Below are 144,179 nucleotides of genomic sequence, written 5' to 3' on the forward strand. Positions count from 1 at the left end.
TTTAGCAATTGTGTGAAGTTTGTGTTCCAGGCCTGCTTACTCCATTCCTGGCAGGCATTTATAGAAGTATCATGCTTTCACACATAGTTTGTGGGAGAGCCTGGATTTTTTGACACAGTTCTCGCAGCACTTTCCAACATGGAGTCAGAGTTAGACTCCAGAATGAACATCATTTTAAAAATAATCAGAATAAATGCCCTAGGAAGGTAAAATGTAGGTTAGACAAAGAATCACCTTGTCTTTGACAAATAAGTCTGCAGCAACACATACTTGTTTCTCAAACATGTGAGTTTCTCAACAGCACATTTTACAAATAACGAAAATAAAAGAGAATGCTTAAAATCTCAGGGATTCTAATAAAGAAAAAATCCCTATAAGACACAAGATACATTAGAGAATTGTTGAGATCAGTTGCACCAAGAGGTGGGTGACTGCAGGGTAATAATGCTTAAGGTCCGTGTGAAAAGCTTGAGAGAACACAGGTAAACCTGAACAGATGAAGAAAGCGGTGAATGAAAGATGGAAAAGAAACTGGTGAATACAAGGATCCTGGACCCTGTGCAGAAATGTATTCAGGACATGAAACTGGGTTCTGCTCACTGATATGCCAGGAAGTGCCCATATTCTCTGTTGCAGGTGTATGGGGTGTGAGGGAGCATCTTGAGTCATTTTGTCAGGAATTTATGGTATTAAAGTCAAAAGTCCCAGCACTTTAATGTCTCAGGAATGTTTAGCAAATGCTAGTGAACTTCATATCAATGAGCCAGTTGTTATCTGCTCAAAGAGGTTTTGTGGCCATGGAAAGAGATTTTAAAACAAAACCATCAGAATCTAGCAAAGTTCAGTGTTAGAAGACAGCAGTCTAATATGAGATAGCAAAGGTCTCTTTCATTTTAAGAGATGGGACTGCAGATGCTGGAGGATGAACAATCTTGTGTTTCTGGATTTCAAAGTTCTGAGAGGTAGTAAGACAAGCTCTACTACCTGGTGGTAATTGACATCCCACAATATTTTCTTGCAGTCCCCCGTCCAAGCAGATATCACCAAATAGGACAGGGGCTCCTACATTGCAGCTACTAAATTTGCGACTCCCTTAGGAAACTCATGCACAATACTACTGAGATGAAAACTCAGTAATCACTATGGGGGTATTAATGACCTACACAAAACTATAATTGTACCAGCTGATCCATCTATAACAGTTGGGTATACATATAAAGAAAATAGAGTATGTGTAGAAAACAGGAGCCTACATGCTGTGTTCATTGATGTTCTAGAAGGCTGCCAACTGATGTATGGACCTGTGACATATATGAAGATTCAATATAAATATGCAATATGATAGCATATTATTCAGCCATAAAGGAGAATGGAATAGTGTCTTTTTCTGGTGAATAAATGGAATTATAAGTCATCATGTTGGAGGAAATATGCTAAACCCTAGAAGATATTTACCATATCTTCCAACATATATGCCAGCAAATAAATAAATAAATAAATAAATAAATAAATAAATAAATGGAAAAAGGGAAACATGAAGTGAGAAAATGATGATGACAAATTATAATATGGAGTAAGAAGGAAGGGTAAAGATACTAGGGACAGAGTGGCGGGAGGGAGTTTTCAGGGAGGGTGGCTTAGTCACAAGTATGACAAATGTATGTTTAGAAATGTCACTAAGGAATTTTCGATTTGCACTGGTAACATGAACTTATAATTCAATAAATTACAAACTTTCCTTCGACTGATCCACTAGAGAACTTTCCTTTTCTCCTTCTCTCTTACACTGTCCATATGTTTAATGCTTTGAAGTTCTAATTCAGCAACTGTTCTATTCTTTGTTAGATCTTCTCTATGCTTCCTTCTAAACTGCAAACTCATTTAAGGTAGGAAGGAAGCTAGAGAATATTTGTTATAAAAATAGACTCAAAGACAGATCCTGCATGTTTTTGTACTTGGTTTTCATTAGTAAATGGCATTTGTCAGAAGAAATTAGTGTGTTTGAGAATCATGCAGAAAAACACAAATTTAGCCATTTTTACTAGATATTGACAAAAATTAGCTAAATACTGCTTCCTCTCTATGTTTCAAGTATGATACCTCAACCTCCCAAGCCGCACACAACCCTGGCCCTGTAATTCAGTGTCTATCTCAAACAGAGACTCATCACACAGGATGTCTGAGCCTCCCACTGTCTGAAGTTATCTGTGAATGCTGTTTGCACAAGTTTCTTTTTCTCTTCATAATTTCATGAATAGATTTGTGTTGATTACAGGTCTTCTCAAATTCATCAAGCATGTCTTCCACTTCCTTTTTTATGTTTTCCTTTTTATTGAGACAATGTCTCACAGCCACATTTCAAGCTGGATTTGACCTTGTTCTGTAGCCAAGGATGACCTTGAACTTCTGATCCGCCTGCCTCCACCTCCTGTTTTGTCAATACAGATTTGAGCCAACTTGCTCTGTTTTTCTCTGTATTAAGTAGACAATTTCCATTAATTCTCCCTTAAGTGAGAGCTCTATGGCTCCTGTGAGCATATCTGAGGTGGCTGTCATTGCCATCTCTGGCAATCAGAGCCATTTATTTTTAAAATGTGAGGTAGAGTTTGCATGAACACTTTGAAGGGTGAAGGAATGGCTGTTGATCTGGTTTGATCAGGGAGAGTCTGTAAAAAGGAATGATTTGTGACCACAGGGTGGGCCAGCAGGGGCAGGGTATGATTGCTTTATATCAGGCAAAATACTAATAAACAGAAACTGTCACCAGAGAGACCAGAGAGACGGTGAGTAAAGAAACTCATACATTTCTAAACACAGTCAACCAACCTGAGACCACTCATGCTCAGGACGTATTTTCCTGTACTAAAGACCTCAATACTGGCATACACAAATTTCTTTTCCCCTAAGAAAACACACTTCATAGCCATGCCATATTCACACATAAAATGTGAATAACAAAACAGCTGCTTGTTAAAAGTAATATTTATGTAGTGGGGCAATTATCTTCACATCATTTAAAACTCCTGCACTGCTGTTTAACCTGTCTTCCACATTGTTGTTATTATGCCAAATCTGGAAGTTGGCAGGCTTAGGTGAAATGTGTATCTTTCATACCTAAATAATTTTAACACACACTCTCTCTCTCTCTCCCCTCTCTCTCTCTCTTCTTATTTGTGTGTAATAGTTTTATAAAATATTAGAATGTTAATTAATTTGTTAGGCACAAGACTCCAGAAGTGTACATTATAAATGAGATATATATTTTGCTGATAGATTTTAGGCAAAGGTCCAACTCTCACGGTCAGGAAGAGATGTTTTCCCATTTAAAGTATAACACCTTTTAAATTATATTGGCATGAATATCTTCTCGTAGCCTAAGATCTACAGCAAAGAGCTAGAGGTATGGAACCTTTAACAAAGCTCAGCTGTCCCCATAACATCTTTAGTAGCAGGTCCAGAGTAGGAAGTGTCCAGAGTCTGTCCAGTAAGGTGTGGCAACAGTGGAATATGTACCAGATGCCCTCCTTTCAGTCGGAGCTCTTACTGTTATACAAGGTCATGCTCCTATCAAATGAGCTTCATGATGCCTGAGGCCCAGGTTGTCTCCCAGAAGCTTGGAGACAAAGCTCATCCTTCGATTTGTATCAGCATCTCACCTGTCTCTTGTCACTTGTAGACTCACCCTATGGGTGCCATTGTATCACCATTGCTACAAGAAGACAGAAGCCAAATAGCCATATGGAGGAGCTTCCCCTGTGTCATTGCTTTCTCCTCAGCTACAAAGGAGGGAGGTTAGAGCTAAGAAACAAATAAACAGACTTAGGTTTGTGTATTGCCTGGGCTGCACAAATGTCTACCTTGGGTTTCATTGGCTTGAATAAGAGGCAGGGTGACTTGCATTCAGATCAGAGGACTTTGTATAGACAAACCTTCATTAGGAAAAGTGAGCTTCTTCTGTTTATGAAAAAATAGGAATGATTTCCCTCCAAAGGAAACAGAAGGTGTGTCAGGATTTTGCATTATACACAGAGAGACAGGATTGTTTACAACAGGGTGTTATGCATTAAAAACCTCCAAGACCTCCAAAATTGTCTCACTATGTAAGGTGTTTTCTTAGCTCTCCTTTATTACAGGTAACTTTCCCAGTCTACTCAAATAGAACTTTCTTCCACCAGTTGATCTCAGTTTTCAATCCTCCTTCCTCTTCCTGCCAGCTACTAAGATTTCAGGCATGCCCCACCAAACTGAACCACAATTAATCCTTACTAAGAAGATTCTTATTTATCAATGTGAAAGAGCCTAAAGACATCCATTTTGAATTAAATGTTATCTATATTAATTTTATTAAAGTAGACTTTTCCCTGAGATTTCTAAAGTGCATCTGAGAGGAACATCCTGGAAAAGGAAAAAGAGCACAAGAAACAGACAGACAGGATGTCAGATGCATGGTATCTCAGTCTCCCCAGGGAGATGCACAAAGCTGCAGTCAAGTTGTTGGATTAAAGGAGCTTAATTCTGTTATACCAAAGTCAGGTGATGGAGGCTCATAACCAAGGATAGGCAGGGTTATGCTTCCTTAGAGGTTGGAGAAAAGATGGCTCCCAGCTTACTTCAACTGGTGACTTGTAAAAGCATGCTTCCTTTTCTTTCCTTCTCTTCATATAGAATCTTTTGTTTGTCTTTCTCTGGATGTCTTCTAAAAACCTGAGGTCAGTTCTTCTTGTTGTTATCTCCTTCTAAATCCTATGATTCACCATACTTTCTTTCATTTCTGGGTCTTTACCATGTTAGAGGTGAAAAGTCTCTGCTTCAAAATAAGTTCACACTCTGGTTCAAGGGAATGGTCCATCTACACACAAAGTATGATTATGGTGGCCTACACATTAGGAAGGACTTGCACTTTATAATATATAAAAGATATATATATATATATATATATATATATATATATATATATATATAAAGAGAGAGTCAGAGAGACAGAGAGACCAAGAGTTTGATTTTACTAGATCAAAGCACATTTCATTGATTTCTTTTCAATGATTTTACTCTTTAAGTGGATATATGAAAAGTGTATTCTGATTCTACAAAAAAGCAAACAAGAAAAAAACCAACAACAACAAAACATAATAAAGAAACACCTTAGTGTTCTCAGCAAGGATTGATTGCAAGACGATCATGCCTGGTTCTTGCTAAGAATGGAGTACAGTGAGACTTTCACTATTCACCAGGAAGTAGAAGGTTCTAGACACACAGGACCCTCCCCAGCTCCTGCCGTAGCAATGTCACTGTGAGGAAGTTTGACTGTAGCTGCAATGTTGGGAATCAATCTGGAGGGTCCTGTGCAGAAACATTACAGGAGCATATTAGAAACAACATGGTGTTTCTTCAAGGCTAAGCCCTGTGTCCTGCCCCTTCAGCAACTTTCCAAGGCTCACAGGGAGACTGTCATCACCAGCTCTTATATGACACATATTAAAAGACTCTGACCGTTTTATGAGGTAATAAAATTAAATTACAGTGTAATTTAAGTTGCTTAGAAAGGTGGCCCTTGTATCTTGAATTTGAATTAAAATAAATATGTTGTATAAGCACAATTTATGAGGTCTTACTAGATAAAATTTTATATTTAAAACATAGCCATTACATACATCTGGAATTGATTGACTCATATTTCAGGAGGAACCAAAGATTGAACAAAAATCCTCAAAGTAGGGACGCATCCACTGTTTCAAGGAGAGTCCAACTCTCTTAGAGGAGCAAAGATTTTAGGGAGATAAACCTATAGCACAGTGTTTTCCATAGAAAAATAGAAACATTTTGTAATTCTCCCTCAATGTTCCTAAAACAATCCATTAAGGATAGAACCAAACTGTTTATTGAAAACATATATGGAATGTGTCATTTTGCATGCAAAATTTATTTTTCTCATATTAAACACACAGTAAAATTCATATATACAGATTTAATAAATTGTATTAATTATACTGAGGTTGAGATTTTGAAGAGTGTGATACTGGAGAGCATAGCTTTTGGCTTCCACAAGCGAACAGTCACTTGATATTTATGACAGATACGTTTAGATTATATAGAAATCCTATATTCTACAAGTTCAACAAATAAAACAGAATTCTATTCTCATGTGTTTTCTATTTCAGCCTCTTTGATAAGACAATGGGGCTTGTAAAATTTATGCCAACAGAGGCAAAAGTAGCTGCTCTTTATGTCAATGTAGTCCATTAGGCTAATATCAGCACACAAGGTTCAAACTCAGGGAAACAGAAGGCACCAGGGCACTTCTTGCCTTAGATAAAAGAGGGGGATAAAGGACACAGCTGCTGGAATCAGAGGCCTTTTTGAATCTTGGGCTTCTCTGGGTTTTTAAAGGTGATGTTGATGCTAACATACTCCCTGCTGGTTAATCAAGAATAATGTGAGAAAGGCAGTTCCAATTAACAGAAACAAAATATGAGGGAAGAGAATAGATTGACAGCCATTGAAAGAAGCTTCAAACACTTTCTTCTTGTCAAAAATTATGGATATGAAAAAGATTAAAAATATAAACATCTAAGAGTCTTATAATGTGACTCATAATAATGACAATGACATGTTTCCAAATAGCTAAATTTGTAGTGATGCTTATAAGACTCAACTGAAAAACACTTTATTTCTTTTTGGTTTTTCAAGACAGGGTTTCTCTGTGTAGCCCTGGCTGTCCTGGAACTCACTTTGTAGACCAGGCCGGCCTCGAACTCAGAAATCTGCCTGCCTCTGCCTCCCGAGTGCTGGGATTAAAGGCATGAGCCACCACGCCCGGCTGAAAAACATTTTTTAATAAAGAGGGTTATTGTGTTAGTTACTTTTCTATTTCTGTAGTAAGACACCATAGCCAATACAACTTATAGAAGGGTTTATTTGGAGTTAATGGTTCTAGAAGGCTAGAGTCCATGACCATCATGTCAGGAAGCAAGGCAGCAGACTGGTAGGCAAAGTGCTGGAGTAGTAGCTGAGTGCTCACATCTGATCCTTAGGCATGATTCAGAGAGCAAGAGAAACGATGGCCTGACATGGGAATTTGAAGCCTCAACTCCTCCTATCCCCATGACCCACTTCTTTCAGCAATGACCCACCTCTTAATACTTCCCAAATTTTCTGACTACTGGGGAAAAAGTATTCAAATATATGAATCTATTGAGACCATTCTCATTCACACCTCCATGAATTACCTGAGTGCATGCAGACTGCTGTGTCTGCCCTTTGGGAAGTAAAGCGTATAAAAGTGATATTGCCACACACAGGTGTGAGAGCATCCACTGATATTTGTCAATTAGACAGGAAACATAATTAAACATAAATGTGTGAAAAATAAAACCAGAGACACAGACACAGTATTCCCAGGTAGGTGCTGAAAATTATCTCTGAATTCAAAAGAAAAAATTTCCAAAAATATGCATCTTAATAGAATGACACCTTAATAGAAACAATTATGAAGATTGTCATAGCAGAAACAGCAGCATTTATGTAGGCCTCCTGATAAATTAATACAACTAAAGAGGGAGAAACTGAGGCAGAAAGGAAGAGACCAAACAGCATAGAGACAGCTCAGGGGAAGGTCTGTAGAGGGTTTGGCAGAAGTAGAGAATGACCTCACCATGAATTCTGTGTTGACCAATGAAGGTGACATGGTGACATTTTAATGCAAAAACAGTCAGTAATATATCTATATGTTTCTAAATAGCTAAATTTGTAGTGATGCTTATAAGACTCAACTGAAAAACATTTTTTAAATAAAGAGGGGGCTTATTGTGTTAGTTACTTTTATATTTCTGTAGTAAGATACCATAGCCAATACAACTTATAGAAGGGTTTATTTTACACACACACACACACACACACACACACACACACACACATATATATATATACATATATATATGTATATATATACACACACATATTCAAATGGTTATAATCATTTGAGGGAAAAATAAAATATGGAGAGAAAGGCTAAACAAATGAGATTATTAGAAATCTATTTTATTCTTAGGAGATGTGCAAGAGAATAAGAGAATCCTTGAACCTAGAGCAAGTGAAGCAAGAGTGTGGGTTCTAGGGTAGCCAGGAGATGCAGAGTTCAGGTGCAGGGCATGTAGTGCTGACTTGAGGATGAGATGGAGATGGAACAGTACTGTGGTCAGTTGAAAGTGTATGGTGATGAAATGGACTAGAATCTTGGTCAGTTCAAAGATCATAAGGACCATATGGAACAGAATCATGGTCAGTTCAAGGTCCATGAGGATGAGATGAAACCAGAATTGTGGGCAATTCAAAGTCCATGAGGATGATATGGAACAGAACTGTGGTGAGTTCAAGGTGAATGAGGACAAGATAAGAATGGAATCATGGTCAGTTCACGGACCATGAAAATTACAAGAGATCATCTCAGAGATACAGATAATCAGAAGATCAACAGAGGTGGGATGCAAAATCACGTCATTGTGTTTACCTTTTAGATGTGCAAGGAATGCTCAAATGCACGTAGATATTGGGTGAGAAATTAGGAAATTAGATACTAGAGATTCATAGAAGGGTCAGAGCTGTGAAACTAAGTCTTTGTTATATTGCAGTAAAGCTCTGGAATAAAAGAAACACAAAAAAGTACCTGTGTACTGTGCAATTTTGTTAGTTTGGCCAAGACATGAAACTTTTCTAGGTTCCAGCTTAACCACCTGAAAAATGAAATTAATTTCCCTGAAAATTAATCAGCTCCGCTAAATTAAATATAATACTTCCAACTGGATAGTGGCTATGAATTTTATTTATTTATTATTATGAATACGCAGTGATTAAAACCATCTCATTAGATAAAAAATCTAAAAGCTTAGTACAAATAAGAAAGGAATCATCATGTAAGTATCTAAATCTTGGATATTTAGAAATTGAGGAAAGATAAATGTGAGCAATGGGTGCTTTGAAACTACAGAGCAAATTGGAGTGAATTGTCTTCACAAGGTGAAAGAAATGAACATTGCTGAGATAAAAGGCAGTGAGCCTGAGTGATTGGGCATGTGGGACCCAGGAGGAGCTGATGCAGGACCAGGGGGTCTTCACAGCCTATGTGGCAGAAACAGTTGGGTTGTGCGCAACAAGGGAAGGGCAGCAAGGTTGAGCCTGCACTGACTTTCCCTGATGCTGTGATGAAATATCCCGGACTTAAGCAACTTACAGAAGGTTCGGATTATTGTTGGTCAAGGTCCATTATAGTGAAGAAGGCATGGAAGCTGGAGATTGGGGCAGCTTGTTGATAAAATGGTCATATCTATATGAGGAACAGAGGGTGATTATTATTTTTGGGTTTCTGTTCACATTCTCCTTTCCTTCCAGATCCCAAACCTCTTCATGAAATGTGATCTAACCTCAATTACCCCAAACTAGATAATCTTTTACAGGTGTCCCTTGAGGCTCAAGCCCTAGGAAATTTTACATCCTATCATTTGACAGTCCATATTGATAATCATAAGAGGCCATTCAGGAATGTTATTCAAAGAGGACAGCTTGGAAAGTGGCCTGTTGGCTAGCTGTTCCTTTCCTTTGAAGATGGGAGCATGTCTATGAAGGATATAGATGGTGTCATAAACAACAGAAACAAGGTTGCATGCATGCTGGTGGTAAAATTATGCTCAAAACTCAAATAGAAGGTTAGAGTTTAAGAAGAGATGCCATGGATATGCTGTCGTGATTGTGGCTGAGAGTGTGGATACAGATGGAACTGATAAATTGGTGGTAGAAAGATGGTCCTTTTTTGTTCATTGCTAGATATTTTCTCAGTACAATGAGATTCTAGGCAAACAATTGAAATTAAAACAGGACATATGATTAGAATAGTAACTTTTCCTTTAAATTGGGTCCCAAGACATTCCCCTAACTCTTTGTATATTGATGTTATTTTCTAAAATGTTATAAAGTGATCAGGAAAGGGTTAATGTGCACATGCAGATGTAGTGTTCAGACAAACACATGCCTTTAATAAGTGTGGATAACTGAGAGACACGTAATGGAAAGGCGCCAACCAGCTCATCAGCATGACATGGAAAGCTTGTCCATCTGGATAAATCTCTTCACAGGCAGAATGTGAAGAGAATGAGGAGAGAGCTAGAGAACACCCCACACAAACAGAGCAGAAGAGAAGTGAAACATGGTTAGCAATTGAGAGCATGAATCACATGATGCAGCTAAACCACAAATCAAGAAAGAAAATCCATACACAGATCCCTGACATACCTAGCTTCCAAAGTAGGTCAGATGGTAAAGGACAGGCCATTTAGTTATTCATGGCATAATAAATGTCTGGAAATATTTAAGAGCCAGTCATATCACCTTACAGTCCTCTGGAATTTTCAGTACTCAGAAAAAAGGTATCAGTTGCCAACCCGCTGTGGGCACATACAGAAACGCTCGATGTCAAGGAAGAATCATTAATAAATATGGCAGATGTCTGCAGTGAAGGCTAGTCATAAATGTGTTCAATGGAACAAAAAAAAATTCTCAAATGACTAGAACCACATAATGTTTGGGGTCACCATGTAAATATCAGACTCAAGTTTGTTGTCAAGCCCCAGGGAACACAACTTGTACAAGTAATTCTGAAATTAATCAGGGTGTATGCCTCATCTAAAAATGTCTGCTAGCCTCAAAAATACAGAATCAGTACCGTGGAAAAAGAGCTATCTCCTCACTTTCTTTTTAAATTAATGTTTTAGTTTGACATACATATGCCTCATGTGGCTGAGAGCCTATGAGAATAAGGACAGCTGAAAGAAGTCTAGGCAACACTAAAGAACAGAGACTGTCTATTAGACACATCACTCAGAAAAGTAACCTGCACAAATGTGGTTATTATAACTCATCCTTAAAAGAGAGGACATATTATCTTATATTAAACGTACTGACATAGTTCAGGAAAACATAAAATCACAACGATATTAAAAATTCCAGTAAATTGATAAGAAGTGCTGATTAGAGCTGGTCTGACCTTATAAATTACTTCCTGAAAACTCTGTGATAAAAGCTGCATCTTAAAATTAAATTATATCCATTTGAAAGAAGCAGAAAGGGAACAGTTTAATTTGTTACACAGATGTTAAGTGCCATAAGCTAGCAAGATGTATTCCAAGGAAAATGAATAGTATACCATAGATGATTTGAGCTGCTGTTGTCTTTGGAGTCTTCACACACACACACACACACACACACACACACACACACACACACACAAACACAGTGAGAGGAGAGTGAGAGAGAGAGAGAGAGAGAGAGAGAGAGAGAGAGAAAGAGAGAGAATTAATTTAAACTTTATATCTTCAACTAATCCAGGTAGAATAAATGTGTAGGGTAAAACGTGTCTTATACAAATAAATTTGAAGTGTACAATATATGGTCCCAGGATTCTTCCATCCATTTTTAAAGACAACTAGAGCATTCTGAGTTCACACTTTAATCACAAGCCTTTTAGGTACAGATTTGTAACATGCAAATATATAATCATATAACATGCTACAGATTTGCATTTATGTGGAAAGCCAATAAATAGATGTGTGAGTCAGACCTATTCAGCTTTCAGATTGAATGAATGCAAATTGTTGAAAGTGTGATCCAGGGAAGCCATATGCTTTTGTGATTAATGTATCCACTTCATGCAACTGTCAATCTATGTTAAAGGTTTTGACTCATCATTTTACTAGCTGGTCATAAGTGACTGTCTAATTCTCTTCAAGAAAATAGGTGTCGATAACACCCCTTTCAAGAATGTGGTACATTTTGGAAGAGGGGTGCATATGACAGAAGGGGGTGAATATGACAGGCAGGAAATGTGGAGGGTACTGTGAAGTGTTGTCTTCTAGACATGGCTTAGTCATTGCAGTCATAAAACCATAGCAGCTGCGGATATCTGAGTGAGTCCTGCAGCGTTTAGTCACATGGGAGGGGCACATGAAGCCATACTCCTCCCTGAGGAGCTTTGGACCATTCCTAGTTGCTATGAGGTAGTTTTAGGCCTCAGTGATGTAGGACCATGCTCCAGTAATAATCTCCTATCTTGCTCATGTAAGTAACAGTATCTCTGAAATTTTTTTGAAACTTGAAAGTAGAAAGGGAACCAGTTGGAGAGAAAATGGCAGTAGGAGAGGGGAGAATGGGAGAGAGGATAAGGGGAGGGGGAGGTGAGCACAATACATTGCATATGTTGATGGAATTATCAAAAATAAAGGCAAGAGAAATAAAGAGAAAGGCACATGTGGGTACATGTGGGCTCATGTGAGCACATGAGGGCACATTGGTGGAGTACACAGTATCACATGTCTATCCCTGTATTATTTAGATATTGGTTTGATTTGCATTTAACTAATAATGAGGAGCAAACAAAGGGTCACTTAGGAACTGAAATAAACCTCACAAACAACAAGAAAGAAGAAAGGTACAGAAGGAATTAAATACTCATCATACAGTCAATGGCTGTGAGACCTCCTCTGAAGGTTCCTGCAGTAAATGTCTAGGGCTGTAGCTATGGACCATATGCTCTCTGTCTGAATCACTAACTCAGCTAAGTGGGCAGGTGTCAGGAGCCAAAATGCACAGCAGGGTAGACAACTCCACAGTCTTTATAGCCCAGACATCAATGATTTATCCACATTATTTTCACTAAAGATAATAACAAAACATTGTGAAAAGGCTGCAAATTGTGTAATAAAAATATTACACAATTTGTTCAAAGCCATAGAACTAAAGGTGATGAATCTGGAGCCCCTTTTTATATCACACACATACAAACAAAAGTGCAACACTAGGGGTTAGCTCTGCTCCTTATCCCTTGTTATAAGTTAGAAAACTACAGATTGATCAGGTTTTCTTAGGATCTTATTGGGATATATAAGTGATTACTCATCAACTAAATACTCTGTGGTCTTTTGAATAGGCATGGTCTCTGTAGACTCATAAGGAGGGTCACTATTTGAAAGGACTAGGACATGTGGCCTTGTTGGAGAAAGTATGTTACTAGAATGGGCTGTGGGGTTTCAAATGCTTAAACAAGGCCCAGTGGTTTTATATCTGCCTGTTGCCTGATAATCTAGATCTACAACTCTCAGCTACTTCTCTAATACCATCTGTGTCTGTCTATCCATGGTTATAAAAAACTAAACTTTGGAATCAAGAAAGCCCCAGTTAAATGTTTTTTATTTATAAGAGTTGTCATGGTCATGTTGTCTCTTCAGACCACTAGAATACTGACTGAGATAGGCCTCACATTCTTAGCCAATGACATGGGAAGATTGTGTGGAAGTCTAATCTCAAATTGTGGGAATTCAGAAATCCAGGTCATCAAGCATTGCTCTTACTTCTGGTTCTGTTACAGGAATCAGAGGAATCATCCCCTTAACTCCCAGGAGGACACATGTGATTGATAAGTGTTGCTTGGTTTCAGTTTGTGTACAAGTAGAACCAAATTATCTCTATTGAAACAACAAACAAGCAAAAACAGGAAGAAAGAATCAGGTGTTTATCACTATTTAGAGATATGGACAGATGTTTTCAGTGTTGGACTTTAGAGGGAGGTTTCAAGCTTTGATAAGTGACATAATTTTATATGTACGTGAATAAAAACATCTTGAAAGTAGGCACAGCAATCAATCTGAAGGGTATCAAAATTCCTTGGTGAATATTATGAGTATGCCTTGGGTTCTATTGATAGCTCTGGTGTGGCATTGCCAACAGTGAACTGTCCCTCCCACTTCTACCAATTGTTAAGACAGTTTTCTAACAGATATGATCAGAGGCCAATCTGATCAAGGAAATTCCTCAGTTGAAACTCTTTCTTTCCTAGGGGACTAAACTTGGTTGTATCAAGTTCATAATATGAGTACAATGCAGAAGTCCTAAATTTGAATAAAAGGGCTTCCAAAATGAAGTTTTGTTAAACTACTGTAGTTGGACTTTTACTGATAAATCATTCTAAGCTCTCTGTCTTTATCTGAAGAAGTGGAGAGGCTGCAGATGGGAGATTCAAATGTTATGACAGTGGTCCCTACTGAGCCCACAGTTGAGTAGTATTAAGCTGACTTATTCATGTTCTGTCCATCTGTTTGGCTAAAGCTCATCTGCCCTCATCGCTAATGACATAAACACACTGCAACAATCACATCTGCACCCTGCATTGATTATTCAGATCAAGTTTGAGATGGTACTGATTGACATGCCAGTGAACCAACCAGATGTAGTCATGTGATACCTGTGAACCAACCAGATGTGGTCATGTGATACCTGGTACCTCACAGGATCACAGAGGACAGTTGGTCCCAGTGGCAGAGACACAGATATTCTCTTATAGCTTTAAGAGCAGAGCTTCCTTAATATGTCCTGTAGGCTTCTTAGAAGTATAGCCTGTGTTTGGGAAAAACAAAGTAAATGACAACTTCAGAAAAGTTACTGCAGATGCAATGCTGTGTGCCCACAGAGCTAGCTGATCAACTATAGCTATAATGTGTATACTTATGATTTATATGTGAATACTAATAAAACAAGAATATTTAGACATGAGTAAATTCTACAGTCTACTTGTATATGCAAGAACTTTATCTTAGTTAGGAAGCTCCTGAGAGCAATGTAACTTACTGCTCAGGACCTGTGGGAAAACCTGACATTTCTAGTAATTACATGGTTTTTATGTGCGGGGTTTGTTTTGGTTTAATATAAATACATTATCTTGAACATTCATGAAAGTTAGAATAGATAATACCAATATGCTATATGCTTAATCAATGCAAAATAGATTCTTAATAACTAAATGTGCCTATTTTTAATTTTTAAAGAAGCAAGTTCTTCGTTATTCCCATTCTACTGATTAAAACAACAACAAACTAAAACCCTCAGGCTGATGAAGCTGAACTAACTTCATCACGGTGAAGAGCTGGCATCAAGGACCACACTGAGTGCCATACCCAAACTTTGTCACTGCATCCTGCATTCAGTGGCTCGTTATCTCAGGCCTGTATACTCACTCTGGTCACTGCGGTGGTGGCTGCTATAGTTACACAGCTAGAAGAAGAGAATTTTGACAAACTCAATGGAGTAATTCCTTCTCAACTGATGTGAATGAAGGGCCCCAGTGAGAATGCATTCATGCAGATATCATAAATGTCTATAAATGATGTTTGATTGTCTATTTGGTGGAAAATAGTATGTAGTCTAAATATGTTTGGAAAAAAACTATTAAGAGATGAGGTATGCAGTGAAAGAACATGTTTCCACACTGCCTTCTTTTAACAAACTGTTGCACTAAACTTAACCTTTCTCCAAATCATAAAACTCAGCCCTTTTGAACAATTTAAAACATTTCCACAAATGAATAGACACAAAAACATGTCATGAAATATTTCCCAGTTACAATGCCTACACAACTTCACAATAATATATTTCTTTATTTAAAAGCTACTTTATTACTTCTTTACAATGTTCAACATGCCTTTCTCTCCCTGTTATAAAAAGCAGTAATGTGAGGAGAGACGTGAGCTGAAGCACAGACTGTGAGACTTCCAATTCTGAGAGAGACTGACAAACCACACTGAACACAACTTTCTATGGGGAAACGCTCTGTAAAATTACTTTCTGCATGTGTTTAAATACTACACACAATGGAAAAAAATCTTTTCTATAGAAATGCTTTAAAATAATATGCCTGCTGTTACCATGTGGATGCTTATTTTTTAACAGAGTCTTTTATAATCCCATATACTCTTTATCCCCTTCCGTTTCAGTTCTATCATGGCAAAAATGAACAAAATAGAAAATTCTGTATAATTTTACCATTCACATTAGCAAGAGAACAATGCTGAGGGGCTGTGAACTACTCTTCCATCTGGCGTCTGTGAGACTGTTTAGATTAGTAGGTACAATAGCAGTTGAAATTTTCTGGGCTAGGGTTCAATGGGGTTCAGTACCACCCCTTGCTGAAAAGACTCATCCACCTGTGGACAAAGAATCCTGTCTGTTACCATGGCTCTGACCAGAGGGCTTGATGCAATAGAGTTTGATTCCAGTTGCAAAAAGAAAGACATACAGTCCAGTTAACAACATTGTCTGTTTCTAGCACAAACTCGTACAGCAGAGATGATCACTGACTTAGACACTTGCAGAGAGCCTTATAGGATTCTGTTAGCATGCTAGCTCTCTTCCATATGAGAAGATTAATATATCCAGCTCAATAATCTAATATTACTACTACTGCTTATTGTATCACAGATATTAATAGTCACTGATTTCATGATTTAAAAAATCCATTCTATTAGTAATATAGAACCATATCTTGTATCTTGTTCATTCTAAATAGGGAAGGTTGAGAGGTTCCACACTTCCCAGAAGGACTTTTGGCAATTATCATTTCTTGGGGGAAAGTTGTCATTATCTTTAGTGATGTAACCAATGATAAGTCTCCCTTCTTCATTAAATAATACACTATTCATGCTCAGATAGGTAACTGTTATTAAACTCAATGGGTCACGCAGAGAAAGACATGGAAGACAGAAATAGGAGGGTCTTGTATAAGAATGGCCCAGTGGTAGAGGAAGAACTGATGAAGTGGGTAAGGAAGAAACACTTTTCTTCAAATTTCTTCTGTGTTTCTGTGATAAAACACCACAACCAAAGCAAATTACAAGGAGAAAGGGTTTGTTTGGTCAGTCCGGGTCATACTCCTTCCCTGAGGGAAGTCTCGGCAGGATCTCAAGGCAGGATCTCAAGGCAGGATCTCAAGGCAGGAACCTGGAGGGATCCTGTGGAGCTGATTTACACCTTTAGGGATAAGAGATTAAATTCTGCAAGATGAAAATAGTATTGTCCAGTAATGGCGAATAAAGTCACATTTTAAAATAAATCTAAGAATATAATTTCAGAAAAAAAAACAAAACTCTAAATCAGTTTTTGGTTCTATGATGTTGGTTTTCCTCAAACAAGAACAAGGAAAAGGCCCAGGGACACAAAGCAAGTCTAGTTGGATATGTCTTAGGTCTGAAGATTCTTACTGTGAGTCCCTCTGTGACAGAGACAAGGTTTTGCTCCCGGTGCCCAGATATTAATTAGAATTTCCTCTGTCTGTTCCATGCAGTTCTGATGTGTGCCACCTTCAGAAAGGACATCTGAGAGAAATAACAGAATGCACCTGTCAGTATGATCCCACTTTGGAGTTGTTGTGTTGCATCTGTAGGATTAAGTGTTTTAAGGAGTTATCAAGTTTAATTGGTGAGTTTGCACAGTTTTGGTTTACTGGAGGCATCACACTACCAAGATCTTATCACTTTCTGTTAACTCTGTGATTTAAATATTGCCATCTGTGAACAAAGCCTACAGATTTAAGAAAACAGCTTCGGTAAATTAAAATCGTAGCTGATGCATAATTTGAAGGTTTCAGCAATGTTTGTTTGATGTTTGGTGTGTTTATAGTTCCTAACCTATGTATAGTAAACATCCTGTCTTTGGCATGTTCACTGGAGCAGGCACTTTCTACATGTTGAGGGCCTTAAAAATGACAAAGTATGGCAAAATCCAAAATAGCAACAATAGAATACAGTCATTTCAAGAACAAAAGAAACAGCTCAAAATACAGGTACTAAAGGACTTGGATCCATTCGGACACCAAGCTCTCCTTCCAAGGAGCATTTCTTTCCACTTGCTTGCATCCACAGTGTCTCCGGCTCATTTTGTTTGTTTTTCTCTTTACTGAGCCTTTTGTCTGAGTATTGACTTAAATGTCTCTTTAAAAGCCACAGAGGGCCTTTTAACACATCTCGAGTTTTTCCCCTAGCCTTTTCTCAATTATTCCTCTAACATGGTTCTTCTTCAAATAGTTATCAAGTTAATACAATTATTTACTAGTGCAAGAGCACATCTTAAAGCTAACATTTTCATGAGACTTGCATGCCTGGTTCCTGTAATAATATGGATTGCCCCTCATTTGTTCTTAAGATAATTCTTTGTGATCAATATCACTGTTATCCAAGGTTAGCCTGGCAAGGGCTAGGGCTCAGAGCTAAAGTAACTTATTTAGTCATAGAATTAATTATTTTGGAGCCAAGATTGAAACCTAGAATATCCTACTTGATAATCTAAAGGAAAAGAGCCTATTAGGCAGTATTATGAATAGGGAGGCAAAGACGAAATGCAGGGTCAAATGAAACCATGTGAATGAAAGAAGGAGCTGGGGAAGGAGGGAGTGCCAACCACATCAACAGGGGGCAGGGTAAAGCCTTCACCTTGTTTCTTCTGATCATTATCCCCACAATGACTTAGACCTGGCATTGCATCTAACCAAAGAGCTACTTCTCTAAGCCAAATATAAGCCTCAGGAGTGAAATGTACTACTTCAGCTGTATGGACCTTATGAAACTAACTATCCAGAGGGTTTGAGCCATCTCTGAGTAAAGATCCGAACTATAGAGGTATGGGGATGATGGATTGTGCAACCTAGCCGAGGTTGTCACAGGTTGGCCACAGAGAATCCTCATAACTTGAGACTATTTCATTTGACAAGTAGAGGAATGAAACTCACACACACAAACTATGTGACTTGATAATATTTGCCCAACTAGTAAATTGTAAGATCATGATTTAATAACAGGCTGGATTTCCAAATGCCAAAGGCGGCAGCAGAAAGAAGATCTATCATGTGCTCGATGCACTTGCTGGTGCAACTATCTGAATGTTACATCTAGCATAATTTTGAAGAACTTCAGTAGGTTGACTGGATTGTACTTGGGTACTTTCTTAGGCTCAAACAGCTATATGCCAGGAGCTATACGCAGCATTAGAGACTCAGCTGGCAACCATAAGAACCTTCTCTGCTACAGAAGAGTAGGTTGCAGCTACAATGGACATTCTGATCCCTTTGAATAGGACGATTCCCACGCCCAAAAGGCATCCTAACTGCAACAATGACATATTCACACTTGACTGTCAATCAAGCACCATGGACCTCTAATATCACCATTTCCTAAATCAATAATGAACTATTTTTTCAGCTCTTCGTAGGACACTCTTAGTAAGATGTCTAAGCACAGAGAATTGGACATTTATTGTTTGGGAATGTCTAATAATGTAAGAAATGAAAGGCTGGGATCCGGGACTCCGACAAAAGTAGTCTGCACAGGTGAGAGTGTGCATTGGAAATGTAAATGAAAAAAATACCCAATAAAAAAAAAGGAGAGAAAAAAAAAGAAATGAAAGGCTACTTCATTTGAAGTGTGGGTATTCCCATACCTTGGGCTGAGGGCAAAGTGAAGAAGAGAAACATCCAGAAAATCCAGTCATTGTGTGGCCTCATCCTCAACTATCTCATATGCAGGGAGCCAAAGCAGGTCTGATGAGCAGCTCTCAGGAGCCCACTGTGTTCCAAAGCTAGAAGTTCATTCATGAATTTGTTATGTAAACAGAGTACTTAGATACTGTCCTCTCAGTTTCTTCAGCTATCTTACAAAACAATGGGACTTCACAAATTACACCGGCAGAGAGCCAGCACTCAATTAACAGAATGGATTATTAAAATTATTTTGCATTTTCTATTCTGAAAACTCCCCAACACTATGTGGGGTGAAGGCAGAACCCTTGTTTTGTTTACCCTTGCACTGTCAACTTTCACAACTCTTAGTAAGTACTCCGTGCAGCTTTGTATCGTACAGTGTCTCTCAGAAATTAGCTCCCATTGGAATCAGCAGATGAAAGATTATAAATCTGGGGCTTGCACCTTGGGGCTGCCTGAACAACTCCAAAGTGAGACGAGTCCATCCCACATGTGACCTGGTGACATTCTGGCTTCTGGTCTGGGACTGTATTTCAAAGATAATTTATACAAGGAAAGAAACCCAACTGGCTTCAGAGGCAAAGGTCAATGGTGGCTGTATTCTAACCTCCCTGCAGACCCAATCCACACTGGAATGGTGGTGGTGTGGGGGGTGTTTTAACAAGGCATGTTGATTTCTTTAGAAGTTGGCTGCCTTCTGAAGGTAGAGCGGTCAGTAAGCAGCAGATGTGCTTTTCTGTGGATGTCAGTGCTTTCTCTGGTCCTAAGATGAGATAATAAAGGAACTCTCACCCACTCCACTGCAGAAGTTGGGAGGTCTTGTTCCCTTTCTGTTCTTCTGGTTGTTAATATAAAGATTTGAATCCTTTCTTTTCTTTTCTTTTCTTTCCTTTTCTTTCTCTTCTTTCTCTTTCTTTCTTTCTTTCTTTCTTTCTTTCTTTCTTTCTTTCTTTCTTTCTTTCTTTTTTTCTTTCTTCCTTTCTTTCTTTCTTTCTTTTTTCTTTCTTTTAGATGAGAATCCTTGATGACACCTTCCTCTGTGCCCTTAAACCTCCAGGTCCCTGATGGGAATGTATCTAAGCCATGTTTCTCTTGTCAGCTCAGACTTAACTCTCATAGACTGCTTTCTTCTCAGTGGCTGAGTAACCTCTGCATCTAGTACAGAGCTGTGATTATAAGCCTTTTGAAAGGTAAACAACAGTACCTAAAAAAAGGGGGGGGGTGTCAAATCCAGAGTCAAGGGGATGTCTACAATACTGATTGACATAGAAAGGTCTTTGAAGTCTCAGGAAAGTATAAAGGCAATTCACATAGGGAGATTATAAGCAGATACTTAGAAAGGATGCACCCACCTTTCAAAGGGAGTAGTGGAGCAGAAGCTTGCAGTTTATATCAACAAAGGTCAGTCACTCACATAGAATTAAAAATCTGGTAGAAAAGAGGAGGATTGAGAGGGATAAGAGAGAGATAAAACAGGGAGGGGGAGGCTAATCAGAATGTGATATATGCATGCATGAAATTGTCAATGCACAAAGCATAAGCCTTATAAATAAGTGGGAGTGGGTGGGTAGGGGAGCAGGGAAGGGAAGGGTATAGGGAACTTTTGGGATAGCATTTGAAATATAAATAAAGAAAATATCTAATGAACAAAGAATCAAAAATTGTTTGTAACTTAAAAAAAAATAGTAATCTTGGTTTCTGACTCAAGTCACCTGCAACTAACTTTTCTAAAGCAGGTCTTAAAATGTGTTTGTGGCTTGGTGGCCGTGTCTATAACCCCAGCACTCAGAAGCTAAGGATTGTAGCACATTAGAAAAATACATAGGTTCCAGGTCATCCAGGGCCACATAATGAGATGGTATCTAAAATAAAATAAGCAAGGGAAGGAGGCAGGGAGTTACAACTGCTTAGCTGATCAGCATCATTATGTGCATTCTTCAATCATTAAGGAGGTCGTTAGCTTGATCAGAGACTTCTTGCAGCACCATGAATTTAACAGTTGTATCTGACAAACACAAGGATATGCCCTCCTTGCCTGTATGGGGGGCACTTTTACCTTTTCCTTTTTGCAAATCTTAACCAAGACATGAAATGATAAGCCACCATTAGTTTGGTTTGTGTTTGGAAACATCTATTTAAAATACATTTCCCTGGAAACAAAAGCAAGATCCGTTTTATAGTTTCTGACTGTCCCTTTCCCCACTATGACCATTCTTATAAAAGCATGCAGCATGACTGTTAAGTCAGAAAGGTTTGCAGGTAGTGAGATTGAGAAACACTCACCTGCCATAGAAACTCATCTGTGAGTGATTTGTACCAGAGTGTGAATATTTGTCCAAGATTCAGACCTAAACTCCATGTGCTTAGAGAAACTATAAGTGACAGCAGACAGAGAATCTGGCTATCAGTGCTCAGAACTGGGGCATGCTGGGGCTTTCACTTCCTGGCACATGTACAGCTCACTCAACCTTCCTCCATTCCTTCCCCACCTAACCTTTCAGTGACAGTAAACATGACTTGACAGAGGGCCCAACACAGAAATTACAGGATCTTTAACCTTTCTGTGGTTTGTGACAGGCTTGGACACATCAGGACTAACCCATCGGGGAGGAAAAAATCTGTGGAATTATAACATGACAGCAGAATTTACACTCAATCAGCCATGTGTTTGTGTTTCCTTCCTTCAAGTTAAATAGAAATGAGCAGAAAAAGAATGATGTCCAAACCTAAGAATGCATTTGCTTAAAGTAAAAGGAAGATTTCTTTTCAAATGTAATACAATATAGCCAGATAGTGTTTAAATAAGTCATCTAAAGTAACTATTTTAAGATGTAATTATATTTCTGTTCAGGAGTGTTGTGTGTACTCATGTGTAAGCATGTGTGTACTTATGTGTGAGTACGTGTATGTGAAAATATGAGAGTATGTGTGTTATCACAGGGAGAGCAGATAGTATAAAAATCAGTGGAAATTAAACATTTATAAATATACACTTTATATTTGAATATGCAGATACCCTGCTGTCTCTATAGGACCTCAGCAGTTCCCAGCATTCCTCATGCTGTGGCTGGATTTTACAGTTCCTCATTTTGTGGTGACACTCAACCATAAAATTATATTTGTTACTACTTCATTATTGTAATTTTGCTACTGTTATGAATTATAATGCAAATATCTGTTTTCCAGTGAATTTATGTGGCTCCTATGAGAAGGGTTGCAACTCACAGGTTGAGAAACTCTGCTATAGGTGAAAATGTTGTCATAAGCAAAGAGTTTTGAAGTATTTATTCTTCCAAGAATATGTATCCAGTATTAATTTGGCCCAAGGACTCATGTAGCTACCAATATTTTTTACAATAAATAAACAGGTAAAAGGCATTCTTAGATTACCCCTATTCTTTAAACAGAATAATTATAATGTAAACTATGGGAAGTTTTGTGTTTTGTGTAAATTTGTAGCTGATTTTTCACCAAGAAGGAAAATAAATTATTTTCCTCATACTAGATACGAGATGTAATAAAATGCACTGGTTTACACTGCCATATGTTGAAATGTTAAATTCCACATAATAAAACAATACTTACCTATGACCTCAGCCTCTTGCATCTTTGCCTGATTACTCTAGATGACTTTCACTGTTATCTTAGCACTCATGATAATGACTCTCAATGTCCCTTGAACATTACGAAGCTACCACGTATGTGTTCATAACTGTGACGTCAAAAAACTCTGGGAGGTGAATGGCTATCTCACACAAGCCATTTAGCAACAGGCTATCAAGTAAAAATGAAGAAATTTCATTTCTGTAGAGATATTCACTCCCATGCTGCACAGCATCCCATACTCTCACACTGCATCCCTCATTCTTGCACTGCATCCCTCACTCTTACACTGTAGCCCTCATTCTCACACTGCACCCCTCACCCTCACACTGCATCCCTCACTCTCACACTGTATCCCTCACTCTCACACTGTACCCCTCACTCTCACCCTGCATCTGTCATTCTTACCCTTCTTACACTGCATCCCTCATTCTTGTACTGCATCCTTTACTCTCACACTGCATCCCTCACTTTCACACTGCATCCCTCACTCTTACACTGTAGCCCTCATTCTCACACTGCATCCCTCACTATCACACTGTATCCCTCACTGTCACACAGCATCCCCTACTCTCACATTACACCCCTCATTCTTGTACTTCATCCTATACTCTCACATTTCATCCCTCACTATCACACTGCATCTCTCACTCTCACACTGTATCCCTCACTCTCATACTGCATCCCTCATGCTCACACTGCATCCCTCACTCTCACCCTGCATCTGTCATTCTTACCCTGCATCTTTTCATTCTTACCCTTCTCACACTGCATCCCTTGCTCTCACACTGTATCCCACACTCTCACACTGTATCACTCACACTGTATCACTCATTCTCAAATCCAGGCTTTCTTCTGAGTCTGGCTTTCACCTAGCATCCAACACCTCTAAATGATCAGTGCAGTGCGTGTTATGCTTTCTAAACTAACATTCAGTTTATCATAGGATTTTTATTCTATTTTATTTGGCATTTTGTATAAAACAATGCGCTACTTTTTAACATCAATTGACTTCCTAATCATGTTTTCTGAACTGTTGAGTTCTATAATACAGTGATTAATATCTATTTTTAGCTGAAACACATTTAAATTCTGACTATATTCTGTAGAATATTAGAATATTCTATTTGTTAGGTATATCCCTTGTGGTTGTCCTTAAAGATATGTAGGTTCTTTAGAACCTTTTGAGAAGGTATAGAAATGTTTGAGAAAAGCAAGAAGACACTGAGAGTGTATTTCTAAGGGAAGAAGTACACATTGGCATTAATTATGTCTTATACTGAGCAGTGTGCAGAGAACAAAATGGAGCTGTGTATATATTCTCTACTTGGTCATGTGAGTTATCAAGTGTGCTCAGGACATGGGCTCCATTCTGTACAACATCTAGTCCCCTAAAATCTGCTTTACTTTTATTTTATAGGAATCCTATTACCTTCAGTGCATCAATTAACTGTTCTTTCACAAATTTTTAATATTTTCTTATGTTGATCAATAGAAATGGAATAAAAACAAACACATTACAAGTAGGGGAAACATTTACTGCAAATACTTCTGGAAAAATCAATTTTAAGATATATTGTATTATTAATTTTTAGAAATCTTACATGGATATTTTCCATTACTTATCTCCTGTAAGCTTTTCTGTGTTCTCTCTATTCCCTTTCATCTTTGTAACCTGTTCTACTGCCATGTGTACACTTTACACACAGACACACACACACACACACACACACACACACTCACACTGACACAGGTGTATATATAAATACATTCTGCTGAATCCACTTAGTGTTGGTCCTATGGTTTAGGACTGACCACTTAGGACTGGATGAATTAGTAGGAATCTGGATCCAGAAGGGGACTGACAACCCCTGTCTCAGAAGCCATTTATTGCCTGTAGCTCTTAATCTACGGGTTCAGCTTTATGAGATTAGCTCCATCCACACTGGCATGTCCACTGCAGTTACCACTGTGTACAACTTACTCATCCAACTGTATTGTCGATATTTGCCATCCCATGTAGAAGACACCATCTTATAGTAAGTATCTGGTTCTTCTGACTCTTACAATATTTCCACCCCTTCTTCTGTAATGTTGTTTACACCCTAGATATAAACATTGTTTTGGGAGTGGGCACCCAAGGTTAGTTGTTCTGTGGGTTTTGATAAGTTTTCAATTTCTGTGATGGCCTCTGATGCAAAAAAAAAAAAAAAGTTTCCTTAATAATAGATGAGGACAACTGTTTCCTCTGAAAATAAAGAAGGAAATTTAGAATACAGATGGCAATTACACTGGTTCAAAATGATACTGAAATAGGTTCTTTTAGGTTCATGATACCACCGGCCACAGGCAGTTTGCCAGGTTTACTATGAAAGGCATGAGTTTCCTCCTATTGCTCAGGCCTGCCTTAAGTCTCGTTAGACAGCTGTTGGTTGCCCTAAGACAGAAGGGTCACTGTTTCTCCTTTAAGAACTTTTGCCATGGTGGTCATTGTTGTGACTCAAAGGCATCACAGCTGAGTAGGGCTTTTAAATGCTTTTTCCCTTGGCAGTTTTTATAGCGCCTTCTGGTCCAGGTCAGTTCCACCTAGTTTCCTCCAAGCTCTATCCAAAGTATGTTGTCTCTTCAACAACATAATCTTACCTTTAAGTTCAAGGGGCATACAAGGTCAATAGTAGTGACTGTGATAATCTGTTAAGTATCTTCTATTTCTCTGACCAATGATCCAAAGAAATATTTCTCATGCCTAACAGTGGGACTTTTGTCAAAGAGTCTATCTTGGGCGTAGCATTGATACTCTAAATGATATAATTTAATTTTTATTTATTTTATTCAAATATTTTATTTAAAATATTTATACATATATCTACACATATTGTATAGTATTTTAAAGTGTACTTAAACTAATGTCTCCACTGGCCTTTGGGCCTTTGGTTTTGGAGAGGCCCTGCCCCCCATGTGGATGTAGGCCATTGCTATTGGGTTGTAAATTTATTTCACAGTTTCATCCTGTAACTATGAAAGTAAGATTAGAAAGGGTAAGATTTAGTATCACAGTAATGTCCTCCATAATTGCTATTAGACATTTTAAGACAGCTAAAATAGACTGAGTAAACAGAGCATTTTAGCCAAGCGTATTTACAGTAGACATTCTTATTTAGTCCCAAGTGTCTTTCAAGAGAGCTTTCAATCCTTTAACATTGCTGTATATTAGGGCAAGAAGCATTTGTCAGTCACATAAAAATGTGAATAAATGTGTCATTTGGTTGTGGGCCAAACTTCAGGCTCATCATCTGAAATATTTACTGTAACTCCTGGGATTTCATAGTGGTCTCTCATAAAGGTAAGACAATGGTTCACTCATAAATGTTTAGCAAATGTCTAGCTAACTAACGTCACATCCTCCCTTTGAAGTCTATGAATAACTATAGAGTCATCAAGTTCTCCATGACACAGCTGTTTGGATGATATCACAAAGGAGCACTGAAGGTTGGAGCAGTATGCAGACATTAGTGTTGCCTCTTGGCTGAGGGGAGACTGAGCCGTGTTTGAAACACACCAACATTTTGTGATGAGAACATTCTCAACAAAGAAGGTAATCAAAACAATGTTGCCATAAACAAGAAGTAAAAATGACATGTTCTTAGAAAAATTTCCTTTCTATGTTTGCAAAATGGTAATTTTTAACAGACATTTTGGGACTTTTTCCTTCCTTCTTGTTGAGATGGAACAGCCAATATTGCTATTGCCTTATTGCTTGAAGAAATCATCAGTGTTGTCTTAGACAGTTGTCATTTATTGAGATTGGGTATTTTTTAAATTTTTCACCTATTAAACCTAAATGTTTGGATTGAAGTTTTCATTTTCTGCCAAAGTTTCCTCCAAAGTGTACATCTAGAGGCTGATGCCAGTCTAAGATCTTGAAATGACATCCTGGCTATCTGTTTACACTTTAAATTTATACTTTCTTGATTAAGACTGAAAACACTGGAGTGGTAGCAGACACTTTGGCTTCAGGACTAATGGTGAATGCTATGTTAGGGCATTATTTATTTCATCATTGGACTCCTCTTTGGTTGAACACTTCAAAATTTTCAAAACCGAACCCAAGACCAATTTACTTAGCAATTGTTGAGATATAGGCCATAGCATAGGTTGCCACAATGTAAGTAAACACCCTGTAAAGGACTCTTTAGACCACATGTCAGTTCCATTTATTTTGTGACTGGTAAGGTATTACTCATGACCTTGTTATTAACATTTCCAAGCAAAATTTTATATCTCATAGCTCCATCCAAAGATAGATTAATTGACTATCCTCAGGGTGTTTATCTGATCAAGTCTGATTGTCTTTTTTTTAAAGATATTTTCTTTATTTACATTTCAAATGTTATCCTCTTCCCCAGTTTACCTCCCGAAAATCCCCTATACCATCCCTCCTCCCCCTGCTCCCCAACGTACCCACTCCCATTCTTGGTCCTGGCATTCCCCTATACTGGGGCATAGTGCCTTCACAGAACCAAGTCTGATTGTCTTAATAAAAGACTTTTTAAATTTTTTACATGCTGAGACCTACCATGGTGCTATGAATGTGATTAGAATTTGGAGTCAAATGATCAGAAATCTCTTTCATAAAACAATCTCGAAAACTGTGTTTGCTAGGCCCCGGCATCGTCTCACAAGAGACAGCTATATTTGGGTCCTTTCAGCAAAATCTTGCTAGTGTATGCAATGGTGTCAGCGTTTAGAAGCTGATTATGGGATGGATCCCTGGATACGGCAGTCTCTAAATGGTCCATCCTTTCATCACAGCTACGAACTTTGTCTCTGTAACTCCTTCCCTGGGTGTTTTGTTCCCAATTCTAAGAAGGGACACAGTGTCCACACTTCGGTCTTCATTCTTCTTGAGTTTCATGCGTTTAGCAAATTGTATCTTATATCTTGGGTATCCTAAGTTTTGGGCTAATATCCACTTATCAGTGAATACATATTGTGTGAGTTCTTTTGTGATTGTGTTACTTCACTCAAGATGATGCCCTCCAGGTCCATCCATTTGGCTAGGAATTTCATAAATTCATTCTTGTATATATCAGCAGAAAGATGAAATGAATGAATAAGGATATGGTGGAGGTTGGATTCAATTCCTGGTATGAAAAGTATGAGATGAGGAAACAGGGGTACAAAACAGGGAAGATGTGAGAGTACCTGGCTCTTCATCGTTATACCTCAGAGACTCACATAGGGAAGCCACTACTTCTCGGGAACTGTTTGAAAGCATCCTCTAGCCATCTAAGGAATGCAGAAAGTGGAATAGTCGGATTTTCTTTCGTGATTGAGACTCCTCTGTGTCACTGCCCTTATTTAACAATTTCAAAATGTATCTACTGTTATTTGGATACATTTATCTCAGTGAGGTGGAATTACTAGCTCAGTGGGATGTACCAAGACCATGAGAGTAGTCTACTGAACATGACAGCATGATTGAGAAAAATTCTTACAAGATTTTTATCAGTGACAGAAGGACTGTTAATCAAGTAGGATTTCTTAACATGGAGTTGGATCTAGGCTGAAGCTGACATGAGGCTTAAGCTGCACATTGCATAAAAAATGTTTAAATCAACTTTAATAGGTTAAAAAAAACCCTTCTGTGTTCAAACATCAAAAGTTTCTAAGTCAAATAGATATAAAGTTTAGCATTACAAGTTTGATGAAACAGTTTACTAGTTATGAGTGAGTTTGTGGCTTCTTTGTTGTTTTCTGTATATAAAATTATACCATCTGCACACATTGAAAATTTGATGTCTTTTTTAATCTGCACACGTTGACACTTTGATGTCTTTTCCAATTAGCATACACTTATCATTGCCTCATGATGGTTCTGACTTCCTCCTGCAGACCCAAAAGAAAGGACTGGAAGCTAAATCCTTCTCCCATCCTCTCCTTAGACAGACAGCTTTCAGCTTTCTTACTTCACATGACACTCTCCATTGAGTCATTGTAAGTGAACTTCCTTAGTACTTCTGTAAATTACTAATTGTGGCTATTTATTTTGAAGGGTTGCTGAATTTTCTCAAATGTATTCTATCATAGACATAGAGATGTTTGTATGGTTTTACTCCTCATTCTGTTAGTATGGGTTCTGTGTCTGCTGATTTGCATGTTGAGCTATCCTTTCACTGCTGAGATAAACATAACTTTTCACCACAGTAAGCAATCATCATTAGTATGCTTCTTAACTTCGTTTACTAGTATTTGTGAGTAAGATTTTTTATCAAGGGTATAGGCATAAATTGGACTGACTTTCTTCTTCCTTTCTTATCATATTGCCAGTTTTAAATGTTGAAATTTCAAAATGAAAAAACAAACACAATTCCATCTATAAATAGCAAATTTCCTAAGATGGAAATAAAAATATGTGGATTATAGTTGCTTCAAATAGTGGAAGACTTTACAATCAAATATAATAGAAGGGATACAATTCCTGGTCACTGAGGAGTAAGATAAAGGACATGGGTCATGATAATGACTGCATTGTTTGGAGGAATCAGCAATGTTAAAATGCTGTACCACCAGAGCAATCCACAGCTTCACTGTAATCTCGTCAAAACACCAATGCAAAATAACCTTAACTTTGTATCAGTATACAAAAATGTGTACTAATGTATCCAAATATAATCATAAATTTTGCATCAATATACAGAGATTATTGGCTTATAGAATGCTCTTTGGTTTAAGAGTAAATTCAATAATCTACTCTTACTTCCTATTATTTCTATATCATTCCTATATCCCACTTCTTCTTTCCAAGCTCTCTCCCTATAAAAGAAAGAAAGAAGGATAGAGGGAAAAAAAGAAAAAGGGAAAAAAGAAAAAAAAGAAAGAGGGAAATAACTGAGGTTAACCTCCTATACTTTGTTTTCTCCCTCATCAAGGCCATTTAACAACTTGCAAATAACCCTCCAAAACCCCATCTGCTCCTCCTTTTGGGAATGGGGTGCTCTTCCTTTTTAATTGGCTCCTGGTGATGTTTTACTTTGCGGGGGCCCTATAAATATTGTGGTATGTGTTAATCTTAAGAGAGTTAGTCGTAACATTTGCTGTCAAGTCTCTGCATACAGAGAAAATTCAGGGCTTAAATGAAGTTTTGGCTGAACAGTTTGTGATAGCAGGCAATCTAGCTACCCGTTCAGAAATTGTCCTGGATACAGATTTTTGAAAAAACAGCATTGAGGCAGTCTGAGATAGAATCAAGCAGAATGCTGGAATAAATATGCCTCAGCATTTCAGCATCCTCAGAATTATTGAGGTTGAGGCTTTTCAGGACTGTGTGGACTTCACTGGTGTCTATAAACATATAACCTTTCATAAGAAATGCACATTTCTACAACAGCACATTTATGGAATGTGTAGTATTAATAGATCAGTTAAAGAAGATTTAATTTTCTGCTCTCTATTTAGCAGGTAGGACATCTGTACTTCTTTATTAGTTTGGATTATATAATTTCTACTTCTACCATTTCAAAGGATGGTAGGATAAGTCCTGAGGATTCTGTAGCCAACAAGATTTATTAGATATGCTTAGCTGAAGTTTTGGCTGGGACATTTTCCTGTCTCAGCCACTTTCTGAGATGTTCCCAGGTAGAAAGACCAGCAAAGAGTCATCAGCCTTGTTGATCTTGATTTCCTTCATGTCTGCAGTCAGGATCTTCAGCAGGTATATCCCTTTTAAAGCTGATTTTTATCAATTTGGAAGGAATCCAATTTTCTTTTCCCATGGAAACAAATACAAAACCTCTCTCCCCACATGATATATTTCCTTCCCTCCATTTTGAACTTAGGACATTCAAAAATTTAAAGTCAATAAAGCATTATGTAATCTATCTCTGGGGATCTCTGCTACCCCTTTCTCTTTGTTCAGCATCTCTTTTAAAGTATGCTTGGATCTTTCTGCAACTGCTCTCCTGTAGGATTGTGAAGTAAACCTGTAATATGCTTTATATTATAACATGCAAAATTGCTTCGTTTTACTAGAGACATATGCTGGAGGATTGTTTATTCTAATTTGTACGGGTATTTCCATAATTGTCCTAAGTTCTAATAAATATGTAATTCTAGAGTAAGCTGTTTCAGAACTTAAAGCAGTTGCACACTGGAATCCTGAATATGTATATATGGAATAATGCACACATTTTAATTTTCCAAACTCTGCAACCAGACGCATGTCCATGTGCCAAATTTAATTTCTTTGAGTACCTTTAGGGTTATTTCCTGCAGGAAATGGGGTTTGTTTATATAAAGAATTTTCTTATATTTCCCTTGTTTTGTTGCCAACTGATAGAAAATTTCTTTTTAGTTTTGCTGTTAACATTGTGTTTCTTATGAAACTCTGAAGCATCTAGCATATTTCCTATTAATAGCTGATCAATTTCATGATTACCTTGTGATAGAGGACCTTGTAGACAACATATAGAATATGATATATATTATATACCAACAATGATTTCTATTCCTGTCTACTTATTGAATAAATACTGAAGTTAATTCAGAATCATCCTGAATAAATTCAACAGTTTTGATATGCATAAACCCTCTTTCTATATATTGAGAATCAGTTCCTATATTAAGATATTCTGGAAATTCTAATAATAACATAAAAATTGCCTCTAATTCTGATTTTCATAAAAAAAATTTAATGGTTATTTCATTTATTTACCTTTCAAATGTTATCTGCCTTTGCAGTTTTCCCCCTGAACATCCCCTGTCCCACCTCCCCTGTTTCTCTGAGGGTGCTCCCCCACCCACAAACCCACTCCTGCCTCACCACCCTAGCATTTCCCCATGCTGGGGCATCAATCCTTCAAAGGAAGAAGAGCCTCCCATCCCATTGATGCCAGATTAGGCCATCCTCTGCTGCATGTGCAGCTGGAGCCATGGCTCCCTCCATGTGTATGGTTGGTTGTTTAGTCCCTGGGAGTTCTGGGGTGGTCTGGTTGGTTGATATTGTTGTTCTTCCTATGGGGTTGCAAAGCCTTTTAGTTCTCCCAGTCCTTCTAACTCTGATTTCTGTACTGAATAAGGGCTATGATCCATCTTATTTATTTTTCTGACTTATAACTTGCCTTTTCTGACCTGTTTTTATTGGTATAAAATGTAGGCACAGATATTGAAGTCTCATTTATTATATGAGGGAAAATCCAATTAGTTCTTTTTATAAACTAAAGCCATTTGCTTTTTGATATTTGTTATTAATTTCTGCCAAATTTTTTTCCAATCTCTTTGGCAATGTTCATCTTTTGCCCATAGTAAGGCAATCTCAGCATTAGTAAAAGGCATCACAATCTCAGATGGATCTGCTGCAACTAACTGACAAAGTCTCATTTTTCCTTCCAGGATCAATTCGGAAACCTTCCCTAATATGGTTTCAATTTTTTACTCTGTTTATGTGCTAGAAATATCTATTTTAAGATATAATCATCCACAAATTCCTGTGGGAGAATGATCAGAAGGCAAGATAACTAAAATACAAGCTATCTTTGGATCAGAACAATCTATGTGCATCTAAACTGTTTTTATTCCTATCAGAGTCAGTTCCTGCTTATCCTTGAATAATTTTCTTGAACTATTTAAGTCTTTATCAAGTTGTAATGTTTGCAATAAATTAATTAGTTCTTGAGTAGTCAATCCAAATATGGGCCTTAGCCAGTGACCATCTTCCAGAAATTTTTGAAAATCTTTCAGGGTTATTAATTGGTTTCTCCTGATTTGTACTTTTTTTGGTTGAATTTCCTGCAGACTTATCTAATACCCTAGATAATTAATAAAATCTTCTTTTGTATTTCTAGGTGTGATTTGTAATCTCCAACAAGGTAAAATCCTCTTTGCCTCATTAAATATTTTTTCTAAATTTTATCCATTTGAATTAGCTAGCAAAATATCATTCATATAATAATAAATTACAAATTGAGGAAATTGCTCATGAATTATTTCCAATAGCCACGTACATAATATTGGCATAAGGTAGGACTATTCAACTATTCAACATTTCTTGTGGTAAGACTCTGCAATGGTACTTTTTGGTTGGCATAGACTGGTGAAATCTGGGTACTGTGAAAGGAAAACTTTATCATATTCTTGTAAAGGAAGTATAAAAAAATCACTATGATAGGCCATTCCGTAGATAACAAAGAAGACAATGTGTTTGCATCTGTAAAGAACACATTCTACACACAGGCATCACCTTTAGGGACAGCTGGCACTCCAATTGTTGGGAGACCCACATGGAGACTGATCTGCATATCTTCTGCATATATGCAGGAGGGTATGGGGCTTGTTCCAGCCTGTGTATATACTTTGTTGGTGGCCTGGTCTCTGAGAGCTCCTAAGTGAGCTCAAGAGTTAAGTCCAGATTACTTTGGAGTTCCTATCCTGTTAATGACCTTCAATCCTTCCCCCAACTCTTCCATAAGATTCCCTGAAATCCATACAATATTTGGCTGTGGGTATTTGCATGTGTTCAAGTCAGCTGTTGGTGCAACCTCTCAGAGGACTTTTATGCTATATCCTGTCATCAAATGCTGGAGTGTCATTAAAGATGTCATGGAGTGCTTGCCCATGGAGTGGGTCTCAAGTTGAGACAGCATCCCAACTATAGTTTCTCCTAACCCTCCCCATGTCATCCTTCATGGGGTTCTCTGGGTCTCTGGCCTGGCCAGAAATGGCCAAAGTGTTACAGTTCTCAGAAAGGAAGCCCATGCAGGGCAGATCCCAAGTCATCCCCACTACTGTGGCAGTCTAGTGGCAGTGGACAGTGGCAGAGGCATGAGCCCAGCCTGCCAGGCAGGTCTAAGGTCCAACAATGAGCGCTTAAGGAGAGAAAAATTCTTCCCCAAGTGTTACAGCACAGTAAAACAGCTACCTTCAGACTCTTCTCAATAAAATAACTTGTGCACTTCATTCCATGTGGATAGGGACTTTATAAACATTGAGTATGGTGGGATCCAGGGATAGATGCTTTTCATTGGCTCAGTTTAAGATGCTCTCTATTTGCATGGGGAAGGACTTTGGATGTTTTCTCTGCCTGACTGATTGTCATGGTCCTCTTAGTCTCTCAATCCCTACATTTGAGAACTTGCCTTGCCACAGAAGATGCTCGATTCAGGCCCCATATCCCCATGACTTGGAGTTTCTTCTAGGGTTACTCTTGAACATTCCAAGGAGTTTCCATTGCCACTATGTTTATACATCACCCCCAAATGTCTTCCAATTCCAGTTGTTTCTCCCACAATTTTCTATCTCCCTTCCCTCTCAACCTGATTCCTTCTGTTTCCAATCCCTGGCTTACAGAGGGACACAAAGGTATTCCTGGGAGGGGGAAATAAAAGAAACAATTTAAAATTTTTATTTTATTAATTATTTTATTTGTTTACATTCAAAATGTTTCACACCTACATAATCCCCCCTCAATGAGTTTTTTACTCCCTCTCCCCTCCGCTTTGCTTCTAAGAGGGTGCTTTCCAATTCCCTCACATACTCTCAACTTAGCTCCTCAGTATCCCCTTTTCCTGGGGCATCAAGTTTCTACAGGATTAAGCACATTCTTTCTCACTGAGGCTGGACAAGGAAGTCCTCTGCTACATCTGTAACAGAGGTCATTGACCAGCCTGTGTATGCTCTTTGGTTGGTGGCTCAGCCTCTGGAAGCTCTGAGGGGTCTGAGTTAATTGATACTGTTGTTCTTTTTCCAGGGTTGCAATCCCCTTAATCTCCTTCAATCCTTCCCCTTATTCTTCTATAGTTTTCCCTGACCTCCGTCCCATGGTTGGCTGTAAGTGTCTCATTTGGTTGCTGGTAGAGCCTCTCAGAGGAAACTCATGTTAGGTTCATGTCTGCAAGTCTGCAAATACAACATGGCATCAGTAATACTGTCAGGGTTTGGTGCTTGTGAATGGGATAGATCCCAAGTTGGACTGGTCACTGGATGGCCTTTCCTTCAGTCTCTGTTCTATTTTTCTCCCTAAATTTTCTTTAGACAAAAACAAATCTGGGTCAAGAAGTTTGAACATGGGTAGGTGGCTGCATATCTCAAATGGGGGCCATTTCTAACTACTGGAGGTGATCTCTTTCAGTTCTACATCCTTACTGTTAGGCATTTTGACTAAGGTCATTCCCATTGAGTCCTGAAGCATCTCACATCCCTGGTGTCTGGGACTTTCTAGAGGTTCCCCAGCCCCATACTGATGCATAATTTTATTCATTCTCCTGGCCCTCCAGGCTTCTATCCTGCCCCCTACCTGATCATGTTCCCCTTTTCCCTTCTTTCCTCCTCTCCCACCCAGGTCTCTCCCTCCTTCTGCTTCTAGTGATTATTTTGTCCCCCCTATTATTAAGTGGGATTGAAGTATCACCACTTGGGCCTTCCTTCTTATTAATCATATGGTCTGTGATTTGTATCATAGGTATTCTGAACTTTTTGGTTAATATATATGTATCAGTGAGTACATACCATGTATGTCCTTTTGGGTCAAAATTATTTCATTCAGTAACATATTTTCTAGTTCCATACATTTGCCTGAAAAATTCATGATGTCCTCATTCTTAATAACTGAGTAGTATCCCATTGTGTAAATGGACCACCTTTTCTATATCCATTCTTTAGCTGAGAGACATCTGGGTTGTTTCCAGCTTCTGGCTATTACAAATAAGACTTCTATGAACATAATGGAGCATGTGTCCTAATTATATGGTAGAGCATCTTTTGGATATATGCCTAGGAGTGATATAGCTGGGTTCTTGGGTAGTACTATGTCCAATTTTCTGAGGAACTGCCAGAGTGATTTGCAGAGTGGTTTTACCAACCTGAAATCCCATCAGCAATGGAAGAATGTTTCTCTTTCTCCACATCCTTGCCAGCATCTGCTTTCACCTGAGTTTTTGATCTTAGTCATTCTGAAAGGAGCTAAAACTATTCAGTGGAAAAAAGACAGTAGTTTCAACAAATGGTGCTGGTTCAACTGTAGGTCAACATGTAGAAGAATGCAAATTGATCCATTCTTATATTCTTGTACAAAGCTCAAGTCCAAGTGGATCAAAGGCCTTCGCATAAAACCAGATACACTGCCTGTAATAGAAGAGAAAGTGGGGGAAAGCCTCAAACACATGAGCACAGGGGAAAAGCACAATGGCTTATGCTCTAAGATCAAGTATCGACAAATGGGAACTCATAAAATGTCAAAGCTTCTGTAAGGCAGAAGACACTGTCAATAGGACAAAAAGGCAACCAACAGATTAGGAAAAGATCTTTACTAATCTTACATCCAATAGAGGGCTAATATCCAATATATGCAAAGAATTCAAGAAGTTAGATTTCAGAGAACCAAATATCCCTGTGAAAAAAATGGGGAATAGAGCTAAACAGAATTCTCAACTGAGGAAACTCCAATGGCAGAGAAACACCTAAAGAAATGTTCAATATCCTTACTTAAAAGGGAAATGCAAATCAAAAGGACCCTGAGATTCTACCTCACACCAATCAGAGTGGCTAAGACCACACTTCTTAATCCTTCTCATGTAATTCCACTAACTTGTCACCAAGTACTCAAATACAAGACCCTATAAGATCCATTCTAATTCAAATCACCAGGGTGACCTTACTGAAAAGTAAGGGAGAATGAGAATGAGTACATTAGAATAAATTTAGATATTAAAGAAAAACTCAGTACAAAGAGATAGCATTAATTCTTTAATGCTATTTCCATTTACCTGGTAAAAAGTGAAAATCAAAATAGTTCCAAGTAATTTTCTCAGTAAATTAAACAAACAAACAAACAAACAAAAAAAAAACAATGGTAACAAGACATTTAATATAGAATTCCCCTAGGTTTTTATCTTCCTCTTTTAGAGTCAATGACCTATGTTTTATGCTGTTTGTATCTACATTTTTATCATGAACATGGACATCATTACACCGAAGAATCTACATTGATGAATGGCACCCACATTCACCCATTGTTTAACATTCTATGTATGATCTCCTAGATGTCTTCTCTCTTTCTGATCCTAAAGCACATGAGCACACATATTTTTATCTATTCTCAGCATCTTCCTCTATATCTATCCCACAAGCATAATGTTGCTTCTGTCCAGGTTCAGTTCACATTAATTTGAAAATCACCATCTGTAACTCCTCAATAATTGTAGAAAGAGACTGTTAAAATACCATCCTATTTATTCGTACAATTTGGATGACTTTGTTAATTCTGGTACCTTGCCATGTTTAGATTCTTTGTAAAAGAATTCCCCTTTCCTTGTCTGTGCAATACTGTAGATAATTTGCTCATCTCTATGTTTCCTAAGGTTCTCAGCTTCAGCTTCAGTTTACCTGTAGTTGCTCCAAATTTTATTCATTTTTTTGCATCTAGAATTTTTCTGGAGTTATTTGTAGAGTAAATATATTAAGAATTTGTGTTTTCTTTTTGCATCACCATATCATGAAAGTTTTCTCATTAAACATATATATGTATATCATAATATATAACATTGTATAGTTATATAGTTATATGTATATATATTTCACTCTGAGTTAGTACATGTGATTCCTTAAAAGATTTTTATCTCTGATTTTTTTTTAATTTGTAACCTCTTCCTTATTGCTTTTGTTTCTTTTTAAAATTCTTCACAGTGTCAATTTTCAATGGAAAATTCTCTAAAGGGATATTTTTTTATTTCTTTAATTCTTCTATAAAGCTCCCTAAGAGGATCCAGAGTATTTTTTCACATTAAATTATCTTTAAACACTGCTTTGATCTTTGGTCTGTTATAGATTTATACATTTGTTTCATGCATTGTGTTTGAATGTGTTAGACACCAGGCAGGCTCATATTTCTGAATGCTTGGTCATCTGTCTGTAGTATTTTTTTCAGAGGTTGCGGAAGCTTATAAGGAGCAGAGATTCTAACCCTTGACACTGCCAACTACAAAGTTTACACTTTAGGGCATTGCAATAGTGTTATGAAAAATCCATTCCATATACAGCCACCAAACCCAGACACTATTGCAGATGCCAAGAAGTGCTTGCTGACAGGAGCCTGATATAGCTGTCTCCTGAGAGGCTTTGCCAGAGCCTCATAATTCCAGAGATGGATGTTTGCAGTCAATAACTGGACTGAGCACAGGGTGCCCAATGGAGGAGTCAGAGAAAGGACTAAAGTAGCTGAAGGTTTGCAACCCTATAGGAAGAACAATATCAACCAACCAGACTGCCCAGAGCTCCTAGGGACTAAACCACCAACCAAAGAGTAAACACGGAGGGGGTGACCCATTGCTCTAGCTGCATATGTAGCAGAAGATGGCTCTGTAGGACATCAATGGGAGGAGAGGCCCTTGGTCCTGTGATTGATTAAGGCATGAAAAGACACAGAGAGAGCAGGAATTCACATTATATGATGATAGAATCTGGTCCGAAAGAGCAATTCACTACTTGATTCTAATGATATGACATTCAGAAAAGACAAAACTATATAAACATTAAAATAAATCTCTAGCTTTCTTGGATTAGTGAGAAAAAAAGAAGGCAAATAGGGAGGACTCAAGTTACAGTGGTGAGTGTGTTCTATGGCAGTGAACTAATCCATGGCATCTTCTTTCAGATCTCAGAATGCAAAGTAAAATGAGCGGCTCCAGGAAGAGTGTGGACATGGGTGACTGTGGTCTTATTAGCAATGACAGACACTCACATTATTGTGGGTGCTGTTAACAGGGACATCTACTCCTATTTTCAAAGGGTCAAGGAGTAATTTTGGGCCATCTGCTCATCCTTCTGTGAACATAGAATAAAAGGAATAATTCCAAACAGTTAAAGTATTTTAAGAAAAAATATATATGTATAAAGATGGGGCACTAAGAGAAGAAAATCAGCATATTGGAAAGATTGAAAGGAAACTAGTTCTTCGGTACTAGAAAATGTGTCTTCAAATGGGAGGTCCAGGTGTAACCTTGTCTGGAGTCAGCAGGTCTGGATTTTACCTTCTTTGGTGGCTAGCCATGTATACAAACAACATTTTAAATATTCATATATGTGTATGTGTGGGCAAGTGGGTATACTATGTGTATGGATGACATTGGAGACCAGAGCCACTGGAAGCCATGGAGCTGGTGGTTTTGAGCTACCTGAAAGGGTTTCTCTGAAAGAGAAGTATGTACCCTTAACCAGTGAGCTGTCTCTGGCTCAAGTCCCTTACAGTGTATGATATGAAACTGTATTACAGGTGAAAACACAGTTTCCTTTTGTGACCTTATTAGTTGACATAAACCATTTTTGCAGTCTCCTACATGAAATCATACAAGACCAAACTTATAATTCCCTCATTTCTTCATATGTAACAGTTACTGCACAGCATCTTAGTATAATATTATTTGAAACAAACAAACAAAAGTATTCTGCATGCTATTATTAAGCATGTATTCTGATGTCTTGGTAAAAAAGATACACAACAAAGAGGCAGTGACTCAATATATGCAATATATTTCATAACAAGGCAATAATAATTAAGCATGACCAGGCATGGAGAGAATACTCCTTTGATTGTCACAGTGGTCAGCTCTGGAGCCCCAACATTGTAAAGAAGCAGTGGGGTTTGAGGGTGGAAAGGAGTGAACCCTTTGAAGACAGATTGGAATAGATAGCATTGCAAGCAGAGAAAAGGTAAAGGCCAGAGTGGCTGCTACAGCTGGAGAAAAGTTCTGAGATCTGGTGGGAAGATAAGTGAACCAAGAGGCGCTTGTAAGGGCATGATAAGGAGTTTGCATTTCTTCTTTGTCATAAGAGATTACGGTAGGTCAGAGGAGTGCTTAAGCAGGACGTTGAAGATGATGATTTTTCCTGCAGCTTGCAAAATTGGTGATAGGTGGATGAATGAAATTGAAGGGTAGTGACAACTGCAGTGATTGCTGTGCTGTGCAGTTTGCCAGTCACTGGACTAGACGCTCAGAGAGAGCACAAGGCTGGCTCATCGGTGTCGGGAGCTGAAATCAGGGACCGTAGAATGAACATTGTGTTTTAGACTAAACTGCATGAGTAGAGGTGCAATTTCAGAAGGGGAAAGTGGGAAAGAATGTGAGGTAGAGATTGAGAAATTTAGTTATGCATTTGAATGTTCAGAAGCCAAGCTCACACTTCAAGTGTATGTCAAACAAACTGAGTCACAGGGCAGACATGGTGTGCTGGGCACCATTTATTTATGGATGGGGCTTAAAGCCCTGAGGACAGACAGTCACTTCATACACCCATGTACATGCTTATTAAAAGACAACTGTATTATGAGAGATTTCAGAAACTAGGATTCACAATGAGTAATGAGTCCAGATAGTGAGGTGGAAATTAGTGCAGATAATGTTGTATGCAAATGCAGGAATTTTCTAAAGGCAAACTCAGGACAGTATCTGTGACCAATGGCATGATCCACAGAGTTGTGTGCACTGGTGTTCCTCTGTCAGAAAGCTGTGACCAGGACAGTTATGACATTTTAAAAATATGTTCCTGTGTGTGTGCAAAAATCTGTGCCTCTCGTGTCAGTCACATCCTATTTTATCTGATGGCATCATTGAATCGCTTTCCCTTTATAGTATTAGACTTTTAACTGGAGTCTTCTGTTATATTAAGAAAATTTAGAATGAGGTATCGAAGTCTGAGCTCCTTGAATCCCTTTGTACCATCTTCCCATGGATCCCAATGTGTGCATAGCCTGCAAAGTGATATCACACAGGCAATTTGCATAACTTAAGTATGGTGCCTGTAACGCTGTAAGTGTTTGTTGTCTCGTGTAAACTTTTATTTTGAAAGTTGTACTTACGTTAATTTCAATCTCGATGATGTATAGATTTCTCCATGGAATCCAGAAAGTATAATTTTTGTTTATAGAAAGTCTACAAATATTTCATTTGTGTTAAGATACCTGCATTGAGTGTGAAACCCAGTCTGAACAATCTCATTAAACTATTTTGAGTTAGTGTATAACTTGTGAAATTTAAGTCTAAATCTGCCTACCAAAAAGACAATGAGGCAATAGGACTGCCATGATCCTTCCCACATGTAGGGAAAAGTTCCTGTGGCCACACTGCTGGCCAGGGTACAATGATGATGAGGGTGGTCAAATGATGCTTGTGGTGACAATGCTGATAACCACTATGGTTCCTCTGGATTAGATAGTAGCTGATGGAATCTTTTTGCTCTTTTATTTTCACTTTAGGTGACATAACTAAATCTGTATCCTTGTAAACTATCCAATAATTACTACAACGTTGTTGTGTGCTTTATTTAGGCAAAGTTCTCTGGACAGAAATATTTGTTCCCACTTTAGGTGTGTGTGTTGGCTTGACTCTTTCTATAACCGAGGTTTCTTATTTTTTTTCAATCCCTTACATTAACTTTTCCTTGCGATGGGCAGCATAGCACAGTGGTTGGGAATACATATTTTTAGATTGTATTCATGGCTGAGTTGGTCTTTATTTCTGCAGCATGTTCCTTCTTCTGTAATATCAACATAAGGAAATTCAATCCTATCTTTCTTAAACCATTCACATCCTATGTTTGGCCCCCAGAACTTGAAGGTAATATTCTATTGTTGAGGAGACCACATACTTTGGACAAGGAACTTAGAGGAAACTAGCTGGAACTGACCTGGATCAAAAGGTACTATATAAAATGCCCAGGGAGAAAAACAATTAAAAGCCCCATCCAGCTGTGATGTCTCTGAGTAACAACAATAACCACCATGGAAAATATTGTTAAGGGTGCAATAGTGGCATTTCTATCTCAGGGCAACCAACAGCCACCCAACCAAACTTAAGGCTTGAGCAATTGGATGACATACCTTGCACTGTAAACCTAACCAACTGCCCATGGTTGGTGGTATTATAGACCTAAAAGGATCTATTACTACCTCATTTTGAACTGGTATAATTCCCAGATATATTCTAAATTTCCAACTTTATTTTCAGAGGAAAGTATCATCCTCACCCATTATTGAAGAAGCTTCGTTTTGAGTCTGAGACCATCACAGAAATTGACAACTTATCAAAACCCACATTACAACTGACCATAGATGCCCATGCCCAAACAATTTTTAGATCTAAAAACCATTATATGAGAGGAGGTGTAAATATTGTAAGAACCAGAAGAATAAAATACTTGATACAAAATGATGTCTTCTATGTTTATTCCCTGTACCTCTCTACTCCAGGATCATATAACATGCCAAACAAAAATGAATGACACATAGCATTCATGGGAAGACATGCTAATATAGTAGTTTGTATTTCAAAACTAATACAGTATTATTATACTATTGGGGCAGAGAAAGAAAATCAAACTTGAGAAAATCAAGTCAATTGTTCTAAGTCAAGTCTTTCTAATCTGAAAGCCTAAATTTTACATATGACACCAAAAACAGGGTCTCATCTCCACATGGATTAGCAAATATGCTCATAGGAGGCCTAACTGGGGGTTTGTGAGGATACCTTTACTTCACTTCGTGATCATTTGATAATAGTGACAATATTATCTGTGTATTTACTGTAATCTTACACGGATAATGTCATTCAGTAGATGTTGAGTCATGCCCTGCTCCAATATGTTTCTTGTTTCACCTTCTTTGTCTTTTAAGTAAGGTCCATCTTTGACTTCTATCTGTAAATGTCATTGATGGCCTGTGTTCTAACAGAAAACATCCATTCTGCTAGACTCTGCTTTGAATCTAGAAAACCATGTGTGATATTGTGTGCCACTCCTGCTCAAAAATAGAACCAAAGGGATGAAATCTGAGGGGTTTGTGTGGAAAGCAGTTTGTCACTGTTAAATGGGAGCTCATTTCTACCAGTCATATTTTTGTTCCATGTCTATATTATAAATAAGCAGAAAGATGTTTTTTCTAACAAAAAAAAAATGTTTCATGTCAAATTCTTCCAGCCCCATTTGGGAATGTCATTGAATAAAATAATAGTAGGCTTCCAAGCTAGGAGTAATTATGTTGCATTGCTCTTTTTTGGCAGGCAGCTATTTTTCCTTGTAAATGAGGCACTTTACCACGAGCTCACGTTCTCAGTGAGAAGTGGAGGAGGGTTTGATGCAGATGTCGTTCAGGCAAGGTACAGGAACATATTCTTCCCTCTCTCATATTAATGTAATAAAATGATCAATTGTCTAATTAATCAATCCCTTGCTTTGAAGATGGTCTCCATAACAGATAGAAATTGGCATTAAAGAGAAAAAGGGCTTAAGGTGAAGTATGTTCTTTTTATATCTGAACATTACATAACATTTTATGTAGAAAATACTGTAATATTGTTCTTATTAGTATTTGCTATACATTAAATCTTGAGAAAATATATTTTGTTGCTTGCCATTTTTAGAGTCATAAACTAGCACACTCCTTCCAGCCTATGCTACCTACCATAGGAGGTGCACTAGCTTCATTTTGAATTTTTGACAGCAGAGGCATTTGATGGCACCATGTATTTTATAGATCTTAATTTAGATACTGTGAAAGCCAAGAAAAATTTGATATTGTAAACTGGTACCATTTTAGTGTTTAAGTCACGTCTAGAAACATCTAATACCTATCGATGAGGGAACTGAGTATTTTAAATACATATTTCAAATATGTAAATCTTATGAAAGCTGTGTGTAGGAGGAAATTCATAGATTCTGTTCTAGGAAGAAGACTTGTTGCAGCTAACCCTTATTGCCAGTTCATGAAGCCTTCAGCTTGTCAGGCATGGAGTCTCATTTGCATCTCATTAAGCACTGAGGTAGTGACATCATGCTTCCTGAAGATGTTTGCCATTTCCCAAGAGTCACATAGAAAAGGAGTTGGAGCCAGGGCACAAAGTAAGGTGTCTTTATTCCTGTAAAGAGTGTACATTTTAAGTCCCACGGGATGTGTGTTTCTCTGCAGTCTAATTGGGGAAAATAATGCCCTTCATGAATGCTGACATTTAAAAGGAGGAGGAGGAGGGGGGGAGGAAGAGGAGGAGAAAGAGGAGAAGGAGGAGGAAGAGGAGGAGGAAGAGGAGGAGGAAGAAGAAAGAAGAAGGAGGAGGAGAAGGAGGAGGAGGAGGAGGAGAAGGAGGAGGAGAAAAGAAGAAGAAGAAGAAGAAGAAGAAGAAGAAGAAGAAGAAGAAGAAGAAGAAGAAGAAGAAGAAGAAGAAGGAGGAGGAGGAGGAGGAGGAGGAGGAGGAGGAGGAGAAGGAGAAGGAGGAGGAGAAGAAGGAGGAGGAGAAAAGAAGAAGAAGAAGAAGAAGAAGAAGAAGAAGAAGAAGAAGAAGAAGAAGAAGAAGAAGAAGAAGAAGAAGAAGAAGAGAACAATATTTGAAGATTGTCTTTGCAAGGAAGATGATGGATTACAGTTCCTTGATGAGTCTTTAGCCAAATGAAGAATAGCAGAGTAGGCATTCCCAACAACAAAGTATTCAAAGTATTCAAAGAGCAGTTATGTACATCGCTGAAGAACAAACATATCAGAAGAAGCAGTTTCCAATGTCAGATATAACTCATTCAGGAAATGTTGAGCATAACTCCACACACTCAGTATTTCGCTCCATCAATGGAGAATGAAGTTTCAGGAAAGGCATTTCCTGTCACAGGGCATTTCTAGTTCTTCTGCCAGGAGATGATAAATGTTCATTCAAAAGTATCTCTATGGTGCCTCCTCCTAATTTCTGGTTCATCTTTGGTTACCATTTTCAAAGTTTTTTTTTCTCCTCTGAATTGTGGTAAAATTCAAAGACATATTTTTTGGAAGTTTTCTGAGCAAAACTTTCCATCCTTTAAGAACCACATAGAGTTCTGGAGTGGTGAAAAGCCAGCCAGCAGCCTGACACCTATGGGGCTTCACCCCTGATGCTTTATGTAGCAGGTAGCTTCTTAGGTCGTAGACAGCTGGTAGAAATTCAGGTAAGCACATTGTATGGTACAGACAGGTTAAGTGAGGACCTTCAAAAGAGTCTATTATTTTATAGGTTTCTAGAGCTCTTTCAGTGGTCAGTTATAAAAAGAATAATAATGCCTTACAAAAATCCCATTGTAAGGGCTGGAATGCATCCCTCTAGCCAAGGAGGCTATTGAGGCCCCCAAAATACAGTTCAACAGCACTCCTGATTGCCCACCAGAGCCACTTGGCCTGATGATGCCATGGCCCTGATGATGCCATGAGCTGTGGTTTCTGAATATGGAATAATCAAACTAGAAGAGGCTCAATAGCTCCTCCCTGGTTTCAAGTTCTCATGGGGTCTGAAGTTGACATGCAAGTTGCTATGGAAAACTATCAACAATGATTAAATTGTGGTCTTAAGTGTGAAGTACCTGACGGCAGAATGAGTCTGCTGGTGAGATTGTAAAATGTCTGTTATAGGGACAACCAATGGTTATCTAATGAGATTTGAGGCTCCACTCACAGGAAAGGATTACATTTAGTTCTGTATTGTAAGCCAGAGCAATGATAGGAGTCCAAGATAGGAGAAGTCAAAGGGAAAACAGGGAAATTTGTTGTAGTTCTGGAAAACAGACATGGTGTGCCTGACAAATTCCCCTTTAAGCAACTATGCTTCTGCTATGGAACAGTAATCTTCTGAGCTTCAGTTAGAGATAGTTTTTATTTACATTCATTCATTCATTGGTAGCAGTCAACATTGAATACAGAAATTCATAATTGTTAAAAACCCAGAATTTTTTTTGACTTTTTATTAGGTATTTTCTTTATATACATTTCAAATGCTATCCCGAAAGTTCCCTATACCCTCCCCCCACTCTGCTCCCCTACCCACCCACTCCTGCTTCTTGGCCCTGGCATTCCCCTGTACTGGGGCATATAAAGTTTGCAAGACCAAGGGGCTTCTCTTCCCAATGATGGCCGACTAGGCCATCTTCTGCTACATATGCAGCTAGAGACATGAGCTCTAGGGGTACTGGTTAGTTCATATTGTTGTTCCACCTATAGGGTTGCAGACCCCTTCAGCTCCTTGGGTGCTTTCTCTAGCTTCTCCATTGGGGGCCCTGTGTTCCATCTTATAGATGACTGTGAGCATCCACTTCTGTATTTGCCAGGCACTGGCATAGCCTCATATGAGACAGGTATAACAGGGTTCCTTCAGCAAAATCTTTCTGGCATATGCAATAGTGTCTGGGTTTGGTGGCTGATTATGGGATGGATCCCCAGGTGGGGTAGTCTCTGGATAGTCCATCCTTTTGTCTTAGCTCCAAACTTTGTCTCTGTAACTCCTTTCATGGGTATTTTGTTCCCTTTTCTAAGAAGGAATGACGTATCCACACATTGGTCTTTGCTCTTCTTGATTTTCTTGTGTTTTGAAAAAAAATAACAGAAAATTAATAGTGGTGACTTTTCAGACCTAAAGGAGACATCTGTATTTCTGCATTTAATGTGCACTGAACACCATGGAATCAGGGCCAGAAAGAACATAGGATCCAGAGCAAGGGGACGAGTGCTGTGGAGCATGAGAGCAGCCATAACATGGTCTCTGAAGTCTTGAACTTACAGTAGCCATGATTGCCTGCATAAAACCTGATCATCCACATTCTATCATGGAAGAAGACCGGGTTCATGGACCTCCACACTTCCTGAGGATTTACACACAGATATTGATGTGGTGGAAAAGACATTTTCTTCTGTGGTGTGGCCACTGTCAAGGCATGCATATTCTTGTAAACAACTCAATGCAACAGGAAGGTTCATATATACAAAATAAATGAAGTAGAAGGGGATGCTTGAAAAAACAAAGAGAATTAATGAAGTGGGATTGGGGATAAGAGAGGCGAATGGTGGTGAATATAATCAAAACGCATCATGCACACATATGAAAAAGTCATAATGAAACCCATTATTAAGTATAAATATCTGCTGAGAGAAGCATTTCAAAAGATTCATATTGAAAGCCATTTTTCTGACATTGTTTTTTCATATCCTGAGAAGAGGAAATTAAAGACATACAAGAATCTCCATCAGCAGAATTAATCACATGAGTCTGTGTAGGCGCATATCCTCAGCTATGTTCAGCTGTATGATACCAACACAAACTCCAGCCAATACCTGATTGCTTTCTTGTTGATTCCAGGAGCTGAAATCTCAATTGGGATTCATTTTTCTATTTAAATGCAGATGTGACTTGCCACCTGAAGGGGAAAGAATTATTTTTTGAGTGAAATACTGAGACATAGGGCATCATTTACATGAATACTCCTTCCCTACGAGGAAGGCATTTCCTTGTTCTATCTTGAATGTTACTTGCAATAATTTTATAACTTTTTTCTATTTGTTTCATTATTATACACTACAATTTTATGGAGATAAATAAAAATCAAGTTTTCTCTGAGTGACAGAAAGATGTGAGAGAGTCTTAAATTAGAAGTGATAAAACAGTACCAAATCAAAATTGAAAAGGGGTGTGGTAATACATTATCAGAAAAAATATGCAGAGCCATATTATATCTTTCCTTTCTGTTGACTTTTTTACCCTTTAAAACTTGAATCCAACAAGGAGTGCTTTAAAATATAGAGATTTGTGCTATATACATTCATGTCATACATATCCATAGAACTACTATAATCTCTTTCATGGGTATTTAACAAAGCAGATAGAAGTGGACATAAATCACCATCATAGAGTAGTAGAGACTGCTGTTAGATGGCTCTTTTTCCATTGAGTATTAGCCAATAATAGCTCTATCTCACAAGAAACATAACACTTTTACTGTGTTCAGATGGTATGATAATATATCATATTATATATCCATGTGTTGAATTAAATATAAATATAAAATATCCATGCAGTTTGGATAATATACCTGAACAAAATTTAAAGTTAGAAAACTCCATTCATGTCAGATCTTTAATAGAAAATACCACACATTTATTTATAACATATCTCCTCCTCTAGAAGAACTCCATTTGAAATGGATCCCTTACCATTTATGATAAATAACACATTTTATAATTTCTGAGACTTAAACATTTGCTCTCATTTGTTAAACAACCATACAAAGTCAATATAACCATACAATTAATATATGTTTTCTATGCCACAGCTTGAAGATTCCTGGTTAAGTAGCCAGTCTCTGAATTTTGTGGCCTTACAATTGAATGAAAATGCCAACATTCAAGTACTCAGAGTGTTTTATAAACCTTAACTTGGAACATGTATATCTGAAGCAGTCTAACCTTGGTTTCTTTGATGAGTTTCTTGGGTTTTTCTTTTATTTTTTTTTCTTCAACTTTTCTGATAGCTCCTTCCAAACATCCCTAGAGACACAAATTCTTTTGTCGGTATCCACACTATCTAAAACATGCAGAGCAGTGTACCACCCTGTCCCAAGTAGGACTTCCCCTATCTATCACCTCTATCAGGGATTATCACACACTGGCATATGTTAGCATCATGCAGGTACTAACTTGTGATAAAGCCAGACTTAACAGGACTCTGGCTTGGTTCCAGGGATTTTAAAGTAATTCCTAGTAATCTTGGCATGGTTCATATGCAACCTCACTGCAAGAAACATTCACACAACATCCATGAATATTCCCAATTTAATGCTAAGCTCAGTTCTTCTGGGACTCAGTGACATTTAGCACATTTATCTAACAACCCAGTGAAAATGACTCTAGGTTCTATCAAATGCTCTGTATTCCCCACATTTCCTGCCATCATGAGGATCTGTCCTTCACTCCTCAAGTAAGTCACATCCAAGGTGGTACGATTCACTTTTCCCTGAGTTTATTCCTTTTGTTTGTTCAGTACTCTATCCTCTGATTTTAGCTGCACACAGCTAAGTCTCATCTCTTCCCCTCTTATCACCTCTTCTATTATCCTTAGAGTTACTTTCACTCACCTTTTATATATTGATTCCATAATTTGTTTTGTCTGACTCAAATTAAATTTCCACTCCACATGATGATCTCTGTAGTATTAACAGAATCCCACTAATAAGGAAAAGCTACAGCTTCCTCAGTGAGGCTCAAGACTCCTCTCCGTCTTGTTACCCTCACTATGCTCATGGCAAATGTGGTGTAGCTATCAAAATTCATTCATTTTAGCTTCTGGTCTGCATTAGTTCATTTGAGCTGCTATTCCAAAATGCAAGAGCATTATGGCATCTGCCACAGAGGTTTCTGTTCTAGCATTTGAAAGCTGAAGTTCAAAGCCCAGATGTTTCCAGAAGTGCACTTGTCCTAAGTCTTCACAATGTCTCTCCAGTCTTTTATAAGCCTTTTACTCAACCATTATAGTTTTGCCACACTGAATAAATACTTCCAAAGCTCCAACTTCTAGTAAATCCCCTTTCAGAGCAGGGTGCCTTAAAGGGTCCCGGAGGATTTAGATGCTCAGAGGTGACTTAGTCATGTGATGTGGACTGCCATGTTTCACAGTTCTCTCATTTTTAGCTGGATGTCATGCCCTTGATGAATGCTCCCTCATATAGGATGCTTTGCTTGGCTTGGTTTTCTGCATGCACCAAGGTGGGTATTATCTAAGTTAACACACGAAATATATCTTACCAGAAGGTATTTGGTACATATTTATAGTAAATGTTACTTTGTGTTATTGAAACTCTAACATTTATCCATAATATACTAACTTCAATTAGATATTGAATCATTTTTTATATTCTTCAATATATAAGAAGGTCTCTAAATGTAGGGAATTTTCATTCATAGACAGTGTATCACTCACATTTTTAGGGTGCTGTATATTTGGAAGTCAGAAAATATTCTTATTAAGGAATCTACTAAAATATACAATAGCCAACCCCTACTTCCCATTTCCACCATGCCATATTGAGTCTAAATTATAACACCACCAAGTTCCATCTAGTCAATGTAATTATCCATTACATACTTTTAAACACTAATTCTAAGCAGCAACAAGAATTTTATGGCTGTTGTGGATTAAATGAGGAGTATCTACCATGATCTTATGTATATGAACACTTGGTTCCCAAATGCTAATGGTAGTAGTATTGTTTGTATTTGAAGGATAGCTCCTAGATGTTGATAGTGGTGGGATCTTAAGGGTAAAGGACAGGATGCCATGGCATTCAGAGGTGTCATAGAAGGACACCTAGGAGGCATCCTACAAGACACTGGGTTCTAGCCCATTCTTTCTCTTTGCTTCTTGCTTCCCAGGAGGTTAATTTATTCCACTACCTTCTTGGGCCAAAAAGTACTGCCTGACCACAGGCCCAAAGTCACCAGCGACCAGCCACCATGGACTTACTCCTCTGAATGCATGAGCCAAACAAAATAAAATGAAAACAAAACCAAACTGAACCAAATCACAACCAAGCAAAAGCCAAACCAAACCCAACCCAACCCAACCCAAGCCAAACCAAACCAAAACAAAGCAAAACCAAACCAACAAGAACAACAGCAAACTTTATTCTTAGAGCTGGTTTCCTGGGGCATTTTGCCACAATGGTGTAAAGCTTACAGAGAAAAGAGAATACTGTGTGTTTGTTTCACTTGCTACCTCAGTGTCTCTGTTGATGCTGATATTCTCATCTCTCACCAGCCACTTTTCCGATGAATATAAACTTAATGGCATTTCACTTATGTTCTTTCTCCATCCTCATGGCTGATAGCTCCTGGTTTCTTCATTTCTTCCCCTTTGGAGAACAGTGTTTTGATTTCTTTGTCTGTCTATGTCCTGTGAAGCAAACTCCCTCATAATTCCTAGCCTGGACCTGTGCCCCTCAGAACCCTGTATTGCCATTTCTGTCTCCAGCTAAGCTTTCTATTCTTTCAGCTCAAAGTTCCCCACCATGACCTTGCTGTGCTCAATGCATTTGCTTCTTGATCTCTACATGCCTGCCCCTTGACACTTGACCTTCTGTTTTCCCATCCTTCCACAGATCTCCACACAAATGCACCATTTCCTTCCTTCCTTCCACTTCCCTAGCAGGTTCCTTTCTCCTACCTGGATGAACTACAGATTTAATAAACTATATCTTTATGTAAACAATAATCAGGATTTTTCTAAGAAGAAAGTATATGTGTATGTGTATATATATGTATGTATACACATACACACACACACACACACACATACATATGAGATTTAACAAAATCAGTGTGACTTGGACACATATACTGTTTCCCTTCTCTACAACAGAAGTTGTCTCAGGCACTGAAGTTAAGAGTAGAGACTGTACATAAGTCTACTTAGATCTCTGCGGTTTCACTGTCACCATTCCACGCAATAAATATGTTTGTTTCAAAATTACTAACAGTCTCCAGGTGTCTACAGTAAAGGGTTCTGCTTGTGAATCACAAACCTTCAGCATCGTTCTCTGGAGCAACCTACACCATGTAGTTCAATGGACGGTGGACACACTGGGTAGTACAAAGGGTGGTGGACACAATGGGTAGAGTACAATGGACGGTGGACACACTGTGTAGTACAATGGATGGTGGACACACCATGTAGTACAATGGATGGTGGACACACTGTGCAGTACAATGGGTGGTGGACATGCTGGGTAGTACAGTGGGTGGTGGACACACCAGGTAGTACAATGTGTGGTGGACAATCGTGTTCACCTGTTCTAAGAAACGAGTGTCTCCAACACAGCTGTCCATCCATGTCCATTAATGTCTGTGGGAATGTCGAAGATGAACCTCACTTGGGTCTTTGAACCATGGGTGAAACTCGGGTTCTGGTTACAGGTGGGCGAAAAGTTAGCGAGAGAGTGTGTTGGATCTGAATGTCATGTCCAAATGAACACCAGACTTTTTATACAGAAGAAAAAAAAAAAAAAAAAAAAAACAGGTGAACACATCCACATCTGCCAAGTTACAGTGACACAAAACAAAGGAATACATACATCAAAAGATTGTGGTATACCACTTAAAATGGAGCCACGTGAATGCTCTGATGCAATGCTAGTCTATTGTTAAACCCACCACCAGGGGTTCTTTAGTAAATACCTGATTATGCTATTCCTCTGGGCCTAGTGAAGAAACCTGTACCAGGGGAATTCCCTTCCACTAACTCTTTCATGGACAATCCACCTATTTGCTAGGCCATTGTGTATTCCTGTGTTTGGGTGTGACTCGCTATTGTCCTAAGTAATCACTATGCAGACTAGCCCTGAGCTTTTCTAGCTATGTTCTTTGTAATGCCTGATTTTATTTTCACTGTCTCTAATAGAAGTGAATTTGAATGTTACTAAAAAGGTAACATTCTTACTGAATTCCAAGCTCACCTAGGCTTCAAGGACTTACTATGATCCATTGGAACACTGGTGGAAGCTTAGCTATATGTCAAAAATGAATTCTTAAAGGCACTTATAATAAAACAATACTGAAAGAGAGCACATGGATCCAAACAACAGACTAATGAGGGGACAGGGTTTGAGTATATGGACTATGGAAATACCAAGGCTCCAGGAGGCATAGTTTCCTTGAAACTCTTTGCCTCATGAGTGCTTCCAGGTCTTTCTGCCTGTCAAACAGACTTCACTGGAGTGGGTGTAGCATGGGAAATTATTCCATTTACCTGCCAGATCTGCCTACCTTCCTATGCACTTAAAGACACAGCTAAACTATTTATAATACCTAATACATTGTTGAGGATAAACACAGACTTGTTACACTGTACCATTTAGGAAATAATGGTGGAGACTCTATGTACACATGCTCTGCACATTCATAGTTATCAAAAATGCTTTTGATCTGCACAAGTATGAACCCACAAATGGACATTCCATAGACATGCAGGCTGACTGTGTGTATCACATGAGTCTGTATAGAAGCCTGGAATGTCCTGAGATCTTGTCTCTGGTTGACCTCCCTACATCATTATATGTGGTCCTGTAGGATTAAGCAACACTCATGTTACTTCAGGAAAAAGGTGTATTTTAGTTCACCTCACACCTGATGCAATATAACCACTGTGCACGAGACTGTATGTGTACATTGAAGATTTACTAGCATGTATATAATTCAGAGAATACACAATTACATGACCCTGGTGTGTACATGGCTAACATTATTCATGTGTGTTATTATAACTTTAACCTTTTGGCATTATAGTAAAAAGCACGTTGGGCAGGCAAGATGAATCAGCAGGAAAAGGTACTTCCTACCAAACCTAAGGACCTGGATTGGGTACCTGGGACCTGAATGGAGGATGGAGAGTCCTGAATCCCAGATGCTGTTTTCTGGCTTGTAGACGCCCATACACATACATGCACACACACTATCACTCACAAAATAATTTTACAAAGATAAGAGAAAGAAACCTGCCTTCCCTAATCTGCTGTACCAAGCCATCTCTCTCCTTCAACTCCTCTTCTCCCTGAGAAGAAAAAAAAATCTGTTGTCATTCAAATGACTTCTGAGTTTTACTAAGAAATTCAAGTCCAGAAGCCAAGCTAGAACAAACTGTGGGAAATAATTGACAGATATTTTAAAGGAAGAAACTTGTTGTGTTCATGGCATTTGAAAGGACTGTTTTCTTTCAGAATATTTAAAATGCAAAGTATATAATACTTTTCCACATTTTGTTTTAAACCAAATACATTTTCAAAGAAGTATCAGTATGTTTATATTTTAATGCCTCTTTCTCCATCAACTAATGCTGTTTTTTTGTTGCCCAAAGCAGCGTTGAAAGAGTGTAGTATGGTAATTGCTTTCTTCTCACAGCAACTTCCATATGCTGAAGATGTGAATATCCCTCTGTGATTGGCCCACTCAAATGTGAACATGCCCAGCGGGAAAACGAGTTCAGCTTGTTAATCATTTTGGAATATTTTTTGTTTGTGACATGTTAATGAGGTTGTACAGTTTTCTCTCCTCATGCCTCTCAGAGATACCTAGTCAGGGGCTTGATACAGCAGTAGGATAAGTCATCTCTCTCTCTCTCTCTCTCTCTCTGGGTGTGTGTGTGTGTGTGTGTGTGTGTGTGTGTGTGTGTGTGTATGTGTGTGTATGTTTCGCAGTAGGGATTTCTGTCAAGTTTTGCTGTCAATCATGTATCTCCAGGCCATTGTCAGTGGTACAGTTTCCAGTCGTGGCTTCTCGTGACATACTTCTAAGACCCAGAGGCTTTAGAAATGATTCCCCATTTCCATCAAAACAGCTCCTTCATTAAGCTCCAACTCTGATTTTCAATATATCAAATTTGTATGTTGTACAAAGCAATAAAATGATTTCTAGCATTCTGTTAATTGGCTTTGTTTATATAATTATTAAATTAAGATTGCCATGAGTGTTTCTTCATCTGGAATGATAATTTCAAAGATGGCATTTTACAAGCAATTTCAGAAGACTGGAGTTTTAAACTCTACTTTGTTAAATAGAAGGTTGTTTTTTCTTACTGTGGGATATAGTGAAACAGAATGAAATGAAGTCAAAATGAAATAAACTCATAAAATGTGCAAACTGTTGGATATTTTAAGAGAATTAAGTTGAATTTTAAAGATAGGTTGAAGGAGTTCATATCTTTTCAAGCAACAGTTATAACAAAGCCAGTGGTTAATAAAGTATTATTGCCAGTCTTAAGAAATTTACTCACGCTTCATTGTACCTTGAGTACTGTTGGGCCCAAATGCTTCTTCTGTGTATAAGTAAAAGATGTTCCTAAGTTGGAAACCTAGAGGTTCTTCCCCTAAATAGGGTTGATGAAGGAAATACTGCATTATTTTGAATTACTAAACAGATAACTTTCCCATTTACAAAGTATAATCTGAGTATGGATTCCATAATAATCAGAAAAAGTTAAGCTTACCTATTTGGGTATTTATGTGACAGTTCAATAATAGTACAGAAAGTGATGTTCTATAATTTAGTGTAGATTACAGTATTTCCATTAATAATATATTGATTATAAAAGGAAATAGATTACATTTTATAGATAAAAATCTATGGTCAATTTAAATGCCTATTTAAAGGAAATCTAACTCTGCTGAAAGTTAATGGGGTATACAGGGTCTGTCTTCCATTATCACTTTATGAGCAGAGTTTTGACCTTCAAGGATCTCAGGAACCTGCCTGAGATAAAATGGTGTTCTTCAAGTATGCAAGATAAAATAGAACAGCTTATGTTTGCCAATTCATCTTCTGTGACCTGTCAGAAGTGGTCAACTCAAGATTATCAAGGACTCATTTTAATCTTGATTTCAATTTCTTTTCTCAGATTCATTTGGCCTGGAAGCAAAAGTACCAAAGATTCCTGATAGGATTTGCAATTTGAATCTCATTCTCTCTCTCTTCACATCCAGATTAAGGACAAAATCTGGAAGTCCTTGGAATTAATGCTCAATATTTTCCATTTTCAGAATCATTTGAACATGAAAAGAAGTGGAATAGAAGACCTTGCATGCTCTCTCCTGCTCTCGAAGCTATGTGGACACAATTCCAGGTTTCTCTTTGAAAGTCAGACAGTCATTTGAATCTTTGAGGCTATTGTTTGTGGGTTTTGTTAAGAATAAATTTTAATATTTTTGCTCTAGATATCTGTGCTGCACTCTGTTTGGTAGCCCTGATACACTGCCACCCTTGCTGAAAATGCTTAGTGATGTTGACTGTGGCTTTGCTGACACACATCCTTTGATAGGATGGTGGTACCTGGCTATCCAGAACACTGGCTTGGAAATTTTAACCCCCTTTCCAAGGAGAATTCCACAGTACTTTCTAGCTTTTGTGAAAGCCCAGGAAACTCCCCTTTAACTGTTCTACCTTTCACTGTGCTATACATGTCTGTTTTTGTGACCTTAGGTGCTGTGCCTTTGCACTAAAGTGGAACACTCTGCCTTTATCCTGACCCTTCCTTAACCAGAAATCCTCTATCTCCAGCAGCTCCATCAGGCCATACCTCAGCCCTGTTGCTGCATGCTTGGTCTTCCAACTCCATAAATGATGCAAGGATATTTGCTCAACTCTCTCTGCCTCTGTCTCTGTCTCTGTCTCTGCCTCTGCCCACCCCCCCCTGTGTGTGTGTGTTTACAGACTATGTGTATTTAGAGACTATGTCTGTATGCTAGTGTATGTTGTTTACATCCTCTTTCTCTGTCTGTCTGTCTATCTTTCTGTCTTTCTGTTTCTGTCTCTCTCTCTGTCTGTCTCTGTCTCTATCTCTGTTCATTCTCATTACACACTAGCTTAGAGCCATCTTTAAACTGTTGTTTATAAATCTGGGGTGGTTGTCTGCTACTCTTGAGCACTTGCCAGGTACTTTGATTGGAAGTATTTTCACCCTAGTCACTGTCTTCTCTCCTTTTGCTCCACCTATTTCCTGTTGGCATTTGAGGTATGGTTTCCTCTGTACCAGCATGGGCTTCCTGGTCCTCTCACTGTTATTCCTGTCTATTAGGGCTCTTGTCTATATTGTAAACCCTAGATTGCATACATAAACATCTACCTTACCAATGCCTGCTCAGTGAAAACAAAGGCAGCTAAGAGAGCCATCTGGTCTTCTTAACTGCAGAAGTATGCAGCCTGCCATTCCTTGGTTTGGGGTTTGGTTTGTGTAAATGTCCCTGTGTTTGTGACTTCTTTGTCCTTTTCTCACCAGTGTTCTTTCCAGTAACCTTTCCCTTCCTCATCTCTTCAGGGATCCTAAAACAAGTAAGCACAATCAAGAACTATTTCAAAACAGAAATTGAATTCTGCTGTGCATGTCTCCCCTGCTACAGCTTCATCCCATTCTTTCTCTTTAAAGCCAGAGAATCAGCATCACCCAGCTCCATATATCAATGTACAATATAACTACATCTGCTACATTCTTTCAGCATGGCTTCTGTCATTATTTTACTATGACTTCATTCCATGGGTGAAACCAAGAACCTCGTGCTCATGAATATGGTTAGGATTAAAAAGTGCACGTGCATTTCAAGATGCTAGAATTTCATAGGGTTGATATGGTCCTATAAAAAAATATTCTTGAAATACCATCTTCCTGGCCTTTCTTCCAAACTGTTTTTCCCCTTAAAATTGTTTATAGCTTGATATTTATAAATTTCCTCAATTCTCAACTCAAATCCTACTCCTTTTATTCCACATTCTCTTTTTCAGATATCCTCAAGTAGACCCAGGTGTCTATACAAGCCATGCTCTCATTCTCAAGCTTCTCCAAGTTACACATGCCAACTTGAATCTCTAGCCTCTTGCCTACAAAGTAAAGGAAAGATTCTTTCAAAGGAACAATTCTGTATTCATCATTTGAGACCTTTCTTCAAATTTCTTACTTCTGTATTCATCGCTTTCTTCAATAATTTCCCACCCTTAGGTATCCCCATGACCACCATGTAGTCTCTCTTCTTGCATTAGTTACTTTCGGTGTTCTACCTGCTCTGGCTGCTCACTTAGTCCTCCCTTTATGCTATAATGGACTGAATGCAAGTCACCACTCAGGTCTCAGCTGAAGCACAGCCTCAGGATCCATGATCTTTCTGACTAGGCTGTTCTTGATGATGTGCAAGTCATTTCTCCTTAAAGGTGTGCAGACATTGTCAGGGATCACAGCATAGATTACCTGATCAATAACAGTTTCTTTTGAAGACTGTTTTAACTTTTTCTTTTTCTTTCTTTTTTTTTTTTTTTGATGGAGGTACAAAACAAATCCCAATATCTACACAAAACCTAATATAACAGCAGAGCAAGAAAGATTCACGGTGCGAGAATGAAGACATGATAAATTCTACATCCTGCTACACTAATGGACAGCAAACATTCCAGAAAGAAGGGAAAGCTGATTGAAGACTGCACAGCTTTGCTTGAATGATATTAGAAACAAAATAAAAATAGAATAAATCTGCAATTTAGAATAACATATTTATATTCAGTTCCACTCTGTTCTTGATTCCTTTCCTGGTGTTTGATCTGGCATTTGAACAAGCCAGGGCAATTCATTTTCTTTCGGATTAAGAAATATGGTGCATTGTCCTTCAGCTCATTTATTAGTGATTAAGGTAGGCTATTCTAGTTTCAGTTGAAATTGGAATGTCACTTGGTTGTATACTTGTGACTGACCCAAATGACTAATCATTTACATTTTGCTCTGTATTAAACCCTGGATTCTTGGAATTGAAAAGCTCATCCTGTCTTTGGGACTCTGGCTCCAATAAATGTATTTTTCATGTTTCACACAAAGAGAAATGGTTATAAATAATATAACTTTCACTTTCTCAGGGCACTCCATAACCCCTTATTGAAGGTGGCAGGCATACATGATCTAAAAAAAAGTTGTTTTTACGTGATGGTTCATTTAAATACATTTTAAAGTTATCATTAGTTTATAACCTGTCATTATTACAGGAGATTGAAAACCACAAGCATTAACGACTAATCACTAATTAAAGTCACTGATGGGAGAAATTTGGAAGAAACACTGTGTATTTTTGCTTTGGAAGAAAATTCAAAAGTTTGGCAAGGCTCTCATTAAGGTTCCGCATTTTATCTAGTTCAGGATGACTAACACACAGATTGTGCACTCTGTATTAATTACCACTTCCGATTCAAACTTGAAAATACATCATTGCCTTTTCATTAAAGAAAGGCGAATGCCAATCCCCATTAATTAAAAGAAAACACATTATCACAGGATGGGATTACAGAAAACCCTTAAAAATTGTCACATTGATTTTGAAATAAATATTTTAACACAAACATCAATGAAATTATATTAAGTAATTAAAGACAAACTGGGAGGCACAAACACTGCTCCTCCTGTTGCTGCAGAGCAACCATCTCTGGACCTGTCTAGCCAACCTCATGTAGCCATCAGAACTCAGTTCTGCAGCCTTTCAATCTCTGTTGTATACTCAGTATCTAGTTTCTTCCATCAAAGGTGGCAGCCAGTCATGATCTTGATAGGCCTGCCTGTTGTTATAGCTTTAATTAAAATAATTAGTTTGGATCCAGACTCACTGCTCTCTTCAGTCATACACCACGACAAGCCTTTCAGCCCACACTGGCTACTTTTTTCAGTCATAACGTACCATTCACCCATGTTAGGTTTTCTTTTCCTGGTGAGCCAAACACATTTTTGCAGTCTAGGAGCAAATTTATTGAATAGATTCTTGGTTAGCTTTCAAAAGGTTTCCAATCTGAGTAGAGTTACAGTCTGTTCAATGTCAGCTCTACCTGGTCCTAACTTCTGATGTCCTAGTTTCTTTAAGAACATAGAGTAACTGGCAGCCAGATCTACCCACAGACAATGATTGTACTGTCTGCATCTGAAAACCCTTTATTTTCTGAGAACTACATTTTCTGTAATTACCCACTAGCCACATTATATTGAATTTTTTTTCAAACACCTTTCTAGTCACAGGCCTAGTACTATTGCTATGTCTGACAGCTATGGACACATTGCCCATATTTAAGAAGTTGGGTCAGACATGAACAGAAATGAGAGACAGGAAACAGTTGCTAATTCAAATGATATCGAAATCTCACATTCACAAGTTCTGGCAAAGAAAGCTGAGATAAGTAAACATAAGTGAATGGCTTCAATGACAAGCGTTGGTGGCCCCTATTGTCCACACTTTATTTTGTACAGTTTCAGTTATCACAGTTGATCAGAGTCTGAACGCTGCATGGATTCCAGAAGTAAATAATTCCTAAGTTGAAACAGCGCAGTTCTGAGTATGTTGATAGACTTGCTAATTACAACTTTGTCTTCAAACATTAGGACACAAGTAGTTACTTTGATAAACACATGAGGCGTTTAATGAGGATACACTTTCTGGGAAATGTATGGCTAGATGGCTTAATTATTTGTGAAGGTTAGACAATGTGTGGGCAAAATCTGAGGTCCAGTTGTTCTAGCATCCTACAAACCAGGCTATATACTATTACAAGGCTACCATTTATGGAACCCTTAGTTAACTAATGTGTTCTGTTGCTGTATAAGACTACATTTCTTTCCTGAAGTGACCTTATTAAAATTGAAGAGAAAGGCAATAGTCATAGTTTTAATTTAAAATTTAGATAAAGTAATTTAGAAATTAGAATGGAAGCTAGCATTGAGAGGGGAAAAAATAAATTTGTTCTTCCCTGCTCAGGATACTGATCCTCTTTCTCAGGAGAAGGAAAGCCTTGTTGTTGGCAACTTGCAGGAATCAGCCATGGAAACCATTTGTGGCATTTTCTAAAGTGAAAGCAAATGCTGAAGCCTGAAATGTGCTGCCAGGTGCTCTGTGCATGGAAGAGGGACTCACTACTCAGGAACTATTTTTCTGTCTATCAAATATTCCCATTCTGAAGCTTTATCTTTAGAGTAATCAGGTTCATCTGCCAGTAGATATCTGCAAAGTGCATGTATTTGCATGGTGGTGCAACTCAATGGAAGAGAGAGGAATGTTCGGTAAGTGATACCTAGCTATTCAACATGACCACTTTCTTGTCCTGGGCTAGAGTGAAAAGCATTTGATCTCGCCCAGAAGCATCCTATATGCTTATGTGGCTAAGTGGGTCTAAATGCCCAGATACATCCTATAGAAGACTCTTTATGTGGCTAAGTGGGTCTAAAGGAAAGACACATGCTCATGTGTCCTCATGTTGTATCCAGTTTAAGACAATTCTCTCATTATGTAATTCAACTCCAGTGGTTCTTCCATTAGCTCACTCAACTGGGTGATCACAGGGCACTGGAATGAATTTCTTGACATAGTTCTGCATATAGATACTAGGGGACAGTGTTCAGAATTATGCTTTTTTGTTTACATCTTAGAAAATTCGAGCAAATACTATCATAAGGGGCAAGTAGCTTACAAAATCTATCGCTTGTGTAAATCCCATTTCTTTTTCATTGAAACTAAGGAGTTTGGTTTTTTTCTCCTTCATTTATCACAAAATATTATTTTTAGTTTCCTTGTTCATTGATACAAAATGACTCTAATTTATGTGTTTGAACTCTTTGTCAAAGGCTTTTGAGTGCATAGAGTTGAACAGATGGGGCAGACCCTGATGGAAAGGGACACAGTGACATTGCATATCTTGAAAACTTGGCATTGATCTTGGGATTCTTGGTTTGATCCTCACTCATGAAATACTCAAGATGATGAAAAAATCTCCATGTTATACCTATATCAGATGCTGGGTGGTTTGATTCACATAAGCAGTGCTGAATTTTCCAGCTTACATTCTTCCAGGAACAGTCTCCATGCTAGGCAAAGGTTATGAAAATATTGAGCAGCAATGAAGAGGTTATAAAGGTATACATTTGGTCACAGCACCATTACAGACCATTGTAGGAGGGAGACTCAAGACATTAACAGAATTATGTCCAGAGAAAGTAGGTCTCTCTTTCATCTTTCAGTTGGCAATCACACTATAGGCTGATCACCTCTAAATGAAACTAATTTTTTAAAAAGATTTTCTAGATATTCAAACCACAGTCCAAATGTTTTATTATATTTTATGGTTGTTGAATATAGCTGAACTAGTGGCGGGCAAGGATATTTTGGGTCAAAGATATTGTGGGTGGGTGAGTGGGTGGGTGTCCTATTCTAATCCCTCTATTGTGTATCCTGACTGGCTGCAGGAGGTAGCCACTTCAGGCTCTATATCCAATCCACTGCTAAGAGTCTCAGCTAGAGTCACCACATAGATTTGTTGGGAGTTCCCCCTGGTCTCAAATTTCTGGCATGCCTGCCTTAGAGATGCCCCTTTCTCTCTGCTCTGCTCCACCTTATTCTTGCCCCATCCCCTTTGCACCCAGTACTCTCCATCCACCTTTAGTGTCTATTTTTAGGTTATTTTAGGTAAGGTTATTTTCTCTTCTGAGTAAGATTCAATATTCCTCCCTTGAGCTTCACCTGCTTCCAACCAGGCCTCTTATCATGGGTCCACACTGTCCATATAGGAAAGAGATAGAGATCAGAACAGAGTTCTCTATGCTAACAAGGTAACTAGATGGGCCCTGAGAGTATAGCCAATAAGCTTCCATTCTCAGACATTCCTTCCTGCAAAAGTTATTTAATCTCTTGTCCATGCTGAGGAGGTGGTATGTACCAATTTTGCATGATGAAAAAAAAAATCAATAAACAGTTTGGCATCAAGGACTTTCCCTTTCATCAAGAACTGCCTTAGGGATTATGGAGAAGCCTGTTTTCTTCAGAGATGAGCAACCCAAGTCTCCCACAGAAGACCCCTAAATGCTCCCAACAATGGCTGCCAAGCTAAGCCGGAGTTTCCTATCCCACCACCCCTGCCTCGGGCTCAGAAGCATCTGGATGTCCAGGAGTCTGAGAACCCCCAGCTACTACCTCTTCCCAGGCCTGAGGCCCCCTTCCTTCCCAACTCCTTGAGGTTTCCAGGGGCAACTGGATGCTTGGGAACCCCAGCTTTGGTCACATTCTTTGTCATTTCTTATTTGGGGCTGAGCCTCCCCCCACCTCCATCCAGGGCTGCATTCCCCTATCCCTGAATGGTACATTGGTGCTTCCCTCAAGCCCATCACCCAACAGCTGACATAATGTAAATGCAATGTAAATGTCTCCCATTTCACCTCAGTCCTCAGTCTTAAACAGGCTGATTCTCTTCTCCACCCCAGTAGTCCTGTACTCTCATATGTTCCATTTCAGCTTCATGACTGACTTATCACCAGTATACAGTTTCTTACATTTATATTGTATTTTTTGCTTATGGCTTGACTCAGTTGAACAATAACTCCTAAGAAGATAGAAATCTTGGATCACATGTAATTGTAACTCATAGTATTTCACCTACTATTCTAGTAGTTTTACATGAGCGTGTTAGGGAAGGTACACATGATTGCCTGCAGTTGTTATGAAAATAGGTCTGGGCTGGGATGTCTTTCAATGCTTATGTGCTTGTCTAGCATATACAAGACTCAACACCTGGGTTTTATGTCAAGCAGTACATATAAGCAAAAACAGAAAATCAACCCTGATTTGTATATTATACTTTAAATAAGACTCCTGTTTTGTAAGGTGGGATTAAACAATTGGAATTGAACATTTCTTTTTAAAAAGACCAATTATAATATATTTACTGTATGAAGAAAACTAAGCATTAATGAGTGGCCATTTCAAAACTCATTGGTGCTTTGTATATGTGTAATAAATGTGTCTATAATATATTGATGTACTATATATATATATATATATTATCAAGCACATGTACCAATGTATTCATGTTTGTAAACCATAAGAAAATAATGATTGAACTATATTTTATTTCATCCTAAGGTGATATATGAAGGTTCTAAAGGATGTGTGTTTAAGACACAAATCACTATCCAATTAAGTCAAAACAGCTTTTTAAATTCATCTTCATGCATACCCAGGAGGATAGAATATGATTGTTTTCTTTGGAGATGGTTGCTGTGGAATGTAAAGGTAAATACATCTCATTAATTTACAATCTAATACTGACATTTTACTGAAAGGTAAAATTTATTTTTGTAGCAAAGGTTGTAGCATCAGTAATGACATATCCAACACTTTCAACGTGTATCCTGGTAGCCCAAGCTTACAGTTTTGTAATGTTAAGAATGCAGTTGAAAGCTGGGCGTGGTGGCGCACGCCTTTAATCCCAGCACTCCGGAGGCAGAGGCAGGTGGATTTCTGAGTTCAAGGCCAGCCTGGTCTACAAAGTTAGTTCCAGGACAGCCAGGGCTACACAGAGAAACCCTGTCTCGAAAAACCAAAAAAAAAAAAAAAAAAGAATGCAGTTGATACTAAGTATGTAAGTGTTATTTCCATGCCACTCTGCACCCATAAATATGTATTTCATACATTACAAGTAGAAAACCATTCCTTTTGGACAATGAGTTCCTGGCTTTTATTCCTCTAGAATAGTACTTTTAAGTCACTTATATACATTTGCTTTTACAGACTACAACTTCTGATGATATTGTATGAGATAAAGTATATTCAGAAGAAATGCCAGAGATGGCTTTAACCCTGATAAGCTCTTTCCTGAAATGTTGAAAGTAATGTGCAGAACTAATCAGTCCAAGTTATGCTTTCAGCTGTGTGCATCAAGAAATTCAAGACCTTAATTGACCAATCACCTGTCTATAATCTTAGAAATAACTCTAGTAATAGCTTTATAATACACTTATTATTTAATTAAGACATTTTCCTTTCCTGACCATATCTTTGTGAGTTAAGCTGATCTGCCACAGCATAGATGCACCATGTAGACTTCAGCTAGAGTTAGAGGCTGTGAAGTACTTAACAAGGTTGGTCTTTAAAACTAGAGACGTCTGCACTTTAGATGCATCAAGTAATAATTTGTAATTGACAGTTTTCTTACCTAAAGCCTTCTCCGTCAAGAGATTGTTCTCCAAAGACAGTCAGCTGGGTAAATGTCAGAGGCTCAAAAAGTAAATTATAGGGCAAACAGTGTTGATATTTCTATGAAATGGAAGAAAGGCATATTTATTTTTAAAATATAGAATTTTATTTAAAACAAGTGAAAACCTTCTCTCTGTGACCTTTCCAAGATTCCAAACAGTGACGAATTTGGTCATTACAAATAACCTTTCCCAGAAAGGGCCTAAACATTCAGGACTTCCATTTGGTAATGTATAAGAATTAATTTCTTTCCTACAATATAACTTTTGACATTAAATTTTTATATTTTATCCCTGATAATACAGTTTTAAATAAACTTTGAAAGGGGAAACATGTAAGAAAATAGCTACATGACAATTCATTGTTTTAACTGCTGTAGGGTAAATCAGTTATAAGCTCCAATGTAGATGGTTCTATTTGTCCAAGTTTGTGGGGCCTTACACTCTCAAGCTTTGCTCATAGATATCAGAATTCTACCGAGTAGTTCCTTGGAAAGCAGTTGCTACAACAAACAGTTTATGCTGAGTTTTTTGATTGGTCAGTTGTTTGAAATTACAATATGAATAATACTATGATTTTTCAGGTTGTTTCTCAAGTTAATTTCTACTAGTTTTAGACTGTTGGGGAATTAAAAGAGAACATGAATATAATATTCATGTAATACAATACAATTACAATTTGTTATATAAGATTTTGAAGATAAACCAAAGGATTGGCCAATACAGTTACCTAACCTGGAATGACATAGTCTTGTCAACCAGTCTTGACATCTCCACTGGGGTACAGACTCTAAACTCTGGCTTGCAATCCTAGGCCCAACCCCTTTCTGATGCATTTGACTTGAGTACTCTTACTTCCCAAACACCATTTCTGAATCACAGAAAGCCAAGAGGATCTGAATTCCGTCTTGCTTAGTGTAGATTCTTGTTTCTTTTCTGACTACATTTGAATGGCAGAACATAAAATGAAGCCACAAAGGAAGCTGAGATTTTGAACTTTGCTATATTATGAAACAGGAAGGTGAACTTGCTTGAGTACTCTACATAAATTGTGAGACACAAACTATTTTTCCATTCTGTTTAACATTTTAATCAGTACTTGTGTTAGATTGCAAGGTAGTGGGCCTCATTGGCATCCTCATACACATTTGTCATTATACTTTCTTCTCCTCTGCCCTCATTGGGTAGTTGTTACCCCCATGTCGCATGTAGTCTTTCATAAGCATAGTCATTTACTAGATCTTGTTTCTTTGTTCAGTTTTTAGTTTTTCCAAAGGAGTAGATGGATCTCTGGTGCAGGTTCATTTCTTGTGTACATTCTAACCCTTAGATACTAGGATTAAGACTGGCCTAGAAATGACACCAAAGTTGACATTTTTAGGCAAATGACTAAAGGAATGTATGACTGAATGTCAAAAAAAGAAGATTTAATTTGAATTTGAAGCACACTTTACCTTAAAATGCATGTTTATATTCATTTCATCTTACAATCTGCAAAGAACAAATTAATACGTTTTCATTTGTAGAACATTTAGAGTGCTGATTAATGATTGGCAAACAAGACAGATTCTTTTTTTAAAAAAAAAAATCTAAATTAGCTTTGCCTTTTCAAAGTCTTCTTTAAGAGAAGATTGTCTGGATGTCCTGTTATCCTGTACCGAACTAAAAGTTTGCTGCTTACATTTAGGCCTCCTGTATCCCTTCACAAATCAGGAACCAGTAATATTCTTCACTGGTGTGCAGGGAGATATATTGAAATAAAATGAAGTAAGGAAAATTATTGCAAAGCCTCTTATTTACTTGAACTAGAGAAAAGATGTCTCAAAGAACAAAATTAGAATATGGCACGAATTACCTTGCAAAGGAGACTAAGCTTGCCAAGAGTTGAGAAGAATCTAAATATACTTAATGTCTGAGTGTGTCACAAAGAACATGGCAAGTCACAGAGTGCTCTGGTTGGAGGGGATATGTTCCTCATAGAGTCCTTGTTGAATGTTTGGTTCCTCAGCTGGGTCTGCTTAGTAGATAAGGTCTACCTAGGGTGTTCCAAGGTTGTGTGACTGTAGATCCTATTTGGTTCCAGTCTCTTTTTTGATGTTTCTAGTCTACCTTCTTGGAAGTTTTCATTACCAAAGACAGAGGGCAAGTTTCCATTACCTATACCACGGGGCCAAACCCCCAGTGTCCCAAAACTAATAACCATAAGTTAAAAAGGCCAAAGGCCAGGTATTAAATACAGAACACAAATTTAACTCAGATTAGTTACAAACTCGAAACATATTTATTAATCACCAATTAGAAACAAGAAAGAAACCCTATGGAAGCACTGACTGTTCTGGAATGTTCTAGACATCTGGAATGCTATTTTTTTAATCATTAAAATAAGGCAAAACATTTTTTAAAAAAATACCCTGTGACGAAGGGGAATTGTTTCACCTGGAAAATTCTTGGGTTTTGGTGATAATTCCTTTCTGGTTCTTGTACTTAAGTACATTTACTCTTATACTTTGAAAGCTTTCTCTAGCAGGTGGGTGCTAGGCACACTTAATGTCATACACTAGCTGAACTCCTCAAAGTCCTTCATAATGATACAAGTCTAATTTCACATCAGACACATAATTTTTGCATGTAAAAATGATTCAAACTTGAATTAAATTCTAAAGGTAACAAATATTTTGAGATATTTTATACCAGTCTTCTCTCTCTCTCTCTCTCTCTCTCTCTCTCTCTCTCTCTCTCTCTCTCTCTCTCTCTCTCCACTAAATATGGGGTGTGTGTGTGTAAACTCTAGTCAGTGGTACATTAAAAAGAAAGTAATGGTGTTTGTCAGTCACAGGTGTTTTCAGAGCAAATTGCTAATGAGTCAAACCTCACACAGTTTAGTTTAAACTGGGCTATAACAGTAGGTACTTTTCAATGGGAGTGAATTTTATCTCAATATATTCACCTGATGACTGAATTACCCATCTCATACCATACACATTTCAGGGAATACGTGGTATCATTTTATTCCTAGAAACTTAAACTATAGTTAGAAAGGTTGGATATTTCTGAAATCAAGAGAGCCAGCAAGTTGTGTTTTTAGTTCTATGGGTGTCTTCAATAGTTTGCCTTCTTATCTTTTACTCTTCCCACAAAATTGAGCTGTCTCAATTCATAATTGATTGAACTATTCACAAGTGACACTCAAAAATAAATTACTAAGAAGTACCCTTTCAACAATCTCCTTGGTGTTGCTGAGCCTCTCAATCAGATATGACCTTCATACTTAACAACTCATGGCATTTTAGCATCTTTGTCTCTTTCACACAATGTTTATTTTTTGGAATTACTTGCCCTCTATCTTGGTTCTCTTATTAAATTTCATAAAAATTAAGAATGTATTAAGGAAAACCTACAGACTATTTCTTAGTTACTTTTCCATTGCTGTGAAGAAACATCATGGCCAAGATGACTTATACAAGGAAGAATTTAACTGGGGCTTCCTTACACTTTCAGAGGGTTAGAGTCCATGATTATCATAGTGGGACGGGACCTGTAGTAGCAGTTGGCCAGGGAAATGGAGCCCACATCAGATCTGCAATTGCAGGCAGAGAAGAGATTGAGCCTGGAATGGGCTTTGGAGACTTCAAGGTCTATCCCAGAGACACACCTCTTTCAGCAAGGCCATACCTCCTAATCTTTCCCAGTTCTAACAGGATACCAAGAACTCACACATGAGTCTATTGAGGCCATTCTCTTTCAAGTCACCACAAGGCTGAGGTAGGTCTGCAACACAGCAAATTCTGCATATATAAAGGACATACACACTTTTTTTTTAAACTGGAAATTAACACTGATTTTGTGGTTGAAAAGGCCATCCATTTCTTCCAAAGGTTTCTAAAGCATTCATTTGCATTTTAAATGGTGCTACCAGAATCCCTCTGTTCACTTACCTTTAGGTTCACAAGCTCTCTAAAAGTGGAAAACGTCATCCTATCCTTCAAATACATCTTGCATCTTACTTTCAGAACATGGCAATGTTTTGCATTGTCCTTGCAGCAGAAATGGGTGGGAACCCCTTTTAATGTCTCAGAAAACAAGAATTTATGCACTGTATTCTAGTGGCTTGTTTTAGGACATGGACCTCTTTTCCTTATCAGAGTTCATAGCCCCCATGCTATATGAGCCCCATTCGATTTTCTGCTTATGGCAATACATACAACTTGTTATATTTTAGTAAAATGTCCATCATAAAATAAGTGTCTGAGGGCTATAAGTGCTGATGAAGATGCTTTACTCTCAGCTGTCCAGCTTAGGAACTGTAAGTTTGCACACCCATTTTTCTCTAAAATTGAAATCAAAAGCTATAGGAGTGCTCTCTCATTGGCCACAGTGTAAAGGATGGGGGAGAACAGACCCAGGTTTGAATAATTTCAGAATGAATCAGGTCAGGGAAATTCTAAGCCTTGAACATATAGATCAGATTCAGGTAAAGTAAACACAAACAAAAACATGTTCAGAGACCTTAAATCCATGTGCTGCTGAGCTGCAGACTTCCTTGGAGACTTTAGAGAGGTCCCCAAATTTTCAATATAGGAGCTGTGAAGGTTCTTCAGTCAATTTCTGTTTGTGAGTTGAGATGAGGAAGATGACAGAATATTGGATACAGAACACAACTAATTTTTTATAATATTTTACTTTAATTCTTTTGAAATGACACTCATAATTTCAGATTATAATTATAGAAAAACAGAGAAAGGACAGAAGTTGGAAAAAAAGAGTAAGAATAAAAATATGAAAATAGAGTATAGTGGTATCCCAGTGAATAGGGTGTAGAAAGGTTGGGATGGGCACAGGGAATAGATGCTGATATACCAGTGTAGGCAAAGCATTGGCCTCTGGCTAGTACAACAGCAGAGCAGAGAGACAGGATGTCACATGACCTCTCAGACTCAGTAGAAAACTAAGACTCTCTTTCCACTGATGGCCAATTAGGCTATCTTCTGATACTGGTTAGTTTATATTGATGTTCCACCTATAGGGTTGCAGACCCCTTTAGCTCCTTGGGTACTTTCTCTAGCTCCTCCATTGGGGGCCCTGTGGTTCATTCAATAGCTGACTGTGAGCATCCACTTGAGAGGTCCATTAGTCTTGCAAACTTTATATGCCTCAGTACAGGGGAACACCAGGGCCAAGAAGTGGGAGTAGGTGGGTAGGGGAGTGGGAGGGGAAGGGTATGGGGGACTTTTGGGATAGCATTGGAAATGTAAATGAAGAAAATACCTAATTAAAACCAACCAAACAAACAAAAACCAAAACAAACAAACAAACAAGCAAGCAAACAAAAGAAAGAAAGAAAACTAAGACTCACAACAAATGGCTGGACCCAGAAGGGCATGATTTTGATCCCATTATTTGTACACAGGTAATTGCTCATAAATTCATTAACTTCTGAGTAAGACTCTTAAGATAGCCCCCTCTTTCTCCTTCCCCCTCCTTCCCCCTCCCCCCTTCTCTCTCTCCATCTCCCTGATCCCCCTCTCACACACACACTCCAAAATAGAATGTTCATTGTCTCTGTTGATTGACTGTCTTAATTACAAAAGTACAAAAAAACCACCACACCTCTCATTGACAACTTCTGTTCATTAAGAAATTCAGCGATGTGATAGATTCAACAGAGAAAACAGACCTATGACAGACCGAGAATGGAAGGAAGCTGTGACTAGTGGTGGTGTTTTATGATGACAACAGTCTTCCTGTTGGGAGAAATTGGGAGTTGGGATATTATTAGAAAAGTTGGAAAGAGAGTGAAGGGTGAAGGAATTAAAAAACAAACAAACAAACAAACCCTGAAGCACTGGGTGGAATCCTGGGGTCTCAGATGGCACCATCATAAGGATCCTGTTATTTCCTGTGATTTATTATGTTTTTCTCCCTGACATGTGTTCAGTTAGTTCACTGTGAGAGCTGGGACATCAACACGGGAGCCACTGCATAGAGCTGTAGGAACCACTGTCAAATCAATGAAATAATTAAAGTCAGGTTAAAAATCCCGCTGTTTCTCAACAGGTGCTTTCAGAAGGATTCAACACATATGCTCATGTTTCAAGTCCTGTAAGATTTTTGTTGGCTTAAAATTATACCACTCAAGAAAGTTAATATTGATTTTTTTCTTTTAAAAAGGAATTAAAATCTATATAGACAATTTAGTAGAAACCTGCCTTTTAAAAATACCAATCCCAAATAGACAACGGGTTTTATTAGGGCAATTCATGCTCAATATGTAGCAATGTGATATGTTACTGCTCATTACCATGAAAAAGGAAATAAATCAACCCAGGAATACCACCAATAATGAAGATAAAAGGCAGCAGTGCCCAGCCCAGAAACTATCTGGAATCTGCCTCCTTAATAGATATGAATTATTTGTTTCAAAGAGTTTTTGTTTGTTTGTTTTTCATTAGTTTATGCCATAGTTCTTATATAAGAGTCAGCTAGGGCTCCTTAAGCCAATTTAAATACCTGTCTCCATAAAAGCAATTAAAGAGTGTTCTGTTTTGTTTTGCTTTGTTTTGTTTTACAATTTCAGAGGATGGACTATCTATCTTGGCAGGTAACCCATGAAAGCAGGAGAGAAAAACTAGCTAAGCATGCTTTTATCCACATCGATGAATGGGGGTCGGGGGAGGAAGAGATAGAAGAGAAGGGAGAGGGAGAGGGAGCAAGAGCGAGAGCAAGAGAGAGCTTCAAAGCTAGATGGTAGTAATGTCCAGCCTCCAGCAAGATGTACCTTTTAAGGATTCTATATCCTTCCAACAAAGCAGTAACAACTGGGGACCAATTGTTCTCATATGTGAACCTATAGGGGACACTTTTTTCACTCAATCCACTACACCCACATAGATATAGAACATGTCAGAATGGCTTGTAAATGTACTTATTGGGCCCCATCCTACAGCTGCTGAGCAAGAACCTCTTATAGTGGGGATATCCTGTAATGTCTACTTACTGCTCTCCATATGGCTTTCATGTCCATTCAAGTTTGAAAGCTAAAATCTCAACCAATAGTTCCTCATTTGTTTCAAAACATAGTTTCCTTCAGTGCCTGACCACGATAACTTTTGTAGAGGCTATAGTGATGGTTACCATTCTACCCAGAAGCATCCAGACTGTTTCCAATTGTAATGCAGTTATGTAAAAGTTTACTCAAAAACTCCACCCTGTCATGAATTTCCTTAAGCAGGAAGGTAAACAACATAGAATAGATTCAGGAAGTCCTTGAAACTGAACAGATTCACTAGCCCCACCCCCATCAAGACCCTTTGCCCCCCTTCTTACTCCTCTCCCCTCCTCCTCGGAAAGGACACTACCCAACCTGTTGAGCTACCCGCAGGCTGTGCAGTGTGCTCCATGTTCCTAGCTTTGTGAATTGTCACCCAGGTTGGGGTGGGCTTAGCTAATGCAGCTGTCTGAGTCAGTTTTACTCCTGTAAGTTATCCCTTACCAATATTTCTGTAGGTAACCCCATAAAAGTCATCTTGGACTTTTGTGGTATCTGTACTTTGGTATGGCATGGGTTCCCTATCTGGGGTGAGTAGATGTGTGTGTGTGTGTGTTTTCTCACCAGGATATTATTCACATACCGTGGCTCTATTTCTCAGAGTGGGTTCCTTGCTTCATGCTGAAAGATATGACTTATTGAAACCCCATTATACTGTATAAGTTTATACCTCTGAAAAGAAGTTATATGGCCTATGGACATTTTATTTGCATTATGTGTTGCTAAGTATCAATAAAAAATATTATGTTTGTGGTACAGTGAATCAGATGCATCATAATATTGAAAGCATGATAGCTGCACATAAGCTGCTGTAGGGGTCCTTGATTTGAATGAGTGAGAGTATCGATCCAGTAACCATTTTCAGGATTTGGTTGGCTATTGTAAAAGAGATGGACTTAATTCATTTCCAATTACTGGAAGGAATCCCTAAATCCAGTTTAGGAAACTAGGTTTCAACATCAATGAGGATTTCAATAAACAACTTATGTTAACTACAGAAGTGAATTTATCCATATTTGGCAAGTAGAAGCAATAAGCAAGATGAATATATTCCATTGGGTATATACCTACATATGCACAGATGGTGTACTGATGGCAAGAGAAGGCTGGGAAGATGCACCTTGCTTTATTCAAATATCTTAGAGCCTTGTAGATGGAGAAATACTGAGCACAGTTTCAGTACATGAAGACTCCCCATTTTGTTTTCTGATAGCTGATTAGCTCTAGGTAACCAGACCATAGCTATTTCAATATTACTTCTAGTTTCTTTAAACACATCTTTCTTATCCAGCAACACTGGAACAGACATCTGACAGAACTTCCACTTGCCCCACTTCTTTAACAAGAGGTGCTCTTGTTGGATACATATTTAATATTTATTCAAAAATCACAAAATTATTTAAATGCGCTACCTGTCTTGATTTAGAACACAAGTATGTATTAATTTTACATAAATTTATGTATAAAATACAGTTGGATAAGATTCATATTTGTGGCATGGATTAAATGTCTGCTGATGAATTAACTCTATCATGACAACTACAGGAGGTGCTCATCAAATAAGCTTCATAGTATGTTCTTATCAAGAAGGATACAATCATTTGTTACATTTTTGTTATTTTTCAAACAATTTGGTGCAATTTAGAAATTAATTGAATGTGACAGTGAGCTTAAGAGTGTAGCTCATCAAAACCCACAATGGCAACACTCCCACAGAAGGTCACTGTCTTGTTTGTTTAATTTAGTGAAATTGGGAGGAGCAGGTCAGTCATTTAATTAAACCTGTAATATAAATACAAAACATTATACTTGCTCCACTGTTAGCAACCATTACATAATAAATAGAAAGAGGAAAGCAGGCATTGCTTTATAGTTATTGATATAATTAAAAGCTATGAATTAATCAAAGTAATTTATCAACTTCCCTAGTTCTGCAGACAAGAAGCTTTATACACAGTGTTCTGCACCTAGTTCTGCAGACAAGAAGCCTTATACACATTGTTCCAATGTGGGTTTTTTTATTTTTAATGTTTTTTATTAGATATTTTCTTTATTTACATTTCAAATGTTACCCCCTTTCCTGGTTTCCCCTCCAAAAACCCACTATTGCTTCCCACCTCCCCCAGCTCACCAACCCACCCACTCCTGCTTCTGGCCCTGGCATTCTCCTACACTGGGGCACCGAGTCTTCACAGGACCAAGATCCTCTCCTCCCATTGATGCCCAACAAGACCATCCTCTGCTACATATGCAGCTGGAGCCATGGGTCCCTTCATGTGTACTCCTTGTTTGGTGGTTTAGTCCCTGGGAGCTCGTGTGTGTGTGTGTGTGTGTGTATGTGTGTGTGTGTGTGTGTGTGTGTTGTCTAGTTTTTGATACTGTTGTTCTTCCTATGGGGATGCAAACCCCTTTAGCTCCTCAGTCCTTTCTCTAACTCCTCCACTGGGGATCCCCTGCTTAGTCCAATGATTGGCTGTGAGCATCCACCTCTGTATTTGTCAGATTCTGGCAGAACCTTATCTTAAAGGAGATAGCTATATCAGGCTCCTTTTAGCAAGCACTTGTTGGCATCCACAATAGTGTCTGGGTTTGGTGTCTGTATAAGGGATGGATTTCCAGGTGGGGCAGTCTCTGGATGACCTTTCCTTCAGTCTCTGCTCTACAATTTGTCTCTGTATTTGCTCTCATGAGTATTTTGTTCCACTTTCTAAGAAGGACTAAAGCACCCACAATTTGGTCTTTCTTCTTGAGCTTCATATGGTCCACAAATTGTATCTTGGGTATTCCCAGCTTTTGGGCTAATATCCACTTATCAGTGAGTGCATACCATGTGATTGTGCTACTTCACTCAGGACGTTTTTTTCTTTTTCTTTTTCTTTGTCTTTGTCTTTTTCTTCTTCTTTTTCTTTTTCTTTTCTTTTTCTTTTCCCTTTTTCTTTTCTCTTTTTCTTTTCTTTTCTTTCTTTCTTTTTTTTTGAAGTATAACTTTTTTTAATTTCCTTTATTTATATTTCAAATGTTATTACCTATCCTAGTTTCCTCTCTGAAAATCCCATATCCCCTCCCACCTTCCCCTGCTCCCCAACCTACTTACTCCTCCTTCCTGGCCCTGGCATTCCCCTATACTGGAGCATAGAGCCTTCACAGGACCAAGGGCCTCTCCTCCCATTGATGACCGATTAGGCCATTCTCTGCGACATTGTCCCACTGGGCAAGAATGCTTAGATTGGTGTGGTGGAGTTGGCTTCTCATCCTAGCATCTATTTTCCTGTGTGTCTGTGTGTGTGTGTGTGTGTTCTGCCTTTGTGATCACACCCCTATGGCTCCTTTGTCCCATAAAGTCTTGCTCTTCAGTGTTCACTACTCATGGCTATAGTATAAGCCTTTAACACAAGCATTTGGGCATGTGGTATCTAAACTGCAGCTGGCAAAATACAATTCCATAAACTGTAATTTAGACAAAAACAAAGTTTAATGCCCAAGATAAAATCATTGGGAATTTCTAAACTTTATTTTTCTCTAATGCTGAAATTTTCTTCCTTGTAGCTTGTAAAGCTTTGGGGGGAAAATGATGAAACTGAAGACCATATCCCCTTTCCCTGGACCCTAGATGTATTCACGTTTTCTGATTCAACCACTACAGAGTCAAATAGCAGCACATGCTGTCATTTAGTCTTATTTCTGTCCCTTGTTAACATTGGTCCTGACTCCTGTATGGTATTTGAGGAGATACAGCCAACACTTAGGGGCACATGTTGGGAAAGCCTCATCTTGATGTGACTCTGAACTTGTATTTAACTTGAATTGAGCTTGTACTCTGAAGCCCAGGCTTCTGTCTCTCCCAGGTATCACATTCCCCAGCCTCTCGTTGAGTTTCCTCTGTGATCTCCCTCTTCCTCCGCTGAAGATTTGGTTGCTTTATAGTCAGAGAAAGTTCACACTTTTCCTCTTTGTGCTTGCCTCTTGCTCTTCTTCCACTCACCTTTCCTGCTTATAACACTGAGCCCATCAGGTGCCAAGGAAACATTTATGTCACATGCTACCCATAGTAGGCTATGCCCACTCAGATCGGCAAACAGCTACACCTGGACCCTGCACACTACAGTAAACATTGCTTGGCCGTATTATCATCTTAAATTGAACTCTGAAATTCAGGCAGGGAACAATGCAGAATGCTGAAAGTATCAGTGAAAATGGAATTTTCAGATATACTCTATATTTTTTTTTTACGGTAGATAAGATATAGTATTTGTCTAGTGTTTTATTTAAGGAATGATCTTAATAAGCTTATTTGCTATATGACAAATTAGTAGCTAGACTAACTTCACAATAGAGAGAAACATAGAACATTAATTTCTTTATTTGAGGATGCTATAGGCTAGCTGTAGAGGCAAAATAAATAAATAAAAACCCAAGAAAAAATATAAATAAGCAGGATTAAAGATCTGGTAATAAAAAATTAAGAGTGTTCATGTTGAAAAACAAAAAAGACCGCCATTCTGCCCTTGGATGGTAGGGATGGTGACACACCATAAACAAGCTGCAAACAAAATGTAATAATTTTCTCACAATTCATTGTGCCCCATGCCCTCTGCTTCAGTAAACAGAGTAAAGGCCCCTCTGTTCTTTGGTAAACATAAACTTCCTGTTACCAGACTCAGCATTGGAACCTTTATAGTCAAATGAGCTTAGGATCAATGTCCAGTGTTCACCATCCATCTAACATGCACATTTACAGAGCCAAAACACCAGGAGTGTTCTATTACCAATGCCCAGGGTAAACTGTCCATCTGACATGATATAAACTTACAGAACCAAATCACTGGAGGATAACTGATTTAGTGGTGTTTTACCTTCAGTACTTCAAATCTATTTTCGAACTCAGGCAAACATTATCAGCCTAAACTACAAGAATCTAACAATGCACAAATCCTGGCATCTTGAGACCTCAGGAAGTAAACACTGCATACACGATAGCACCCTGTTTTAAGTGCTGATAATGACATAATAAGGTGAGCATTATAGCAGCATCTGTAGAAGTAAAGTGAGACCATCCGTACCTGTCAAGTGTATTCGCTTCCCTCCTCCAGGTGCAGCAATTAATAATCACACCACCAAGATCTCACACCTCAGTGTCTGCCACAGCAACAAATCATAGCAGAAAAGGAGGATGAGGAAGCCAGCTGGTGTATTAGGGAAATATCAGCCTAATGCACAACCCAGGAAGCCTCTGGGGTTCCAAATGAAGAGCAATGCAACTCCCTGAGGGGATCGGTAGCTTGATTCAGTACTGCAGTGTATAGCCACACACCTGGAATCTTTATGTATAGAGAGAATCTGAAGAGCTCATACATACTGCAATGACCCTTTCCCTGCTGCAGCTGGTGCACCCTTTATAGCGATGGACTAAGAATCTGCATGGATAGTGGTGTGAATGAAAAAGGCTCATGCATGTGAACACTAGGTCAGTGCAGCTGCTTGGATAGGGTATGGGACATTTAAGGGATGGAGCCTTTCTGAAGAAAGCATGTCTTTGAAGCAAGCCTTGAGAGTTCGTAGTCAACCCCACTTCCATTTCACTCTGTCTGCATCAGCTTGTTGAGAATCAATCTCTCAGCTCCCTGCTCCTGCTGATTTTATGCTTGCTCCTTGATGCCATGCCTCTGTGCTGTGATGGGCTCCAATTCCACTGGAGCTGAAGACCGAAATAAACTCCTAATTCCATAAGTTGCTTTGGTCATGACATTTTATCACAGCCACAGAAAAGTAACTGAAAGACCATGTGAGCTTCCCACCCAGCTGTGGTGCAAGGACCTAGTACAGGAATGATGCTGGCCCACTGACCTTAGCTTCTCATAAATAAGGCAAGGAAAGCACTCTCTTGGGGTGCTGTGATTGTTAAATGAGTGACTGGATGAAATGTCTACTATGGTGCACAGCCTGTGGAAAATACTGAGGAATATGCTGACGTTACCAACTGTGGAGACAGAGCATAAATACATAGGAAGTGGGCATGAGTGAATTAGTGCCTAATGCAACCTTTCTCTCTCTAAAACTCCAACTCATCTTGTGACATAAACATCTAAGGCGAACAGAACATGTTACTCGGCAACCCGCAAAACTGTCCTTCTCTGTGAAAAACTGAAAGGGAGTCGATGCTTTGTAGTGTAGTTTTCATAAAATTATGCTCAAAAAGACTAAAATCCCATGGTAAAGGTAAAGGGTTAATAACTTCCCGATTCATAACTGAAACAATTTGAAGGTAAAGTAAAATTTACACTTGCAGCCATATAGTTGGATACCAGTCAGTAACTAAAGGGTGGTCAGCCACAGCTGAAGCAGCTTGCTACAATTAATAGAAAGTATTAAAGAGTCGTGCACCTAACATTTTGCTGTTATTTAATCACTTGTTTGTAAATTTTAATATATTCAGTACTGTTAAAAGGATGAACTTATGGCTTAGTAACATTTTTTTTTTAATGACCACACCAGGTGACTAATGTCTAGGTCATGCCAATGATACAATGAACACCCCAGGAAACCATTGCAACCCTCTCCCCAGTGATCAACTGAACCTAGAAGTGGTCATCATTCTTATTTCTACACGTGTGTGATGTTCTGCTTAGCATGCCTATGAGGGTGGTTTGCTTGTTGCTTAAACAGAACTCTTCCACTTCATTGTTTTGTAGTAGTTCGTTATAGAGAATGCAATGTATTTATTTCACAGAAGTATGGCTGGGGATGCATTCTCTGAATATGTAATGTATTTAGTCACAGATGCACAACTGGGGGATGCTTTCTGTTCCTGGGTCCAAGGAAATGGGAGATGAACGTCTGCTCTTGTACTTTCTGCAATGCTCTTATTAGCTTCCTTAGGAATGCGTTCCAGTAGTGAGCCATTCAGCATGGTGCATTTGGTTACGGAAGCATGGCTAGTCACTTAACACATTGGGTAACCAGTTTTCATCAATGTCTGGGATGTGGATAAGTCAGTTCTACTAAGTTCTATCTATTTTGGTGGTGTGGCTCTGTTAGAGTCACTTACTCTAACATATACTTGCATTTTCTAGTTATTACTGCATTAAGTCTCACTTATATGTTTATTAGCCACTACATTTCTTCTCCTGTAAAATGCCTGCCAAGGATTCCCCTCTTTCATTCAGTAAAGTTACATGGTTTCTTACTAATTTGTTTTATTCTCTCAATATGAATGGCAACATGAAGACACTCTTAGGATCGATACTGTCTCCTAGTTTGGAGCTCATTTGTACTTGGATAACATAAGAGTATATTTTAACAAATAGGGGTTTTCAACTCTAAAAAAAGTATAATCCATCAATCTTTACAATACTATAAATTGAGTTTTTAAACTTTTGTCTAAAGGACTCCATCCAAGATTGTATTTATGTATTCTTAAATACATATTCAAGTGGATATGTATACACATATTTGCATATACAAACAATATCGTTAAAAAGGTCATGAGCTGGAGAGAGCTAGTGGAGGTTTTGGAGGAAGAAAAAGAAGGTGTGAAATGATGTAATTATATTATAACTTCAAAAAATAAACAACAATTTAAGAAGAACTTCCTTCCAGTGTCCATCATGAAGACTGACCCATAGTTCTTGCTAAGACATTCCATCCTCAACGTCTACCTTCCTTCCATAATCTTTGCTATCTGATTCTCTGTCATTCAGTTTCTGACACAATTGAGGTTCAGCTTCTTTCACAGGAACACAATTAAAAAGTACTTATAAATGCCCTGTCATTCCTAAGCCCACTGTCTTTCTTTCAATGATTCTTCCTAAACCCTCATATGGTTTAAACACTATATACTTGCTGAAGCTTTATCTACACAATGTACAGTTTCAGTTACTAAGGGTATCAGTTGAAGATAGCCTTCATTTGACCTACAAATAAAAATAATTTCATCCATTTGAACAAATGCAAGGAGATACAAAATTTTTATTCATGATTATTGGTTTGCTCTTTTAACTCGAATGGTATAACACTTATTTTACAGGGATAGCCTGGCAAATATTCTCCAATAGAATACATGACATTATATACCTTATCATTCTCAATTCTATATCCCCTTTGCCAAACACTGCTTTAAAAAACCCTCTTATTGTAATCATTTATCACTACATTTGAAGTTGATAGCATAGTATATCCTGGCCATACACTTTTTGAGTCATTCTGTTTATTTGTTTGTTTGTTTGTTTTATAGCTTTGATTCATTACTATCTTCTTCAACATGTTGACTCCACAAACATATTTAAGCTCTCTCTCTCTCTCTCTCTCTCTCTCTCTCTCTCTCTCTCTCTCTCTCTCACACACACACACACACACACACACTCACACATACACACACAAACACACACACATACACAAACACACACACACAGGCACACACACATGTACACACACATACACACACAAACACACACACGCACACACACATACACACACACATACACAAACACACACACACACACAAACACACATACACACATTGCAGAGTGAACACTGATTTCTGCCTCAGGAGACCAGAGACTAACTTTAGAATTCAATATCACTGAATGACTCCATATATCATTTATATATTACCTTCTTTTACAATCTTTAATAAGGTAGAGATTGGTCTTATATTTTCATGGAATTTTGAAACTTAAATAATGAATCATGACTGTGTGAATCAGTAGTATCATGACATTTTGATAGCTTTTCTTGTTATTGTTTGTTGTTTTCATTTTCAAACAATCTTTTCCTAAGGAACAAAACCAACAACTTGCAAATTTTTAAAAAAAGGCATACTGGTTAGATTTTTATCAACTAGACAAAAACTAGAGTCATGTTGAAGGGGGTACCCTCAGTTGTAACTGTCTTCTCAGGTTGGCCTGTAAGCAAGACTGTGGGAGCATTTTCTGGATGTAATACTAATGTGGCAGGACCCAGCCCATTGTGAGTGCCATACCTGGTCCTGGGTCTCTGAAAAAAACAAATTGAAAAATTATGGAAAGCCAGCCAGTGAGCAGCTTCCCTCCATATCCTCTGCTTCAGTGTCTGCCTCTAAGCTCCTGCCTTGAGCCCCTGCCCTGGCTTTACTGGATGAAAGACAGTGATATGCAACTGTCTATGAAATAGAACTATCTCCTCCACTTGTTTTGGTCAGTGTTTTATCACAATGATAGACAAACAAAGACAGAAAGACATGCAGTGTCTTCTGTAATGTTCTGTATATATTGAGTTCTGTCTCATGATGGAGCTGTGCTGTGATAATATGCTGCCATTATTAATGAGAATGTGGCTGATACAGAATCGATTCAGGAATGGAGGGAGGCAGGGTTTCTTTAACTGTGAAATGAGTGTGATAACAACTGAAGTTTTAGTTTTTCAACTGGAAATGTGCAATGCTGTCATCTAGTGACACTGCTTTAGAATAATGTCCGGAGAAAAATGGTGAAGCCTTATATGCAAAACAGAGTACATAAAACAGAGGCAATAAAAAGAGATTAGTTTAATATTGCAAAGCATATTGTAACAAGATTCTTAAGTAGGTAAATCTTAGCTTAATTACAGCTTAGCCAATAATTCCTTTTAGCTTAACCAAGTAATATAGCCTAAGGGAAACTGGAAATATTTATTCAGTTACTTGTTTTTGATTAGCATACATTAATTGTATACATTAGGAAAACTCAGTGTAGTAACTCAATGTGTGCATAGTGGGTGCAATTGTAAGTCCAGCCTCTTTTTATCTGCCATCTTTGCCCTCACCACATAGAAACCTCTGTTAACTAACTGTCTGATTGTAGGCTGACTTTAATCTTTAATTTTCACACAGAAGGAGAGAGCAAGGATTAACTTTCTGTGTCTGGCTCAATCTGACTCATTAATATAATGCCTCCAGGTCCTCCTTGTTGCAAATGACAGGATTAATAAATATGCCATTCTGTAGGGACCAAGTTGATCTATGGAGAGAGAGAGAGAGAGAGAGAGGGAGGGAGAGAGAGAGAGAGAGAGAGAGAGAGAGAGAGAGAGAGAGAGAGAGAGAGAGAGAGAGAGAGAGAGAGAGAAAATGAATATGGGTATCTGAGTTGCTGTGGTATTTACATCACCAAAAGGAACTGAAGACCAAAGAGTTTTCTTGATGAGAGGCATGGACTATACTTATCAGTGGGTATAAAGCCAATTGTTTAGGGTGTGGTTAGTTTAGTTAAGTGGTAGTTGTAGGTTTTCCTCCAAGATTCATTACTTCATTAGTTCTTAGTAATTGTCTAAATGTTCAGTACCAGGCATGGTTTCCTTGTAGGCTTAGATTTTTCAAATGTACTTTACTTAGGGTTCTTAAATACTTCAACCTCTCTTCTCATCCACCAACCAGAGAGACATAGGGAGAAATGTTAATGGGAAAAGGAAGCTGTGGACCTGTTTAGAAGTAGTTCCTTGAGGTGATTCAATTCTTTGTTGTCAGTGGTCAAATTCAATAACAAACACCAAACATGAACCAGTAATGGCTGCTCGATCTAACAGAAACAGCAAGGCTCTTATGAGTCTACACAAGACAACAGAAGTGGCCAGAATTAGCCCGAATACCACTGAGAAGTTCTTTGGTACATTTCTCTCTACAAAATGAAGACCAAGGAAGAGCCGTGAAGACCAGTGAAGTACTGCACAACAGTGTATTAGTGTAAAAGCCTCCTCTCATTGTTTGTGGGGTTCTGTTTATGTTCTTTCAAAGCATCACGCGTCCTCTCAAGTGTCTCTTTTCAGCAAAACATCACATACGTTCTAACAAGATAGCTTCCAGAAAACTGTCACGTGACACAACTGAGTAGTTTAAGAAACCAGAAATTTCAACTCCATGTCCCTCTCTTTGAACTGATCTTAAGACCAATTAAAGAACTGTGGGTTACTACTAAGTTATGTATGTCACTATGCCATGCAGATTGATGCTGTGGTTCATAGGCCTCATAGCTGGATAGGACTATTGTCTGCTTCTCTCCTTTAGAAGATTGCATGGCACCTTCTTGTACCCTGAAAGTTGTTCCTCAGGAAAAAAGCTTCCAGAAAAGAAACTTTCAGATCAGATTTATCTCTGGGGTTTCTGGGACCTATGGCTAAAGTCTAAAGATCCATGGTATTCATCAATATGGACTTTCCTTCTACTTCTAAGGGACAACCAGGGACAATAGCAATAAGGTGTATGCTTGAGCGTCTCCAGGACTTCACTGAGTAACAACTCAACAGCTAGCGTCTCATGACTGTTTTTGAGATTTTGTTTGATGCCCTTAGTTTCTTTGAGGGGATGTACAGAAAATGACAATCAATCAAAATACAGAGTTGTAGAGTTCATTATAAATGTAAAAATTTACCAAAAACAAAAACAAAAATCAAAAACAAAACAAACAAACAAACAAAAAACTAAGTCTCAGATATCATCACAGAACGGGGGCAGAATGTTTGTTGGAACCAGAGGATTATGGTGTTTGCTAGAAGAGTGTGTTTCCTAGTAGTAGTATAAGCTACATCCATAAAGTTTCACCACCATGACTTCTTAAACATGAGATGAACAAGGTTAAAAAATAGAAATGCTAATGTGTACTGGAAAAAACCTAGGAGGTCTTATCTTAGCCTTACACAAAGAACTACAGACAACTAAAGAATGCTGAGACAGGAGAAACAGTCTTCCCTGGGATAGAGCACACAGATTGACTGTTGTCTTATTTACTGTTCTATTGCTTTAGTAAAACAACACAACTAAGCAATTTATAAAGAAAAGCATTAAGTTGGGTATTGTTCACGGTTCAGAGGGTTAGTCCATGTTTTTCATGGTGGGGAACATGGCAGCATGCAGGTAGACATAGCTGAGAGATCACATCTGATCCTCAAGTTGCAGGCAGAAAAAAGATGGATTTTGGGCTACTGTGGTCATTTGAAATCTAATAGCCTATACCTAGTAAAACACTTCTTCCACCAAGGTCATATGCCCTAATCATTTTTCAAACAGTTTCACTTTCTGGTGATGAAGCATTAAAATATATAAGCCTATGGGAGTTATTTTAATCCAAAACACCACAATTTTCTGACACAAAATGGCCAGCCCTGAAAACATTCATACAGTTAGCATTATATAGATGGGTTAGTTTGTATTTATGAATATATATATATATTCATAAATACTATATATATATATATATATGCAACAAAGATTAACATAAAAATAACATAAAAATAGGCCACGAATTATAAACAGAACAAAGAAGATAGATGATATATGGAAGAGTTTGGAGACAGGAGAGGAAAAAGAGAAATTATAGAGTTATAATATGATCTCAAAATAAAAAGAAGTGGTTAGAGAATGGGTGAGGGAGAGTAGAGAGGTGAGAGACAGAGAAAGAGACAGAGAGAGGCAGAATTGGGACAAGATGGAATGAGAGAGAGAGAGGGAGAGAGAGAGAGAGAGAGAGAGAGAGAGAGAGAGAGAGAGAGAGAGAGAGAGAGAGGTCCAGCAAAAGCCAAGTTGCCACTTTTCCTCTTTTCATTTAGCCTAGGAGTCCAGCCACATTCTGGTGTGTTTTCCAAGCTCAAACTCAGTCACATCTCCATGGAAACCCCTTCACAGGCACATTTTATGCCATGTATATGTGAGCAGGATTACTACACCATTTCTAGCCAAGTGAGAGCCCTTTCCTTTTCCATTTCTGTGGCTTCTTCAGGTTATTTCATGAGAACATTGCAAAGGAAAAAAAAAATACTGTAGAGGCCGTGGGCATCTTTGCATAGGTATATACCCAGACGTTTTATTACAGCATGGATGGACAGGATTGTCTTCATGAATTCTTTCTCAGCAATTTCCTGTTGATGTGTTGTCTGCTCTGGAGTTTTGAATTTTATCACAGAAGTGGTGACATTACTCAATTTGTTCATTAGTTCTACTTACCTTGTGATAGGATACTTACTTGTTTTCCCGGCATTGCTGCATATCTTCTGAAAAGAGAAATCCTAACCTGCTTCCTATTCTTGTATGAAATGTCTTCTTTTCTTTTCCTTCTCTGACATTCCTCACTAAAAGTGCCAGTATTGAACTGGACAAGAGTAGTGGGAGTGGACATCCTTTTCACTTTCTAGAGCATATATAATCTATGTTCAGCTTTTACACATTGGGTAAATGGCGGCTGCAATGTACATTGTGTTGGTAAAATGTCATGCTCTATTTGAAATCACTGCTATGCTGCAGTTGGAAGTGGAATTGACATTTTCTTCCTTACTCATATCCAGGAAAGTTCTCAAATTGTCCTCAAAGGCAGACTAAGGAGCAAAGGGGCTCCCTAGCTCCATAGCAGCAAGAAAGGAAATCAGCGAGCAGTGTTATCACTGTGTAATTGGGAACAAGCAAAAGGTGAAGAATTTCCAAAGTGGGAAGAGAAGCTGGAAGCATTTCTGAGCACAGAACTCTGTTCTCAGACTCTTGATAGGGAACTTCAATGTGCCTGTCTCAGGATTCTCATGTCAGTGTCTGCTGTGTATTGAAAGCCCCAATTTCATCTTTTCACCCTCTTTACCCTCTCATCTGGCTCCTTACTGTTTGACACTGTGTCACTCAGTGGGCACTCAGTGGGCACAAAATAGATGCTATTTTGCTATTTGCTGCTTCTGTAATAATCTACATTTATTCTTTCACTCTTGTTTGCTCTATGCCTAATAAATGCTCTTGTTGTAAACCCACAACATAGTGATTATAAATCATTCTCTGAACACATAGAACAATGGCTGTGGATTATTGATATTTGGTGTGATGTCTAGTCTTGGCATGCAGGGGAAGAGTGAGCCTCAATTGAGGAATTGGCTCCATCCAACTGCTTGGCGGGTGATGGATGATGACTTTATGAAATGCTTGTCTACATCTAATGAGCTGGTCATTCAATATCCATCCTTCATCCTGTTGATACTGTATTATAATTATGGATTTTTTCTGGTGTTTAACTATCATTAAATTTTGGGAATAAACTCATCTTTAAGAATAATTATGTTGACTTGCTGAGGGATTTAGTTCACTAGTATTTTGTTCTGATTTTTTTTTTCATTTTTATTAACAGGAATATTGGCCCATGATTTTTGTTTGTGGCTTTTGATTCTTGTTTAGGTTTGATATCTGGTAATACTAGGTTCAGGATGAGTTTGTAAAGGTCCCTCTCTTTCAATTCCTTGAGTAGATTGAGAAGACTTAGTGAAATCTTTTGACTCCTGCAGTGAAGTTAGCTGTTTCTCACCCTTATTGTAAGGCATTTTAGAGTTGCATTAGTTTCAGTCCTCATTATTGGTCTGGTTGGGAATCCAGTAGTGCCATGCCTCAAATTCCGTAGGCTATTTGAATATAAATATTAATCCATTATTCCAGGTTTTCTCAGTTGGTATGAACTAACTGCTTATAGTTGCCACTGATAGTCCTTTACATGTCTGTGTAATCTTAACATATCTGTGACATGTCTTTCTTCACTGACTATGTTTATTTTGGCCTTCCTCTTTTTCTAAGTCTGCTTAAAGCTTTGTTAATACTATATTTTTTAAAAAACTGACTTATTTATGAACAGTTTCCACATTAATTGTTGTTGTATTCATTCCTATTCTTTATTGTTTCTTCTAACTTTGTGCTTGGCTTTCCTAGATAATATAATCGACAGTGAATTTATAGTTTAAAGTGTTTGGCTTGGGGATTTTTAAGAGTAATATCTAATTTTCTAACCCAGGTTGGCTACAACTCACAGAATTTTTAACTCAACCTCCAACATATTGGGATTACATTACTTCATTTGGGGGTATATGCTTATTACTGTAAATTTATTGCTTTTCTTGGAAGTTTTCTGTAATTTTTAGGAATTTTTTTTAACATTTTCATTTACCTTAGGAATTCACTATTCTATCTTTTGTGGTAATGTCTTGCTATATTGTATAGTATGATCTTAACCTCCAAGAATCAGACAGGACACACCTCTCAGGATCCCTCACCGGGAATTAAGGATGGACCTTTATTACTATACCTGGATTGTATCATAAAAATTTAAGTTTTATCTGTTGAATTTTTTTTTAGAGTTATCATTTGCTTGTTTTCCTAACACCATCTTAAGGATCTATATATCTTAGTTTTGTTTTTTCTTTTGTTGTTATTTTCAATTTTATTCTACTATAATCAGAAATAAGATTTAATTTAATTTATCAATACTTATCCTTTAGTTTAATATGTGTCCTTTTTGTCATCGTGTTTGATGATCTATGGAGAATGTGTGGTTTGATCTATGGAGAATGTGTGGTTTGTATTCACTGGAAAGAATGTTTTGTAGGACTGTTGAGACATTAGATCTACTGTAAATGTTAACTATACTTTATTTCATGAACCAAAAGGTTTGCCTTATCAACTTAACATATAGTCACTGCCAAATGGAAATATGATCTGACTCACAAAATCATGGCAGAGAAAATGGTCATTTTTCTACATTTTTGAAAACCAGCCTCACACTGTGCAACAGCTCTCCATACCCAAATTCATTCAGGACAGTACTGGTCTCCCAGGAGTACTGACACACAGGCTTGCAGGGGGGACAAGCCACAAACAGAGACAGCAAAACTAGCTAAGATCAGAGATATACAGATGTCAAGAGGCAAGGGCAAGAACATAAGCAACAGAAACCAAGGCTACTTGGCATCATCAGTTCTCCCACAGCAGTGAGGCCTGGATACCCCAATACACCAGAAAACCAACAATCTGCTTTAAAGTCACATCTCATGATGATGATAGAGGACTTTAAGAAGGACATAAATAACTCCCTTAAAGAGATACAGGAGAGCACAGGTAAACACGTAGAAAACCTCAAAAAGGAAAAACAAAGATCCCTTAAATAATTACAGGAAAACACAAGCAAACAGGTGAAGGAATTAAACAAAACCATACAGAATCTAAAAATAGAAATAGAATCAATAAAGAAATCACAAAGGGAGACAACCCTGGAGATAGAAAACCTAGGAAAGAGATCAGGAGTCATAGATGTAAGCATCATCAACAGAGTACAAGAGATACAAGAGAGAATCTCAGGTGCAGAAGATACCATAGAAAACATTGACACAAGAGTCAAAGAAAATGCAAAAATGCAAAAAACCTCCTAACCCAAATCATCCAGAAAATACAGGACACAATGAGAAAGCCAAACCTAAGGATAACAGGTAGAAGAAAGTGAAGATTCCCAACTTAAAGGGCCAGTAAACATCCTCAACAAAATTATAGAATAAAACTTCCCTAACCTAAAGAAAGAGATAACATAAGCATACAAGAAGCCTACAGAATTCCAAATAGACTGGACCAGAAAAGAATTTCCTCCCAACACATAATAGTCAAAACAACAAATGCCCAAAACAAAGAAAGAATACTAAAAGCAGTAAGGGGGAAAAGGTCAAGTTACATATGAAGGCAGACCTATCAGAATTATACCAGACTTCTCACCAGAGACTATGAAAGCTGGAAGATCCTGGGCCGATGTCATATAGACCATAAGAGAACACAAATGCCAGCCCAGGCTACTATACCCAGACAAAGTCTCAATTATCGTAGCTGGAGAAACCAAGATATTCCATGACAAAACCAAATTTACTCAATATCTTTCCACAAATCCAGCCCTACAAAGGATAATAGACAGAAAACTCCAACCTAAGGAGGGAAACTACACCCTAGAAAAAGGAAGAAAGTTATATTCTTTCAACAAACCTAAAAGAAGATAGCCATGCAAACATAATTCAACCTCTAAAAACAAAAATAACAGAAAGCAACAATCACTATTCCTTAATATCTCTACATCAATGGACTCAAATCCCCAATAAAAGACATAGACCAACAGACTGGATACGTAAACAGAACCCAGTTTTTTTCCTGCATACAGGAAACACATCTCAGTGTCAAAGACAGACACTACAAATAAATGATCCCAAGAAACAAGCTAGAGTCGCCATTCTAATATCAAATAAAATCGACTTTCAACAAAAAGTTATCAAAAATTTAAGGCAGGACACTTCATACTCATCAAAGGAAAAATCTAACAAGAAGAATTCTCAATTCTGAACGTCTAGCTCCAAATGCAAGGGTACCCACATTCATAAAAGAAATTTTACTAAAGCTCAAAGCACACACTACACCTCACACAATAATAATAGGAGACTTCAACACCCCATTCTCATCAATGGACAGATCATGGGAACAGAAACTAAACAGAGACACAATAAAACTAATTGAAGTGATGGACCAAATGGATTTAACAGAAATCTATAGAACATTTCATCTTAAAACAAAAGGATATATCTTCTTCTCAGCACCTCATGGTACCTTCTCTAAAACTGACCACAAAACAGGCCTCAAAAGATACAAGATTGAAATAATCCCGTGCAACCTATCAGATCACCATGGACTAAGGGTGGTGTTCAAATCCAAACAAAAACAAAAGAAAGCCCACATACACATGGAAGATGAAAAAAGCCCTACCCAATGATAACTTGGTCAAGGAAGAAATAAAGAAATTGAAGACTTTATAGAATTTAATGAAAATGAAGGCATAACATAGCTAAACTTATGGGACACAATGAAAGCAATGCTAAGAAGAAAATTTATAGCTTTGAGTGCCTCCAAAAAGAAACTAGAGAGAGCATACACTGGCAGCTTAATAGCACACTTGAAAACTCTAGAACAAAACAAGAAAATATATCCAAGAGGTGTAGATGTCAGTAAATAATCAAACTCAGGGTTGAAATCAACCAAATCAACAAAAAGAACTATATAAAGAATCAACAAACCGGGAGCTGGTTCTTTGAGAAAATCTTTTCCTTCCTTCCTTCCTTCCTTCCTTCCTTCCTTCCTTCCTTCCTTCCTTCCTTCCTTCCTTCCTTCCTTCCTTCCTTCCTTCCTTCCTTTCCTTTCCTTCTTTCTTTGTGTTTTTCAAATATAGTCTAACAGGAGTCAAACTGAAAAAGGAAACTTCAGTTGAGAAAATGTCTCCATCAGATTGTCTAGTAGGCAAAAGATCACTGAGTATTTTCTTAACTGATGATTTACTATCGTAAATGCCATCTCTGAACAGCTGGAGTAAGAAATCAGTCTGCACAAAATAGTCGTTCTATTCCTTCATGACCTCTGCTTCAGTGCCTGCCTCCAAGTTCATGTTTGATTTCATGTCCTGACTACCATTCATAATGTACTGTAAGATATAAGATGAAATAAATTTTTTTCTCTCCCCCCCCAAAAAAATTACAAATTTCTGGCATGAAATAATTTCAATAGTCAACAATACTTATGACATTGATGCAATTAAAAAAAACTATGATTATTTTCTTAGATCTAAATATGTTTTCTCAATCCTAAAGGATTTAAACTTATTTGTGAGACTATGCTTATCTTGTCTTCAACCCCATCAGAGATGTGAGACGAAATACATTTTACATGAGTATGCAAGAAGTGCAGAGACAGTGGCTTCCAAATCAATAGAAATGAGAGAGACAGCTGACTGCATGGACAATCAGCTTAATTTTTCTAAGTCCTGAGCATCATTTTTTTTTTTTTTGGTAGTTTCCACTTCCACATTGGATTCTTGGAAGGTTCTTTATTTTGACTTAAAATATCCTATAATTTCTCTTCTATGATCTTCAATCTAGCACTTAAAATTTTAGTGTTCTCTTTCTCTAAGCCTGTTTTATTCTCATCTCCCTTAAATATGATAAATAAAATTATAATCATTACTGAAAAAATAAGAAAACCAGCCTAGGAAAATATAGTATAAAAACCTCATGGAAAATATATTATGTATATAAAGCTCCAATCTCGGATTATTTTATACAGATAGAAATTCTGTAGACTACACTATGAAGAAACTGTAGAAAAAACAACAAACAACCCAATGAAGCAACAAAACAAGACTACATACACACACACACACACACACACACACACAAAACCCTGTCAATTGATGAAACTACTGTGCACAGAGTCAAATGGTGGAAATTTACTTATGTGGCACAGGTAGGAAATGACAGTTTTTTTCAATGGTTAGCACTTAGGGTTGAGTGTTCTCTGATAGTCCACACTCTCCTTCTGCAGACTAATCTTAACCTTAGTTAATTCACGGCTTTTGTTTTTTCATGGATGCTCTCTGCAAGTCATTCTTTGAGACTCTTGATCCACTGAGTTGTTGAATGAAAAAAAGAAGCTCCTGGCAAGCTCAGCCCTTACCTCCCGTTGGTCCCTCTCCATTGCAGTTGGACTAAGCAGTTATCTTGTCACAGTTTAGAATGTTAATTTCACACAGGAAACAATGTCATTTCCAGTTTCTCCCCTACAGCTCCTCACCTTGTTTATACAACAATTCTTCAGACTTTGCTGAGACGTGATTTCTACTAAGAACATTGTGAATGTCTGTGCCATCTGCATCATTCATGGAGCTGATCAATTCTGCTATAGATTAATCTACTGCCTTTAGGTGATTATGGTGTCTTATCGATCCCCTCTAATAGAATTTCGCTGTGAAAATGTTTTTTCTCCAAACAAATTACGTTTTCTAATTATTCAAATATAATGTTTCTTAAGTAGGCACTACCGATTATTCTTCACTACAACATTTTTATTGTTACATTTTTAGAAATAATAGCTATTGATTTCTTGCTTTATAACGTACCCAGGTCCGTTAATGCATCCTTATTAGATTTCCTGTCCCATTTCTTATGTAACTCTCCCCTTCAGTCTTCATCATTTATAAACTTCAGTTTTGCATTCATTCATTTTACTGGAAATACATATTAGGTTTTCAGATGGAACAAGGCTCTGTAGTGATAACTAAAACTTCACTGTGAATGTTACAGGTAAGTTACAGAACAGCCTCTCTCAAAGACACACACTTAGTTATGTTGTGTTCCTTTTCTACAGCTTACTCAACATAGCATAGTGTACAAAATAGTGGATAAATAAAACATGCCACTTATGAAGATTTGAATACAAAAATAATGGAATTATTTTGTTTGTGATATGATAAATATGACACATATAATGACAGGTTCCCTATGATCTGACTCAGAGGAGAAACCTAAAAATTTCATGTTATAACATTTGATAATTGGATAAGCCTCTCAGGAGTTGGAAGGAAGAGTGGGAGGGAGGGATGGAGAGAGGTTGGTTGATGGGAACTAATTGCTGTTGGATGGAAGTAGGAAGCCCTGTTGCATGGTAGATGCTTTATATGATAATAAAGAATTTTTCAGATGTTACAAGTTTTGAATTTTCTTTGTAAAGAGACATAATAAGTATTTGAGGTAATAGCTCCACTCACACCAACTTAAGCATTGTCAGGGTAAACATGGACTGACATACTCAGTCTTGGTTTGTCAGTGCAATTAACACTAATTAAATTTTAAAAATCTAATCAGCCAATAAGCCAAAGCACAAGTTTATGTTATCAAATGTATGTGTGCTCAGATACAATATGATTTAGCTAGGATTTTTGTGGAGGTCCCCACCAATGCAGAGTCAAATGAATGATGAGATCAGGCCCTCAGCTGATGCTTTGCTCCCTGTTCTCTGTGTCTAGCCTCACACAAGCTGTTCTGGTAAGTCAGCTACTTGGAGTCTTCTGACTAAATTCCCTTTTCTCTTGCCACTTTGCCTTTAAATCAACAAAACATTGAAATCTTCTGCTTCAAATACCACATCGACTTTCTCTTATATTGCCATCAGGAGAAATCACCATCCTTCTATGAATACCTGCCATTATGCGAACCCCACTGAAGCAATATGATAATACCTTTCTATTTTAGGGCTTCTCATTTACATGTGCAAAGCTATCTGCTGGGCAATGTAACATATTCAGGAAGGGATCACAATGGGGCAAATACCACAGAATGTAGAATTCTGCCTCACATGCTTGAAAACCTGAAAATCTGTGAGAATACTCAATGCGTTGTTGTTTACAAGAACAGGAACTTAGAAACAACACTGATCCTTGTTCTTGGAATCAAAAAACAACAACAAAAACACAGCAGCAAAGTGTAGAGAATTAAAGCCAAATTGAACTAAAATTAAAACCAAAAGTGAATGTACTGATTGAAAACTAAGAATGATGAACATGATTTAGGCCAACAGCAAGGTAAGTGGCAGAAAACAAAGAAAAATTCAAAAGGACAGATTCAGGGTTGAGCTTTGTTTAAGAATTCCAGCACTTTCCTTAAATAGACACCAATCATTTCCTGTAGAGGAGAGGGGTCTGTCAGCTCATCAGAGGCTCAGAACAGATATCATGAACGCACATAGCATACTGTACAAATTCTGAACACTGAGCTACCTGTGAGGATTATGTGTTTGTGTATATTTGAGATATGCACCAGAAATATACATAACTATGTATATATAATAAATACACATATATGGATACATGTATATATGTATACATGTCAAGAGAATATATGTTGTAGGATTTTCCCTGTCCAATCACATTAGGGCAGTGGGAGGCTTGTGACTGGACAGGAGAAGGGAGGCAGAGCCATGAGTTGAGGAGACAGACAGACAGACAGAGAGAGAAAGAGAGAGAGAGAGAGAGAGAGAGAGAGAGAGAGAGAGAGAGATCTGAGGAGGAGAGGAAGAACCAGAATGGAGGCTGTCATGGTGTTATCAAAAGGTTAGAATAATTGTGTTAAAGCTTTATTATCATTTGGCTCTGAAATTATTTTATTGTCACCTTGTAAATTGTGTTATTATTAATACATAAATCTGATTGGCTAATTAAGCATTAAGAGTCTTGATTCTACTGGGTAATAGGTGTTGAGAGGGCTAACCAGGGGTGCATGGGGCATTGCGTGAAAGCAAGAGGAACTTGGGGGTCCTGTCCTAGAGATGGCCTAGTGTGAGTCATGTGGCCTAGCAGGACTGGCGAGTTGGCAGGCTGAGAGACCTAACAAGTGAGATCACCTGGCACAGGGGCTAGCTCTAGATATTTCCCACAACAGATTTGTAAATAAGCCCAGGCAATGAAAACACAACTCAATTAATACGAATACATGCTGTGTGCCTAGATTGGGCAGATCTACCACTACACTACCATCTTCCCCATATGAGAGACCTCTTATAACATGTGGTTTTTCCAGGCCTGGTGTTTCTGCTCCACTTTCCTTCCTGCTCCTCAGTCGTCCTCTCTATCTCTCCCAAAACCTTCAGCTCCACCTCCTCCTCTTTCTCTGCCCAATTACCAGCTCTAGCCTTTATTTTATAAATTAAGGTGGGAAGAAGGTACAGGAAATTACCTGATTGATGACTCATTCCTTATTCACAGCCCCTCACAGGAGAACAGAATTAACATAAAATATAATTAGCCCCAGGGCTGTCTGCAACACATATGTATAACTATGTATATATATTAAATACACATGTATGTATGCATGTATATATGTGTACATGTCAAGAGTATATATATATATATATATATATATATATATATATATCACATGGGACTAGTATATATGGTTCAGAATTAATTCACAGGAATGATACCAGGGTAAGGTCTGTTCAAGAATGCTGGGACTGTGGACAAACATGAAAATGGCTTACAATTATAAATTTAAAGTTTTGTTACTGAAAAGTTATAAATAGAAAAATTAATTGCATGCCTGATTAGAAATGAGACAAAATGTTCTGACAAAAAACAAAAACAAACAAACAAACAAAAAAAAAAACGAGGCAGCTGGTGCTATAATTGAGGATTCCTCTGGCTTCTCTTTTCTCTTTCCTTTAAACTGGTATTACTTTGGTTACTTTATCTTGTAGGAAGCATGGGGTGTGATACTATGTTTCAGTACTCACTTGAAGGCATCTTCTCTTAGGAGGAAATGGTCTTCCCATGGGAGACTAGGGGAACATGGATGTACATGCAGTTAAACTGGAACATTTGTTTTGCATTGTGCATGAGTGTGTGCTCACATGCATGAGTGTGACTGAGGGAATATACACTCCTCTGCATACAAGTGGAAGTCAGAGTCTACTGGGTGTTTCTCTCTATTGTTCCCTACTTCCTTCTTTTTGGTCAGGTTTCCTCAATAAATATGGCTTACAGTTTTCTCTGGCTGGTAACATGCTAGCCCAGGATCTTCTTTTCTATCTCATCCTGGTGCAGGGGAATTGCAAGATTGTGGCCTAGCTGGCTTTTTAGATGCATATTGGAGATCTATGCCTGGGTCCTCATCTTTTTCTCAGAGAATCAGCTCCCAGCCCAGTTTTGACAAAGTTAATAATTCTCCACATTTTAATTTCACTTTCTCTAGTATGAGACAAATACAAAATGCAAAAGTCATAATAGGGATTCAATATTGGGAGTTTGAAGGATATAATGTGAAGTACAGGAAGGGAGAAAGCAAAAATTACTAAGATGTTTTTAGATTTCTCAGTAGGTTTGTGGGATTTAGTTGTGGCCAAGAAGATAACTTCTAGTTGCAGCATACATTGTAGTGATTGACGTTTCCTCATTAGATCTCAGTTGTGTCTATAGTTTCAAAGTGAATTGTTGATTCTTGAAATGTAATTAAAATCATAAAATAACATTGTCTGAAAGAAAAACTCAAATGACAGAAGATGCTGGCGAGGATGTGGAGAAAGAGGAACATTCCTCCATTGCTTGTGGAATTGTAAGCCAGTACAACCACTCTGAAAATCAGTTTGGTGGTCCCTCAGAAAATTGGACACAGTACTACCTGAGGACCCAGCTATACCACTCCTGGGCATATACCCAGAAGATACTCCAACATGTAATAAGGACACATTATCCACTATGTTCATAGAAGCCTTACTTATAATAGCCAGAAGCTGCAAAGAACCCAGATGTCCCTCAACAGAGGATTAGATACCGAAAATGTGGTACATTTACACAATGGAGTACTACTCAGCTATTAAAAACAATGACTTCATAAAATTCTTAGGCAAATGGGTGGAACTAGAAAATATCATCCAGAGCGAGGCAACCCAACCACAAAAGAACGCACATGATATGCACTCACTGATAAGTGGATATTAGCCCAGAAGCTTGGAATACCCAAGATACACTTCACAAACCACATGAAACTCAAGAAGGAGGAAGACCAAAGTGTGTATTTCAGTCTTTCTTAGAAGGGAGAACAAAATACCCATGAAAGGAGTTACAGAGACAAAGTGTGGAGAAGAGACAGAAAGAATGACCATCCAGAGCCTGCCCCACCTGGAGATCCATCCCATATACAACCACCAAACCCAGGTACTATTGTGGATGCCAACAAGAGCTTGCTGACAGGAGCCTGATATAGCTGTTTCCTGAGAGGCTCTGCCAGTGCCTGAAAAATACAGAAGTGGATGCTCACACTCATCCATTGGACTAAGCACAGGATCCTCAATGGAGGAGCTAGAAAAAGGACCCAAGGAGCTGAAGGGGTTTGAAGTCCCATAGGAGGAACAACAATATGAACTAACCAGTACTGCCAGAGCTCCCAGGGACTAAGCCACCAACCAAACAATACACATGGTGGGACTCATGGCTCTAGCTGCATATATAGCAGAAGATGGCCTAGTCGTTCATCAATGGGAGGATAGGCCTTTGGTCCTGTGAAGGCTCTATGCCCCAGTGTAGGGGAATGCCAGGGCCAGGAAGCAGGAGTGGGTGGATTGGTGAACAGGTGGAGGAGTGAGGGGATAAGGGGATTTTGGAGGGGAAACCAGGAAAGGTGATAACATTTGAAATGTAAATAAAGAAAATATCTAAAAAACAAAACCCAAAACAAACAAAAAACAAAACCAAAACAAAACAAAATTGTCTGAGAGAAAGGGGAGCCCTGGATGATGTGTTGGTCATTTAGGAGCACCCTGAAAGCTGAGCAGAAGTGTGAGCTCCACAGTCTGAATTAAGTGTCCATGACAGTGTGACTACATCCTCGGCAGTAAGATGGACATAGTGAACATTTGGGGGTTGGGAAGATTTGAATTTTGCTCCAGCATTAAACAGAAAGTACAGTTGACTACTGTGAAGTTTGCCCCATTCCAGGCACCATGTTTACTACAATGGCCATTCTCAACATTAGATGGAAGTGAAGCAGTTTTTCATTCATAGTCTAACTTCAAATCCAAGATTAAATTCCCTACCTCATATGTGAGAATAAAATTTTTTAGAGGGAGCTCTATGGTGACCTTCATCTTCATATATTGTCCAGCAGGTCACATGGGTATGGGAGTTGGCTGAGCACTCTGAGAGTTCTTTCTGTGAATTCCTTCCTTTGAATGGCACAATTACCTTATTAGAAATTGTAGCATTACAAAACCGTAGCTAAATCAACTTAAGTCACAGATTCTATCAAGGTGCTTGGCAAAAACATATTCAAAGGATGATTCTGACCGGATCCTAACTTTCCCAGTTTCCTCTAGGTTCACATCCTGTCTCTCATCAACTCGAGCTGCTGAAGTCATGATCTGTGAGCTCAAAATGACAGATATTATTCTCACAGCCTTTGACGAAACACCCAGGAAGGAGGAATGCACAGTGTCAGGTGAGGGTCCTAGTCCTAGTTTGCAAATGGGTACTTTTCTGCCTGTGTGTTCATTTAATGTCCTACATTCTTTTTGTAGAGGTATCCACTCCACCATGGACTCTACCCTTACTTTCTTTGCCAAATCCTTTACCTCCCATCATCTGTGCTTTATCCTTTGGACTCTGGGTACTCTTACTTTTTCTCCTGGCCACCACTATAATATACCCTAAATAAGCACCTCATATTAGCTCACAATTTTATTTTAGTTCACTATTTCTGGTTGTAGTCTGACCCTGTGGGGAAGCTATGGTGGCAGGAAACAGCTGGCCGTGTCACATCCATAGGCAGGGGCATAGAGTTAATGCTTGCTACATGGCTCACTTCATTGCTCTGATATAGTCCAGGGCCTACTGATCAGGAACAGTGCTTCCCACGGGTCTTCCAACATCAGTTAATTACACCTCTCTCCACCAAACACAGCCACAGCCCAACCTAACGAAGACAAGCCGACAAGCTTTTATTGAGACACTCTTACAAGTACTTCTAGGTTGTGTCTAGATGATAGATAATAAACAAGTAGCCCAGGTGGGTGCACAGTGATAGGCTCCTGAGACTGCTTTTTACCTTCTTTTCTAAGCCTCGGGGGACAGGCCATGTTTCCTGCAGGCAAGATGGCCGGTGTACTGAGCAGATACCTTCCAAGCTTTTAACTGCCTTCACATCCATTCTCTAATCATTCACATTCTCTCCTAATGTAATGTTGTAAAACTGGAAAGTAGTGCTTATTGGAAAAAGAAGCTACAAATGGAAAATAAAAAATCCTTTGTGTATTTTCCAAAAATAAATTTTATTATTATCCATTATCCATGGGTTTTATCGGTCTCCATTATCTACTAAGAAATGTACTTAGACAGATTATATCTGTGATTATTACAGGCTTCAGCAGGGACGGTGTGGCTTTCTGAATGCCTGTTTATTTATAGGGAAAGGGACTCAGTAGCCTCTGGTTGAGTTCTGTAAGCAGGCTCGTTACTTGCCAATGAGCCTTTGGTGCTAAGCCGCTGATCTGAGCTTGTGTCTCTCCTGGGATGGCCAACAGCGGTCTGTCAGCGAGCTGCTTCCTGACAAACTTTAGATCCACTTTATTTTATGATGTGAAACACTGTCTCCAGGCCAGGAATGTCGCCCTTGCTTCTCAGGAGCTGCACACAGTGCTTCAGACCTGTGCTCTGTGAGGCTGAGGCCAAGACTCCAAACCGTGATTTCCATTGGTCTCCTTGTTTCACTTTAAGATCTGGTCTTGTGAGAAATGTGGAGAGGAAGATTTGCTTTGTACAGTTTGCGCCTGTGTATTTCTAGAATGTTCCTCATTCTTGTGAACCTCATCCTATTGTCTTTAGCAATTTTTCTCACAGCAACAATGGGGCATGTGGCAAGGTTCTACCCACTCCAGCCCAGCGGCCAGGAAATACCAGCACCCTCCACCAGGGGCGTTCCTCAGACCTGCACCCAGATTTCAGGTGTCACCTGAACTCAGTGTGCTGACACTGTCCCCACACTAAAGTCCCTATATTAAAGTCTCTGGGGTGTTCATTTAATAAAGGTGGGAACCAAATTACTTTATGATAAGAATTGGGTCAGGACATGAAAACAGTGAACTTGGGAAGAATTAAGTTAAAATTGGTTTTTTTTTTTTTTTCAACAGAGGATCATGTCTTCCCTGGGAAGTAGGAGAATATTTGTAGCCGTTAGTATTGTACAGAAAATAACATAAAATAAGATGCATTCATGCCTAGTGGGACAGCCTGCAGCGATTGGATCCAATACGTGTTCATGTTAAGAGTTGGAGAAAACAGAATGTCACTCTCAAAGGTTTGTTTTGTTTTTGTTTTTGTTCTTTCAGTATGCTTATATTTTTCTTTAAAAAGTAAAATGAGAAACAATACAAGAGTAAACACCAGTAACCTAAAGTATTGAAGATTTTATTTGCTCTGAAAACCCAGCTTTCTTTCCCATTGTATTGCCTTCCAAAGGACCCATGTTAGGACTTATCTACAGCTGGCACAGTCTGACTCATCCTAGGCAGACACCCAGAGTGAAGTTGTATGAAAGAGACTGCAGTGATCAAAGGGAAAATGTGTGTTCATCCTTCATTCTGTAAACATCTTATGAAAATATGATTTAAGTGATGTGTGGTTTCAAGAACAGAAAATGTGGCAGCCAAATGTTGATACTGAGGTATGGGGTGTACTGTTATTATCTTTAAAGGTAGATGCATACACAAAATTATTATAGGGTAATAAAAATACATAAAACAAGTCTGAAAACATACAAATAAAAATAATGAGCAGACAGTGGTCTACAAAGAATGTTATCCTACAAGATGACTAAAGCCTCCATTTATCCATGCTGTTAGCATGACAGTGCACAACCTGGTCATATGAGCAAGGGTATACACAACTTTATTAATAAATCCTACAAACCTCAGGTTTTCAGACTGGTTTCCTGTTCTTGTTCCTGTTGCATTCCTACTGTGGACGGACTCCATCCGTAAACTCAATTAAGCACCGTTTTCCAAGTTGCTTTTAATTACAGTATAATAAAAGTGACTAATATCTGCCCCACATTACAATCTAGGTCATAAATAAAAGATATCTGCATATTTAATGACATAACTTCTTAATCCAGTCCTCAATTGAAAGTAGTTTTAATTGGAGACCATGTTGACATTTACAGGGTACCAAATAATGAGTTTTATGTCTAAGTTAATATTTATATGCACAAATTTCACTTATTTAGTTTTCAAAATATCTCATTTCAATTTTTTGACATAGTTCAAAATTTCCTTAAACTTTAAAATTTTAATTTGTCTGGCACTGGAACAAAACATTTCAATAATTCAGATTTGAAGTTAATGTATTCGAATTCATGTTTTCTGTAGGATTTTCTAAGTTAAATATATTTCCACAAATTAGTTTGTATTTTGATTAAACTTGTCAGTACATAAACACTAATGGTATCAGGTCATTCCCAACATGTATTTTCATCAAAAAGCAAACATGCTTTAGAAATGCAAAGCTTTTGGCATATTATCTAAAAATAAACCTCAGTACAGGGAGTGCTCAGTGATAAGTGTTGACAAATACAGTAAGACAGAATTTTACATACGAAAATGACAAAAGATCTGTGAAATAATTTCTACCTCAACGACAGTCAAAAATTGCTTCTTTCATATAAGATTTCTTGATTCATGAAATGAACACTGAGTCCCCTCATAAAAACCAGACCTGCCAAGCTAACTCCATCATGAGTCTGCTGACTTTCCCCCGAATTAGAGTTAGCTGGATTAAAAGTACCACTTAGGCATCACGGACTTAGTATATCAAAAACTATGTTCAAATGTATTTCTAAGCTAAGTAAATTTCCAAAATGTAGCTTAATAAAAATAATTTTTATCTTCATGGCTACAGAGCTATCAAACCTATGATGCCTAAATGATACTTTTGGCTCGTTCCCTTTGCCAATATTTTGACACCTATTTTAAGTTCCTACTGAACTTAAGTAGCTATGTCAAGGAAACCAAGACATCTCCTTTGATTAAAAATCAGCAAACATATTCTCCCTTCTCCATTTCTGTGCATTTATCCATGCTATCTTCTCTGGCTGGACTATTTTTTTCTTGTCTCAGCCTGTCACCTCTTTTAGTTGTACCTCAAGAAATAGTTTCCATGCAACCTCCTGCATGAATTCTTGTATTACTTCAGCATCAGAATTGCAGCGTCCACATCACACCATCTAATCTCTTCTGTTACATCCCACAACCTGAATGGACACACACACAACCTGAATCACCCTATATTGTACACTTGATCACTTGATGCTTAAAGATACTATTTAATCTTTATGGCACGTGCAGATAATACTGAAAAGTAAGACAATTATCCTGTGATATAATAGATAACAATCATGTCAAGACCTGGCAGTTTTTAATGATGTATGATGAGCCTAGAATGACTGTAAAACAAGGAACATGGGATTATTATTAACTATATCTTACCTATCTGGTCACAGTTGTATTTGTGTTCCACATCGGCATGTTCTGAATAACAGAGACATTAGACAAATATTGTACTGGTTTTTAGAAAAATATCTGAAAATTCATATAAACTTTCACTAAAGGGTAAAAACAGTGTCTCCACCCACATAAGACTGTAACATTCTTTAGGGCTGTAAAGATACATAGCTTGACTTTAAATGGTCGATGTATTATGCCTTCTAGCAAAGCCATAATAAGTCTTCTTGACATGTTTATAAAAGCCATGGTATTCTTCTGCATACTTTGTCTGGAACCCTCCTGTCCCTGCAGAGGAGGTACTGTATCCTTGAAATCATCTTGCATGAAGAGCTTGTATGGATAGATTATGCTAGGGAGATCCTGCTGCCCCTTTGACAGATATTCAAGCAAAGCAGCTTCATAAAAGTAGAATTCAAGAGCCTGAATACAGAGACATTTTAGGCATCATTACCAAATATTGGGAAAAACAAATTAATCTCCTTATTCTTAACTCAGTGTTTTTAGTGACTTGCTTCTGCATCAGTATTGGTCCTTTCAACATTGTAAGTTAAGGAAATAATTTTATGTGATGTATTAAGTACAAGATTCACAAGTGCAAGGAAATCACACACAAACACACTCATACACACAAACACACACAGATACATACATATGCACACATACATACACAGGCACACACATGCAGGCACACAGGCAAACACACATACATACATAGGTGTGTACACACACAGAAATGCATGGATGAATGCACACATACATGCATTCATACATGCACACATACACACAAACACACAGACACACACAGACACATACCCTCATGAGCTTTTTATATTAACATCTTCAGAACATGGAACAAAGAACACAGCTCATTTTATAAGTGCCTACCTGGTTTTTATGAAGCTTAGGGTTCAAGCCCAGAACCACACAAGCCTGGTGTGTTGATGCACACAGAACTCAGGAAGGTAGCCACTTGCCTCAGTATTCAAAGGCATCTTCAATTACGTAGTGAGTTGAGACCAGACTGGGCTATACCACATTGTCTCCTTAGGGAAAAATGTTTAAAATATTGTAAAATTATATTGGAAAACTATATATCCTTTGAGTTTTTTTCAATGCTACTGCCACAATGCAAACTTCTCTCTTTTGTTTCATAAATGTGCAGAAGAAGACATTCCATGACACAATACACACACTTCCCCATTCCTTTTAGATGCTGTCGTTTGACTGAGGAGCAAAGTTAACGTTACTTTTATTGAAATACTCTACATAGCCTGGTCAATTAGAAGTGAGTTTGGACCACCTTTAAAAATGAGACAAGTCATAGGAGTGTTTTTAGTCTATTGTAACTATTATACAGTGGAGAGAATGCGTATCTCAAAACATAGAAAAGATGTGCATGCTTCCACACACAAGGGTACTTCAGTGCTCTTCATCACAGCATCTTGTGAAGATCTTTCTGGAACAATGCAGCCAAGGTCACCACTGAACAGTGCTGGCACTGTGATGGCTTTGGATATTACTCTTTCTCCAGGACCAAAATACAGACACATGGCTACCAGCAGAAAATTCATCTGCATACTGAGGCTTTACCCAGAGGCTATGGAACCATTAAGAGTATCCATTTTCTAATGGAAATATGTAAAATTTTTGAATACTGACATAAATAAGGGAAAATGCATTAAATCTTTGTCTCTTACACAGAAATATATAGAAATTAATATTTTAGTATGTTTGTTCCAGTGAAGATGGGGATATTCCCTTGGTATACTTCCTTCTTATACTTCACTCTTAAAAATTACTTAGTATAGATTTATTTAAATAAATACTAGATAGGAGGTGAGCAATGTATTAAGGGGCTGTAGGCATTTTATTTCTTAAAATATATGTTTTATTTTTATTTTATATGAGACCATTTTTATGTGTGAGTTCAAAGCACAAATCTGAAGGCATTTGGAAGGAGCCACTCACATGCTAAAGTCTCTTTGGGTTGTGGTTTGTAACCTGCAGAGAATGAAGTCTAGTTAAGAGATACTTTCTTTAATGGTACTGGAATCTTCTGAGTCATGGGTATTCAAGATTCAACAGTATCTTTTGTCCCAAGCTATCATTCTCACCGGCAAGAACACACTTGGACAACCAGATTCTTCTGCAGCAAAAGCTTTATTGCTTCTTCAAGAGGGAAGACCCAGACCCCGGAAAATGGCATTGCTTATATAGCCCTCAGCCATGGCGTTTCAGCACCTGATGTGGCGTGTCAGCTCCTGATTTGTTGCTCTCCCATCACCCCATTACTACGCCCTGAGATGGGCAGTGACTAGGCGTGAGTTCACTCTCGCATCTGCGTACAAGGCTTGTTTACTAGTTAGGCACAGTGGAGGCCGGCGCCATTTTATAATGGCGATTGCTCGCAGCATGGCTCTCCACAATCTTTGACATCCTTTGATGCTGCGGTGTTATATGTAATGCCCATGAAGGCAGGCTGAGTGAACAGTGGAATTCATGTATCCAGTATGGAACAGACAGACACACTGGCAGCAGAGTGAAAGGCTTCTTCAGGAACACAAGTTACTATGGCATCTCCACCAAAGCAACTCAGCTGCAAAGGGGAGACACTGGGGCACATGGCAGCTGTATTTTCTTATACAGAAACCTACAGGGAGAGGATTTAGAGAGGTGGGGCAGGAGTGGGTGGGTAGGTAGGGGAGCAGTATTTTAGAGGTGAGGAGGGATTGGGTGGATGGGTGGAGGAGCACCCTCTTAGAGGCAAAGGGGAGGGGGATGGGATGGGGGTTTGTGGAGAGAAGACCAGGAAATAGGACAAAATCTTAAATGTAAGTAAATAAAATAGCAACAAAAAAGTTTCTACATGACATATGGTAATTTGTTCCTTAGCTTTCTTCTTAGCTAAATGTTTCTTTTTACAGATGGGAGATCCTAGGGCTTGATCAGTACTCAGGAGCTGTGGTGTTCTGATGCATTTACGATCCTCTGGAAGAAAAAAAAGCCAACAGGTATTTTTATAAGGAACAAAGACAACATTTTATCTGTAACTGCCTCAGGAATCTATGTCCTCTGACAATGACTCAAAGTAAAAGTTACAAACCCATAGCAGCACAGACAAACAAACTCAGAAGAAACACACCTTCACTGGAGCATTTAGATCAATTCCTCTCTCTTCAAAATTTCTGATTTCTCATAATAAAATATTTTTCTCTATTTTTCCATCCGAATTTTGTCTTTGGAGCTCATTTCTTAAACTCTTAATTGTAGTAACTGGCCAAATTTACTGGTCACTTAATAAAAAAGTACACAGATAAAATGTGAATAGAAAGCCAAGGGCACAGAAGGACAGAAAAGCACAAATTCTTTTTAGAGACAACAGCTACATAAACATCTGTGTTTCTGTGAGAATTAATTATAAATTCATATGTGCAATTCTTGGGCATATAACTTTTCTCTAAGAATGACATGACTCTAAGAGATGTGAAGACAGTGGGGTGATTGTTTTCCATCATGGAAACTTGTGGAAACTAATCTAATGCTGGAGAGGGGTCCTTTCACATTCAATAATAAGAAGGCAGCCATCAGTGTCAGCTTCCAGACATATAAATCATCAGGGAGAGACTGGGGTGCATACTATCTTAAGAAAGATTTTCAATATGAGAATAGGTAAATTTAGCTATAACTTATGCCCCTCCTGGAGTTTTTTTTTTTTTTTTTGAAAAGGAAAGAGTGTACCATCCAATTTACACCATTCTCTTGTTTTGTTTTACAGAGTCTATGTTCTTTGTAATTATTTTGGTAGAATATGTTCTCAACAGAATTTTCAGCTGTCCTAAGATTAGTGATTGATTGGTTTGAGGGTCATAACAAACGTGGCAAAGAAAGTTATCATTAAAAAATAAAGTAACACTCAAAAGATTTTGACTTCTGTGAATGAAGAAATAACACCAGGTGCTTGACAATGCACTTTATAATTTAACACCTCAGTGATTTTAAAGTAACAAATGGCTGATGTGTAATTTCTACTCTCAGCTTCAGTAAGAGATGGGCTTGCCTCTGCCACTTGGATTTACTTTCATGTCTCCTGGCTCCAGGAAGCTAGTTCTAAGGAGGCACAACAGTCATCAGAATGTTACAATTACTATGTGATGATCGGCTGCTTCATTTTGTTCCATTTAAGGTGTTTATTTTCTTGGTTGATGTCAGGTTGTCACCTAAAGTTCCATAAACAGTCTTTTTAATGTTGCTTGGAGGATTTATTTCAATAAACAGAGCAAGCCACTTTTTTTAAATTAAAAAAAATTAGCCTTATTTAATAGTTACTATTCATAAGGAGTAGTTCTTAAAATGTGGTCCACCAGGAAATTCACGTAAGAGAATTTGAGGGAAGTTACCAACCCTAGGTTGGATTCAGGGTTGTGGTTTTAATGAGATTTCTGGATAACTTTTTTGTTTACATTGGGAGATACTTGTGTACTAATATGGTGAGACAAAAGTTAGTGCTTCAAGACGTAGATAATAGAACAGCAATAAGATCATATCAGGTAAATAAATTATCATTATTCATGCCATATTAACTCTATCCTTCTTTGCATGATGCTATATGCATTTGTAGTCCATTGAAATTCTTAAGATGCTTTTCTTTTGTCCATAGCTTTCATGGGAACCCTCAGAGTTAGATACCACAGCCAACCGTTATCTCCAATCCAACATTAGAGCACTCAAAAGTGGTGTGGTTCTGTTTTTTGTTTTTGTCGTTCAACTGGAGATGGTACTTGGAGCTAATTCCCAGCTATGGATGTTTTATAATATTTATAATATACCTTGACATTATTAAAAGATCCATGGAAAGAAGTACTGATTAAAAGTTTAGCACAGAGGCATGAGGAATGGCTCAGTGGGTAAGAACACTGGCTGCTTTGGAAAGGACCTGTATTCAGATCATGGAAGCTACCAGATGACTCACAACTATTCATAACTCTAGATCTAGGACCTGACATGGTCTTCTAAACTCTGTAGATACCAGGCATTCCTATGGTGCACTGACATAGATTCAGCAAAATAGCAAACATTAATACATACATAATAAAAAATTTAATTTATTAAACTATGTTTCATCCGCGTGGATGCTATATCCAACTCTGGTCATTGACGTTGAGATTGAGTGTTGTAGTGAACTCTTCAGAGAAAAGACCTTCATTTGCTTTCATACACTCAAGATCTGCACTGTGTGGCATCATGAAGCATAGTCTTAGTCTACCATTGCTGCTTCACTTACTGTGCTGAGGTGTTGCAATATGGAAAACACATTGTAACACTGAAAGGAAAATCTAGTTTTATCTTTCTTCTTTCTCTACATTTAAGTTCTATTCAGGACATCCCTCTTTTGTTCACTCATGACTCTCTTTGGGCTCCCTACTCAATGACTTGTCCCAAGCCAGGCATTAGCAATATAAATGGCATACCTTTATAAGCTGAACAGGTTTCATTACCTAGAACTACAAACCCATCACCTTGACCAGCACTACAGAAGCAGGATATTTTACCTCTGAAATTTGCACAGCTAATTATTTTATGCCATTGTGTTCTCTATTCAAATTCGCCTCTTTGGTTGGCTCCCCTGACTGACAGATAGTAAAATAGCAGCAACTCTCTTCCCCCACAACACCGTCAAAAGCTGCACCTTGCAAAAGGTCAAGTTGGAAGTATGGATTGATACATGAATGTGTAACATTTGTTTTATATCAACATATGATTCTTTCTTCTCATTTCCCATTATAATGTATCCATTATTAGATAGTGACTTTGTTTTTAAGATGTAAGCACTATCTAGAATCAGCAAAGTCACACATTTTTTGTCACTTGGAATTAGAAGTTAGGAAAACAGCACAACACATGTTAAAATAATCTAGTTCTTTTATAATGAGAGACTTGATGTACACAGCATAGGTGTGCCTTAAATAGCTTTGTTACAAAACCTTATTTATGCATGGCACATAAATAAGCTTGAATAAGTAACCAAATGCAACAGTACATACTAAAAGAAGGCAGAATGTTGCTCCATTCAATTGCAGAAGTTGAACATGCACATCTAGTAAGTAAATAAAATTGGGAGGAGAAAATAGGGACACCTGACTTTGGGAAAAATAAATGACATGAGATAATTCCTCCTTAGGTAAATACACATACAGTCATTGAACCCTGATGAAGAAGTATACCTTTGACACATTGCCAATGTTTATACTGTTTTCATGGTCTATAAATCAATGAATGATAGATTAGATTTGTGTACGTGTAGAAAAACATGATAGGGAGTTTTGTGTGTTTGCACATATCTATTGAAGAATATGCTTTATTTGTGACATACACACAACACTCAGTGAAGCAGAGCTCTTTTACTATCCCTTGTTATGTTCCACACAGCATACAATGGATTATCTTTGTTGGTATGAAACAATGCTTAAATGAGCAGATAGCCTAGATAAGTCTGCTTTTCCACTTAGCTCTGAGTTCTTCTCCACTTTGCTCTGTGCAGTTAGCTACTTTCCATATTTCTTTACACCAAGGCAGTTCTCACTTCAATTTGCCCTTATGGAGCTGTGAGTCTGATGTTTTCTTTATCAATCATTTTCATCTGATATAGTTCCACAGTGTGGGTGTGCACATAAGCCTGCTTATTGTAAGAAAGAGAGGGAACTTCTGGAACTCTCAGCTTTCTTGTTAAGAATCTGTGCTCCTTCATATTCAGTGTACTTGAATTAGTGAATATAGATTGAACTGTTTTTTTTTTTTTTTTAATTCTGCACCACTTTCACCATCTCCCATTGGTGTGTGGATCCAGACAAGAAGTAAATTAATCAGCCATTGTTTTGAATACTGTCACTGCCATGAGAAACAAAAAAATCAGATTCATTGTAATTTATGGTAGAAAGAGATACAACATGCCTGCCAGTTTATTTCATAGAGATGAAAGCCCATTCATGTGAATAATGGAGAACAGAAAAATTTTCATTCTCTTCTCTTTTTCTCTTCTAGAGACATAGATATCTTCAACAATATTTTCAAAAATCATAGTATAAAATGCTAATATGAAGTATACATTCAAAAGTTCCAAGTAATGCTATAAAACAGTACCTATAGCACAATGCCTCAGTGAACAAAGGTGGAGTTTGTAGGCAAGCTATCATTTGTGAGTAGATGTAGGATATACATTTTGTGACCTATCCTTTACTATGCTAAGAATAAAATTTTGTATCAACTGGTTTTCAGTTATATCTCTAAGTAGTGCATCAAATTTATTCTCCTCCCCACACCCTATGAAGTTAGAACACAGAAAACAATGAAATGCAGCATGAAGAAACAAAGAAATAAGAGAAGCAATTATATCTTTGAAGAGGCATTTCTAACTTTATCATCTACTTGGTGTGTAATTTTCAATACTGTAAGTCAGTGAAATTTTTACAGTTTGTCACATGTAGGGAAATGTTCACAGTTTACAACCATTGTTGTTATTAATGATAATAGCTTCTGTTAATGGATGAAGCACATAGATTTTCAGTTGTGTCATTGATTCTATGTGTGTTGTGCTGCTGGTGTGATTCAGTGGCTTGTTATGGGATGATTGACGGCATTACTACACTACCAGTAAGATGGTTCTGATGCCCAGAGAGGTAACTCAAGTTCTAAAACAGAGACAGATGAAATGGGATTAAAGCCTCAGTCTCTCTGGCTCCAGTTCTTCTGTGGTTCTCACTTTGTCAGGCTGAAGGGTGCTATAAAAACTCACTGTTAGGTTAGCATTTTTCTGCCCTCTCCTTGTTTCATTGAGTGATTTATAGTACCTTAAAAACTCAAAGGACCAGCTTGCCTATTGTTGGAAGCAATAAGGCAGGGCAGTAAAACCATGTAGCCATCTCTCCTTGCTAGGAGACAACTCTAACAGCTCAACTCTAGAAAGCCTAATGCACCATGGCAGCTAGGAGGGAATAAGGCTGGAGGAGCAGCCTGACAGGCACTGTGGAGGTAGTTTACAGTTTCGTAACAGCTGCCAGGATGAGAAATAAAACCCTAGCTGTTCTAAGATGCTGCGATGAGGCCACCTGAATGGAAAATGGAAACTGAGGTACAGCCTAGAAGTTGTCTTTATCTGGCTATAGAATCAAAGTGAAACATGCACACACACACACACACACACACACACACACACACACACACACACACTGTGTTTTATGATTATAGCTGTTAAACAGAAAGTGTCAGCCACATGATTATGATGTGTTGAAGCAGAGGAGGTGGCCTTTATTCTCTGCCCTTAACATCTGAATTCTTAAAGGAATCAAGGGCTGTTTTCCTGTATTTTATTTATTGTTTTTCCCAATTTAGACGATGCCATCTCTCTTCTGCCATAGGAGATCAGGGAAGTTGTTTATCTGTACTTCATCTGTTATAAGATAGAATAAGATGTCCATGTCCATATACATGTCTGACTCTCAATGAACAGGGAATCATGGTTAAAAATTACTCTGCCTGCTGGTCCAGTGTGACGATGATACCTAAGAATACACGTGCACAGGGGATTCTGAAGGTTCCGGAAAACCAAGGTGCCATTTCCTCTGTGCACCTGAGCCATATTTCAGTGACAACAGCAAGTGGAACCAACCTATATGTCAGCTTATGACAGACAATGCTGTTTTCCACCATTTAGTTCTGAGTGCCCATGTTTGTGATTTTTGACTCCTTTTAACTTCTACACATTTCTAAACTAACTTTTAAAACACTTCTTTAGAGATAGCTCAATATTTCAAGCATGGATTAGTTTCTCTGTAAATAGTTATTAGATTGGTTTGAATCATTTTGCTTTATTTCTGTTACCTCCATGAAAGTCAAGCTAGCATTGAGATGATTTACTTTGAGTTATTGAGTATTCTCCCAATTAGCGTTGCTATTCTGACTATGGGAGCAGAGAGGTCTTTCTGGAGAGTGAGTTTTAGGACCTAAGGTATAATGGGTCTCCATAGAGAAATTTTGGTAAAAATTTGTCTCATATTTGGTCTTGTGGAAAGAGTTATTTTGTCCTACCCACAGTGTCCAGTTGCCTTTACTTTCTTGTAGGGCAAGAGTATTTTTTAAAACAAATAAAATTCTAATACACATCTTAGAGTTCATTCTCCTGAAAGTAAATATGTATACATACGACTGTCATGTAAGTCCTGTGTGAAGACTCATAAAGGTGAAGACAGGATAGTGAGTTCTAAATGCATTTCTAAACATTACTGGGCACCCAAATAAAATACTGTGTGATAGACTGTATTAAAGAGTACTAAGGATATAAATGCCTATACAACTCACAATTTGAATTCCATTTGTACTGTGAAGAATCATCTGAGACTATGATATTTTACATGATATTTGTACTTATTGGTGAACTTTTTGGCCACCCTGGGTTTTGTTTGCTTGCTTGTTTTTGTTTTTGTTTTTTGTTTTTCTTCTCCCCAAAACAAGCACATGAGGTCACATCTTAAACCACAAAGGAGTTATATGGGTCACTGCTGGTCCAAGAGAGAAACGAGTTTCCTGATGGTTTCAGGCAGTGAAGTTCCCACACCCCACCCCTACGCTCCCACCCCCGTCTCTTTAAATTCGCTGTTGTTGCTCTTCCCTTGGCTGAAGAGAAGTCCTGAGTAGAAAGCTAATGTCTGTGCTTTTATTAGCTGTGCTTCACTCCTTCGTACTCACTCTGTAAAAAACTATGACAAAATCTAATCAAAAGAGTATTAAAGGGAAATTGTCGCCCTCTTTTCTATAAAATGTGAAAGAATTGCTCCCGAGTTCCGCAGTGATTTATGGTATATCTAAGTGAGTGGGCACACTGGAAGAAAGATGTGTAAAGGCAATAAATATTCATGAGCATAGTTAGCACTAAAACATTTCTTCTTTGCCACGAACCCCACTTTTCTTATTTCCACTTGCTAAAGTGGGAGACATATTAAAATATTAATTTTCCGCTTTGTTGGGATGATTTTGGAATCGAGTGCCATTAAGACTCTGAAGGTAAATATGAGAACTCGAGGACATCACTCACTCTAATACTCGGTGTTTTTAAAAATTATTTATTTGCTTTGTAAAAGGTGCCAAAAGTTCTGATTGCTCTGTGAGACATATACGTAGGAGAAAGCATGGAGGTCCTGTGAAACAGGGTGTCACTCAGCAAGCATCTCTAGCTTGTAAATCAAAGGCAGAGCTCTGCAGGCAGGATAGCACGCCACGGGCAGGCCCCATTCTACAGCCATAAAGAGAGTCTGTGCTAGTTTAGGGCATGCTTCTGTTAGAGGAACAGCTGGAAACTGCCACGGGTCATGGTTGTCTGATGGAAGCAGTTGCTCAGGGTTAGCAGGCCACATGCAGACAGCAATTTTAGGGTAAATGCCTTGAATAGGTTTGTCCGTGGTGTTGGTCAGAGGTGAGCTATAAGCTCATTGTACATTTGCTGAGTATGAGAGAGACACATAGGTCCTCAGTTGTTCTTTTATTAAGTGTAAGCCTGACTTGTCAATTTAATTACATGTGGAATCAATTGTTTAAATCAACAGTTGCAGAATTGTAGATCACTGTATTTTATTATTTTATTTTACACACACATACATGTGCATACATGCAAGCATGCACACACATACAAGCACACATGAACACATGCACATGCAGACACTCAGACATGCACTCACACATGAACATGCACATACACACGCACACACACACATGAATACATGCACTGAAGAACATACAAATACACATGTGTTCTCATTCTCCTCCACCGCTCTCCCTCTTACCTCATCTCTCCCGTTTGCTGGTCACTTGTTCCCCCAAAGAATTTCCACTTCTGCTTTCTTACCTTCATATTCCACCATTTTCTCTCGTCTCTCCTTGAGCTTGAACTCTCTAACCTTCTAATCATCTCCTCTCTACTTTAAAGAACAGAGATGTATATATAAATCAATTTACATTTTGTATCTGAGAGAAAACACGAAAGATTTCTTCAAGTCCTGTTCAGTATTCCAACTGAAATACTTTCAAATATTTTTGGTTTGGGGAAAAAATCTGCATAGTTTTCTAGTGTGTGTGAAATGAGAAGGCTAGAAACAAGCTATCTCTAATCGATCTCTAACTGCTCACAAAGAAAAAAAAAAATTTTTCCAATGGAGTCTCACTGTTTATACAAGCCACTCTGAAGGGCAGACCCATCCAGCAGTGGATGGACAAAAAAACTAACTCAGTGGCAATTCTGGAGGCCCTTTGTCTCATAACGTTTGGCCAAAGCATTCTTTCGTTTTGCTTTAGATTTTCCCTACAGGTATTTAGCTTATACATTATAATTTCTAATTTTGTGTCCTTATACGATTTCAGTGTGTGTGAACTTGTGTCTCTGTACCTGTTCATGTGTTCATGTGTTTTTCTTTAGCTCTTTTTTCATCATTCTCTCTCTCTCTCTCTCTCTCTCTCCCCCTCTCTCTTTCTCTCTCTCTCTCCCTTCCTTCCTTCCTTCTTTCCTTTCTTTCTTTCTTTCTTTCTTTCTTTCTTTCTTTCTTTCTTTCTTTCTTTCTTTCTTTCTTTCTTTCTTTCTTTCTTTCTTTCCGATGTGTGTTTTCTAGTGAGAGAGAGAGAGAGAGCAAGAAAGGATATGGATTTGATTAGGTGCAGAGATATAATCTGGGAGGAATTCGGGGGGGAGAACTATAATCACAATATATTGTATTGGATAATATTTCAATAAAAAACAAAATAAAAATGAAATAACTAGCATTAGAACCCACTGATTTGGAGGCAGTGCTTACAACCTGAGGCACCATAGATGTTTGGTATGCCTTCTGCTCTATGGGAAGCTACCAACTTCTGAACTAGGCCTGGCTGAGGAAAGTCTTAACATAGATGACCACAGGCGCAACCTACAGCAAGGCCCTGGCTCTGTGCTTTCTTCTGTGTGCCAACCGACATGCATTCCACCAAAAACAAACAGCAACAGCTTCTCAGATGGTTGTTCTAAAATAGGTTCAGAGGTTATAGTCTACCATTTAACCTAATTCTCACATTAACCTGTAAAACAGGCCCAGCAGGTATAATTGAATATTACAGTGGAGCAGCCTAAACATATTATACAATAAACTAGACAGGCTATAGAAGTGCACTTAGGAACCAAAAATTCAGCAACCTAGCAACCTGTTAATAGTAGTGTTTAGATGGGTATACCTATTGGAGCACATGGATAATGAACTTTGTAGGGAAACGCAAGCCCAATATTGTTTTGATAGGCAGTGTTTGGAAAGTGCTAACTGCAACATTTTAGGGCTTCCTCTGCCGGAATTTCCAAAACACAGGAGGCAAGGAGAAATTCTTCTTGCAAGCTAATGTTGGAGGCATTAGTAAAGGAAAAGTGCAGAAGATAACTAGGTAACATAAAACCCACAAGTATTCAATGACTCCTGTGAATCAAAGGAGAACGGCAGAAAGACAAGAAGTAAGAGGGTCAGGGCAGGGAGATAGAAGGAAAGTGGTAATTGTTTAAACTTGACAGTAAGTTGCACACTGGCTTGATGAGTCATACCTTGCAGTGCCAGGTCCTGAGAGGGAGGTCCTGGAGAGTCCCGAGGGAGTTCAAGAAACTGTCATGTGAGTACTTGAGGCCATCTTAAACTGAATTAATCTCCCACACTGGACCCAACAGAACAAAATTCTATATTGTCTTACCACAGTGGCAAAGCTTAATTACAATAGGCTCTGTAAAAGCTGAGTAATTAGGCTGTGTCCAGGCAACCAACCACTGCTATCTCTTAGTCCCACTTTCTGTCAGTGTCACAGAAGGGAGATCCCGGCGCCCGTTTTGGTTCAGTGGCTGTCTGATACTTAAATTTGGTTTGTTCTGTTTTAACTTTTATGTGCACCGTTACTCAAATGAACTCTACTAAATTGTTTTCTTAAGAATTTTCCACCTAACAATACATTAAGGAATTAACAATCATTATGAAAATAATGAATAGCTACTATTATTACAATATAAGCAAACTCATAACCAAATTTGGTTTTTCCCTCTGTACTGGTATCTTTTGCTCATAAATATTCTATAGTATCAGAGAAACAATCATTGCCTGCCTTGAGTTCAGCTGTATAGAAATAAACTTTCTTCCATGTAGCATCCTGCCATATAATGGGGCAGTTTAATTAAACTTTCTGTCCAATGGTTTATTAATTCTGTGAAAAAATAGTTTCTGTGTTATTAAAATAAGCAGTGCATTGGAAGGTCACTACAAAAAATATCTTCATTACTGATTTCGAGTAAAATATAGGAAAAGATGCTGGTAACATTACAGGATCTTGGATTTCAAATTTGAAAGGTTTTAGAAATATGTTCCCTTTCTTATATCACTTTGCAAGTGAACTCATGACTTGAGTTCTAGTTATCTTACAGGGGAATGCCAGGGCCAAGAAGTGGGAGTGGGTGGGTGGGGGAGTGGGCAGGGGAGCGTGTGGGGGACTTTTGGGATAGCATTGGAAATGTAAATGAAATAAATATCCAATTAAAAAAAGAAAATATTTAAAAATAAAAGTATGAGTTGAAAGAGAAAAAAAAAAGAAAGAAAGAAACTGAAGGAATTAGCAACATGGAATTGAAGTTTTTCTTCCAATATAGTGTCTTCACTTAAAAACCTAGTTTTGAACATATGCATTATGAATTATAAAACAGTTAATTTTATAGCTAGAGTTATTTATTTAATTGTGGGGTTTTTTTGCAGAATTAATAAACCATTGGACAGAAAGTTTAATTAAATTGCCCCATTATGTGGCAGAATGCTACATGGAAGAAAGGTTATCATCCTTTGTTGCCTGGGATGATGACAATCCTAAGATATTTCTGTTAAATCACATTAGTTAGACTCTCAGATGTAGACCTGACTGCCCCAGGTGCCAGTGTAGGAAAACAGAGAATGGCAATGTAAATGTAGTAACCACCTAACCACCAGGAGCATTTGGGGCAGGGCATGTGTGTTAGCTCTTTTAATTACAAATGTTCCTTTGTTATTCAACCTGCTCACATTTTTCATCTTTCTAAGCGTTACACAACATGCTTCCTGCCTCCCTTTCTAGATCTCCCACACACATTCAAAGCATTAATTGCATAGCCTTAGTTTCTCTTACAATTTAACTTCCTACATGATGTAGTTATGGCCCTAAAAAGAGCTGATTAGGTCAAATTAGGATTGTGATTTACCAATCTTTTTTTTTTTAAATGAATGTAAGTCATTTATTTCTTGCTGGTGGTTCAGTTATTTCAACTTGCCTGGCAAGATGGCTCAGTGGATAGCAGTGCTTGCCATCAACCCTGATAACTAGAATTTGATCACTGGGACAGTCATGATGAAAGAGAAGAAACAGCATCCACCAGTCCTTGGGCTTTCACATGTGCATTGTGGCAAAAACTTGTTAAAGCATGTGTGTATACACACAATATTCACATATATGTATATACATGTGCATATGCATACCTAGTAGATTTCAATAACACAATTATAATAGTTTTAAAATAATATAGAGAATTTAGGAGTATTTGTTGGTGAATTGAAAGGAGTAGAAAACAGAACATCAATTAATCATATATTTCTTGTCTTTTAAATTTATATAATTTAAGGAATAACCTGTCTTTATTAAGTCCTGTTTCGAGGCTAGAAGCATTGCTATTGCAATAAATTTAAAAATTAATAACAAGTTGGACTTTTTGCAATGGTTGATTTTTTTTTAGCACATTCAAAGTGCAATTTATTATCTAGGTTTAATGAAATCAAGTCCATTCAGTCTCCTGAGATGACTACTTGGAGTGTTGACATTTAACAAACTTGGCTTAGTCAGTATTAAAATATTTTGCAAAAATTTCAGAGAAACATAAACATCTGAGGAACTCAGATACAGAGGTCAAACCAAAGCAAGGTGACATGTTCTTGCTTTGGTCACATCACTGCTGAAACATACTTAGTCATTAATATTTAACTGTCCACAGAAATCCTACTTCCACTGCATACAAGAGTCTTTTACTGAGGTAAAATCCTATCATCTTGTGTAATATTGGTATGCTTTCAATCTTACGGCTGATTAAGATGTATTTATATGGCTTATGTGATTGCATTAAAACCATTTTATGCAGTGGCAGCTTGAGCATTTTAAAGGAGAAATTCCCCAACAATTATTTTATCCAAAGAGGTGCGTGGCCGTCAGTTTTAACTTCCACTGTGTTGGGTTTCTGCTGCATTTTGCCATTAAAAAGCCATTTTCTTTTTATGATTCTGTGGCTCCTAATAGACAGATACTGAGATATTTATTTACCTGGCAATTTCAGTAATATGCATCTGTCTTAGTCTGCACAATTACAACATAAAGCTATTGAAAAGAGAGGAAACAAATGGAACAGAACCCAAAAAAGCAACCGTGTGTTACAAAATGAAGCATTTTCAGTCTCCCATTCTTTGTTTTGCTTACTTCGGGTGTTCCTTTCACAAGGTGATATTTCTTACAAATAACCACAGTTTCTTCACTTGTGTGCAAGATTGTTTTCTGAAAGGCACCTCACATCTCTGCTTGTGACAGAGCAATAGAAAAGGAATGAAAGAGAAATTATTTGAATGTAAGATTTCAGTGAATTGAAAGACTGTCACTGTCTTATAAGTATCATGGGCAGATGGATGTTTTCATGAGCTACAAGGAGTTGAAATGAGTCAGAAAAGTGTCTTTGGGAACTTTCTTCTGTGCTGTAAGTCTCTGAGGTGCTGAGGCCATGAAAAGAAAGCATTCGTGATTGTGTCTGTGATCCTTGTTTCTGTGGGGAATTTTTCAGTCTTAAGTGTCATTAGCAGACCAGTAAAACTTTCACTCATGTGACAGTCAGATTTCCACTATGGTGAAAAAATAAAGTATCCGAGAGACAAAAGCTTAAAAGAATACAGCTTTTTGCTTTGGTTGTTCTATAGTTCTGTGGGTTCTGCTCATGGTTTTCTGGGTCTGTGACAGGGAATGTCAGGAGACAGAGGTGAAAAAGCAACAGGAATTGGTGGACATTAAAGTCATCCTCAGTGTGGAAAATGAGCAAACATCTTTTCACCTAGAGAAAGCACTTATGTGAGGACAAAGAAACTATGTGTTCAAGTCTTTTGTAGGGTCCAGAATTTACTGAGGTGACTTGCAAGAGGAAATGACTCAGTGCCAGCTGCATCACCAAAATATCACCCCAGTGTAGATGAGGTTTCACTTAAGTTACACCCAGAGCTCCTGAAATATCTTGTAGACAACTCTACCAACAATTTGAGTCTTCTTACCACAGAAATTGATCCTTGCCTAAATCACCTTGGAGAGAGGCCTGTGAGTGTTTTAAGTCTGTGAGCTTCCCATTGTCTATGATTTCCATGACCTCTGTGTTTCTGTCTCAGCTGACCCAGAGACAGGAGCCTCATTCTTTTCTCCATCAGGGCATTTTCAATTAGGAGATGTCATAGAACACATTTCCTAGTGGCTACACAATCCCAGATCTGTAAAAGGTCACACCTCCTCTCTGTGTTGTCATGGGCCAGCGACCAAGGGTTTGGCACTGTGTCTTTTAGGTATTTTAGTCTGACCCTACATTCTCTCTCAATTTACAGGGACCCAGTATAGCAACCCTTTTTAAAATGAGAGATTTAGAATGCAAATATGACATGCCATAATGTTAAGGTAAAAACTACAATTAGTTCATTAAAAGGAAAGTAAGGGTTAAAACAGCAAATCCAGAGTCAGTTAGGAGCAAAGCTGTTTAGAGACATCCATGCTGATCATGTAAGTAAAAGTGGAGGGCTACAGAAGAAAGAATTTAACCACTGGTTACTAAGAAGCCCCACTCAGGAGCGTTTGTAAGGCAGTGCTGCTCTGTCTTGTCCTTCCATCGAATTACAGATGATTAAATTTCCTTAGAGTATGTGAGCCCTCATTGGTCTGAGCTATGGTTTGTCCAGAGAATAAAGATACTTAAGGAAAATTACCTATTCTCTGACTAGTTTATGGCATAAATCCTAAAAAAATGTCCACAGACTAACATCTGGATGATGCCTTCCTAGGGAGGCTCTCTAACTTTGCTCAATAGGTCTGATTTTTGCTTTCCCACTTATCATGCCATTCCCCATGGATGGGAGACAACACACTCAAGGCCTTATGTCTTAGGCTGACTTCTAGGGAACACTGAAGCACCAGAGTCTCTGGAGAAAGCTCCCTGGGCTAAGACATGTCCCTTTCCTCCCAAAGATCTGCATTACAAACACAAAATAATTCCCCTATCCTAAATCATGTACCGTCGAAAGAGAAGCAAATATGCCCAGATGATATTAAATTGTTTACAGAGTGATGAACTTAGACAAAAATTGTCAAGAATTTGCCCCCCAAAGAGCATAAACAAATTAGACTTTGTTAGAAGATTCTATGACATTTCTCTACAGCAATCACTGCATTTAACTTTTCCTGTGTGTTTGTGTACCTTGATCTCTAGCATCCACATCCAGCTGCTGTAACTCTTACTAAAGCAGTTCCAGGGAATCTGACAAGTTCTTCCGGCTTCTGTGAAGAATGACTATACATGAATTTAGAGAAATGGATACACATGGAGAGACAAAAATACCCATCAAAATTAAAATCTTTAAAAATTAAACTTGTAAATATTTGTAAAGAAGATTCACATCCCAAAATTACTGCTCTAAATTCTGATGTTTTGAAGCAGAGAAAAGCCATGCCACCATATAGGACATGATGTATATTTAGGAATTTCATTATTTTCACATCTACTTTTCACTCTTTTAAAGTGGAGTTCTCTAATCAGAGTTAAGTGGAATGTTTCAGGTGTAAACAATATTTTCAGATGAAGGTATTTAATGAAGGTGATATTCATTAAGACACAATTCAGCAAGAGAGACCATTAATGATTATGTTACATTTTTTCATTGGTTCTTATTTCATGAAAGATCTAGAATGAGAATTATTGCCAACAAGAAATTTTTCCATTTCTATGCTTTAATTCAGTAATACTTTGTTTATTCTTTGTTATTTATGGGTTGGAATATTTCCTCTACATAATCTTTTCATGACCCCTATGTGTGTGCATTATATACATTATATATATATATATATATATATATATACATATATACATATATATATATGTATGTGTGTATATATACATATATATATATATATATATATATATGTGTGTTTGTGTGTGTGTGTGTGTGTGTGTGTGTTAGAATTAAGAAACAGAATATTGGGTTTAGCATAATAGTACATATTTAAAGTTCTCGGTATAAAACATTTCAATTTCTCTTGTACTTTGTCCTTTTTGTACAAAATTTAATTTTTCTGACAGAAAATAATATATAAGCTTGCATTTCATTAAATATGAGAAGATCTGAATATGGTAACATCAAGCATGTTATAATGATGATAATACAGTGCCTTAACATGGAACGTGAAATTATTGCATATTCCTGTGAAACACAAAAATTGACAAGCTATATAGGAGTACAGTATAAGACTCATTCCTAGGTACAATGCAACACAGGACATACACATACACACATACATAAATACATTCATATATATATGCAGAAATACATATGCACACACAGATCAATACATACACACAGAAACACACAGGTACACGTATGTACATAAATACACACACATTGGAACACATAAATCTCCTACATGAGTGAGATCCACATAAAAACAGAATTGTCTTAGTGACCCAAAGAAACAAGTGATTTATCGAGGAAATTGACTTCACTTGTGTGGATGCCATCTCAAGTATAACCCTTTGATGAAGCACAGACCACTGAGTTTATAAGAATTTCTAAGGTCTGTCTGTGAATATCCACCTTTTCAATTTGCCAGGTAAATGAGAGGATAGCAGGAGCCTGCCGGATGTCTGATGCCTAGCCAGTGGGGGGATTGCAAACTGATTATTTAGGAGGACACACTCTGCTATGCTAACTGAAAAGAATTGATTGCATAAAGTAGATTTTTTAAAAAATATTTTTATTCTTTTAAGTTTTATTACATTTTTACTTATTTGACTTGTATTTGTGTGCCATACACAGTGGACAATTTAAAGAGTCTGTACACTGCTTCAGGCTCATGGGTCCTAGTGATCAAAGTCAGGTTACCAGGTTCATTGACAAATGTCTTAACCTGCTGAGCCATCTCATCAGTCCCTGGTTGATCTTTAATACTTGAATATGAAATAATGATCTATCAAAGGCCTTATCCTGATCTCTTCAAAGAGTTTGAATATAGTATGGCACTAACATTACCTCTACAAGTAAAAATAATACATAAGTGAGAAATTTAACAAAATTATTCTGTAAGGCAGCAGCTTTCAGTACCATTAGCCACTTAGTGATTCTGAGCTTCTACCAACAGACATAAAGAAAGGACTGATGTCTCCCATGATGGAGGAGACAGATGGCCACATACTCAGGCTGAAGGTTTGGTAACTATTTTAAAAGCAGGTCTTATTGATCATTTCATATCAGGGAAATTGATGCCAACATGTTCAAATATGTATAAACTATCATTAATGATAATAAAAGTGAAATCAATAATAAAGTGATTAGGAAGCAGATATTCACAATTTATATTAATTATCTGCAAGAAAGCAATTGTCTCACAGCTGTTTATAAGGATTGATTTTAGCTTATGAACCATATCAATATATGTCTAATACATACATTGATATTTAAATATCACTCTGCAGTAATTAAGCACTTCAAGTGGGGGTGAGAATGAGAGGGTTAGCTGATCAATTAGCTTATTTCCAACCTGCCTGATCAGGATTGTTTCTAATAAACTGTAACACAGCACAAAACAAACAAACAAACAAACAAAACCAAAACCAAACCCAAAAAGCCCTCCAGTAATCTTCTCTTACAATGCTGCAGTGCTGTGGCTCATCATCTACAGACTAAAGCCAAACATTTCAAGCAGATGTTTCAATATTTCACAGCTCTAACTTTGAGAATAAAATGACACAGATCTTTCAATCATAAAGTAATATGCTTGTGTTGTACAAACTTTTAAATATAAAAGAAAAATCAAACACATATACACACACAAAGAGACACATACAGGCACACACACATAGGCAGAAACACACATCTCTTTAGTTTTGCTTAAGAAAGGGTGAAATGGACTAAGTTAACCTATTATTTTAGACAAGGGATGTACTGGCTGGTTTGTTTGTCAACTTGACACAAGCTGGAGTTGCCACAGAGAAAGGAGCTTCCCTTGAGGGAATGCCTCCATAAGATCCAGCTGTAAGGCATTGTCTCAATTAGTTATCAAGAATAGGAGGGCCCATTGTGAGTGGTTTGATCCATGGGCTGGTAGTCCTGGGTTCTATAAGAAAGCAAGCTGAGCAAGCTAGGAGAAGCAATCTAGTAAGCAGCACACCTCCATGGTCTCTCTATCAGCTCCTGCCTCCAAGTTTCTGCCCTGTGTGAGTTCTTGTCCTGTCTTCCTTTGTTGATGAACAGCAATGTGGAAGTGTAAGCAGAATAAACCCTTTCCTCCCCAACTTGCTTCTGGGACATGATGTTTTGTACAGGAATACAAACCCTGACTAAGACACACTGGTGCCAGGAATGGAGAATTCCTGTGACAGCCTGACCATGTTTTGGGAAGGACTGTGGAAATACTTTGGAAATTTGAGCTAGAAGAGCCACTGGGATGTTAAGAGCTCTGTGGGGTGTTCTATAGGAGCTTGGAAGATAATGTTAAGAACAGTGTAAACAATTGTGAAGAATCTGGTTTTGGTTAGCTGGGGCTGAAGACTCAGCTGTTATTAACAAGATATCAGAACTGCTTAAGAGAAACCTTTGCATTACTGAGATGATTGATGCTGGTTAACTAGAGCTAAGAAATTAGTAGTGATTAAGAAGAGACCAGCATCATAAAGGCAAAATATTCTGGGAAGTGTTTCCAGAGAGCACAGAAAAGCTGTGTTCCAGAGTCAACCATGGTTGTACCTTGTGTTGGCAGCCAGACTTGCTAATATATAAGAGTCACCCAGGTAGTACTGGTTTTGAAACAATAAAGGGTTAGCAGCTGATGCTTGGCACTGTAAGAGGTCAGGAGAGGCCATTGGTGAAGGAGCAGCCTCAGTGGCAGTTGAAGGCCCAGGACTGAAGGGGCCATGTAGAGAAGTTGAGGCTTTTTTATGAAAAGAACATATGAGAGGGTATTTGTGAAGTGCAGTCCAGTTGCCGCAGAAGATAGTAGTGTTTTGGAGATGCCAGTATCATGAGATGACCACCAAGAACAGCAGCAGCAGTGGAATACAGGCAGCTGGATCTCTTGTGTGTGCTACAAAAGGCAGAGCTGGAGAAATGACCCAAGCCCTTGGTGGATCCCAGACACTGGATGATTTGAGTTTGATTTTGCTTTTGATTGTGCCCTGATAATTTTCCCTCTTGAAGGAAGAAATTATTTTAGTGGAGCCCAGAGTTAAGAGACTTTGAATTGTAAAAAGATTTTGAATTTTAAAAGAGATTGGATATTTTAATGGAATTGTAAGAATTTGTAAAGACTGTGGGACTTTTAAAGTTATTTGGATCTCGGGGATGAATAAGAAAATAAGGGTTGAGGCTTAATAGTGATGTGTTTGTGTGTCAAGTTGACGAGCAGTCAGTTGTACTGGTTGATTTTTTTTTTTGTCAACTCTACACAGATGGAGTAATCATAAAGAAAAGAGCCTCCCTTAAAGAAATGCCTCCATAAGATCCAGCTGGCTTCTATAAGAAAGCAAGCTGAGCAAGCTAGGGGAAACAATCCAGTAAGCAGCACCCCTCTATGGCCTCTGCATCAGCTCCTGCCTCTAAGTTCCTGCCCTGTGTGAGTTCCTGTTTTGTGCAGAAATACTAAGACAATGGATAAACAACTTACAGTTAGAAAAGAATGGCATTCAGGATATTGGTCACCAGTCTACTACAGACTAGTAATGTCTATCACAACTCTTCCCGAGAGATAAAACAAAGGAACAACCTCATAGTCAGGCTCAACTTGACCCTCGGAGAAAGATACTCTACAAAAAGACTGTATACAAGAAGCCTGGCTGGAGAGTTCTTTGAGTTGAGGAAGTAAATCTCCCCCTTGAGAAGTCTAGGTTGTCAGGACTAAGTGATACCATTGTAGAAGGAAGGAAGGGAGACTGCTGTACAGAGTGAGGCTATGGAGTACCTCATGGCATATTCCTTATTCTCCATGAAATGAGGATGGAATTGGGGAACTGATTACTGGGGAATTAGTTTTGATTCTTAATGGCCTATAGTGTGTCTTAAGCAATTGCTTTTCAAGGGCATATGTAGTAATGTAGTGGCTGATATCTTGAACATAGTTAAAAATGTTGGCAAATTAAATTGTATGGGCTTGTATAACATACAAAGCCTCTGTTTAGAATTGTCCACATTTAATTTGTCATCTAGCAGTTTTGTGTGGTCTTCTCTGTAATTACTTAAGCCTTTTAACTTCATGAACTATTGTGTGATCCTTGCATAGACATGTGTTTCTCTCTTAGCATGTGTAGTTAGTAAACAGCCATAGGATTCTAGAACATACATACATACAAACATTCATACATACATAACATGCAAACACAGACATAAAAATTCGTGAGTACATATGTGTATGCATGTGTGCGCGCGCACACACACACACACACACAAACACGATGGCTGTTTCAAACAGCACCTTTTGTTTTCTGCAGTCAAGCATGTTTCTTTGGTTAAGCATGGGTATCAAAAATCTGAAGCCTCTGGCATTTAGAAGGCAGATGTGGCATTCCCTCACCTATCTGAAAGAATGAGATGTCTGTTTATTAAAGTTTGTGTGAGTCACTGAATATTGTGGAAGATCCAGTTGATATATTTATCATATCCTTGGAAATTTCATGAATGGTATTATTATTAGTAACAAAACTGTCTGTCATCTATAAATGATTTAGTTGTATTTGTGGGGACTTTGATTGAGAGAAAATGCAAGAGGAATTCTAATTAATGTTATTTAGGAGAATAAATAAGGAGTCTGAATAGCATGTTAAAAATATAGAAGATGGTTAAAATACAAGCTCTAGAGGTGTGAACTGGAAGATAATAAAAGATGTTCATGAGTTTTTCACCAGGATGATGGCTGTGAATGGACGTCAACTAACACAGTTCAAGACATACTGGAGGCACAGAGAAAAGTGTGCCATAAAGCCAGTGTCTAGTATTATGAGATCATTTTTATTGATTAAAGTTTATCTTTAAGCCGTTCATCTACACAAGCAAAACAACTCAAATTTAGCCTAATCGTTTTACTTTTCTCTTTCTGGATCAGATCTTACATTTTCTGGCTTTAAAATCTATTGATGGAAATTCTCACATGCGTTACTACCTTAGTCAGCAGAGATGCCATGAGAGGAGCTGTCATTACCTGCTTCCTTAGGATGGGTTAACAAGTTCACTCAGACTGATCATGTCCATTGGCTTCAGTAAGCATAACATGCAGCCTGTGCTGGTCCTTAGGACTGCAGTATCATAATTCTCTTATGGGTGCAGCCAGCACAAGTGTTCCAAATATTTCCCTTGGTATAGAACACAAACCCAGGGACAATATCCTAAGCATATTGTCATATGACTTGGCCTTGGTGACGAAATGTTCTAAAGTCACCAGGGCTGGAGTAATCAAGCATTCTTGCTTTAAATCTTAGAAGAAAAAAAAAAAACAGTACTAAATAAATGTGTTCCTGAAATAATGTTGCACCACTCACATAAAAAAAATAGGATAAAAATAATGACTTAGTAACTATTGTGGAGCATACCTTTGACCTTAGCAGGGACAAGGCAAAAATACACGAATCTCTGTGAGATTAAGGCCCATCTGTTCTATGTACTAAGTTGTAGACCAATAAGGGATACATAGCAAGAGCCTGACGAAGAACTACAAAATAATAAGACTACAATGGAAGTGAGGATCTTCCCTTGATGAGCGTGTATGTGTTCATGTGTGTGTGTGTGCATGTATGTGTACTACACTCTTGATCATTATTTTCATGTATTTGCATTCATTGTAGTTATGTTCTATTATAATAGAACATTGTCGAAAAGTTTAACCTAAAGCCCATATGGAAGCACAAAACAAAACAAAACAAAATGCCACCACCATCAACACCAAAAACCAGAAACACAAAAGAGAAAACTTCATGTAGAAGATACAATGGAATACATTAAATATTTATTATGAGAGCATCTGTATTCAGAGGAAAGTGCTTGTAAATTAAGTTTTATACCATTGGGGGGCGGGGGAGGCAGAACCACATGGTGAAGGTCTGTAATTACAGTTACTATGGAAACTTAGACAGGTGAACCACAAACTAAAGGCACACAGGGTCTACTGAGTAAGCTGGGGACTTGATGGAGTAGGTTAATGCGAATTTTTACTTTTTTAAGAGCTAAAAGGGATGGAGCTGAAGATCAGTGGTTGGTTGCCTGTCTTTCCTTTCCATGGCCTTTCCCATATGAGTGTCCCTGGTCCCTGTATGGCTGTGAAGTTCAGGTTTGCCTCTAACTTACCAAGTAGTCAAGGATACTCAGAGCTCCTGGCTCTGCAGTGTGGTCACACCCTTTCCTATCCAATTGCTGGGTAATTTCCATTGCCTTGCTGAACTGGTGAGTGCTCAGAAGCAGGAACAAATAAGGTATCACTGCAGTCAAGGCAAGGAAGAAGTTTGTGCCATCAGATCAACTTACAACTTTATTTTAATTCTGTAGTCATTTAAAGAAATAAATGATTTAAAACAGTATGCTAGGACAGGAATAATTAAGGCAAATATTTCAAAAGTACTATTATGAAATGCAGATTTATAGGTGGATACCTTTTTAGTTTAAACTTGAATATGTACATTATAAATAAAAGCCTATGATTCAATGATGCAGGAGAAGTTTATGGTCTATCTTATCCTTGCTAGGAGGAGCATGAGATGCACTCTCTTTTTCTGAAGTTAGGAATCTAGTCTCTTCAAGTCTCATGAAAGACAGCTGAAAAGACAAAAGTGTTCTCAGAAAACATTTAAGATGCCCTGTGTAAATGTGATGTGTATATATGTCAGCTGGCATATGCAGGAATAGGAACACTGCTTCAGAATGACTCCTAAAAGGGGACATTGCAGTCAGACTTTGGAGGTCTGACCTACAGAGAATGAGGTGACATACTTACTTGAATTTCTCTTTTAATATCCAGTATCTCATGTGCCTTGTCATATGGAAGTAGAGGGAATTTGTGTAAAAATGAATAAATTCAATATGTGAACTGTACCATTGCACTTCTAATTACATTAATTTGGAAAAGGAGGGAGGAATCCAACACAGTCATTTCAATGTCTGGAACATATGTTAAATACATGCTTGAAAATTCTCAGTTGTTCTGTATTCAAAATGAGTAGAACACTACATCTTGAAAGACCACCAATATATTATCAGATGAACATGAGCCAAGTTCAAGTTACATATGAAATCTGGATTTTTACAAATAACATATACAAAATTTGGAGTGAATTGCCTTGACATTACTTTACCAGAGTGAGCATGCCTATGCACATGTGCGCGCACACACACACACACAAACACATGGTGGAGAGGGAGAGGGAGAGGGAGAGGGAGAGGGAGAGGGAGAGGGAGAGGGAGAGGGAGAGGGAGAGGGAGAGGGAGAGGGAAATACATGGCTTGTTTGCTTATTTGATAGTTTCTGTAACTTTAGTTGAACTAGAATCAGGATATAAATTTCCATTAATAAATTTATGTAATTACTGAAAATTAATATTCTAGGTATTATAATGGATCATTATAGTACATACTTTGTGCAAAATAGAAATACGTGGGTTTTTTATCATTAAAGCTTATACTTTAAATTTTCCTGAGAGTATTGTAACTATTATTCAGCTCCAGTTCTTCTGCCCAAACTTGGTGCTCTGTCATCTATGTATTCATGTCTGTCTGCCCATCTATTTGTCTTACTTATCTCAATCATTTCATCTATATATCCTTTATTAGTCAATAAATCATTTATCACTTATCTGTCTGTTATCTATATACACAAGTAAGTATGTATACATAGATCTGTCTGACTCTACTTACCTACCTATTATCTATGTATCTATTATCTATGGATCTCTTCATCTATCTATCTATCTATCTATCTATCTATCTATCATCTATCTATCATCTTCCATCTCTCTAGCTATTGTCCTCTATATCATCTACATTCATCTGTCTATGTTTCTATCTATGTTATGAAACATAGTTTCTTTGTGAAGCCCACACTAGCCTGTGTTAAGGCAGAATCCTCCAGCCTTAGTTTACCTAATGGTTTAAATGCAGAAGTATGCCACTGTGCTTGGTTTTGGTACAATTGGGACATAGCTTGTATGACTTGATGTTGAAATCCTCAAGGTATTGAACTCTTGGTGTTGTGCTAATGTTTAGTTTATGTGATACCTAGATAATTCATTAGAGCAAAGAATCATTTTGTTATGGTTATTCTACCCAACCCATTGTCTTTTCAAAGGGTGGGTACCAAATGACAATATTAATAATTTTAATGTTGAAATAATATACATTATTTCATTGTCTTTGCTGATATGCTGAATCCATGGAAGAGGCATACTCCAGTAGCACAGGAAACTTTATGAATCCCAGAGCCTCACAACTGATTTGCAAATATGGTCTTGTACACTACCAAACATTGCATACATTTCTTCCCATGAATAGTACTCTATACCAAAACTTGCCATGACAAAAGTTTTAAATTTTACTATGTTGCTCATTAATTGATCTGAAGAGCTAATTCCTGCACTCTCCTTATCTGGCTCAACTCTATTTGCAAAAAGTCTTTTGAAATTAATACAAATAAAATATACAATAAAAAATAACAGTAACAATTCTTTTACTAAACTTCAAAACATCTTGAACAAAAGTTTGGCATATTTCTTGCCTAGAAATTATTTCCTACAGGTTCATCAGAATTATTAACAGAAAGTAACCACATTTTTGTCAGCTTTTGAATGTACAGGGAATGATCAGGAAACCTCTTTCTTAGTCTTACATGATCAAGGCAGAGTTTATGAAAGGCTTTGGAAGTGGTTTTAAATAATTTGGCCTTTAGCATTCAGGTTGAGTCTTTCATAAAATGTGAAACTGCACACTGCTGGTTTCATTTCTGACAGACAGAAGGAGCAGTGCTCGTGAATGGTATCAATTCCTGTGATTGACATCTGTAGGGTGTGAATAGCACCGTAGAGCAGGAAAGACAAGTTCAGATTTTAAAGTGACAAGCTGTTTACAGAGTGATGGATGAGGCTGTGTCTGAGCATGTGTGAGATGTACAGTCTTGATGGAAAGACAGGGTGTTGGTGGGAGACTTATCAATTGACAATGACTTTGTCAATTTTTTTTTAGCAGTGATTTTGTGATCCTTTGGAACTTTGCATCTTTCCCCTGACATCCTTGATGGTCCTTTCCCAGTGAATGACCTTGGTACATTATTATACTCAACTGAAACGTATACAATTTGCTTACAGCCCAGGGCTAAGCTCTGTTATCAGTGATATCTTTAACACATTGTTGAGTTTGAATTGGTAACTTGATGAGTGCTAAGAACTTTTTTATGTATTTTCAACTTGGGTGCATATTGGCTTGAAGTTTTCTTTTAACACAATACCTTCTGTTACAAAGTTTCTCGAACACTGTGCCTCATACTGGAAAGAATTTCCTTTTGGATAATATGGGAAGGTTCATATGAGTTCAAAAGTGGCTCTAATTGGGCCTGGAGCTTTGTTTAAGATGATGTCCTGAGCTACATTTTCATTAATTTCATTGAATAAGTCTAAAGGTTTTCTGGTGCTTGAGATTGAATTAAGAAAATCACTATCAGTACAATAAATTCCCCTTCATCTAAGTTGGTGAATAACAATATTCTTTACTTTGGTATTCAAGGCTCTGTTAAAATCTTCAGTTCTGGATCTCAGACTCAGCAAACATAATTTCTGCCTCATCAACTTCTCTTCCTGTTAAGGCTCTGTGGAGAATGTGCCAGGAACAGACATAGGAGCTTTTATAGGCAGGAAGACAGACTTGTGCTGACTACAGGGTTCTATTAGCTTTCTTGTCCTGTCAGTAACAGACCAGCAGTCTAAACAGGCCTGGGTTCCAGCTGATATCCTTCATACAATGCCTTCAAAACCAAGCCTGATGTAGCCCAGGGATTTCTGTTCCAGCCTGCTGAAGTGTGCCTGCCTAGCCTGCAGGACACCCTTGATCTCAGACACAACACTTCTAGTCACTTTTTATAAAAGTCTGGATTTTGTCTCCATGGGGTCTGTCCAACAAGCCAATAAAGTTAATGATTTTGAACTCTTCATTTGTTCTCCTAGATGTATGGCACGATTTTTCTGTGATGCTCCCATGTGACAGCTTGGAGTTAGGCTCATTGTTGGGTAAGCTCTTTAATCCCTAGATAAGAATCATTTAGATTGCTTGCATTAAGAACCCCAGGACTGGGGCTCCAGCACCAGGTCACTTTGGGCACAGAATCTGCGGGCACCCCCACTGTTCTCAGAGGACTCTCCACGAAATCTTAGGATCACTGGTGAGTGGAACACAACATCTGTTCCAATCCAATCACACAGGATCTGAGACAGCATAAGGGAAGCAGAAAACTGTCCTGACCAGGGGCACAAGTCCCTTCTGGTCAGCACCAGCACCTGGTCACCTTGGGCGTGGAATCAACAGGCACATCCACAGTCCCCAGAGGACTCCCCTTGCAATCTTAGGATCACTGGTGAGTGGAACACAACATCTGTTCCAATCCAATTGTGATGGACCTGTGACAGCGGGAACAAGGACACCAGAGCCCTTCCTAACCAGAGGCTCAGGTTCTTTTTGATCAGTTCTGGTATACCTTGGTTTCTAACAGACCAGACAGCAACACAGTCCTCAAAAGAGACACCAGTTCCAGGTACTGTAAAACGCCCAGGATCTAAGGATAACAGGATCCTAGGATAACAGGATATGGGTCACACCAGTATTGCAGGGTCTCAGAGGAAGCTTGACTGCCAAAATCTCTGACACACCCAGAATCTCAGGCTCACAGGAGCCCACAATCAAAGGATCACAGAGAAAGCTGGACTCTGAGGAGTCATGAATCAATTAGGATTATAGGAAGGACAGGCTCCAATCAGATATATTGAAGGCAGCAAGCACTTGAGATAATCAGATGGCAGGAGGCAAGCATATAAGAACAGAAGCAACAGAAACCAAGGTTACTTGGCATCATCAGAACCAAACTCACTCACCCACAGTAGCAAGTCCTGGATACACCATCACACCAGAAAAGCAAGACATGGATCTAAAAATCACTTCTCATGATGATGATGGAGGACTTTAAGAAGGAAATACAGGAAAACACAGGTAAACAGCTAGAAGCCTTTAAAGAGGAAACACAAAAATCCCTTAGTGAGTTACAGGAAAACACTACCAAACAGGTGATGGAATTGAACAAAACCATCCAGGATCTAAAAATGGAAGTAGAAACACTAAAGAAAACCCAAAGGAGACAACTCAGGAGACAGAAACCCTAGGAAAGAAATCAGAAACCATAGATGCGAACATCAGCAACAGAACATAAGAGATTGAAGAGAGAATCTTAGGTGCAAAAGATTCCATAGGGAACATGGACACAAAATCAAAGAAAATGCAAACTACAAAAAGATCCGAACTCAAACCATCCAGGAAATTCAGGATACAATGAGAAGACCAAACCTATGGATAATAGGAGTAGATGAGAATGAAGATTTTCAACTTAAAGGGCCAGCAAATATCTTCAACAAAATTATAGAAGAAAATTTCCCATACCTAAAGAAAGAGATGCCCATGAACATACAAGAAGTCTACAGAACTCCAAATAGACTGGACCAGAAAAGAAATTCCTCCCGACACATAATAATCAGAACAGCAAATGCACTAAATAAAGACAGAATATTAAAAGCAGTAAGGGAAAACGGTCAAGTAACATATAAAGGCAGGCCTATTAGAATTACTCCAGACTTCTTACCAGAGACTATGAAAGCCAGAAGATACTGGATACATGTTCTACAGACACCAAGAGAACACAAATGCCAACCCAGGCTACTATAACCAGCAAAACTCTCAATTACATTGGATGGAGAAACCAAAGTATTCCATGACAAAATCAAATTCACACAATATCTTTCCACAAATCCAGCCCTTCAAAGGATAATAATGGGAAAACACCAATACAAGGACAGAAACTATTCCCTAGAAAAATCAAGAAAGTAATCCTTCACCAACCTAAGACAGTCATAAGAACAGAATCCCAATTCTAACAACAAAAATAACAGGAATCAACAATTACTTTTCCTTAATATCTCTTAATATCAATGGACCCAATTCCCCAATAAAAAGACAGACTAACAGACTGGCTACGAAAGTAGGACCCAACATTTTGCTGCTTACAGGAAACAGATCTCAGGAAAAAAGACAGACACTACCTCAGAGTGAAAGGATGGAAAACAATTTTCCAAGCAAACGGTCTGAAGAAACAAGCTGGAGTAGTCATTCTAATATGGAATAAAATCGACTTCCAACCCAAAGTTATCAAAAGAGACAAGGAGGGACACTTCATACTCATCAAAGGTAAAATCTTCCAAGAGGAACTCTCAATTCTGAATATCTATGTTCTGAATGCAAGGGCAGCCACATTCATTAAAGAAACTTTAGTAAAGCTCAAAGCACACATTGCACCTCACACAATAATAGTGGGAGACTTCAACATTCCACTCTCATCAATGGATAGATCCTGCAAACAGAAACTAAACAGAGACATAGTGAATTAACAGAAATTATGAAACAAATGGATTTAACAGATATCTACAGAACATTTTATCCTAAAAAAAAAAAAGGATATACCTTCTTCTTAGCACCTCTTGTTACCTTCTCCAAAACTGACCATATCATAGGTCACAAAACAGGCCTCAACAGATACAAAAATATTGAAATTGTCCAATGCACCCAATCAGATCACCATGGACTAAGGCTGATCTTCAATAACAACAAAAATAATACAAAGCCAACATTCATGTAGAAACTGAATAACACTCTCCTCAATGATACCTTGTTCAAGGAAGAAATAAAGAAAGAAATTAAAGACTTTTTAGAGTTTAATGAAAATGAAGCCACAACATACCCAAACTTATGGGACACAATGAAAGCATTCCTGAGAGGAAAACTCATAGCTCTGAGTGCCTCCAAACAGAAACTAGAAAGAGCATACACTAGCAGGTTGACAGAAGACCTAAAAGCTCTAGAACAAAAGGAAGCAAATTCACCCAAGAGGAGAAAACAGCAGGAAATGATCAAACTCAGGGGCAAAATCAACCAAGTGGAAACAAAAAGAATGATTCAAAGAATCAACCAAATGAGGAGCTGGTTCTTTGAGAAAATCAACAAGATAGATAAACCCTTAGCCAGACTCATTAGAGGGCACAAGGAAAGCATCCTAATTAATAAAATCAGAAATGAAAAGGGAGACATAGCAACGGATCCTGAGGAAATCCAAATCACCATCATATCCTTCTACAAAAGGCTATACTCAACAAAACTAGAAAACCTGGATGAAATGGACAAATTTCTAGACAGATACCAGGTACCAAAGTTAAATCAGGATCAAATTAATGACCTAAACAGTCCTATATCCCCTAAAGAAATAGAAGCAGTCATTAATAGTCTCCCAACCCCCCCCCCCCCCAAAAAAAAAGCCCAGGACCAGATGGGTTTAGCACAGAGTTCTATCAGACCTCCAAAGAAGACAGTTCCAGTTCTTCTCAAGCTATTCCACAAAATAGAAAAGAAGGTACTCTACCCAGTTCATTCTATGAAGCCACAATTACTCTGATACCTAGACCACATAAAGACCCAACAAAGATAGAGAACTTCAGACCAATTTTCCTTATGAATATTGATGCAAAAATACTTAATAAAATCCTCACAAACTGAATCCAAGAACACATCAAAATGATCATCTGTCATGACCAAGTAGGCTTGATCCCAGGGATGCAGGGATGGTTTCATATATGGAAATCCATCAACATAATCCACTATATAAACAAACTCAAAGACAAAAAACACATGATCATCTCGTTAGATGCCGAGGAAGCATTTGACAAAATGCAATACCCATTCATGATAAAAGTCTTGAAAAGATCAGGAATTCAAGGCCCATACCAAAAGCAATTTACAGCAAACCAGTAGCCAACATCAAAGTAAATGGAGATAAGCTGGAAGCAATCCCACTAAAATCAGGGACTAGACAAGGCTGCCCACTTTCTCCCTCCCTATTCAATATAGTACTTGATGTCCTAGCCAGAGCAATTAGACAACAAAAGTAGGTCAAGGGGATACAAATTGGAAAAGAAGAAATCAAAGTATCACTATTTGCAGATGATATGATAGTATATATAAGTGTCGCTAAAAATTCCACCAGAGAACTCATAAACCTGATAAACAGCTTCAGTGCATTAGCTGGATATAAAATTAACCCAAACAAATCAATGGCCTTTATCTACACAAAGGATAAACAGGCTGAGAAAGAAATTAGGGAAACAATACTCTTCACAATAGTCACAAATAATATAAAATACCTTGGCGTGACTCTAACAGAGGAAGTGAATGATCTGTATGATAAGAATTTCAAGTCTCTGAAGAAAGAAATCAAAGATCTCAGAAGATGGAAAGATCTCCCATGCTCATGGATTGGCAGGATCAATATAGTGAAATGGCTATCCTGCTGAAAGCAATCTACATGTTCTATGCAATCCCCATCAAAATTCCACCTTAATTCGTCAATGAATTAGAAAGGGCAACTTGGAAATTCATCTGGAATAACAAAAAACCTAGGATAGCAAAAACTCTTCTCAATGATAAAATAATCTCATGGAATCACCATGCCTGACCTAAAGCTGTACTACAGAGCAATTGTGATAAAAACTGCATGGTACTGGTACAATGACAGACAGGTAGATCAATGGAATTGAATTGAAGACCCAGAAATGAATCCACACACCTATGGTCACTTGATCTTTGACAAGGGAGCTAAAACCATCCAGTGGAAAAAAGACAGCATTTTCAACAAATGGTGCTGGCACAACTGGCGGTTATTATGTAGAAGAATGTGAATTGATCTGTTCTTATCTCCTTGTACTAAGGTCAAGTCTAAGTGGATCAAGGAACTTCACATAAAACCAGAGACACTGAAACTTATAGAGGAGAAAGTGGGGAAAAGCCTTGAAGATATGGGCACAGGGGAACAATTCCTGAATAGAACAGCAATGGCTTGTCCTGTAAGATCAAAAGTTGACAAATGGGACCTCATAAAATTGCAAAGCTTCTGTAAGACAAAAGACACTGTCAATAAGACATAAAGGCCACAAACAGAGTGGGAAAGGATCTTTACCAATTCTAAATCTGATAGGGGACTAATATCCAATATATATAAAGAACTCAAGAAGATAGACTCCAGAAAACCAAATAACCCAATTAAAAAAATGAGGCACAGAGCTAGACAAAGAATTTTCAACTGAGGAATATTGAATGGTTGAGAAGCACCTGAAAAAATGTTCAACATCCTTAATCATCAGGGAAATGCAAATCAAAACAACCCTGAGAGTCTACCTCATACCAGTCAGAATGGCTAAGATGAAAAATTCAAGTGACAGCAGAAGCTGGCGAGGATGTGGAGAAACAGGAACAATCCTCCATTGTTGGTGGGATTGCAAGCTTGTATAACCATTCTGGAAATCAGTCTGGTGCTTCCTGAGAAAATTGGACATAGTACTACCAGAGGATCCAGCAATACCTCTCCTGGGCATAGCCAGAAGCTGGAAAGAACCCAGATGTCCCTCAACAGAGGAATGGATACAGAAAATGTGGTCCATTTACACAATGTAGTACTACTCACCTATAAAAAAAACAATGAATTTATGAAATTCTTTGGCAGATGGATGGACCTGGCAATCATCATCCTGAGTGAGGTAACCCAATCACAAAAGAACTCACATGATATGCACTCACTGATAAGTGGATATTAGTCCAGAAACTTAGAATACTCAAGATACAATTTGCAAAACACTTGAAACTCAAGAAGAATGAAGATCAAAGTGTGGACACTATGTCCCTTCTTAGAATTGGGAACAAAACACCCAAGGAAGGAGTTACAGAGACAAAGTTTGGAGGTGAGATGAAAGGATGGACCATCCAGAGACTGTCCCCCCCAGGTGTCCTTCCCATAATCAGCCACCAAACGCAGACACTATTGCATATGCCAGCAAGATTTTGCTGAAAGGACCCTGATATGGCTGTCTCTTTGTGAGGCTATGCCAGTGCCTGACAAACACAGAAGTGGATGCTCACAGTCAGCTATTGGATGGAACACAGGGCCCCCAATGGAGGACCCAGAGAAAGTACCCAAGGAGCTGAAGAGTTCTGCAACCCTATAGGTGGAACAACAATATGAACTAACCAGTACCTCCAGAGCTCGTGTCTAGATCTGCATATGTAGCAGAAGATGGCTTAGTCTGCCATTATTGTGAAGAGAGGCCCCTAGGTCTTGCAAACTGTATATGCCCCAGTACAGGGGAAACACCAGGACCAAGAAGTGGGAGTAGGTGGGTAGGGGAGCAGGGATGGGGGAGGGTATATGGGACTTTCGAGATAGCATTTGAAATGTAAATGAAGTTAATACCTAATAAACAGGTGGAAAAAAGAATCATTTATATTTAATAGAATTTGTTCATAACACTAGAATATATGGTATATTTGCTGACTTTTAAAATATACTAATATGTATATATTTATTTTTTACCCAAATTTTCACATTTATTGCAATTTCTTTATTACTGAATATGTTATAAAACTGAATCACAGCTACATAAAAATTATTTAAATATAATTCAGGTAGAATACAGTCTGATGTTACCTATACAGGAAGAAGTACAATGCTTTCTCACACAGCACATGATTTTTATATATTAAATAAGCAAACATAACTAGCAATGGTAAAGCTTTATGTTTTATGAGTGAACTTGTCAAGGCTAGACACCGTGGGGACTGAGTATCTGAAATATCAGAAATCAAGATTGTATTTGTATTATACAAAACTCCTGGATTATTTCCAAGATTTGCCATGAGACATAAGACTGGCTGGGAAATAAAGAACTGGAGGAGGTTGTGCTTGCCTCTAATTTCACGCTGACCCTGACAGGTAAGCTTACATTGGAATGAATTTTACTAATGCTTTGACATTTGTTGCTTCTCTTAGCACTTTGGAATTCCAAGAAATATAGAAATAGCTTCATAAACTTTTGCTCACTGATTGATTTTTGTGTGCTGATTTGATTGGTAGCTGTAGTGTGTGTTTGTTTGATGTAGCAAGTACATGACTTCTGACACACCACTGTTTGTCATCTTTGCCCCTTTAAACATCCTGAGTCTGCCTATGTATATCACTGTGTCCATCTCACCAGTTGTTCCATATGATTTTGTTTTCACTGAAGGATTGTGGTCAAATTTGAAGCTGATCTCCTCAAAAGAACTCAACTACTTCTTTGTGAATCTGCTGGAGGGGTCACATGCCACAGGTTAGCAATGTGGGAATCATTAGCACAACTTGACAATGAATTCGCCACCCTTTAAAACTGGAATAGAGAGAACTTCATCTCAATAGCAGAAACTGGGCAAAAACCCTAGGCTCAAATGTTCTCAGTGCAGACCCATAACTTCAGCATGACCCCATTTCTTCAGGAGAGCAGAAACCACCTATGCATAGAATCAGGACATTATTTTATAAGCCCCATAGTTTTATGGTTCCACCACCAAGATTTACCAAGTACACATGGTAACCTTAAACTCCTGACCCCTCCCTGCCCCGGTTCTGTCCCCAGAGACTGTGGCAAGGAATTTCAAACCTAGCTAACCACCATTCTAAAGGAAAGTTTCTCTAGCACCACTAGATTTTTTTGTATGTAGAAATCTGTACAATGTTGTGGACATCATGAAAGCTAGCCTTGGCAGATCGGTTGATCTGTTATTCATTGTATGACATATGTATTTATGGCTCTCTTAAAATCAGGATGTGCCATGCCTTTTTAGTCAACTCTCACTTCTGATGGGGATCTTCTGTTGAAGGTTGTACTGGCTAGTTTTGTGTCAACTTGAGTTATCACAGAGAAAGGAGCTTCAGTTGGGGAAATGCCTCCAAGAGATCCAGCTGTAAGGCATTTTCTCAATTAGTAATCAATAGGGGAGGCCCCCTGGTGGAAGGTGCCATCATTGGGCTGGTAGTCTTGGTTCTATAAGAGAGCAGGCGGAGCAAGCCAGGGGAAGCAAAGTAAAGAACATCCCTCCATGGCCTCTGCATCAGCTCCTGCTTCCTGATCTGCTTGAGTTCTAGTCCTGAATTCCTTCAGTGATGAACAGCAATGTGGAACTGTAAGCTGAATAAACCCTTTCCTCCCCAACTTGCTTCTTGGTCATGATGTTTTGTGCAGGAATAGAAACCCTGACTAAGACAAAGGTCTTCAGAGAAAGTTTAAAACACTGATGATATTGAATAGCTTTAGGCATAAAAATATCTCATGGGTGCCACTATCAATTTATTCAAACCCCAAATAACAAAATTGCGATTTGTTTTAATTCCTTAAAAATTCCATGACAAAAATAGTCTTAATTTTTTTATTAGATATTTTCTTTATATACATTTCAAATGCTATCCCGAAAGTTCCCTATACCCTCCCTCCACCCTGCTCACCTACCCACCCACCCACTCCTGCTTCTTGGCCCTGGCATTCCCCTGTACTGGGGTATATAAAGTTTGCAATACCAAGGGGCCTCTCTTCCCAGTGATGGTCAACTAGGCCATCTTCTGCTACATATACAGCCAGAGATACGATTAAATTTTCTTTAGAATTCAGCTTATTATTCCCTAAGATTTACAAAAATATTGTCAGCCATAGAATGCTACTTTTAAACAGCAGTTTGTCTTTTTCTCTTTTCTGTAATAAGATTGTAGATAATAAGAGCAGCAAATGCAGTTACTTTCTGTATAAGGAAGGTGTTTGTGGATGACTATGTATTTTCTATAATTGCTTTCTGTTTCTAATGGGACAGTTTGTGTTTATTTTGATTACTTTTGGTGGGAAGTCATGGGCTATGGAAACAATAATCATTTCCAGCTGTTTTAATTTTCTCACCCACTTTTAAAATCTGTGTTCCATTTCTCTGTCTTTAAAATTATTACTTCCCATTTCCTCAGATTCCTTCTTTTCTCATAATCACTCATCCTAAATGTTTCTTCCATGTCAGGTCCATCCTCAACTTGATTATTCCTTTTATTTATATTGAAGGTGATGTCCCCTGTGTTTATAGTGAGGCAACAATGTTACTGCTATTAATGCAATTACTATAATAAAACATTTAGGATATTCATGAGGCTTTCAGTTTGTTGGATGGTGATGTAGACTAAAAGATATGAGGTCTCGGGTTTGTTTCTGAGCACACTTAGCCTAGAGTTGGTGGCACACACATCTCCCAGCATGACTTCCCCTAGGAGGCAGAGATAGGGTGATGACTGAATTCAAGGACATACTTAAGAACAGAACAAGCTTGGCTCCACCATAGCTAACAGATATTGTATCTCACACACAAGAGGCAACTACAACTAACAAAAGTCTTTCTGAATTACTCAGGAGATACAAACCACATATGTATATTTATTAAGTATATACTATGTACTAGATAGATGTCTTACAAACAAAACTGTACATGCATTAATTTATGCATCATAACCATGCACAAAGTGTGCATTGTTTCTCCTGTGCTACTGCCAGAAGACCAAGAAATCAGACAACCTATAAGACAGGAAATACTAGTCACACAAAGATATTAATTTTTTAACCTGGAACTTTACAATATGAATGTTTCATTCCTCATTCTGGAGAAAAACTCAAAAGATATAATCCACTCTGGAAGCCTCTGGGTTTATTGCTAAGTTGGATGGGAAGCTGTAGTATCTTTCAAACCATGCATGTTCTTCATACTATCTCATCCATTTCTTTTCTCTGTATTCATCATGGGCACAGGGAGGAGGGAATAGACTGGTACTGTTTTATTTTGTCAATCGCAATGAAGCAAGGCCAATGAGTGTTTTTCAGGGGGTGATGGCCTTTTCCTTGGCTGAAAATTTCTCTCTGAGTGTGTTACACATTCTCTCTCATGGAATCTCATTAGAAGCTGTCTTTTGTTGCTCTAAGTTGGATAAACTGTGCACTATGCATATTGATTAACTGTTACCCAAATCTCTATGATAATAAGATGTGAAACTACATGATGGTTGAAGGCTTCAAGGGCCTGCAGTTCTTCTCCCTCAATGTCCAGGCCAGGGAATTTTCTACAAGATGAGTTTTTTACAACAGGGACGAAAGGTTTGTACACATTCTTTTGAAATTTTGTATGAAAAAGAAAACAATTCTGTGGGAAAGTTACTAATGCCAAAGTATTATTTCTTTTCTGTGGGTTTGCTTTCTTGTCTCTTGGGGCTACCTGTTAGAACACAACAGAATAGACTGTCTCTGCCTGCTGTCTTATTCTATTTCATTGGCTTTCACTGTATTCCAGAAAAAGAAAGTGCAATCCACAATACTAAGGTTTTCTTCTACATATTATTTTTATATGTTATAATGTAAGGATCTTAATGTGGATAACCTTGTGAAGTTATTTATATGCTAGCAATGAATTAGAATATGGATGATGCCTATAGAATATAAAAAATAAATTCTACAGTTGTTTAATACCCTATTTTTGTTTGGTGAGAATGAGAGTTTGTTGAGTACGACTATTTCTTCAGACTTTTAGATTCTTCAAACATTCTTCTACATATTCCCGTCTGTGTGTCTGAATGTATATTTGTAAAGCAAGTGCATACAGTACCCACAGAGGTCATAAGAGGGAATCAGACTATCTAGAACTGGAGTTACAGAAGTATGAGCTGTGTGAAGTGGGTGCTGGGAATGAAAATTAAGAGGACCAAGTTCTCTTAATCATTAAACCATTTCCCCTTTAATATAGTATCACAGAGTACTGGTTGGCTTCAAACTCCCCTTACAGCCAAGAATAATCATTAACAGTTGCTGCCTCTGCCTCCGGGTCCCGTATGACCGGATCGCAGGTGCGTAGTGTTAGTGTACAAATTTATTAAGGGGATTATTTTAATTTCAGTATGCTTTTATTGTAACAAATTTTGGAATGGCAAAACTGGAAACCTAATTTATTACTACGTACGTAGAATCTTTAAAAATTTCCCCTAATTTATGTAATCTTATAGTCAGTTCTTCCTTTAAAGGTCCTTTCATTGCTGCTCTGTATAGAATAAAATTCTTACCATTGTAATTACATCCATCCTTTCAGACAACATTTGTTCATGTGGAGTTAATTACCTAGAGCAGGCCTTATAATAAAAGTTTGTGGAAATTTAATGCTTCATATTTTTTTAAGTTCATTAATTTTCATTTTATTAAACATGGACATTTTATTCAACTGCTAGTGATGTAATATTTTCCTGTCACAAAACCAAAAATTTTCCTATACTTTTGTACTTACAAAGATTTTGTCATTCTTGGTATAACTACATGCCCAAGGCTTGCAATACTAAACTAATTACAATTAATCTTAGTTAAAAACAGCCTTCATGACAAGCAGATTATTTTCTTATGAGTTCTCACAAAGTCCTTATTTCACAGGAAGTGAGTTCTCTGATCCCCACTTACACTTGAGGAGCAATGGGTAAGTTCAGGGAGATTGGAAAGGGTTAGAGTTCTGGTCTCCAAAACAATGATGGAAGTTTTAATTGAAAAGTTGTCTTTACCGGCATTAAAATCAGTGAATGGTTCCAGCCAGCAGCCTTTGGAACGGATCTCTGATTAATCAAAACTCTCACATCATAGGGCATCTCATTCTACACTGACTGAGTCTGTCAGTCTGACAAGGATTTAATTTCATAAAAGCTTCCATAAAATGAATAATTTGCAATTCAAAATTGAGTTCACCTTTTCTAATTAGGTGAAATTACAGTTGCATATTATAATTAAAGGTTATGTGACAGACAGGAGTGTTTATTTGGACTATATCAGATTACTTCTCCAGGCCTCTGGATGGGGTAGCTTCTGCAGAGTTGGAGCTTTTAAACCTTCTGAAAAAAATACCCAGATTTACTTAGAAGGCGAATGACTACCTCAGTGTGAACTTGATGCAGTTGGGATCATCTATATTACAGGGCTTTATTCAATTAATTTCTGCCATTCTGCCTAAAATTACTGATATCAGGCTATTTCCTTTTTAATGAGCGCATGATGTGTCTCAGAGAATCTATAAAATCTATCCCTATGCTTCAGGCTGACTTACAATGATACAACTTAATCATGGTTTTACAAATGCCTCAAATCACACATCATAGCTGTATTGGAGTACAGAGATGCTCTTCACAAACTACTCTGTGAAGCTGGACCTTACAGATTTTCCCCAATGGAAAACCGAGAAAAAATATGAATAATTATTTCAACCAAAATCATGTTTCTTATGCCTTGGTTTTCCTTTACTTCTCCCTCCTTGCAAAGACAGAGCAAGGGAGATGAGTTGTGTGGGATTTAGGGTAACGGTCACTGCTATACGAAGTAAAGATTGGTCTCCTCACAAAAAGTGTGACAACGCCTGCTCTGTGGTACAAATTCAGGCTACCCTACGGCATGACTTTCCTGCAATATTTCAGTGATTCTTTTGCTCCAAGGAAGTTTTGCTTTATCTCTACTGTAGAGAAGACATGTGATACAGACTTTTCTGTCTTCTTTCCAAGCTAGCTGTTTAAAATAATTCATCTCAGATTTTAGTAACACATACTAAATTACTTTTTTGTATATGTACTCTATACTTGGTGAGAACCTATATACACTCAGCTTTATATAATTTTTTTTTATTTAATTCCCATCCCTCTAGTCCCTGGTCTTATCATTATTTTGTCTTTAGTTCATAAAATAGATTTATCTTGGGTTTAGATTATACTGTGTTCAAATGATAAAAACAAAACAAACGACAAAAATTAAAAATAAAACAAAGCAAAGCCCCCGAACTACCAAAATGCACTGCAGATTTTCATGTTTAATTATCAAAATATTCCAACTTATATCCAACTTAGGTTTGGGGGAGTCAGATGGATAGTGCATGCACATTTTGAAATCTGCAGCTCCGTGGACAATGGGTTGTGTGGGGTGGAGATCACATACATCTCAGACAATGCAGTGCACACATCTTACCATACTTTAAGGTAAGGTAGACAAGTATTAATGTGCTTATTCTTTTGTCAGTTTGTTTTCTTGTTTTTTTTTTGTTTGTTTGTTTGTTTTTGGTTTTTCGAGACAGGGTTTTTCTGTAAAGCCCTGGCTGTCCTGGAAATCACTCTGTAGACCAGGCTGGCCTCAAACTCAGAAATTTGCCTGCCTCTGCCTCCCGAGTGCTGGGATTAAAGGCATGCGCCACCACGCCCGGCTGGGTTTTTTGTTTTTTTGTTTGTTTGTTTGTTTTTGTGTTTGTTTTCTTATAACAAGGTCCTTATTGTGTCATTGTTACAGTGTAACTTTCACATCACTAATTCCTCCAAATGTTTTAGGATGTTTTGTAGCCTGTTTTCATATATGGTTGTCACAATGTGCTATTCTACAGCCACGCACTATTTTCTGTGATACCACATTTCCCTGTGATCCAAAAGCCTTTGATATAAAAGAAGAGCTACCTTTCCTAAATGTGTTTTTGACCATGTTATCAAAAAGACAAGAGAACTGGATTGTTCTGATAATGTAAATTTTGAGTTAATTGGACTATGAAGATACTTTGTCTTTTTTTAATTCAGAAAGTCTGTGACACTACTAAACAAATTATCGTGCAGCAATTGTATGTACATTGGTTGACTAACATCACTGAACTCTGTTGTCACCTCTTTATAAGCAGTAGCATGTACCTTACAGTACAGCCCCACTTGATTCTAACAGATTAACTCCTGTTTGAATTTTATTGAATTGCATTTTCTGTCTTAGTATTCTCATAATCCATGGTGGTGCCGACAACTAGTATAGGAATTATTTTATTTTTTCAGTCACAGTGACATACTGCAATCTGGGTTTTGGGAGCAATGGACTTTAATTTCCACTATTCTGCAGTTTTAAGTTTGTACTCAGATTACTAAGGCGTGCAAGTCCTTACGATTTTCACAAAGTGTTTAGGTTGGGCTTCTGTCTATATAGAGAGGGCACCATCAGCAAATTCTTTGGTCTGAGTTGCAAGGGGGAGTGACTCTGGAAATAGAATTCCCAGGGAATCTGTTACCTACCTATCTATTCTCTGTCACTTTTTTGTCACTGTGGCTGGGCAAGTGTAAACAAGGATCAGGGGAAGATTGCTGAGGGCCACGTTCTCCTCCAGACATTGAAGTTGCCTGGAGAGCACTCTAGTTCTTGATTGAAGCAGAGCTATCAGTTCAGACAGAACAATTAAAAGGTCACAGGCTCTAAAGTACAGGAAGAACTACCATGTAAGACAAGACACAGGACTGAACCAGCCTTCACCTATCCAGACAAGGTGATGAGGCAGGAACCAAACACCCATGATTAAACCTGCCAGGCAATCTTTGCAAACTCCTCTAATTCCTGAGCTGTGTTTCCCATTCTTTTGTAAAAAGATTTTTATTGATTCTTTGTGAATTTCACATCATGCACCTCAATCCAGTTCACCTCCCTGCCCTTTCCTACCTGCCCTCCTCCTTGCAATCTCCTCCCAAGAAAAAAGAAAACCGTGGAAGCTGTAGTGTGTCATTTTGTGGCCTACAGTATTCCCTTTAGTCCACACTTCTTTACTTGTAAATGTTCATTACAATGAATCTTTGGCCTTGTTTGAAGCCTCTGCCTTCTGCTACAGTATCAATACTGGATCCTCAGCAAAACACCTCTCAGGTACTCTGTCGATGCCCTGTGTCATGGACATATGGCAGTTTTGA

This window comes from Mus caroli, unplaced genomic scaffold (assembly GCF_978045245.1).
Source record: "Mus caroli unplaced genomic scaffold, Mus_caroli_1 scaffold_3, whole genome shotgun sequence".
NCBI lineage: Eukaryota > Metazoa > Chordata > Mammalia > Rodentia > Muridae > Mus > Mus caroli.